Below are 144179 nucleotides of genomic sequence, written 5' to 3' on the forward strand. Positions count from 1 at the left end.
AATTACACACACACCCAAACAAAAATGCAAAAAAAAGTAACAAAATAAAACAGACAAATAAACAAACATACGTGCAAAAAAAGAAAAACAAAAAAATATGAATTATGCATTACAAAATGAACTAGAAATGTGAAATAATGTTTCCGGCTTTATATTATATCACGTGTCAGATCTGTTTGTTCAGATGGTACTGTTACATTGTGTACACTGTTCGAAGCTTTCGGTATAAATACGACTAATCTACTCGACTGTGCTGTCTACTTTATATGCAGACATTACTTACAAGTACAACAACATGCGGAAGGTCCTGCTTCTCACAATGGCATTTCTTGTCGCCGTTCAAGGTAAATAATAATTTCAAAGCTTTTAACAGAAAAAGAGAATACTACTTATTACATTTCCTTGTAAATTATAAATCATGAAAATTTACATATATCTTTAACCACGTAATTATGAAATAGTGTGTTTTGATGTGGATTCAAGAAACTGACATAAGAGCACATAAGATTACATTTTTGATAAATTCCTACATTCTCGGTTGAATTATTTCACATTTCTTATTATGCTATTTTCAGATACAGAGGGATTGCTGTTTGGTATGTATGAGACTTGCCAATTAATTGCATTAAAGGAACTAAGGTCAGAGAACTGTCTGCACATTTATAGTAGAAGGACTATCAAAAGCTAATGTATATCAAAGAAGCAATGTGTTTTGCATAGCTGATAAGTGCACGCTGATCTCGTGCGATCAATTCACGCGATCTGATGCTACTTATTTCATTCAAGGTTTGTAGATTTACATCATTTGGCAAAGTGTGAGCCGATGATTAGTAGTACTTTAAATTATTTATGTTTTGTCTGATATTTAATTTGAGATCCGATAGCAGAGGTATAGAAGTTTATCTTTTCACCCAGTCCCTCCAATTAAGTGTTATAAATCGATCAGCTTGTTTGTTTTCATATTATACTATATAGTATTAAGTACAATGTATACTGATGGATTTGTAATGTATGTGAAACTATAGTCGGACCATTAACACAAGTGATTTTGTTTTCATTTAAAGGACACCATTGTCATCATCATCACCATCACCATCATCATCATCATCATCATCATGGATCGCATCTTTACGGAAGATCTTTGGACGAGGGTGAAAGAAAGAACACGTTGACGGGCGATGACATAAAGAAGAAATAGACGCAGTGACACAATAAGGATTTCATGTTATTGTATAATTAAAGGAGGCGTGAAAACCACCGCTTGTCTGTATTGGCGATGTCCTAATTGTAACCAAATAAACATATTTTGAAGCAACAGAATAGGAAATTTTACTTATAACTGAAGAAACAATAATATTCAAGGGATGACTGCTGGTATGTTAGTCAATGTTTGCACATCTCAAATATTCATCAACATATAGATATTATTCAGTTGATTTAAAAAGAATTTGGACTATAAAAACTTATTCAAAATTACTTAAAAGTGTAATGAGTAAAATTCTGAAGATGCAAATTCCGATGTACTTATATAGTTTGCATCCATTTTTATTTTGTATTCTACGGTATTAAGGAAACGAAACGTTTAGTAAGTGAAGGAACATTTTATAATTATTCTGATTTCAAGAAGTCGTATTGGGATGCTTTTGAATAAACTTGCTCTCATATCGCGAACAAGATGGTTAATTTTCGTGATCTTTAATCAAAATATTTGAGCAACGTAGCACTTTCAATTTTGGTTACAGAACGATCATTTCTTCACGTCCATAAATTACAAATTCTAAAACCTGCAAGGTTTACACGATATTGTTGCAATAAAATTAATGTACGTGGAAATATAAACGATAGGCAGCCCCAGGTGTTGATGAGACAGTTGGTACATTACATATCAAATAGATTTTTTTAAAATTCAATTGTGTAAACAAGTTTATCTCTAGCTGAAATAAAATAAAAGGCAACATTTTTAATATCGGTAGTTAAGCAGATACATTTATCATTACACAGCATCATCTATTCTGAACAATAAAATTGACGGGCCTTACTAGTAATTATAATACAAATTTTATCCTACCGAGTATGATTCCCTCTATTTCTTACGGAAACTTATAATTAATTGACACAGCCAGACAGGAATTGAAATCTACACGCCCTGTTTATCGATTGGAAGAAACCTAAAGAGACCTAAAAAAATCACTTACTGCATGAAATAATCATTATGATGTCAGACTCGAATTCCCATAGGAGACGATTTGGCTGTTTCTTTTAGCTAACGAACTGATGTACATTAACAATAATTTGGTTATTTTTTTTTCTTTCTTTTTAAGATCAAATTATTTATTTGTCAAAAGAAAGATGTAAATATAAACAAAAAAATGTTTTTGTTGATTCATGCGGGCTATGGAGGTAGCAATTATTACAGAAAAAAAATACATAACCCCGTAACGCGCGGCGGGTTACGTACATGTATTTTTTCAGCAATGTCGCCACCTTCAAATTTTGTATGAACACCAAAAAATTATTTCAAGAATATAGCTGTATTTTCCCATCTTTAAAAAAACAAAAAACAAAAAAAAAACATTAGGAAGGGGTACAGAGACAATTGGAAGTATTTCTCTTCAGCTTATAGAGGATCTGTTGGAATAACATTCCGAAGGGATGCTAATATTCTGTTCACATTATCAGTATGGAGAAATTTTTCGTAGAATAAAAATCCAAATCCTATAATTCAGGATACTTCCTAGGATTTCTGTTCAGCGGCTTTGAAAAATTTCTCGAAATATTCCACAAAAGGTTAAAGTTTCGTTGGCTCTGAATAAAAGGATTGATTGTGCCAGTATTTTTAACACATTTTTCTAGTTTGAAGGCAATTATCATGATTGACCAAAATTATCCACGCTAAAATACCACACTGGACATCCTCTTAAAGGTAATAAACCACCCCACCCCGCCACCCCCCTCTGCTAGAGGTTTCTTATTTGTTCTGTTGGTCACAGACTGTGCGGAACGAAGGTTCTGATATTAGCATCTACATGTACCTTTGGATACCTTTTAATTGTAGTCTGTAGGCATATAGCCCCGAATTAGAAATTGGATATGATCGTTCTATAAGTCACTTGTTCTCAAACGCTTCCAGGAAAAGCTATAAGTTATTAACTAACACTGCGTTGTGCGAAAAGACTACGTTTATTATCATAGGTTAAACTGAAAAAAATATTTGGAATATCCGAATTGTCTCATTTATATTCATGTGTGCTTGGTTTGTCATTAATATAGTTATCTTTGTATGCCAAGAAGGCCCACGATGTAGAAATAATAAAGAATTTTAAATACCTACGTCCGCTTAATTTACATGCACATCATCCCCTATAGCACATCATCCCCAATATAATGTTGGAATTTACTTCATTTTCTATGATAATGGAAATTCTGTATCAATTGATCTTTTGAAAGGCATTTTTTCAGAATAAGAGATCTCTTGCAGATAATGGGAAATTACGGGGTTTTGTCCTCAGATATATATACTGTACCCTTCTATATATTTATTATAACTTATGGTAGCCTACAGCTACGATTTTGTCTATATTTTAGTAATTGCCTTTTACATTAGTGTCAACAAACTGTTGCTGATTCGGAAATAAATGATCATTATACTTTTTTCTAAACTAAATTGTAAATTGTTCCTCATTTCAATTATATTCGGCAATAAGGAGTCTGTTTTGATATACATTTGGTTGTAACGAATAGATCAAGGCACGAGTTAGTTATTGATCGACAAACGACTGCACATGCGCACCAAGATTGTCGTGGCAGCATGGCCGAACAGAAAGTAGAAGAACAACTTGGAAAGATGAGTGTGTCTAATTCTAAAAAGGCATGACATTTTTTCGTCTTCAAAATCCCCAATAATGCTTTCAAAGTCAGTTCTCTTGCGTATTTCAAGGAAACTTGGACCACGGTTCATAGTTAGTTCCACTAGGGTGTGTTATTTTATCGACCCGGATTTCATCATCATTAATACTGTTGACATCATGTTGCATCACGTCAAAAGATAATTGGTTGTATTTAATACTATATTAGTATATAAAAGACAGCATCATGAATATTTTTGTTTTTCATATAGGGTTCCAAGAAAACGGAGAAAGAGACCAAAGCAAAGTTAAAGGATGTGAGTCCATATTTAATTTACGTTGTCGTACAGTAGCAGTTTAATTACTGCATAATTATTGCAACCATATTATTAATACCATTAATCAGTTTATGGCCAAATAAAAAGGTTCAGTCTTCTTCTATGGATATGGTAGAAATCTTGCAGTTCATATAATATATTGGCTGTGTTAATCGGTCTGTAGTCGGTCCCAAGATATTTATGCAGCACATTTGGATGATTTTTAATAAAGCTACACATACCTTTAAGAGAAGTGCAATCGAAATTGATAAGAGGAAAAATATCCAAGATAATTTCATTCACACATTATCATTTCTCACTCGTTCTTACGGAGATTTATAATGGGGAATGTTGACATCTTTTTCTCCATTCGGAAGTCACTCGGAATACCTCACACAATTTTTCAATGTTATTATCCGGGTCTGTTGCAATACTAAATTCCTGTAGACATCACATTTTTTAAGGAGTTATTAAAACCTGTTAAGCTAGAGGGGCATTTCGAAAAAGAACCCTGGTGTATTTACAAATATTGAGTGATAAGCAAAATATGAATCAAGGATATCTTGGGGCAGAGTACAGTCAGACTCCAAAAAAGAATATTTTGTGATCATGCAGCCATGTTTTTGAGAAAGTTAGGTATGGACCCAGGCTTCTGACTGAATTATTATGATTTATATGTTGTACACTTCAAACAGCTGGTTCCACCCCCAGAGTTCATTGCATACAGAGAAAAACTCTGGCAGGAGCTAAAAGCAGACTATGATAAATGGTTGGCTGCCCAGCCCCAGGATCCAATAAAGGTGACCTTACCAGATGGTAAACAGGTGGAGGGTCAGGCCTGGAAAACTACGCCCTACGATGTTGCTAAAGGAATCAGGTGTGTCAATCATTAAAATCAAAGTAGTGTGGCTGAATTGCATAAAAAAATGCTGGCTCTCTAACTGAACATGAATATAACACCCTTCACTATGAGTGAAACAGCATGTTTTTGGTATAGATAAATACATATAATATGTTAATATTCAATAAAACTATTTCATTTGTACTGTTACAAATTCTATCAATGTCTTCAGATACCTTGATATACTTTGTATGTAAAAAAAGAAATAAAAAAGGCAAGTCCTTTATTAGTTTAATTGCATTTGTCATATTCAACTCAAAATTTCAAAAACTTGTTTTTCTGTCAGTATTCAATAATAATAAAGAAGTTGAAATTCCTTTACAACAAGCTTGAATTAGTCATAGTTTTATTCTAACATTTTGGTTTCACTGTTTGTAGCCAAGGCTTGGCTGACAACACTGTGGTGGCTAAAGTAGATGGAGAGTTATGGGACTTGGATAGGCCATTGGAGAAGGACTCCTCTCTACAGCTTCTGAAGTTTGATGATAAAGATGGTATTAATTTAATCAGTATATATAAATACATTGAATTGAATTGAACAGCAGGCATGATGCCTATAAATGCTCTCTTCTTAAAATGGTTTGTTACAAAGAACATGAAGAAGTTTATTAAAATAACTTTTGGAAACAGTTTTACAAAGTACTTTTAAATTTTGAAAATTACAATATTTAATGAAAATACCTGTGAATCTGTATTGAACTGAGTTTAGAACTTAGGTTGAATTTCTCTTCTTCAGGCCAGTATGTTTTTTGGCACTCAAGTGCTCACATCCTAGGAGAAGCGATGGAGAAGTTGTATGGGGGACATCTATGTTATGGGCCGCCGATAGAGGAGGGCTTTTACTATGACATGTGGTGTGAGAGGTATTTCATCAGTTTACAAGAAATATTTACCACAATGCTTGATATTATATTTTTACATTCAGTGCCATTATTTTTGTTGTCAGATTTCCCCCCTATTAAAAGATACAACTCCCTCTTAAAAGCAAACAATAATGACAGACATACAATAATTTAATGCTGAAATACCAGTTCTTATTTCTGCTATACAGTGCAGCAGTGTCCAGCAATGACTTTGGTAGTATAGAAGACAAAGTGAAAGGAATCGTCAAGGAAAAACAGCCATTTGAAAGATTAGAAATGAAGAAGGAAGATTTACTCAAAATGTTTGAGGTATGGAGCAATTTATATTTGCTCTCACATGACAGGAGTAGTCAATGTTTTTGGAGTTCCTAAAGATTTTTTTTTCTTAAGAGTGAATGCTCATGTAACTTGACTATCGTTTTTCTTCATTTAGTATAACAAATTCAAACAAAGGATTCTGAATGAGAAGGTGACCACTCCTACCACTACAGTATATAAGTAAGTATTGTCCCTCTGTTATTATATGTAAGTCACCACTAAGGTATATAAGTAAGTATCATACTTGCCAACTGACCCGATTTCGTCGGGTCACACCCGATTTTTCAACCCTTCACCCGATTATTTTTTATGACCCGGCGGGTCATGCTTTTCACCCGATTTTTGTCGAACAACCCGAAAATCTCCCGATTTCCGGATTTGGTTCGTAAATTACGTTGCGCGATTGACTTCCAGTTATGAACCCAAGCTGAGGTTGGATTTACGTAACGCGTAAACAATGCCGATGGCTATAACAGACACATTAAGTGTAATTTTTATCGTGAGTTGTTTTGACTAAGCGTAGGTTTTAATCATTAAGTGTGATGGCTTCCAATAAGAAAAGGTCTTCATCGGGGCCAGCGGAATCAAAACCAACAAAAAGAAAACGATATTTTTGTATATCTGGGAAAATGAATTCCCATAGGTAAAACAAAATAATCGAGTATAAAACGAGGCTTTTGTGTTCTATGTAACGCACATTTGAATATTGGATTTTGTGCCCAAAATGATCTGACTAAACATTCAAAAACGCTAAGTCATGTATAGAATGCTTTTTAATACACAAAAGTCTTCCAAGTCACTTACAACTTTCATGCCATCATTTACAGAGTTCAAAAGCAAGGTTAATGTAGCAGAAACTCTTTTTGCATTTTTTTTTTAGCTGAACACAACCTACCATTTTCTGTGTCAGATCACTTTACAAAGTTCAAAATCAGCAACTGTTAGTTAAAATGCTTCTTTGCAATAAAGTATTACACATAAGTTTTAACACATATTTCTATTGTATATACCTATGAAATGCATGGTAAATATGTTGTGAATGTCGTTACGCGCTATGACCAGATTTTTTACTTTCCAAATCTGGTCATGACCAGATTTTCACATCTTGGAGGTTGGCAAGTATGGTAAGTATTGTCCCACCGTTACTGTATGTAAGTCACCACTACGGTATAAAAGTAAGTATTGTCCCACCGTTAATGTATTTATGCTTAAGATTATATTGATTTGTTCTATAAAATTAGGAATTTTTATCATGATGAAATTTTGATGAATCATGATTTCTTGGCAAGTGGTTTCTTGGGGAATCAATTCTGGTTTTTCTTTAAAATAATAAAACTAAATAAAAATATTTTGAATATAATTCTGAGCAAGGGATAATATTTTGTTCATATGCTGTTGAATATTTAACCTGCTGGCACAATGAATAAATATTAAAATGCTCTTTCAGTAAAATTCTTTTGTGAAAATGATTCATGGTTAAAATTGGTTTAGTAAATGGAGAACCTATATGTCAATTTTCCAGATGTGGACCATTGATAGATTTATGCAGGGGACCACATGTTAGACACACGGGTAAAATCAAGTCGTTTTCTGTAACCAAGGTAGGTTGATACAGTGTAGAAGTCAATGGCTAAAGCTGTAAACTTATTGCATATGTAGAAGTACTGTAGAAATTCACACTACTTGTGTAAATTAAAGTGTTGCATCCTAGAAGATTATGGAATCTTTAACACTTATCATGATAATATTATGTTGTCTGAAGGTCAAAGAACATGTTAGTATTTTTCACTCTACATTATAAGGAACAATGCTGAACACTTTCACTATAGATGATATGAGTCATGGGAAAATAGGCTTTATTAATTTACATTGGATAGTATGTTTTGTTAAATGTCGTGTGTATAAATCTTTACACTTATATGGTGATTAGATGTATATTGATGGTTGACAGCGTCCCTGGCAATTTTTTTACAGAGTTCAGCCACTTACTGGGAGGGCAAGGCTGATGCCGAGTCACTCCAGAGAATTTATGGAATCTCATTCCCTGACCCCAAACAGCTCAAAGAGTGGAAACACTTCCAGGAAGAGGCTGCCAAAAGAGACCACAGAAAAATTGGCAAGGTTAGGTGTCAAGCTGTCTCATCTTGTAAAGCTGTTTGATAATTTGAAGGAAAAACTCCAAATATTTCTGAAATAATAAATGTGTGACACTTGTATGTTTTAGGAACAAGAGCTGTTCTTTTTCCATGAGCTTAGTCCAGGCAGTTGTTTTTTCTTACCAAAAGGAGCCTATATTTACAATACTTTAATTGACCTTATCAAGGTAAGCTTCAGGTGTATATTTTCCTTTGTAAGGTACTCTAAAAAACATTTAGGAAATACTTGTGTAAAAACCAATCATTTGCCTGGCATTCTGAGTTTTTTTGAATAAAGTTTGTGTGTTTTGTTCTTATTTTGTGAATATTACCTATTTTTAATGATGATATAAATTTTACAGAGTGAGTACAGAAAACGAGGCTTCCAGGAGGTGGTGTCCCCCAACATCTACAACGCTAAGTTGTGGGAGAGGTCTGGCCACTGGCAGCACTATGCGGTAATCACTCTCATACATCAACTTAACTTCACTCAATGCGCTATCATAAACATAGGCCCATAACAGCAGGACTGCCTATAGAATTAGGGTCACCATGTCATCAGCCAATGAATAGATAAAGAAATAATTCTTATTTCAAGTTTTCATTGTCTTATGACATTACTTCAGAAAAATAAAATTTGGAGTAAAATATTTTTTTTTGCTTCAGGAAAACTTGTTCCAGTTTGATGTTGAGAAAGAGAAGTTTGCCCTGAAGCCAATGAATTGCCCTGGGCACTGGTGAGTATCATTTGATGAAATGTAGAATCTCTACTCTAACACCACTGTTCTTGTTTTAGATTTAACTGGAAAACTATCAAAACTTTTATTCAGTTTGATGTTTGACCACCGCCAGCGGTCGTGGCGTGAATTGCCCCTCAGAATGGCCGACTTTGGAGTGTTACACAGAAATGAGCTGTCTGGAGCTCTCAGTGGGCTCACTCGAGTCCGGAGGTTCCAACAAGATGATGCCCACATCTTCTGCCAGCCAGAACAGGTAAACATGTCAATTTAATTGCAAGATTCTTGGTTGCTCACAGAAAGTCCTTTCAAACTATTTATTTTATTTTAAAATGAAATCCTTTTGTGAACTCATATTTGTGTTGATGATGAAAAAAAAAAAATACAGTTGTTATTGAATCACATATTACATTAGCACTTTTTGAAATTACAAGTATGCTAAAATCTGTTTGGCTTCTTTAGATCAAAGAGGAAATAGCCGGTTGTTTAGACTTCCTGAAAGCTGTCTATGATGTGTTTGGCTTCACTTTTAAACTGTACCTGTCCACGCGACCAGAGAAGTACATGGGCGAGATTGAGATCTGGAACACCGCAGAAAAGGTAAAAGAGGCATATACATGTATGTGTCTCTTAGAAACAGACATTTATATTGGAGAATTAAGTTTACATGTATGTTGGAACACATTGGTTAAGAAATTTTGCCTGATAAATTTATAATCAAGAAGACAAAAAAAAAATTGTATTCTAGTACATGTATCTTTCAACCTTTGCCTATATATTTGAAATTCATAATGTTTCCTTGTAATGTTGCTACTGTAAACATACATGGAATGTTTCAAAGAAAATATATGACATTATGTGTGTTGTTTCTTTTCCAGCAATTGTCTGAAAGTCTTGATGCTTTTGGGTATAAGTGGGAGATAAATCCAGGAGATGGTGCCTTTTATGGACCAAAGGTAAGCAAGATTTTGTACTGACAGAAAGGAACATGGTAAAATTGCATTTATTGAGTTTTATATGAATGGAAATGGCTGGATTGTTTTGACCTGAGTTTACCCTCACAGATTGACATCATCATCATGGACGCCTTGAGGAGGCCCCACCAGTGTGCCACCATACAGCTTGACTTCCAGCTGCCAATCAGATTCGACCTCAACTATGTCAGGTAAGGAAAACACGGGGGTGTGACATTCAGGGTCAATCTGGGTTGAATTTGACCTTAACTTTTAGAGATGACATCCACGTATACCTGTCACAAACTCTCATCCAGCTTTTGAATTGATCATGTTCTCCAGCTTTAAATAAATACTCTATTTTTAGAGAAAATGTGTAAAACTTGTAAAAAAAAAAAAGTATATTTATTATAAAATAAATTTTTAGATGATTGGTTAATAATGTCGCTTAAGGACCTTTTGGTGTCTTTTACCAGTTGTGCTTTAAATTGATGTTTTTACTGTATATTTTACCTGACTTTGTTTAGCGGAGGAGAGGATGGAGAGAAGAAGAGACCGGTGATGATCCACCGAGCCATCCTGGGATCTGTGGAGAGGATGATTGCCATCCTGTGTGAAAACTACGGCGGCAAATGGTGAGGCAACTCATGAATCTATGAGACAACTGCAGAATTACTGGCAGTTTGTATGTTATATGTAGTTCATTTCAGTATACTGTAGAAGCAGATATATTCGATTGGTCAAAATTACATGATTTTTGAACCAAATAAAATATCATTGGCATTTCATTTTGTCATTGTAATCTCCAAAATGTATCACGTATCAACTCAGTATTCTTTAATACTTGGGTTAAAAACTCATCATGGATTTAATTTTGTTGGTTTATACTGCCAATGAAAATAACGAAATTAAATCCTCAATGAATATTTCTGTTTCTACAGTATGTATTGTATAGACCGTGTAACTGATTTGTATTGACCTCCTTTCAGGCCATTCTGGCTGTCGCCCAGACAGTGTATTGTTGTCCCTGTGGCTCCTCCATTCAATGAATATGCTAACCAGGTAAACCATTGAATCCGTAATTCATAGAATGGGTGTCAAATGTTTTCTAATTTTACTATTGAAACATGATTGCATGGATGAGTTATATCTTACATTTCATGAAAACTTTAAGTCTTGTTATTTGAATATTTATATAAAACTTTTCTGAAGATGAAATTTTTATAGAAAGATGAAATAATGTGATTGTTTTTGGACAGGTCCGGCAGCAGTTACATGACGCAGGGTTTATGTGTGAAGCTGACGTCGACGACGGTAACACGCTGAACAAGAAAGTCCGCAATGCGCAGATCGCACAGTTCAACTTCATTCTAGGTAAACGGTCAACAAACAAGTTGTAGTTTTCTTGCATACTTCAGTAAGGCATTGGAAATTTGAATATGCATTTAACTGAAATATTTGATATTATTAAGGAAGTATTTGTTACCAAGTTTTTATCTGTTTTGTGAATTTGCTCATAATAATTTATTATTTAAATATTTTCTTTGTTGTTTAAGTTGTGGGTGAAAAGGAATTGGAAAACAAGACGGCCAATGTCCGTACACGCTGCACCAAGGTCCACGGCGAACACAGTATAGCGGACATCATCACCAAGTTCTCCAAGTTCAAGGCCACCCGCTGTCTAGACGTGGAGGACAAGTTTGAATAAGTGACAGTTCCCCTCATGGAGCCTTTATTTATTTCTTTGATTGTGATTGGCTTTCACATTACCCCAGTAACAATCATGTTTACATAGTGCTTTGAAAACCTGTGGACTTTAAATTGATGGGCTCTGAAGTATTCCTGGATGTATGTAGATAAATAAATTTGATAATTCTTCGGAAGAGAGTACTTACTTTAGTAATCTTCCCTTTCAATTTGTGCAATTTTTTGGGCTATGTCACAAAGAAGACTGGTTGTAGATCGGGTATTTTGAGGTACAGTGTATCAAGAAAACAGTTGAATGATGTAATAATGCTTTGTAGAATGGTGCACTCTGTTTATTCGTAATTGATAAACAATAAAACCTGACATTATTTACTTGCACTATGATTGCATTCATTGTCTTCTCAACTGTCCATGAAATAAAATGATTTTATCAAACACAGTTAAATCTTTCTCTTATATATCAGAATGTGTTGAAAAGTTACCGGGTTTTGTGATGAAGAGAGATAATTCAAACAAACAACAAAACTTATTTTAAGTTGTGATGTATCTGCATATGATAAATTTTAGGTGCATTACATCCGGGCTTTAGTGCTGGAGAACCTGTCTATACGGCAGGGGGTGAGGTCATAGGAGGGGGTCTTATCCATGGCCAGCTCACTCAGAATCTTGCCCACCACTGGGGCTAACTTAAACCCATGCCCTGCCAAGAGAAAAAGCTGTTTCATTCTTTTATGATTAATTAAAGATTAAAAGATATGAGTTAACCTTTTAACTAAAGATTTATGTGTATGTATTATTCAGTGATCCAAAGTAAAGTAATAACATCTGTGTTACCGGAAAATCCTGCTCCTATTATGATGTTCCTGTGGATAGGATGGTGGTCTAGGATAAATTGTTTGTCAGGAGTATTCTGAAAAGAAAAGCTGCAAAACTAATGATACATTCATATGGAAAGTTTAAATAATTAGAAATGGGAAAGACTAATTTCAACTTTATAATCGTGAAACTAAAAAACAGTTTCTAAAAAATTAAAATTAAGAAATTGTATAAATATGATGAACTGTCAAGTCTATGATACAGCATCCTTTCCCGTTAATTACCGTGTACATGCAGGGTTCGACGATAGAGGGCGGGTCCTGTAGACTAGGCAGGTGCTCCCTGACGTAACTCTTCATCGTACTCAGGATCCGCCCCGTGTCCGCCATATCTCGACTGTCGGGGTCAGTCTCAGGGCCGTCATGGTAACACACCTACGGGCAATTAATACAAACACGATGTCACATGGAATTATATGAAAAAAGCATTAATTTATTATGATGAGGTATCAAAAACTATACAGAGCATGGTTTATTCCATCAGACAAGTTTATCATTACAGTTTGGTTTGATTCTACCGTGTGTGATGATGTGGAAACATAATATCCAGAGTATCAAAATGAGATAGCAGATATACTCAGCGGTGAAATAGAATGAATGTCCTCCACCGTAAAATATGCCATAAAAGAAATAAAGAACGTACACACAGTGAAGATAAGCCGTAAAAGACAGGCATGTAGCATCGGGGGGGGGGGGGGGGGGCTGCCCCCCCCCCCTCCACTTTTTCTCGCAGCAACAAATTTACATATAAAAAATTGAATTATCATGGAGTTGCCCCCCCCCCCCCCACTTTTTTGGGAGGATGTAAAAAATTGATATGAAAATAAGGAAATGAGGAGTGAAATTATATACTACGCCAGCCCCCCCCCCCCCCCCCCCGATTAGGATTTTGAAGATTTTGGGAAACTTTAAATTTTCCTATTTTTTTTGCTTGTCAAGATTTTTTGGATGAGTCTGCCCCCCCCCCCCCCCCCACTTTCAAAAACGATGCTACGTGCCTGAAAGAAAAGAACTACAGAATACACAGTGTAAAATATGCCTTTGAAAAATTACACAGTGTAATTTAAATGCCATAAAAGAATTACAGAATACAGTGTAAAATATGCCATAAAAGAATTACAGAATACACAGTGTAAAATATGCCTTTGAAAAATTACACAGTGTAATTTAAATGCCATAAAAGAACTACAGAATACACAGTGTAAAATATGCCTTTGAAAAATTACACAGTGTAATTTAAATGCCATAAAAGAATTACAGAAAACACAGTGTAAAATATGCCATTGAAGAATTACACAGTGTAATTTATATGCCATAAAAGAATTACAGAATACAGTGTAAAATATGCCATAAAAGAATTACAGAATATAAAATGTAAATATGCCAATGAAGAATTACAGAATACACTGCATTAGAATGCAGTAACTGTTACGATACATAATGTTATCAAAAGTACCCCCCCCCCCCCTACAGAAAAATTGACAAAATACATGCGGACTGTAGGTTTTTAAGTATAAGGTAGTACATTTGACCAGCTGTAAACCTCACAAATAGTTAGAATAAACCAAGATATTGAGCCAACCAGTCTAAGAGATAATCATCTATCAGCCAGTTTGATAGCTTGTATATGTTAAATATCATAATGTGAAAAGAGATATCCTTGTTGTCATGGTGTGATAGCAGATATCTTATGTTGTAAGGATTTGATACCAGTTATCTTCTATAGGTATAATGTGATAGCAGATACATGTATATATCCTCGCTGCTGTACTATAAACATATATATCCTTGATCATTGTTATGCAGCCTTTAATATAATGATGTGATAGCAGACATCATTGATGTGATAGCAGACACATGCCATAATGTGAAAGCAGATTTTCCTATTGTTATTTAGTGATATATATAGTGTATAATTTATATAATTTAATTGCTATATAACAGCTATTTACAATTTCAGATAGTAGTCTACTAAAACCATGTTAATTCTAAATAAAATATACCGGTAGAAAAAAGAACGAGTGTGGAGGTAACCTTTTGAAAAGGAAAAAGGTAAACTGACAAACGTCAATAGATAAGGAAATAATTTTAAGGTAAGATACCGTGCAAACTCACAGACAGAAGCCTAAAAGTTAAAAAGTAGTGTTTGTTGGTATATAAGACAGCATTAATGAAAGGTTTTTAAAGAATAAAAAAAATTGCTTTAAGAGATCCAAAGAAAACGGGTCTTGTTTGAAAACGGGTTTTGTATTGTTTGAATATTGCAGTTTTAATTAACGAGACAGGTGCAAAGAAATAAGCCAGTAATGCGATATATCGTCTGTATGGAGAGTTTAATAATGAAGAACTTCATAAATATCTCTCACTTTTGCATGTCCCGGGTATTCCAAGCTAGGTAGAGCGTACACTCCACCATTTTCTCTGATATTTCTGAACGCCGGAAATCGACCTGCAGAGAACTCGCCATCTTTTTTCTCCTTCCAATATAATACCAGGATCAACACTGTCTGGAAAAACAAAATACGCTGCAAGTATTGAATCCGATAAATTAATTTAGGACTCGTAAGGAAAGGGTTACATGACAAAATTTCTTCCAAGACAATATATATATATATATATATATATATATATATATATATATATATATATATATATATATATATATATATATATATATATATATATATATATATATATATATATATATTTGTGACAGGTTTAGAGACATTGTTTTTAAAATTGAATTAAATTCGATGTATTCGTCTTAGCATTTACGACGAAGTATTAAAAGAACTGCGAACGCCCGTTTCCTGCCAAAAGTTTACATACATATAATTCGGAATTTCTATCAGATATTAAATAAACAAAGCTTAGTATTTACTACAAAGAATAATTAATTCCTAATTAATTTCTATTAAAATAATTATTTTTTAAACGAAAATTTTCCTGACTGGAGGTCTAAATATTTCTTCATTAAAATTGGTCTCTATGAGTGAGGAAAACATTATTTAGCGGCCAACATGTGCATAAAACTTAATAATCACATATCTACGTTAGATATTAAAGTGTTTTTTTTTTCATTTTAATTCATATTCGTTAATTATTTTTTGAAACGTTACAAAGCAAAATGGTTTTCTTTTGGAATTTATTTTTGTCTGTAGACATATGCCCGCCCCCGTGAAACAAGAAACTTTTCGGTATGAATATGCTAAATAACAATATATACCCCCCCCCCAAAAAAAAAGAAAGAAAAAAAAGTAATTTTTGTTTCATGGGGGGGGGGGGGGGGGGTATTAAATCCGTTTTCCGTTAGTTTCTATTACGAAATGAGGTATTTTAACCCAGAAAGCAAAGTTACCTCTTTTTGTTTGACCAAATCATTAATATTTAATGAAAATATACATAAATATTTACATTATCTAAAAAAATATTTTAAATATAATCTAATTAGACGATTATAAAAAAAAGTGACTTTAAGTTTGGCGGCTAGAATATGCTACCGTTCGCAGTTCCTTATTTATTGTGACAAAAATCACCTCTAAAGGTAAATTAATGCCGAGCTTGGGCAAAAATTTGGGGGCCCATGGTCCCAGCGTGAGTACAACCTTCCTGGCCCTGTATTCTCCCTGTGACGTCACAATGGTGACGTCAGAACCCGGTAGGATACCTGTCACCTCTTCCCCGTCTCTCAACTCGCCTCCGTGCTTGACGAACAGAGTCTGCAATCAGACACATTGATTCTTGCTACATACAGCTGAAAGCTACCCCGGACGATTTTAATTTGTTGCATAACAGTTGTCTTGTACGTAGCATTGTTTTTGAAAGTGGGTGGGCCAGCCTCATCCAAAAAATCTTGACAAGCAATTTCACAAAATCTTCAAAATCCTAATCCGTTGGGGGGGGGGGGGGGGGGCATATAACTTCAATTTCACTACTCATTTCCTTATTTTCATATCAATTTTTTACATACTCCCATAAAATTGGGGGGGGGGGGGGGCAACTCCATGATAATTCCATTTTTTATATACATGTAAATTTTAAAAAATTTGTTGCTGCGAAAAAAAGTGGGGGGGGGGGGGGGGGGGGGAGGAGGCTCCCCCCTGATGCTACGTGCCTGTTGTGTCAGTTTAGGCAATCGAAAATTTTGGATTTTGATTTTAGTACATCTCGATTACTTGATAGCTTGTACTTAATGTATGTTTCCTGTCATCGTCGGACACCCATGGCAAGTCTCGTACACACTGACCGATCTTTAGCCTACTGATTGAATGTTTCTCGTTTTCGTGAATATTTATTCTTAGCCCATGAGAAATGGAAACTCTAGTTTTTGGTAAATAGAGACAAGAAACCGACAATCATGCAATATGAACATGTCGATTGGAATAGTGATAATTCCTTCATGAAAATGTTAAGAAACCAACTTAAAAAGAACATGAATTATTCATGAGAACGAAAAAAATTCAACAAGTTGGCCATCGGTCAGTAAGCGTAGGTTAGACTTGACATGGGTATTCCGACGATAGTTTTAATTGTTTTTTAAAATTACTAATTCCTGATGTTGCAATATGTCCTAATTAAACTGCAGGAAACAATGGTATATGTGGTCACCTGAAATGCCCTGAGAGCTTTGTCCGCCCTCAGCACCCCTCCACTGTAGTCAAACACCCCCACGTAATCTGGCGGCAGGGACAACATCGGGTACCTGTCCCTCAGGTCCCCAGGGGTCAGGATATCGTACTTTATACCGTTCCGTGACAGGGAGGATATTGTAGCCTTCATGTAAGAGTTACCTTGCTTGCTGACTGACAGACAGCCGCAGTTCCTGCGAGGAAAAGGAGCTCGTTATATTGATTAGTTAAAAATCTCACTAAGCATTGCTAAAAGCGTGCTATCTTCTCATTAGCCTAGTGTGCCGCCTTATCCACGCATCCTTTCATTAAGTAAAACAACAAGAACAAACAAATAAAAAATACATGAAGAATATAGCCTTTGGCTTTACATCATTTGATATATTCTAATAGTCGTTTTGTTTATACATTTTACTATTAATTAACTATTATAAATTCATTCAAATATTCTCAACTACAATGGTGTCAATGCCCCTTTATATAAGACTAAAATGAATAAATATAAATCGTTTTGAATTATTAAGTATTAGAAGGTAATTGCCTCTATCCTTTTGATTTTTAAATGATTTCTCTATAATGATATTTAAAGATTTTTAAAAGCAGTATTTTGAAAAACAAACCCATAAGGAGAATCGATTGTTTTTTATTTGTAAAATACAATTATTTTCTCACGTTGTCTTACGTTATATGAGGCTTTTTAACCATAAATATCGCCCTAAATCCATTAAATAAAATGCCCCGTTACCCCCTGACTACTCACACTAAGAGAGAGGTCCCTGACTCGCGCTCCAGGGAAAGCCACAGTTTCCCGCCTTCTTTCATCATCACGGCGTAATGGTCATCCTCACCGTATTCCACACGGGTGATTCTACTCTGTCCGTGAGAACTCCCGCGGGAGTGAGGCAGAGGGAACTAAAACAAATTATACCGAGAATCATCTTACACGTAGTCTACATGTTATTTCTTGAATATATATCTGTACATTTGGGTCTTGGTTTCCATACTTACTATATCCAGAATACATACGGGTATATATACTGACCTGCTCCAGAAGCAGGGTTTTCTGTCCGTTCTTGGCCAGGTTGTAGGCCGTGGCTGACCCCTCGATCCCCGCCCCCACCACCACCACGTCATACATAGTCTCCACGGGTCAACCAAATCACTTTGTACCGCGAAATTATTAGAATCAGCGGCGGGTCGTGCCTAGAGCTTATAAAATTTGCATATCTTATCGTGTAGCCTTTTCGTGTCATATTTCACAAATTTGTTCTTAGGAACTCTAATAAAAAGAATATCAATGTCATGAACGCTTTGTATTCTTTCCGGGAAGGATTTGTGCAGCAAATTATATTGTGTGGACCTGTCGGGAGTCAGGGTGAAATATACATACATCTGATATGTATATTCTGAGTAGAACTAAATTGGCTAACCAAGCAGAAAGAAGTTAAGTCAGTTCAGCATTAAATGCATCCAGTAAATGCATCCATTAAAATTGATGACTGCGGAATCATATACTGTAGTGACTTTATTTTCGTGGATACTCTTTTTCCGCTAATTACTAGTATACCATACATAATTATTCCTGACACAGTCTCGTTGCTTTTGAAAAATGATGAGTACAGAATGGTAACTAGCGCAACTCATTCACTCAAACATTGAGATACTCATTTTGTAGATTCGAATTTTCAAAGCGTTAATATAAAGAGCTGCAGCTGAAGAGCTGCAGAGAAAGTACATCATCAATGCATATCGATTATTATCTTATACATATAAATGAACTTTATATCAACTGAGCAAACATTTTTACTGTTAAAGCACAGTACAGGGAGCAGAGTTATTTTGAACAAGTGAATTACAGAGAATATGATAAACAGCGAGGACGATGAAGACAGATGACGAGCCATCAATCAGACAGTCTCCATTGTTAAACAGATCCTATAATAAGTAGAAGGTTGAACTGTGTATTTATAGCTCACCATTTTGCCTTGATTTAATGAATTTGATTGATGAAGCTTGTAAACTAGGCACATGTCAAAATAATATGCATATATGTACATTGACATTTTACTTTATTTGACTTTTATAAGGTTTTCAATCTTCTTCAGCCGATCGTTTAACAAAGGCATTGACTTCAATACATCTTTCATCATGTGATGGAGCGATTGAATTCCGAGAAACGTGCTGAATTCATTCATTTTGATGTCTATGTGGGGTTTAATTTAGCCGTCCATTCGGAAATAACGGGGATAATTTGGTGAGGGGAGTTGGAAGGTGAAAGATTTTAAACTATTTTTGAAATATCTAAATTAGGCTTTTGATATTAATTTTACTTTAAATACAAATCTTGGTATTCGCAAATTTCGTAACGCAGAAAAAGAGATTTTTAGACTTTATGAATATTATTGTAATACCCCTTCCCAATATAGAAAAGCTCGTTTTATACAAACATGAATACAGAAAATTCATAGTTATAAAAAGAAGTGGGGGGGGGGTAGCATATTCTTAACAAGTCAAATTAAGAATAATCGGTTATAACAAACTCTGAGAAACAAAACCTGATTATATGGAGGAACCTAAAATTACGGCATCTTTAAGTACTGTAAATTCCTAATTAAACGCGAGGAATTAATATCCGCGTAAAATAGCGAGAAGCCCGTCTTGCGAATTTTAAAATCTCGCTTTTAATTTTGGGACACATGTAAACAACATGAAAGTAAGATAAAATTTCGGCATTCGCGATTTTACGTCTCGCGATTTGATGGTAAATCGTTGAATCGCGGAATAAAGTACTCGCATAAAATAAGGAATCTACAGTAAAATGCGGATACAGGGTAGTTCTAAGTTTTATAGACCTGTATAACAAGTATTGTAAGTGAAAAAAGTAATTCAAAGGACAAGTTCATAATTCTTATATTTTTTTTGTATCAAATTACAAAAAAAAAAAGCCAAACCAGAAGAGACGCTGATTAAATAAGCATCAACAAAAGTTCAATTGACCAATTTTTTTTTACCATATATCTAAACAGGTACAATACTGTCCGAATAAAATGACCCGAACAGGTTTCACGACTTTTAAATTTAAATGGACGTTAAAACTTTTAGTTCACCAGAGGCACAACGTTTTGCTGTATCTTCTTATAACTCTCATCATACAGGATTTTTTTTTACGGTTGACCATAGGAGACTATGTATGACGTGGTGGTGGTGGGGGCGGGGATCGAGGGGTCAGCCACGGCATACAACCTGGCCAAGAACGGACAGAAAACCCTGCTTCTGGAGCAGGTCAGTATATATGCCCGGATATAGTAAGTATGGAAACAAATTTCTGCGATAAAACCATAACAAATGGGAGGTGTCATTTAAAAAATAATTAGGAAATATATTTTATTTATTTGCCCTAGTTCCCTCTGCCTCACTCCCGTGGGAGCTCTCACGGTCAGAGTAGAATCACCCGGGTGGCGTACGGGAAGGATGACCATTACGCTGTGATGATGAAAGAAGGCGGGAAACTGTGGCGTTCCCTGGAGCGCGAGTCAGGGACCTCTATTTTCTTGTAAGGAACATGTGATTCAGAAAGCAATTTTTGTTCATGACTTTCCCTTGACCTGTCACTCAACCTGACCTTTTCAGATTGGCTACTAGAACATATATTTGTTTTGTTTGGTTTGTTCATTTAGGTTTTTGCTTTTGTTTTTGTTTTATTTTTTTTTGGTGGTGTGGGGGTGTGGGTGGGGTATTTTCTTTTACAATGATATACCTTGAGTAACCTGTTATATCTTTTCTTTGAATTAAAATTCACCAAAAAAAAATTAGCATTGCCTAAAGCGTATCTGTATATTTATATAAGACTTATCTTATATGTGATTTTCTAACAGCAGTCAAAATACTCAGTATTTTTGCCAACCATGCTATCGTTTAAAATGTATTTGCTTTGAACAGATCGCAATGAAGTACTCCTTAGGCTTAGTATTGGTTGAAGATGAAGCTTTTTATTAAAGACATATCACGTAGAAATGCCAAGTTGACTCATGCACCATTGAACCACGTTACTTCTTCATCGATAGGAACTGCGGTTGTCTTGCAGTTGGTAAACCAGACTTTCACTTCATCAAAGGAACGATAGCCTCGCTGTCGCGGCACGGCATAAGTCACGATATCCTGACCCCTGGGGACCTGAGGGACAGGTACCCGATGTTGTCCCTGCCGCCAGATTACGTGGGGGTGTTTGACTACAGTGGAGGGGTACTGAGGGCGGACAAAGCTCTCAGGGCATTTCAGGTGACTATCACACATTACACATTAATTTGCTCGTTAGTTTAACGTATTCAATTTAATATGTTCATTTAAAAAAAGCATATATAATGTATATACATTTAATGTATACCGATGATCCTGTGCATTTTTCAATGTTTGATTGCAGACTCTGTTCGTCCAGTATGGAGGTGAGTTGAGAGACGGTGAAGAGGTGACAGGTATCCTACCTGGTTCTGAAGTCACCATTGTGACGTCACAGGGAGAATACAGGGCCAGGAAGGTCGTCCTCACGCTGGGACCATGGGCCCCCAAATTTTTGCCCAAGCTCGGCATCAATTTACCTTTAAAGGTGAATCTAAATTTGCTAATGGATAAACTTGACTTTTTAAGATAAGGCTCCTTTTTTGTATATGTTGATTTCTTAAAGTCATGGTATGTACCTGAAAATAAAGTTTGATATTTATTTATTGGCCTCTATGCTTCATTATATGCATGGCTAGGTTACATAGTATATTTTGTACAAAAGTATATCAGTTTTTAACTAAGTGATGAATAAGTAATATTTCCTTTAGACAGTGTTGACCCTGGTGCTTTACTGGAAAGAAAAAAATAAGGGAGAGTTTTCTGCAGATCGCTTTCCGACGTACAAAAATGTCCGAGAGAATGTGGAGGTGTACGCCTTACCTAGCCTAGAGTATCCGGGACACGTCCGGGTCAGAAAAATTCTGCATTGTTTTTAACTTTGATAATCATGCTTTTATGTTTAAAATTTCACTCATGTTCAATTGCACTTAATTGATGATAACTTGCGACCTATAAATTTATAAATCTTAACTTGATCCAATATTTTAAGAATTTTCACTGCTGATTTAAGCCATTTCCTTGTCTGTTTATTGTTTGAAAGTCATACACCAGCTCTGAATAATCTGTTGGTTTACATTTAACACTATGCCTTTAAGTTTAAGACTAACATAGCTACTTAACACACTGTCTGTTAGTCCGTCATTACGACATAACACTGTCACTTTGTCCGTCATTACAACATAACACTTTGTTAGTCCATCATTACAACATAACACCCTGTCTCTTTATCCGTCATTACAACATAACACTTTGTCTGTTAATCCGTCATTACAACATAACACTTTGTCTGTTAGTCTGTCATTACAACATAACACCATGTCTGTTAGTCTGTCATAAAAACACAACACTTTGTCTGTTAGTCCATCATTACGACACACCACCTTGTCTCTTTGTCCGTCATTACAACAAACACTTTGTCTGTTGAAGTCCGTCATTACAACATAACACTGTCCGTAAGTCCTTCATTACGACATAACACTTTGTCTGTTTGTCCGTTATTACAATACAACACTCTGTCTCTAAGTCCGTTATTACAATAGAACACTCCGTCTGTAAGTCTGTCATTACGGCATAACACTCGGTCTCTTTGTCCGTCATTACAACATAACACTTTGTCTGTTAGTCCATCAATACAACATAACACTTTGTCTGTTAGTCCGTCATTACAACATAACATTTTGTCTGTAATTCTCTTTGTCAATAATAACGATATAAAACTTTGTCTGTTTGTTTGTCAATACGACATAACACTCTGTCTGTTAGTCCGTCATTATGACAGAACACTGTCTGTTTGTCTGTCATTACATCAAAACACTTTGTCTGTTTGTCCGTCATTACAACATAACATTTTATCTGTTAGTCTGTTATTACAATACAACACTCTGTCTGTAAATCCGTTATTACAATACAAGTCTGTAAGTCCATCATTACAACACAACACTCTGTCTGTTTGTCCGTAATTATAACATACAACTTTTTCTGTTTGTCCGTCATTACGACATAACATTCTGTCTAATTGTCCGTCATTACGACATAACACTCTGTCTATTTGTCCGTCATTACAACATAACACTCTGCCTGTTAGTCCGTCATTACAATACATCACTCTGTCTGTAAGTCTGTCATTACAATACACCATTTTGTCTGTTAGTCAGTCATTACAACAAAACACTTTGTATGTTAGTCTGTCATTACAACCTAACACGATGTCTTTTAGTCCGTCTTTACAATATACCACACTGTCTGTTGGTCCGTCATTACAACATAACACGCTGTGTGTTAGTCCGTAATAACAATACACTAATCTGTCTGTTATTCCGTCATAACATCAAGACACTTTGTAAGTTAGTCCGTCATTACAACACTACACACTGTCTGTTAGTCCGGCATTACAACATAACACTCTGTCTGTTAGTCCGTCATTACAACATTACACTCTGTGTGGTAGTCCACCATTACAACACAACACTCTGTCTGTTAGTCACACGACACCTTGTCTGTTAGTCTGTCATTACAACATAACACTTTGTCTGTTAGTCTGTCATAACAACATAACATTCTGTCTGAAAGTCCGTCATTACAACATAACACTGTCTGTTAGTCCGTCATTTTAACATAACACTCTGTCTGCTAGTCCGTCATTACAACATAACACTCTGTCTGTTAGTCCGTCATTACGACATAACACTCTGTCTGTTAGTCCGTCATTACGACATAACACTCTTTCTGTTAGTCCGTCATTACAACATAACACACTATCTGTTAGTCCGTCATTACAACATAACACACTGTCTGTTAGTCTGTCATTACAACATAACACTTTGTCTGTTAGTCCGTCATTACAACATTACACTCTGTGTGGTAGTCCATCATTACAACACAACACTCTGTCTGTTAGTCACACGACACCTTGTCTGTAAGTCTGTCATAACAACATAACATTCTGTCTGAATGTCTGTCATTACAACATAACACTGTCTGTTAGTCCGTCATTACAACATAACACTCTGTTTGTTAGTCCGTCATTACAACATAACACTCTGTCTGTTAGTCCGTCATTACGACATACACTCTTTCTGTTACTCCGTCATTACAACATAACACACTATCTGTTAGTCCGTCATTACAACATAACACTTTGTCTGTTAGTCCGTCATTACAACATTACACTCTGTGTGGTAGTCCATCATTACAACACAACACTCTGTCTGTTAGTCACACGACACCTTGTCTGTAAGTCTGTCATTACAACATAACACTCGATCTGTTAGTCTGTCATAACAACATAACATTCTGTCTGAATGTCTGTCATTACAACATAACACTGTCTGTTAGTCCGTCATTACAACATAACACTCTGTTTGTTAGTCCGTCATTACAACATAACACTCTGTCTGTTAGTCCGTCATTACGACATAACACTCTTTCTGTTAGTCCGTCATTACAACATAACACACTATCTGTTAGTCCGTCATTACAACATAACACACTGTCTGTTAGTCTGTCATTACAACATAACACTCTGTCTGTTAGTCCGTCATTACAACATTACACTCTGTGTGGTAGTCCACCATTACAACATAAAACACTCTGTCTGTTAGTCCCACAACACCCTGTCTGTTAGTCCGTCATTACAACATAACACTCTGTCTGTTAGTCTGTCATTACAACATAACACTCTGTCTGTTAGTCCGTCATTACAACATTACACTCTGTGTGGTAGTCCACCATTACAACATAAAACACTCTGTCTGTTAGTCCCACAACACCCTGTCTGTTAGTCCGTCATTACAACATTACACTCTGTCTGTTAGTCCGTCATTACAACATAACACTCTGTCTGTTAGTCTGTCATAACAACATAACAATGTATCTGTTAGTCCGTCATTACAACATTACACTCTGTAAGGTAGTTAACCATTTCAACACAACACTCTGTCTGTTAGGCACACAACACCTTGTTTGTTAGTCCATCATTACGACATAACACTCTTTCTGTTAGTCCGTCATTACAACATAACACACTATCTGTTAGTCCGTCATTTCAACATAACACACTTTCTGTTAGTCCGTCATTACGACATAACTCTCTGTCTGTTAGTCTGTCATTACAACATAACACTTTGTCTGTTAGTCCATCATTACGACACAACACTTTGTTTGTTAATCTATCATTACAACATTACACTCTGTCTCTTGTTATATCATTACGACTTAACACTTTATCTATTTGTCCGTCATTACAACATAACACTTTATCTGTTAGTCTGTAGTTTCAATTTAATTAATACTATGAAAGTTGGTCTGTCATCTCGAATACTCACTTTGGGTATGTTACACCTACATATGATAACGACAAAACACGCAGTCAGTCAGCCTGCAATTTCATCATTACACACTGTCCGTAAGGCTGTCATCAAGACTTAACACCATGTCCATTATGAGGACATAACATTCTCTTTTTCTGTTAAAGGTTATTACAACATAGTACTATGTCTGTTAGTCTGTCATTACGAAATAACATAATTTTTTCTGTTAATCGGTTTTACGACATATCAATCTGTTAGTTTGTCATTACTACATTGTACATATACTACATGGCTTCGAAAGCGACAGACTAAAATATTTGCCCTGAGGTGACAGGAAAGCCCTCTAGTGTTGTGTTGCCCGATGCCGAAGGCAGAGGTCAACATAATTATCCAGGACTTTCCTGTCATCGAGGGACGAATATGCTGGTATTGTCGTGTAAAAAGACATGTTATATAAATTACGTTACAAGTATATATTTTTTTTAAACAAATCAAAATCAGTTTAAAAATTTATTCACCTATGAACAAGTTTATTTTGATTATCAATGCATCTTCATATCTTACAAATCGACGATTTGTTAGATGTCGATCGGGGCTTTTAATCAGATAGGGTTTTTTTCAAAATAAATAATTTAGGTAAGTTTTTCTGGATAGCAGACGCTGTCATGGCATTTTTATCTTCTAGGAAATAAATTTTCACTTTTGTGTAACTTAATTTCGAACCCGATGTACGCTATTGTTATGCAGAATTTTTGCACGCGAGGGTGATATAACAGTTTCTGGAGGGCAATAAATGTACATGTAATTATAACTATTTAAAGCGAAATAGAAATGTTTCTGGGAAGGCAATATAACTCTTCCCGGTGTGGTTCAGCCATTTTCAGGGCATGGGAATAAAATTATCTTATTTGTGACAAAACGAAAAATAATTATTCAGAAATGTTATAAAACATTCTATCTCTTAGTCCGCAATAGCGACAAAACATTCTGTCTGTTAGTCTGTCAAACACATGACACTCCGTCTGTTAGTCCATCATTACGACATAACATTATGCCTGTTTTTCTATCGTTACAACTAAACACTATTTCTGTTTGACCATTATTATAACTAATCGCTATTTCTGGTATCTGTCTGTCCATCAATACGACCTGACAGTATGATTCTTGGTCCTTCATCTCCGATACTCATTTTCAGTATTTTACTCCGACATAACGACTTAACACTATGCCTTTTTGTCTATCACTACGACAATACACTCTGTCTAGAAGTCGAACTTTGTGATACAACATAACTCTGTCTGTTTGTCTGTTCAACAACTTAACACTTTGTGTGTTAGCCCATCATTACAACATAACTCTGTCTGTGTGTCTGTTATAACGACAAAACACTCTGTCTATTTATTAGTACTTAACAATATTAATCCGGATTTGTGACTTTACACCTAGTCGTTTTAGATTGCTTCCACGACTTGACAATCTGTGTGACAGTTACAGAGAGAAGTCAAGTCAAACTAAATGACCGTCATTCGGTGTTAGACCGTAACATGCTAACGCAGATTGTGTAATGGCGTGATGAAAAACTCCATCATCTCATCTAAACTTTATACTTCATTTGCTTTTGCATCTAGACTTTACTTTAAAGATTTATTTTTTTTATAATTATGCCTCTTAATTGCAGTCAATTCTGATTATCAGTACATATTTCTGTTGGGCTTCCATCACGTTTTCACCCTTTCCTCGTCCTTTAATCTAATCACTGGCTTCTTATTCTTAAGACATCCATTAACATTGCGTAGGGTTGTATAAAGTAGTTTATTAAAACATCGTGTCGTTCCTCTTTTGTTTAAGCCATCAATAGTTATCATTTTCAGTTTGCAAGTTTTTTTTTGGTTATTTTTGCAATGTTAGCGCGATGGATACTGCAAACCGGTCCACTTTCACATTTCAAACTATAGAAAAATATCTTCTTGTTCGTTGTAACGTAATTCTTTGTAGGACACCAAACTTCTGTTAAAGTCATAAAAGATGAATTAGCTGGCCTGGTCGCATCTTTAAAACTTTCTCCACTCTTTAATATTATGTCGGTAGGTGTGTTACCATGACGGCCCGGAGACTGACCCTGACAGTCGAGATATGGCGGACACGGGGCGGATCCTGAGTACGATGAAGAGTTACGTCAGGGAGCACCTGCCCAGTCTACAGGACACGCCCTCTATCGTCGAACCCTGCATGTACACGGTAATTGATAAAACTTATAAATATTGAAATCATTTCCATAACGCCTAGAAAACTTCATTCGCAATAAAATTGGCATCGTGCATTTAGTAGCTGTGCAGTTCTATACGAACCAGGTGTTTTCTTTAGAACACACCAGACTTGCAGTTTGTTCTAGATCGACATCCTAGCCATAGGAATATCATACTAGGAGTAGGATTTTCAGGTAAGAATATGGTTACATAAAATTAGAACTATTTTTAGAAAACACTTATATACTGAACGAGCACAAAAATGCTTAGATAATATATTTTTTTTTTATTATGGACATTCTTTCAAAGATATGAAAATAATTCTCCGTCTATAGTACGTGTGCTTGAACATTATTATGAATATTTAAATACCAAATTAATACTGTAATACGTTTTGTCGAGTAGGCAAATACATTTATGAATTCATTAATACATTTTGTTATACTTTCATGTTAAATACTGAAATCTGATTGGTTAAGACGCAGTTAATAATATTTACTATTACCCTCAGCGTTAGCAACGCACTTGGCAACGGGTAACATTAAAAAATATTACATGCGCGAAAATTATGCGCGTACGGTTCGCTGTAGAATTCACGTTATTCCTATATAAAAGCAGTAAAATTTTCTTAAAAATTTTAAAGAAAACATTCAGTATAACAAAATAAATAGTGCCTGTTTGGGAGGATAACAGTTGAAATTGACACCCCTCGAAAACCATTGTCAACCTCCGCTTCGCGTCGGTTGACAATGGTTTTCTCGGGGTGTCAATTTCAACTGTTACCCTCCCAAACAGGCACTATTTATATAATATAGGTTTTTCTTCTTGACAGGGCACGGGTTTAAGTTAGCCCCGGTTGTGGGTAAGATTCTGTGTGAGCTGGCCATGGATAAGACCCCATCCTACGACCTCACCCCCTGCCGTGTAGACAGGTTCTTCAACCCAAAAGCCCGGATGTAACCACCTGGATCTACAATCCTCCTCAAACTGGAACCCCCAGTGTCTCTTATTTTCATGTATGAAGAAAATAGAATTTTGTTTTATATCATTGTCATAAAGCGGTTGTTAAACTCAACTTTCAATGTTTATGGTTCTAAACTCCATCAGTCATCATAATAGATTAACAAAACTGTAAAATGTTTGGGATTTCTACACAAATACTATGGAAAATATATATTGAAGATATTGACGGTGACTGTCGTTCTGAATCAGTCCCTACTTTACGACTGACAGAGGACTGTAAATACTTGAACATTTTTTGTTTACATCAGGTGGCGGTTGTAAACACTTGGCCACTGTGTTTAAGGGTTCTCTGTACTTTAAAACAATTACAAAAACTCATGTTGTATGCGGTGTAATATGTTTAGGATAATTGGTCCAGTTTACATGTACATATGTCTGTGCAGCTAGTGACGTTTACAGGTAATGAGGTCAGTACTGAATGAATGGGCGTGCAGTATTGACATGCATGCAGGGTCATGACCTTAGTAGAGAAAACACAACGATCATGTCAACCAAGATAGTATATCATGGGTCTGTGTTGTCGATTTGATCTCGCCCTTTGTTGCTGGTATGCAATAGTATGTCCTACATAGAACAGCTGACTGGTTATCCAGTAGACACGGCCCTATTGTTATCCCCTTACCTGCTGTTAACACTCATTTTATAGCAGCTGCTGGAGGTCTTATAATACATGGAAACAGCCGCAGTGTATGGAAAACAGCCATATACCTCAGTCTTTTACGATATCATTATCAAATTAATGCAGTGTAGATTAAGGGCACTGTGTAGAGGATTAAGGAGGACAGGGATAGACAGAAGAAAGATAATCTTTCGTCCTGTAAGACCCATTGAATCTTATTTTCCCGTAGACTCACGGTTTTGATCGCGGCGACTCAGAACAAATCATTGCCAGGGACAGGGAGGACTTTTCTTGATCTCTATAACAAAAAAAATCCAATCTACTTAATTTGATTCCGCGCTGGTTTACAAACTTTTTATCTTGTGTCTGTACATATTTATTTTAGGTCATCAACTATCCTGACATATAAGTGGTCGCTGTGTATCAACTTGATATAAATTAAATACAGTCGCACCCCCAATTCTTCACAATATGTGTGTATACTTAAATGTGAAATAAAGGGGTAAAATACAGCTGTCGTTGAGTTTACAGTAACACCGACACAGGAAAAATTGTGTCATTTTGACCTACTTTAATAAATAAATGTTTTCATCGAAAATTGAAACTGTGAAGATTTATACTTGACAGGTAAAGTCGTAACTTATGTTAACCAATGTTTGTATCTTTAGAATGGTATACTTATATGTCGATATCGATTTGTACCCATGTAAGGCATCAGTCATCACACGAAATGAATGGCTTTTAAACATATATCTAATGTAAATGAAAATTGAAAAGCTTGATAAAGTTATCATGCAAAATAAATATCTATGAATTATTTAAATTATCAATATCACTTATTTGTATTAGTTAATATCAAATGTCACTGATACATCGAAATAATCAGGAATTCAAAAATATATATTATGACATAGAATATTGCATCAATATCTATATGAAATAATGAATCACATTTAATTCAAAGAATCTCATGTTCTTATACATGTAAGTTTGCCTAAAATCGAAATATCAGTACATGTGCCACGTACAAATTTAGAATACAACGGTTTTCAGTGTGACCCACAAATTAACCTTATTCCTTAAAATTTCCCCCCAATGGCCTCTCAACTGCGGTCATTATTGATAAATTTTGATCTATTTAAAGATGAGTGTCCGGACTGTTAACCTGTGGGTTAGACCCTCTCACAGCTTGGTCTATATTGGGTAAGAGGATTGTTCCAAGCTGTCACCCTTAATGGTCACCTGGAGATTATTTTTTTATGATTAACCAATTTTCCTGTCGCTTAAGTACGAATCCGTAACGTGCAATGCTGCTTCAAGCAATTTATTATAAAGAATTTTTTTCAAATGTTCAGACTGAATTCCATTTATCAATTGATTAAAGATAAGAAATCAGCGATAGTGTACTATTTATTTTGCAACAAAAGGCCCAAAAGATAGCTTGTAAAGATTTTTTTTATCTTAAAAGATAAATTGCGTCTGAAAAATCAATATTCTGCGACATAATCGATAAAGATTTAAAAATAACGAAATCTCTAGATTAAGATATACATGTATATATCTTAATTTGGAAATTTCGGTATTTCTAAATCTTTATGGCATGAATCATACTTTATATATACTTAGCTACATGTTACGAAGTGTCTATAAAGTAATAGTTATGCTCGTACATTTTACATACAAAAGAATTTATATAATCAACAGATAGGACAATTTCCCCGTATGTGTTGTGTGGTAAAGAATTTTGAAAATCAATATCATTTATTTTTTAAAGTCTAAATGTGACAAATCTTCTCGAAAAAGTTTTTTTCTTTACTATACAATCATTTTCTTTATCTGAAATTTTACTTTGGCGGACACGTTCAATCCTCATTTTTATGCAGCAATGTTCAGATTATAGTGACGGAAATGACATCGCTCCATTTAACCAACATACTGAGGTGACATTGCGGAGGAATTAAGTACACTGTATGAACACTCTAAAGCGTCTCTCCAAAAATGCTGCTTAAAATGACTACTTACATTGGGTTTTTTTTTCTTTTTCGATAAAATGTAATCAAAATAAGGTACATTTGTTCGTTTAGTTTAACATACTATGTACTTTTTGAAACAGTGGTAAAGCTGTGTAGATTGTTAAAACTGAATGGTCACTCGCCATTACCTATACCCCTCTCGTAATGTCAATAAAACTTGAGTGTACAGTAACTTGTAGATTACAAATGCAAACAAACAACTGGAGAATTCTTTTCAGTTCTTTATTGACAAGTAATTATTAGGTTACAAATTCTGATCAGTTCTACTAAGAGAACGTCATTTGATGTTCAGAATTTGTGTCAGAAACTACTTCGGCTATTGTACACAGGTGTACTCACAACGTACACAAGGTACAAACAGCGTCATGTGGAGTTCTAGCTTCTATAATGATTTCTTTGAACATGAAACCTTTTTGAGACACATGCAAAAGTGGAAGAAAATATCAATGAAAAATAAAACATAAAACAGATACTAACAACAAAATAAAAAAAGGCGAGATTTAAAAAAAGAATTTGTCTCGGTGCTACACTTACATATGTAGCACGTCATTGCAAATTAAAAATCTCATCACTGAGTAATTAAATCTCATCACTGAGTAATTAAACATAGATATCTCATCACTGAGTAATTAAAAATATATATGTCAATAGCTATACGAAACATTCCATGATTAGGTCCCCACACCAAGAAACCCCACCCTAGGATAATTCAACGTCAGCACGCCTAGTGAGATGCGTCATTCTTAAACTACCGGGAAAAGAGTGGTGTTATTATGTCTGGGGGTGGGGGCAACCGGCTATCGCTCTACCCCTCGGTCCGCTTAGTGAACGTCATAGAAGAAGGCGGTTTAATTCTACACAGAGAAAGTGAAGAATAATCATATAAAAACTACACTAATACGACACTAGGTTCTCCTTATTTACGGGCGATAAGACGAAAAAGGAAGGGTGTCTAAAATTCCAAAAAATTAGCAGATTCTTGAATTTTACTTGGCTAAAGATTTTTTTAATGACCTTACCACAAAAAATTAATATATATTTTCATTGCATATCGTGTGTGACATGTGTTATAGCCTGAGTGCGTTGTCTGTACACAGACTGATGCAATGGTCACCATTCTGACCCACATTTACACGGTTAGTTACACCTATTGATCTCCTACCCCAGTACAGGTATTTCAGGTTATACATCAATAATATACATGTAATATACATGAAGATATCACAAGTGTCATAACAGGGTCGATCTCTACCAGTACAGTATCATAAACTTGCCTGTATATCAATATATTATCGGATTATTGTATAATTGCCATAATATCAATATAAAGTCATGTACAATATATGACTAGTTCAAACCAGTTAATATATACATAAACGTATTTCTGCAATATGTAATGTAAAATGTATAAAAAATAGAAATAAAAATAAAATGATAATATTAATCTGTTAAAATAAGATTTAAACACCTGAAAAAATCTCTCTTAAAGGGTACTTTGAGAATTTGTTGGCAAAAAATTCAATATGTACACGAGACATTCGTTAATAAAACCTTACATTTCCTTTGTGAATAACAAATCTTAGACAAGCAACCCTCAACCGACTTCAAAGACGAGCTTTCATCACCCTAACTACTGTCTGGCGGCTACACAAGACTTGCGTCACGTCATTGCCAGTTCATTAATTAACGCATGGAATAAATGACAAAACTGTGAACGCACAGGAAGGTCAGAGTTCAACACCTGCTATATACATGCGTATTACCTTAAGGGTTTTTTTTTCCTTTCAGTTGAGCTCAACGAAATATTTGTAGAAGAATTATACAAAAAGTATTCAGTAAAAACTGTCCACTTCTCTTTTTTATACATTGCGCTGATATACAGCAGATTTTCACAATATCGATCTTTCGTTGTCCTTTTGGCATCGGAAATGAATTTTGTGGGAGGCACGGCAATTCTGCACTCAGGTGACAATTAGAGACTATCGACTCACTCCTCTAAATGAAGTTTCATTCTATAGGAAGCACTACTTTATCTCTACGGGTTAGGCTTACTTTCTGGACAAATCTGGAATGATCTGCCAGATTCAAGGATTGTGTGAGCTGAGAATACTTAGTTTTCACCAAAATAACTTAAGAACAAAATGCGCCTATTGTACCATGTCACAATACGAGCTGACATAGAGAACAGCTGCAGAGATCTTAGAATCACGAAAAAAATATAGAGAGATAAAACATTCCAACGGCTGTCTGCATGAGACCAAGATAAATAAAAAAGGGAATGAAAAAAAAATTCTATTAACATTTTCGAAATATTAGAAAATATCCTTCCTCTTCCTCGAATCTTTCAAATTTCAAGGGAATAACACTTAAGAACATTCTGGATCATTTGGCACAGAGAAGCCTTTGATTTCCTCTGTTAATTCTTCAGAATTTTAGACACCCCTATAAATGTGACTTTTGGCAAAGCAATTATTTCGCTTTTTTGGCTTCCTTCACTCGCCGCTCATACTCCACAAGTTCTTTGGTTTTCACTCCTCCCGCCTTCATGAATGGACAGAACGTGTTAAACAGTTTGTCCCAGTGATTGAAGAAAGGCTGGAAGTTGGTCATCGGCTTCAGGTGGTGCATGTCGTGTTTCGGGGCCCCACCCACCATCCCGAATGGCTCCCAGTTGTGGACACAGAACGGGAACTCGTATCCTATGTGGGCCTCGACACTGACCATTATACTCAGTAACATGTAGCTCCACGTGGTCAGCGGGTGGCACTGAAGGAACCACGAGTTGGTGGTGGTCAGGAATCCGACGGTGACCAGCTCCCAGGGGTGGAGGTACTGGGTCACCCACACAAACGGGCTGTTGTAGCGGTGGTGCACTGCATGGATGTGTTTGTACAGAAAGCGCACCTTGTGGTGGGACCAATGCCATACATAGTACTGGAAGTCGAAGATCACCAGACTGGCTATCTGGTGCCATACGAATTCCAACAGGGTGGGGGCAAGGTGTGGCAAGGGGGTGGGCGGGGCCCAGATCCATTGACCCACAGCGGCGGGTAGCACGAACAGGACATGATTCCAGAAGGTCAGTTGTAGCGTATCGTAAATTTGTGAGAAAGTCACCGGTTTGTCAGTCTGAATCTTGAATTTATGAATCCATGGCAACCGTTCACCGAGAATATCGGCGATCATAAACGGAGTGCAGAAAGAGAAATAAAATCCCACGGAGAGAATAACCGGGAAGAGAGGGGATGCTATGTAGTCCTCCCTGCCGAGTCGTAGATCCCAGATGTATTGGAGTATTCGGTGGTTCGATTTGGTTGAGTAATTTCCACGCAAAGCACCGCTCAAGAGGTCGGATGAGTTCCAGAATCCCCGACCTAACTCGGCAAGATCAAAGAGGTTTCCAGACATGTTGGAAAATTAAATGGCCAGTGTCATTCGCAGTTGTATTATATCTGACGTGCATAGGAAGAATGTAACAACCCCCTCTCTCCCGGTTCTCTGTCGTCGCTATATTATACTCGCTGGCTTGACTTCCCTCGTAGTGCTTATTATCGACTAAAAATAAATCTGCCGTCTGGGGCCTTCCAAGGGGTCAACCAACCAGCGATGATGAATAATTGATCTTCCAATGCGCTACATATAGCTTCAACGGGATTGTTTTCATAAGTATTTTTGATAAAACTTCTTTTAAAACTTCGCGCTATTTAATAAATCGATCCTTAGTTCACGAAAATTAATTTAGCATTTTTAAATGAAAGGTACATGTAGATTTTAATCTAAATCTTCTTAATATCTTATATCAAGGAACGTACTTACGAAGAAAAAGTGCACATGCTTTATTCTAAAGTTCGTGGTAGATTCATAGTGATAACAAATATTGCATTTCCTAGTTTTACACATAAGGAGTATTAGAGCTCCTGATATTTATAGAGAGTTGATCGATAACAAAAACCAGAGCTAGCTGTTGGTCATAAAGACATCTAATAACGCTGTAGTAAGTGTAGTATTTTAATGAAATATTTTTATTAGCGTTCCATCTATAAAAAAAAGTAAGAGTGAATTTTGATAAACAAATATGTAAATATTACACCCCCCCCCCCAAAAAAAAAATTATCAACATCTTAATTATAGAAATATTTGAAATAGATAGTAAACCATCATGTGAGTTGGGGATAACTAGATGTACACGTATATATGCAACAGTAATAAAACTTCGAACAATGAAATTAATTATACATGCCGATGAATATCTCTATTCAAGTGCCCCGCCCATCAAATCCCCAAAACAACGAGCAATAAGTCCGATAGAGTTATCGCTCTTAGACTGTCTACGCCCTTGGCAGACCGTAAATACTGATTTTTTTTTTTTTACTGAATTCCATATCATTTAGCCCCCCCCCCCCCCCCCCCCCCCACGGATTTAGGATTTCCATGATTCTGGGAATTAGTTTTTTCTCAATAATTCTGAGGATTAGTCTAGCCCCCCCCACCCCACTTTCAATTTGCTTCCGACGCCAGTGCTTATAATGACGTATACAGTATGTCCAGGAAGTAATCGGTCACTTTCGTGGGCGTTTGTGTTTTCTTGTGGAAGTAACAGTTACACAGGATATAAATAAATGCATGTTGATGACGAGGTGAGTCATCTCTCAGTGAAAGGATGCTTGTTTGTTTTATCTTGCTTCAGATCTGTAAGGTACTATATAGGACAATATACATGCTATACAAAGAATTATCTAGAATTTTTTGCAGTCACCGGTCGCTTCAACAGATACAAGTAACAGGTGCGCGGGTCGGACGCCTTTTTGTCATCTGTGGGTTCATAAACATATGTAATTGCTTGTTTTATTCTTTTAAACATTGTACATTTGTTGTTATTATTTTTTTTTTTGCTGACCACTGTTTTGTCGACTGGGGCAAGGGGCAGATTTGTTTGTGTGTGTGCGAGTGTGTGTGTGTGTGGGGGGGGGGGGGGGGGGGGAATCCCATGGTTTTTGCCGGGATTCTCTGTCTTTAATCTATATAAGGAATAAGGAATCATTCTTTGAGTATTATGAGGTGATAATTTTGGTCGGGGCGTGATCAAATCCAATAAAGCCCGAAGGGATTTATGATAGATTTAATCACGCGTCGACCGAAATTATCACCTCATAATATTCAAAGAATGATTACTTATTACTTATATTTATATAATTTTAGGCCATCGTACGATTAAATCTTTAAATATAAATAAGCAAACCCCGCCGGCGCCTCAATTTGGCGTCATTTGTATTATGGGTTATATAGTACAAAATCGATACGTAGTGTTATCACAGAAAAAGACACTGGATAATGTAAATATACAGAATTAAAACACCATTATATGACATGTTTAAAATGTTTCGAAAAACAGCTAGCCTAGCAAGCTTCCACACTCCCAGTGACTCGACACGGTGACAAAAGACGTAACCCGTAATTAGGCAATATTTACCTGTCCTCGTACTGACCTCGTACTGATTAACCTCCCCTTATCAAGTTCTGGAGACCCATCACGTAAAACGATCACCCCACTCGATCAAAACTCAAAGGTTTGCCCGGATTAAAGGATGATAATTCTACACTACAGGTTTCTCTTATATCTAGAACATATTCATGTTTCATTGAAGCTTTGGCTCCAGCAGTTTCACACGTGGTCACGCGTAATCTCTGTTTGTAAACAATAATAGTTCAAAATACACGTCATAATATTTGAAAAAGAAATGGCTGAGAAAATAGTAAACGACTTTCAGAGGTATTAAAGAGGATGATGTGAAATTTCAAAAAGTATCCCAGATGCATTACATATATTTAATACAATTTTAATGACTTTGTATATATTTCAATTTGCATTAGATTGAATTGACTTCAGTAGTTGTGACACATATTAGACTACGATATCGTAAATACTGTCATCAATGACCGACCCTTCTTCATGCTATACACTAGTATACCGTATTTAATTAAGGAGGCTTTGTGGTCCACAAATTGGCCAACAAATCGACCTTCAACTTGTAAATATGATTTTTAAGCGACGAACTATTATTCAGTACAGAAATATTTCCCATATTTTAGCTATAAAGTCTGATATTCTCTTACATCTTTATACATGGTTCTTCTTATGGAGATCAGTACAGTCCAGTGGTTTGCATTTATTTTATTGTAATGTATACTTGTGTTACAATAGGAGTGGGCACAAGTTCTAAAACTAGCCCTCTCCCTATACAGTAATTGACATACATTTTTTTACATGCACATTGCATGCCATACATGTGTATATAAATATAGAGATTCAAAATATTTTGCAGTAAAGTTTCAGATATTACATTCTGATATACATAAATGTAAATACGTTATCAACACCCAGTCCAGTCTAAAAATGACCACTACCAAAGAGCCCTCTCTTAATTTATTTCATCAAGTTATAAACTTTCTGCAAATTATGCAATTTGATTCAAGCGGATTTAGAATCAATTATAGATTAATTTTTTTTACTGTCTGAAGCAAAAGGTTTAACATTCATCGTCACGTGATGCGACAAGTCGATGCGAAACGAAATTATGGTCGGCATGTTAGCTAATAATTTGGAAACAAAAGAAAGACAAAGATAGATATAAATATCTTTTTAGTCGAATGGCCCATGAAAAGGACACCTTTGACTTTCTATTTTATATATTCTTTGATTAGGTATATATGGTTGTTGATAAATTGTTATCATTTATTTATGGTCAATCTAAGTAACAGACTACTTGTAGCCCTCGCGCCTCCTCCCCAATGCTGTTTCTCTCTCGATTACATGCACAAATCCGCATCCACGTGAATCCTTTATGAATACATGTATGCTTCAGTAATGAGTAATATGTCGCAACTTTCACACAGTTTCCTTGTATACAGCTCATTTTATGACAAACTTCGGGTCTCAATTCATGCAATTTATTTCGATTCGTTAATACACTCGAACTATTTAAAATATAAAATGGTGCATGACTTATAAAATTGTATGCTTGCGTCAAATAGTATAATGTCAATGGTCAACATCACAACATAATGATACAATGGCCGGTAGCATTAGTAAGAAAGGGGTTGGGGATGATCAGGTTGCATAATGAACACAGAATATGCATAAATTATTTAACCATGGCAAAAGATTAGAAAATATTTGGCATTGTCAGTTGAGAAATAACAGTAGTAACTTAAATGCTGACCTTTACTCATATCACCTTATTGCCTCTCCACTATGTCAGAAGTGCTTTCTGGAAGTGGAAGACTCTAAACATTACTTCTTACACTGTCCATTATATGCCTCCCAAAGAAAATCTCTATTTGATTATATGAACGACAATTCCATACCAATCACAATTAAGAATCTACTTTTTGGAAGCGATAAACTAACATTTCAAAACAACTTACTATTATTTGATAAAATTCATTTTCAGATTTAAGTAAGTTAGGTAAAAATGTACACATTGTATAAAAAATGTATCAAAATGGGTAACACTAACTTTCCTTACACTCCCTTCCTTTCTTTTTTTATTGCTTATTTGTTCTCCCCCTCCCCCCATCCCCCTTTCCCCCAAAGTTTCCATTTTTTTCTACTCTATTATCAATTTTTGTTTTGTTATTATTACATGTTTTTTCTTTTCTTTCTCATTTTTTCTCTACACTACATATATTTTTTTCTATTTTCAACCTTAGCAATTAACCAGTATTTTTCTATTTTCATTTTCCTATCATAAGCTATTTGTTTTGTTGGTTTTTTTGCACTGTACCTACTTCCAATGCTATTTATAATATTAATCTATTATACAAAATTCAGTTGCTATATATATATATCTTATATTTTACCTTGACTACAGGAGAGAACATAAATAGGCATTATGCCTGCTGTTCAATCCATTTCAATGTATCTATATACTTGAATAAAATACTTCTTAAATTAAATTAACACTGAGTTTGGTATTTGATTTATGAAATATAATAACTAATACTAAAATAATTTTTGGATGAACGGTACACTTGTTCTTGAATTTTCCAAAAAAAATTCCTTATTTTTTAAAATATTTTTATGTGACAAAACCTGGTAGTTTGAATTTTTTTTTCGTAAAGTTGAAAGGGATTTGCACTCGAGAATAAAGTGAAATTCGTCCGCTAATTTACTAGTACTACTGAGTGCACAATTCCTGTCATTTTTAGGAATCCTCTACCAGTTTCAATCGGTAAACGGTGATTTGTCTCTCTGAATTTAATAAGTGGTTTCCAAATTTTTTTGGTAAGAATGCTTAACTACTTTTCAAATCCAAAGTATTGTATATATATTTAACTTTTTGATGAATTATATATTTTACATCACTAGCCCATTTCTGAATAAACTGGTCCTGTAACCTTTGTTAGATGACAGCAGAAATCCACTTAACAGTAAATATTGTAGTGCACTGATCTGTCCAGATATTAGAAAAACAACAGGAGTCCAAAATGCGCCCCATGGGAAAGCCCGGTCGGTCTTGTACGTATATCGATTTGATACTAATACATGTCTGCGTATACCGTGTCTGCTGAATAGCATCGCAAAAGGGCGTTATACTGCGCATATAGCTTACAATATTCGATATTTTCATACTGCATTGACAACAATTTTAAACTCTAGAATATATTATTGTTAATCCTGAATGTTTATATTGAGTTTGATTACCTACTATTGACCATTATAATCCATTTGATATGTCAAAAGTACGCACAGCCGCAAAATCATATGAGCTAAGTCTAAGTAATTTTGATGTGATTTTTCCACAAGAATGCTATGCTAGCTATTATACCTCTATAACAGGGCCTCGGACGTGTCCTCCCCACCATTCTTTGTGACAGAGATCAGCATCCGTTAATGGATTACTTTAAATAATTCAGAAGTCATTTCCCCGAGGTCAGAAATTGATTACAGCAAAATAAATATACATATTGACTGTTGTCATAGTAAAATGAAAGTAACACAAATTATGACAGTATTTCAAATAAATTTCAGTGTAGTGTGTAGGACATAAATTAATATTTGATTTCTGTTTTCACTCATATAAATGAATTAGTAAATGAAATTTGTAGAAAGACATTGTATGCTTCTGCACCAGTAGTGATACCATTACAATATTTCCCCACAGAAACCAAATATTTATTTTTCATAATTTTTAATTATTATAAAGAGATTCAATCGAAAATATGTAAATACATGTAGAAACTGTATTTTTTTTTTTGCAAAGACTTCAGCACATATACTTGTAAAAATATTTAAAGAGCACAAAAACAAAACAAGATTATGTATTTTCAATCGGTACATATTTCTCCGCCTGATTTCCCCCTGACCTTGGTCCGTCTTTTCTAAAGTCATCAGGGACAGGGTTCTTTGGTTCCCTGGTATCCGTCGTGGTAAGCGAATTGGTCTTGGATATCTGAGACAGGCTGCTTTCTTTCCATATCCGTATTATCGATCTTGAAAAACAGAAACTAAAGAAAATGAAACAACCTTGGAGGCAGACGAGAGCCGTGGAGACCCAAGACAAGACCGGCCATCCAACGAAGGCGTTCACCATCTGTACAGTCCAGACCAAACCAGTAATGGAGAACAGCTTCACAAAGGTTTTAACTTCCGCTACTTTATCATCTCTCAATTTACTCGAAGAGGATATTCCTCGAATAGTCTTAAGGAAAAAGAAACAATTGAGACAGCAGGTGATTATAATAGGCGCGATAAACAAAATAATATTGGAAATGACATTTTCCACAAAACATATCCGTTCGCCGTATCCAAGCATTCCACTAACGCCGACCATCACTCCGATGTTTGTTCCAACAACGACCAAAGGAACCAGGTAAGAAAACAGAAAGTACCTGTAGAATGTTCGGGATGTGAAGTGGATTTCAGATCGTACAAGATCCCGGCTGTTAAAAACTCTGTACATGTGAAAACAGCAAATTAGCAGGCAGAAACATGTACACAACCAGAAATAGTGCAAAAGAATGCCAACAACTGGACACCAAATGTCATCGCCTTGGTTATCGGAAAAGACGAACAAAAGCTGTGCAAAGAAAAGAGAAAACACCAAGCTCATGAGGTTCAAGCCAGGTATAGTGCGCAATGTCTTGAACATGCAATATGTCACAAATGTAACTAGCAAACATAAAAGACTTACACCCGTGCATGTCAAAGTGAATATTCGAAGAGGAATATTGTCTTCTGGAGACTGAAGGAGGGGTTCGTTCTGTTCGCAGATTTGAATGGATCCATTCAGAGCAACGACAAATTCTCCCATCGGAAAGCGTCGATGGGACGATTTCAAAATCAGTTCAAAATGTTTATAATCAACATGGAAATCACTTCTGTTGTACACACGCTGTTTACAAAACAACAATGGGCCAATAAAGACGTTTGTTAGCGGCGTTTGAAGAAAGGAGGCGTTCAGAGAGACTAAGTAGTCGATGTAGGCGGCGGTGGATGGAACAAACGTATTGTCAGAACCGGATAGTGGTGCCACGTGGTGCGTACCACGTGCAGTCAAAGTGGACGACGATGATACGGGGAACATTCCCGGTCTCATGCTGACCGACCTTTCCTCCATTATAAAATGGAATGTGGATGGGAAATGGTACAAGGCGTCTTCAACCAGGGGACGGTTGACAGAACCCTTCGCCTCTGTTTGGACATATACCAAAGCAGTCAGCTGTGTGGTTCTGTTAGATTCCTTCACTACCGAGGATTTCTGGATTGGGAAAATAAAGCGATCCATTAACGTGTTTGGAAATAGAAAGAACAGCCGATGTTGAATTTCTGTTAAGACGGAGTTAAGCCTTGACGTAACGTCGAACTCGTCCTCGCTTCCAGACTGTTCGATTGTGACATCAACTTCAAAATTAAGGGTGTATTTTGTTGACACGTCGATATTGAACAGCGCTGAACAATGTCCACCTACAAGGATCTTCCCGGGATAGCAGACGTAGTAGTGGGTTGGATTATTCTGTAAAGAAATGAATATGAAACATTATGCAGAACGATTTGAAACTAGGTAGAAACAGATTCAAGTAACATAGAAAAACTAGTTTTGCTGTTATGTTTTTAAAGAGTTACCCAATTTGAATTTCATTTTAATCACATTATTTTCATTGATGATTGCCATAAACCAGAGCAACATGGTGATTAAGACATAATAGTTTATCAGAGCTCGCCTAACCCAAACATTAGTTGGATATCTCAAATTTACATTATGGAAAGGAAACATACTGAAAAATTATACATACATCTCCATTTACATTTAATTCTGTAGATACGCCGTTAAATCTGAATAACATATTCAAAAGGGGCGGCCGCACAGCACTCGATCCTGGGTTTGATCTGCAGTCACCGTTCCGACGGCTCGGCGGGACCGTACAGCCAGCATCAACACACGGTGGGTTGCAAAACCTACAAAACCTGTTTTTGTACCTGGTTTCTGTTGGAGGAAGAAGGCTGAAAACAGCATCAGGGAATAGCTCACATGCTTCTTTATAGGATTGGTCATAATGAGTACTTTGGTTGTCACAGGTCTCAATTGGTCTGTCCTCTGTGTAAGGCGCCTGTGGATTGCACTGTTCACAGTATCGGGTGCTGACAAATTTGCTGTAATGGGAATCCTCGCACGCCCACTGGACGTCGGGGTCATTAATCTCCAGATACCTTGTGACATTGCATTTATCGGGGAACATGGACGGCAGTATTTCGCACTCGAAAGAATTGGCAGTGTTTAACCATATGTTACATTGGCTAGAAGACATAGCCGTCGAGATGATGTCTGTGAAACTTGCGGAGTAAAAGATATTTAATTCGTGGGAGCATTCAACGCTCACTCCATGGACGCTGTAAGACGATGGGATCTGGGGCTTATCATCGATGATTTCAAACTGGCTGTTACACAAAAAGCAGTATATATTGCGGAAGGACAAATCATCCTCAGACACCGGAAGGATATCATGGCGACTAACGCTGTTTTCACACAAGTACCGAATGGCGGCAAAATGCAAGGAACCGTCAAAACGGTCGTCCATGCGTGAACAGGCATTGAAAACTCTCACCAGTTTTGGTTTTCCGTTGGGAATGAAACGGTCCTGTATGCATGTGATTGGCAAAGAAAGTGCGACATCGAGACCGCACTGGCAAGGGTCCTCCATCATGCACTGAGGATTACAGAGACTGTCGCTCGCGGTGTAGTTTCTAGCGATGGCGGGTAACAGCGTTTTGTCGCAGATAGGGACAGGATACAGAGATAACTGTTTCAGTAATAGATAGGTGATGTTGATTTGCGCGTCTTTGATCGTCATCACGCCGTGTTCGTACCTCTCTGTGGTACGATTCAATTCCGTGTACATCTGAATTTCTTCCTGAAGGGATTCGTTATGGAATACAATTTGACGGAAAATGTACATATACTTCTTCGTGTTTGAGATGTATTCATCAAATTCTAATCTAACGTCATTATAGAAATACTCTCTTTTTCTTGGGCCTGAACTAAAGCTTGCTCTACTGTTGCAAAAAAGACAGAAAACATTTTTGTAAGGGTGGGTCATCTGAAGAGCAGGGTTTTTTTCACAAGCTAAGACCAGGGATTCGTCGTACTCGCGCCATTCTCCCGTCACATTGCACGTGTCGATCACGCGACCCTCGCCTGTACCAATCGGGTTACACATGGCACAGAATATGTTGGTGTAATACCTATAACGAAGATCGTATGACGATTCACAGGCCATCTGAATTTCATCAATGGATTCCAACCACGTGCCTGTGACGTTACAGCGAGTTCGGTACTGCGGAGTTAACAGCGACTTTCGGCGGACGGGCATCGTGTCTCGGGGAGAGTAAACTAAACCGCATTTCCACATTTGTGCGTAGGCCATGACCTCCTCATAAGAAGACAGATAAAAAATGGTCCTTCTTCTCATGCAATCGTCGTCAACACTTAAATTCCAATCAATGAGGTTTTTCTCCGATTCGCCGTGACAAAAAGCACATTGGCGATTCAAATATGATACGTTTGTGATCAAAGAGGTCACAGGGGGGTTGGTCAATTTGTAAAAGGGAGTTCCCTCTATTTCACATTCGCGGCTGTATGACGTCCTGTTTTGTGGGGGACAGTAATCAACAACAGCATACTCTTCAGGTTCTATATAATTCCGTCGGAGTCTCTGAGGAAAATTTACAACAGCGGATCTGTATCTTGTATATGTTCTCGCAAATAACTTGTCCGGACAGCAGTTTCTTTGCTCGAAGCAAGTGTCATCACACGAGCACTCGGGACACAGTAGGGACTTCTTGAGTGTCTTTGTGTGTGGCAGGCGGTGAGAGGGTGACCAATCAGAACACGAATAGCCCAGGCCACAGGCACTCAGGTAGCTCGTCATTAACTCGGTCAGATTGACTTGAGCCCCCACCAGGTGAGCTACAGCAACCATGACCACAGCAAAGGACATGGCATACCTTTTCCAATGTTGCATTTCTCTGCAGGCTATGAAATCAATTTTAGATTTGTAATTAAGGCATATGAATTCATTCATAATCTGCATAATTCGGCCAATTACTTTTATGTAGTTTCACAACCAGACTTTTGTTTGGTATTAAAACGAACGAAGTTAAAATTGATGCGCTTTTTTATGGATTGACTTATCAAGAAAAATAATGATAATAGTTTGATTGCCTTCTTGCAATATTCACTCAATGATAAGTTAAAAGGCAAAATCGAGATAAAAGCACACAATCGAGAGTAAAGGCAAGATATCTTTTTAAAACGTTACCTACCTCTAGTTGACAGTTCCAGTTTACCACCGAGTGATGAGATTTCCAGGAGCTGGTCCATTAACTGACACTCGGTCCCGGATTATTCACACAAGATGAGCGGCAGTGATGCGAGCGATGGTAAACGAAGGTCTCCTCGGGACCTCATAAATTTCTAAACGGTCGCACGGATTAATTTCACGTGAAATCATTCTCCCAAAGTAATTTGCGAAAGTGATTAATTTGCAATGACATTATTGCAGGAAAACACAGGACCCGACCTGATTACTGTGTGTCAATTATTGGTCTAAAAGTGTATGTAAATAACCGTGTTCTTTGTTTTAATATTTTATGCCCTATACGGCAGATTACTTCAAGATTTCACTTTTTTTTGGGTAAAATGGGTGGCTGCACAACCCCTTTTGTAATTGGAGTTTGTTGGGCTGGTTTGGTACAACAGTACTAGTGACCTTGGTCAGTGAGATGGTTGAATTATGAGTACATAGTATAATGTGGCATATTTAAATAATGTATCGATCTGTTAACAGTGTTCACAAATGTAATAGAAATTAATATTTAACAATAAATGTTTTAATTTCGCAAAATTTATATGATTTGAGATCAAGAATGTTTACGTATTGTCGGTTTTTATTTTATTAGAATGAAAACTCATGATCAGCTATTTGATAAATACTATTTGTTCTATAAAAACACATTCTCGTCCGTTTTACATCCTTAGCCGTAGAATTTTGACTGATTTCGATCATGTTTTATAAGTTGGCCCTTTCTTTAACAGAATTCCCTATCCATGTTCTATAAACATGGATGATTAAATTAATGACATTCGGACACTACACACCGGTCATAGCAAACAGTCCCCCTACTGCAGGCCCCGGAAGGAAGTACATTTTGCCGGTCATATTTTGATACAGGTACAATGTATACAAAACATACCGGATATTCGCTAGTTCAAGAGCCGTGCTAAAAATGGTTTGTTTACAATTGTTTGGAAGTCCGAAAACGTTCTTTTGAAATAAACAATAAAATACCTAAGCTTTATTATTTTTTCTTTCACAATTCGTGTATTAAAGGGGCATGGTCACGATTTTGGTCAAAAATTATTTTTTTCGAATTTGATGTTTACAATGCTTTAGTAGGGCATTTTAAATAGGCAACCAAAATTTGAGTGTCATTTGATGAGTTATAAGCGAGTTACAGAGCTTACAATTCTTCGCTATGTAAACAAAGCGTTTGTTTACATTTCGAATGTTGAAGTGAAAATTCCAGTTTTAGACCTAAAAAATGTGTTAATCGTTAGGAACTGTTTATTTATGCTTTAAATGAATAATAAGATAGACAAACCAGCTTTAAAAAGATTTTTTACTGGTATATTGAACCTATGTAAACACAAGAGGCCCATGGGCCACATCGCTCACCTGAACAGCAGTTCCTTGTAACATTACATTTTGTAGCATACGCTTTTTCTATTTTAAACATTGAACCCCTTTCTGAGGACCCAGTTATGGTCCAAGGTTTATGGTTGGCTTGAACAACATAAATAGTAACATAGGAATGAAAATGTGAAGCACTGCGGTGGGACCGCACGTACACAACCTGAAAAACTGAACATAGCAGAGTTCCACTTCAAGAGGAATAACTCTCAGACTGTACAGAACACAAGAAAGATAACTCTTGGTTCCACTACATTAGAGTTTACACAATTTGAGGATCCTTGCATAGTAATCTCACAAACTGTAGCATTATAGTTCTCGAGAAAAACTTTTTAAAAAGTTTTTAAAAAGTTTTTCTCGAGAACTATAATGCTACAGTTCTATTCAGTCAAGAAGTCCAAGATGAAAAAATGCAACATTTTAAAACGAACCCCGTAAAAGGTACTATTGACTTGGTACCTTTTTATTTGGCTGTCCCTTAAACATTTTCAATATATCCTTCTATGTTAAACTTTGAACCCCTCTTGGGGCCACAGTATTAGTCCAGTGCTAAAGTTTTAATTATTTGGAATCTACATTATTTAAGGATGCTTGCCTAGTTATCTCACAAGCTGAAGCATTATAGTTCCCTAGAAAAAGATTTTTCAACATTTTCCCTCTATATTTCTATGCTAAACTTTGAACACCTCTTGGGGCCCCAGTATTAGATTGAGATCACGGCTTTTATAATTTCGAATCTACACTATTTGAGGGTGCTGACGTAGTTATCTGACAAATTGATGCATTGTAGTTCTCGAAAAGAAGATTTTTAAACATTTTCCATATATACCGGTACTTCTACATTTAACTTTAAACCCATCTTGGGTCTCTAGTATTAGTCCAGGGGTCACTATTTTAAAACTGTCGAACCTTCATTATACAAGGTTGTATGCATGATAGTAATCTCACAAATTGAAGCATTGTAGTTCTCGAGAAGAAGATTTTTTAACATGTTACCTTTATATTTCTTTAATAAATTTTGACCCCATCTTCGGGCCCCAGTATTGGTCCGGGGGTCACAATTTTACCAATTAGGAATCTACATAAGCAAAGGATGCATGCATAGAAATTCCACAAACTAAAATATTGTAGTTCTTGAGAAGAAAATTTTTAAACTTTTCCTTTATGTTTTTTAAAATGTTTGAATTTTGAACCCCTCTTGGTGCCCATCAATTGTCCGGGAGTTACAATTTTTTGAATCTACATTATTTTAGGATGTACATGTATGCATAGTAATATCCCAAACAGTTGCACTATAGTTCTTGAGAAGAAGATTTTAAAACATTTTCCTACATATGTTAAAATCTAAACCCCTACTGGGGCCCCACTTTTTGTTCGGGGGTCACGATTTTTACAATCTTCACTATGTATACAACCTTTTGTGTATGTATTGGCATTTTTGGTGAAGTGGTTCTTGAGAAGAAAATTTTTAAACATTTTTCATATGTAGTTCTATGTTAAACTTTGAACCCCGCCTGGGGCCCCAGTTTTGGTCCGAGGGTCACGATTTTTACAATTTAGAATCTTCACTATGTATACAAGCTTTTGTGTAAATATTGGCATTTCTGGTGCAGTGGTTCTTGAGGAGAAGATTTTTAAAAAATTTTCCATATGTTGTTCTATGTTAAACTTTGAACCCCGCCTGGGGCCCCAGTTTTGGTCCGAGAGTCACGATTTTTACAATTTAGAATCTTCACTATGTATACAAGCTTTTGTGTAAATATTGGCATTTCTGGTGCAGTGGTTCTTGAGGAGAAGATTTTTAAAAAATTTTCCATATGTTCTATGTTAAACTTTGAACCCCGCCTGGGGCCCCAGTTTTGGTCCGAGGGTCACCATTTTTACAATTTAGAATCTTCACTATATATGAAAGCTTTTGTGTAAATATTGGCATTTCTGGTGCAGTGGTTCTTGAGAAGAAGATTTTTTAAACATTTTCCAATGTATTTCTATGTTAAACTTTGAACCCCGCCTGGGGCCCCAGTTTTGGTCCGAGGGTCACGATTTTTACAATTTAGAATCTTCACTATATATACAAGCTTTTGTGTAAATATTGGCATTTCTGGTGCTGTGGTTCTTGAGAAGAAGATTTTTAAAGACATGCACCCTAAACTTACTGTTTCGCAATTATCTCCCTTTTGAAAAGGGCTGTGCCCTTTATTTTAACAATTTATAACCCCCTTTCCATAAGGATGCTTTGTACCAAATTTGGTTAAATTTGGCCCAGTGGTTTTTGAGAAGAAGTTGAAAATGTGAAAAGTTTACAGACGGACGGACAGACAGACAGACGGACGGACGGACGACGGACAACGGGTGATCAGAAAAGCTCACTTGAACCTTCGGTTCAGGTGAGCTAAAAAACAGGGCACGAGCCTTGTTTACATGACGAAGAATTGTGAGCCCTGTATCTTGCTTAAAACTCAACGACTGGCACCCAAATTTCATTTGATCATTACACATGCATTCCTAAAGCATTGTAAATAATAAAAACAGAAAAATAGAATTTGACCAAAATCGTGACCATGCCCCTTTAGTGTGTAACTGGACAGCGTAGCATTAGTCACGTATCGAAACCACCAGTTTGTTACATCATAAGAATTTTTAAAATGCATCATATAGTAAAATAATGTGCAGTGTAAATATTTTAAAACCTGTTGACCAGTAACAACCTCCAGCTAGATTCTGTGTTTACATGATGCATTCCCAGAAATAATATACAACAACAGTTACTTTCCTCGTTTAATTAACAGCAAATGATACATTTGCATAAAAATTCAAATGATAACAACAAATTTACAAAATATTACTTCAAAAAATTTTGAATTATTATCACCAATACATTATCAAATGAATTTCCTGTTAATTGCGGGCATCAACAATAATTGTAACTTATAGCGGTGAAGTTCCACGTGACACATTTTTCCGTAACAGCTGTCGAATGTATCATTCATGTTTGAGATCCCACTATATTCTGAATCCCGCTTCTTTCCCTTTAACGCCGTTTACTGATCGCCAGGAACCCATGTCCTGATAAGGCTCCACAAATCCTCGCTCACTCTGGGCTGGGTTTTAAATCCACCCGGAATGGTTTGTCTACAGGGAGTGATCCGCACCTGGCGACGATTATCTCCGTTAGGGGGCGGTCGTTACTGTCTGTGGGAGTGTTCTCCATCTTACGGAATATGTCCTTTAAACCAATCAAATTATTAATAACTGAATAAAATCAAACATTTTTTAAAGCATAAATCACTTTGCTGAAATGGCGAAATTTGAAATTATGAAATCAATAGTCCCATTCGTGATCATATTAAACGATGCAACTGCTTTCTTGCTGGAATCTTTATCGCACTCATTTGATACACTACCATTCAGTTTCCAGAACCCGTGGTCCTGACTACATGCAAGATATGCAATGTCTGTGGATATGTATGCTTTTCAGTACGAAGATTTTGCAATTTTATACAAGAACTTTGTAATTAAGGAATAAGGAATCATTCATTGAGTATTATGAGGTGATTATTTTTGGGCTTTATTGGATTTGACCACGCTCCGACCAAAATTATCATCTTGTGATTTCTAGAAAATGATTCCTTAATACTTATATTTATATAATTTCCAATTCGTAACCTTGTTTTTTCATGTAGCGCATGCTTTGTATTAAAACGAGGCGCAGCCAGTACTGTTTCTCGGTTATGCTATAATTATAATAATTAAGTCACCAAAGTATACCTTACATATTTTGAGATTTTTAAAAATGTCAAACGGTTCATGGTTCAATTACTAAGTACTTCGGTCATGCTTATTCTCTAACCAATATACAGTAGCCGCCCTCCAGTCGTGAAACACCCACCCACAATTGTTTCACGACCTCTCATAATACACTCTCAGTGTGATTGATGACACGATGTCATCACAATGTACAAGAAGTTCCGGTTAAGTTCTTAAAAGTAATGCAAAAAATGTGAAGTATCTTATTCAGCTCTTGTGAATAGCGCATTAAGTGACTGATAATCTGGTAGAGAGAGACAACAACAGAGAGAGAGAGAGAGAGAGAGAGAGAGAGAGAGAGAGAGAGAGAGAGAGAGAGAGAGTGTGTGTCTTACCATTCCAGCTAAGACTTTGCCGAACACCACGTGTTTGCCGTCTAACCAGGGGGCAGGGACAGCGAATATGGCGAACTGTGAAGAGTTGGTGTCCTTGCCGTGATGCGCCATATTGACCCAGCCAGCCCCGTAATGGTCCAGGTGGAAGTTCTCATCCGGGAACCTCGCTGTCTCAAATATACTTCTGCCTGAAAAACACGTCGAGATTGTTAAACCTAACATTTATATGATTATTATGCTACATGTACAACATACGGTCGGTATATAATGTTTCCTTCAAAAATTAAAGAAAGCAGTCTATATATCAATTGCACCTCCATATCCATTTCCCTGTGTTATGTCCCCTCCTTGTACAATGAAATCTCTTATAATTCGATGAAAACGCACTCCTTCGTAAGTTAATCTCTTTCCATCACGTACCTACAATGCACAATATCTACATGTACACACTGACATATATACATGATGCATATAATGCTATGGTATTGAGGAAATCGTATGATCCGCCACATTAAGTGGGGGAATCGGTTTACAATCTCCATGCAGCCATTTAAACAATATGTTGAACCTCTTACCACGGTGCCCTCGGCCAGGGTCTTAAAGTTGAGGACCGTCTTTGGAACCACATCACCGAACAGACCAATCACCATGCGCCCTATCTCCTCATCCCCCATCTTGATGTCAAAGTACACCTACAAAACAGATCAGCAATCTTATCATTTCTCCGACTCTTGAAATCTTGTTTGTCTATTAACGTCTGCAAAAAACATTTTCCCCGCGATTTGTTTTGACAAACCAGGGATGTATATACGTCCCTGGACAAACTAAGGGATTCCAACCATCGCGTGATAACATCAATGACGTTGTAGAGGAATAGATGAATGGTCTTACCTTGTCTGTGACCATAGGTCCGACATTGTCTGAGCCGGTGTCATTACTACACACCACCGCCAGACAGACCACCAACAACACGAGCTGAGTCCCCTCCCACGCCATGGCTGCTACCTTCTGATGGTCAGACTGAGATCCCGTCTCTCGCGCGGAGCTAAACAGGCTGAACACGTGGCAATCTTACTCACAGCTACAGCACCACCGCCGCACAATCAGCACATACACGAGGGTCTGAGAATCAGCGGGGGCGGATCAAAGAAACCGAAGAAAACTTCCCTGGAACATATATGTGTAGTGCTTGGTAATTCCTAAATTCTGATAAATTGATTGCTCCCGAATTTGCGTAAAATGTATCTTTTGTCACCAAAAGCCACGCAACCACATATTATCTAGATTAATGGCTGATTAAGTAATTCGATCAGCCTGTATATAATTTATACACAGACACCGAGCGCACATGTGGTAGACACCCCGGTGACTAGCGGGGTCTCGCCGAGGGTATCCCACCGTTATCTCTCATCTCACCCACCAACTCCGAGTGTAGGGTTTCTTCAATGAAAAGAACTTTAAACATGCATACAAACTGTGGGGTGCTGCTTTAACATGCAAGGAGCAATTATACTAGTAGTCTAAACGGGAATGTAACATTATACATCACTAAAGTGTGCAGAGAAAACACAAAACAGCTACATGTAGTACAGTGTTAACAGTTATTTTTCATTTATTCACATTAACATACGTACATGTACGTTTACTTTTGCTCAACCTCACAGTTTTGAATCAACACATGAATTAAACAACACAAATGTCATGATAATCATTGCGAAAAATAAACTTTTCCTGCTCTTACAATATACAAGTGTCTTACGTTTGAAGCTCTGTATATCGGTCTATAATCTTGACACAAAAATATGTTTACAGTACATGTATGAGTTCTTTTCAGAGCCAGTTGTTTGGCATTTTAGCAAACTGTATGTCCCTTGAATGAATGTTTATCCATACAGTAAATAATTAAATTGTTAATCCGTACAGTAAATAGATTGTTTATAATAAATACAGTAAATACAGTAAATAGTAAGATTGCTTATCCATACAATGGATAGATAGACTGTTTATCCATAGTTAGATTGTTTATCCATACAGTGGAAAGTTCAATTATTATTCCATTGTTAGATTGTTTATCTATACAAAGAATAGCTAGACTGTTTATCCATACAGTGAATAGCTAGATTGCATTCCCATCCAGTGAATAGCTCTATTGTATAATCAATCACACAATGGATGGTAATAATATTTATTCATAAAGTTCGTTCTTTGCTCATTCAATGGATAGTGAGATTGTATCCAAACACAGTTGATAGTAAGATTGCACAGTTGTCCCATCCTTCATTTCCTGACTTGACTGAGTCCACTCAGACCAATGAGTACACTCAGACCATGAGTAAACTCAGACCATGACTCCACTCAGACCAGGTTCTCCTTGTCGTTGGTACTGAGTTCCACCATCGCGATCCTCTCCGGAGATTCCCGTTCTGTCTGCTCACTGCTCGGCTGACTGGACCGGCCGCTGTCCAGGAGACTGGAGTGCCCACTACTCCCGCTCCGAGTCCGGAGTCTCAGATCCTCTGAGGTCTGGTACAGTCGGTTGGTCTTTTGGAGCACCTCCATCTTTATTCTTTGTTTTTTGTCAATTGATACTTTTGAATCAAGAGCAGAAATCTCTGCAGGAATCTGAGGTGATTTCATTTCAAATCCTTTCTTCAGACTGTAAATAATCCCAAATACATTGTAAATGTGTATGATTTAAACAGGTATACATTACTTGTAAAATTATTCCAAATTTTAATAATACTACTTTAATTTGATTACAAAAACAATGTTAGAAGCTGAATGTCACAAACGAACCAGTCTTATACACCATATAGGAAATATTCAATATATAACGTTGACATACTGTATCTATATGCAGTAATCTACTTAGTAAGAATACATATCGGTATGTAGATATTTTTAATTTGTTACCTTACCTATCTAAAAGCCGAGTCAAAAGTTTCATGTAATTGTTGTATTCATTTTCTCCAAACATCTAGAAATATAATTGATATGAACAGTTTGATACAATGCTTTTTTCCATTTAAAAACCAAAATTTGTTGCAGAAAATATATACGGTACATGTAAACTACCAGGAAATATTTATTCCTGTTACCTATGGATAAATTCATACAGATTGCAATTTGAAAGTATGTACCAAGAAGAAACAAAATTTCAAAAAATAGATCTTTTTTCTCTACCATAATATTTCACATGCAAACAGAACCTGACATTTTGAGGTGTAATGAAACAAATGATACCTCTGGGCTGTGTCTGGCATGCTCATAGGCATCACAGAAGTCATTGATCAGGTCCAGGGGACAGGTACACAGGTAAGTTTTACTCAGACCTGTCAGGTACCATCTGACCCTCGTGTTGGGGTGTCGACCCTTATAGTTGCTGTCTACTGTTTTTATAGTTTCATCTATGACAAAAAAAGATGAATTTGAACAATATTTAAAATAATTCTTGGGCTATAAAATATTATTCAATCTCCAAACAATTTTCCTTCTCTACATTTTTCTTAATATCTACACTGGTTATACATTATTTTTTTCACAGCCTTGTAAAACTGAGCTAATCAATTTGACAGGACACAAAGTATTTTTGAAAAAAAAAATTCTTGATTTACCAGGCACACATGGTAAGTTTTGAGGTTCAATGTTACATACCAAACATAGAGAAAGCATCCATGGCCTTCATTCTGTGTAAGTAGTGACTCGAATCTAAAGAACAAAAATGGAGATCAATTGATCAACAAAGGTATTACGATCACCATTGCGCATTTATATACCAGTACTGGTATGGATCAAAAAACTTTTATCAAAAATAATTTTTGATACCAGCTAGTATTCTTGTTTTCAAGTTTTTTTAAAGTCTTTATTATGAATTGAAGGATTACCTGGAGATGACATAACTTTGTTGTTCAGTAAAGTGGGTTCATACTTTATAGTAGATACTCGATTTAACTTTTCCAATATCTGCTTTTTAAACATCTGAAAAAAAATGATTAACACATTGTTAGCCGAATACAAATATTTATGGGTACTATGTCAATTGATCAATATTTATTACGGTAGTTCTAATGATTCATCAGACTTTCAAAATTGATATGAAACATGGTTTGGCATATATTTGAATCTTACAAATCTTTATAAAATTAGACTTGTAGAGCTGCATCTGTTCAGTATGCAATCAAATCTTCTGAGAAGCCCTTTGGGTTTTACAGGATTTAATCATGTGACGGTTGTGACCAACTAAGTAAATATCCCCCTGAAACTTTTTTACCATTGCTCTTTATATCTAAAATTCTCTAATAGTATAATAATAGCTATTAACCATAGCTTGACTTTATCAAATTGCTGATCCTTTATCATTATTATAATAACATAACAGGAATGCTGGAGAAAACGTACCCAGGAGAAAACGTACCCAGGAGAAAACATACCCAATTTATTGGGTACGTTTTCTCTTGGAGAAAACGTACCCTATGAAAATAATAAATAATGGTTTTCATAGATATTCTTAAATGAAAGAAAATAAAATATACCATGAATATTTGTATCATTTGTTGCTGTTGTTTTTAAATGCATAGTCACCATGGTCACGTACTTAAATTAAGACAATAATTTGTAACATATCATACACGAACATGGCCTGAGCAGTTTAATTTGTCGACAATTAATCCACCATTAATGAAACCGTTAAATCATTAGTTTTTATTGCAATCTCATTTGAAGAACTAAATGATGAGTATCTCAAGAAGTCGATATCGCAGGGTTTTTTTCACCATTTTTTTTTTAAATTATCTATAATACAAGGTTGCTTAATATAACCAAGTCCAAGTCTTTTAAATATTTGTTTGATTCATATATATGGAAACTAATACGAGATGTAACATTGAACAGTCAATTTGCTTCCGACGCCATTGACATGTATAATGTGTGGAGGGTGAATATTTCTACCTCCTGCACGGGGAGGCATTACATAATATTACATAATTATAACTGCTCAAGTATTTAATTGATTATCACTATAATTAAAATCAGGGGATCTCGTATAGAGAAACTCAAATCGGTAAGGCTAACGGTATATGGATGATTAGAAGAAGTAGACTGAAAACACTTTATGACAGGTCATTATTTCGCACAAAAATAAAAGTTGCTACAATTATTATAAAGATATCATTCATAAAATAAATATATTTCTATACATATATGCATTTAAATATGCATTAAAGTAGAATTTGAAAATTATTTAATATGTCCAACCCCTTTAAAATTATAAAGTATTAAATTCATATATCTATAAAATTCTTACATTTCTGTACATTTATTATGCAAAATAGTATTTAAAAACTATTAAGTAGTATAATTATGATTTTCATAGGGTACGTTTTCTCTTGGAGAAAACGTACTCGGGTACATTTTCTCCTGGAGAAAACGTACCCTAGAAATTGGGTACGTTTTCTCCTGGGTACGTTTTCTCCTGGGTACGTTTTCTCCTGATACCCATAACAGCTATTAACCATAGACTTTATGGTGGAACCCCCCCCCCAGCGCAGTTTTACCTTTGGAGCACCTGATCCTATAGACTTCTGGGCTCCTCTTGTAGCAAACCTTGATATCTGACGCTTCACCACGATAAATGCCATGATAAATAACTGAAATGACAGCAAAGTAAGAATGAATCTTAATATTTCGATAACTTATATATTGTACTTTAAACACTTGCTAAATCATGCAAATAGTAAAGTGTCAATTTATTGGAAATCAAACTTTGAACGATCGAATTACCAAAAGTCCAGCGGCGATGAATAAAACCACGCCTACAATGGTCAACTCCCTCGTTACCGACATTGTGTATTGTGAGGCTTCCTTGTGCTCTCGGCCTTGTCTCACAACCTCACACAGTCCACAAGTTACTGTTCAACTGTTTATCATGATTAATTTCACAGCAAAATATTACATTGCCTTGGTTCATATCAATCAATGTAATTAATTTATCCTTGCAGCAATATTAACTATTCATCCAGTTAACTTTTAGTTCGCCTGTTCTATTCAGACTGTTCGTTCGTCTGTTGTTTCTTTTTCCTGATGTTGACAGTTCGAGTTTTCTCTAGTCCTCCTGTATTGCGATCCCGATCTATTTAGTGGTTTGTGAGATCAAGAGAACACACACACACACACACACACACACACACACACACACACACACACACACACACACACATATATATATCATGCGCGGATCTAGAGGGGGGGGGGTCGGGGGGTCCCGACCCCCCCTGGAAAATGAAAAATTATTAAATTTACATAGTAAAATTATCGCGAAAATATGCCTCGGACCCCCCCTGGCAAACACATTTATCCTTCGGACCCCCCCTGGAAAAATTTTCTGGATCCGCGCATATATATATATATATATATATATATATATATATATATATATATATATATGTATATATGGCTACGTTTAAATCTGTATATATATGCCACCATCATGTATATAAACTAAAAGTTATGTCAGAAAGAGCATAGTTCTATTCAAAATATATTAATGCATTCAGAAAATTTAGGGGGGGAGGGGGGTGTTGTCTATATAGACTGAAAACCACTGCTTTTTTTATTTGATGGTATGAGAAAATTACATTTACCTTCAGTCGAGAACTTATGATAAAAGATTGTTAAATTTTCATTTTTAAATCTTGGGAAGTTGTTATACAATGTATATGAAAGGTTTATTTTTTTTTCTTTTGAAAAAACTGATACTTGATTTACATGCGTCTGACTTTGCATGAGCTCAAGCGTTGGTCTGACAATGATCCAGTCTTTGTCCATGTGTAAGACTGTGAAATGGAAGAGTTTCAGTCAGTGGAGATATGTCACCGTGTTCATCAACTCACAGGCCCGAGTCGAGGCATCATATGAACTCCCTTGAAAAATTAAAGAACCCGGCTACATTTACATAGTTAAGTTACCGAAAATAAGCAACAAAATTAATGTAGTTTATTGGATCCCTTGCGCTAGCCCCCCCCCCCCCCCCCAATTCAATTTTTAATTTAATTTATTGACAACATTATCATACATGTATATTGGCATATAGTAATGGATATAACAAACACTTAACATGCATAAAACATACATAAAATCACCCCAGTAGCACCGAGTAAGCTTATCAATTATGTTGAAGATTTTCTTCTATAATATCAAAACACTTTTTTTTCAGGAAGTTACATACTCTTCAAGCAATTAATATTTGGAGGGTTGATACAAAGGCACCTGACCTTATATATTTCTCTCGTAATAATATATAATTATATACTAGTATATATAAACATTGTATTGTCATGTTGTAAATTTTGAATTTACTGGGTGGGTGTAAATACAAAATTTTGTATTTACACCCACCCAGTAAATTCAAAATTTACAACATGACAGTATACCTTCTATAGATAGAGGGTATACATTTTTATTACAGAAAGATCGGTCTTGAGTATCTCCCCATCTCAATATTGGTGAATTAGCACTAAATCTTAATTTTCTAAGGTTTTTTTTTTTTTTTAGATTTCTTCAATGGTAATTTTTGGTAGTTTTGTAATTCATATTTTTTTACTTAATTCAAATTTATCATATCACTAAGTAAACTGAGTTAATTTTCCAGATTCTGAATGAGAAATGTTTTTTAATTGTTCACTAATTGTGTTCCTATAATGCTCCTCTAATTCAATGTTATAACTTAGAGTTTTATGTGATATAACGTTACCCAATGAAGATAAATATTCAAATATGCAAATTTTATTGTAGAATATATAAAACTTTAAACATTTTTTTATTGTAAGAAAGACTCATATATACCAATCTTACTCACACTATGTACCATAACGTTACGTGTATATATGTATTTATAAAATTATGTTATTAGACAGCACGTGTTCATAAAAAAATATATATATTGTGTGTACATATTTGAATGCGACATTTTTATGCAGGAGATTACGTTTGAATTTTCGCGGAATCAGTCATTGTATTTCATTCATACGTCACTTCCTTGTATACAACGGGCACGCCCACAGCACGCGGTTCAACCATTTGAGGTAAGTAATGGTTTATTTACGTTACCAAACGACAATCAAACACATTGAAGAATCTGGTGACAATTTGTGTTACAAATGTTTGTAATATCAATGAAATCTGATTGGGAATTTAAGGTGAATCTCTTAATTTCAGACCAGGGCGAAACACTTGTGTAATATTGTCAGTCGGAATTCTCACAGAACGAGGTCAAGACAAAGAAAAGCACGTTGTTTGTCAACAGACTCTTGGATTATGATCATGACTTACCAAGATCAATCAGACATTGACTACGAGACTAGTTTAGCGGCAGAAGGACTCATGTTGATGTCAAATGTTGTTGTCGCTTCAAATAAGCCAAATCGAACAGCTGATGATGTAAATATGGCAGACGTTTCCAACACAGACAAGAAGGATTCTTTGTTCAATCTTGCAAGCATTCTGACTGACTTGGGGAAATTCAGACGAGAACACATAGACCATGATTATTTCAGTGGGGAAATGAAGAGGGTTCATTTAAGATCTTTACAAAATGACGAAAGTTTCATTGAAAAATCCACAAAAGACAAGAAACGAAAGCGCGCAAAAGCGACCCCGCCCACTTCGGTAGCTGAAGGATCTGACGACGATGACAGCTCTGTGTGTAATCCAAAGAAGAAGCTTCACCAGTGCTATTACAAGGGATGTGCCAAAATGTACGGCAAAAGCTCACACCTAAAGGCACATCTGCGTACACATACAGGTAAACTGATACACATCAACACAAATGGGGGGGGGGGGGGTAGGAATTGTGCATGTTGGTGCTGAATTTGTGAAATCTGGGCAAGTTTTTATTCATGTAAATTGCATACTCAGGTATAAGCTTTTATATTGATATATTTGTGATTTTTGGTTCAGACTTAATGAAATCAGCCAGTCTGTCCTTTTTGGGTATTTCATCATGCTTGTGAAACATAAATCTATATTTACACCTATGTAAATTACAATATGAATACAATTCAATGAAGTTTAATTTCTGTCCTACTGTTAAAATTACTCATGCCAACCTTTAATTGATTTCATAATTTAGTTGATCATTGTTCATTGACGTATAAATTAATTACCCATTAATTAGTGAGTTGATTTGTTGACACATTGACCCTGACTGTTTTGACCTATTTCAGGAGAGCGTCCATTCCCTTGTACCTGGTCTGGCTGTGATAAGAGATTTGCCAGGTCAGATGAATTGGCAAGACACTTACGGACACACACAGGTAACTAACATGTAATATTATATATACACACATAGGTACCAATTGTTTACAGCAACAAGAAAGCATGAATATATACACAGCCCCATTTTCCAAGATGCATTTATGTGAAAAAAGCAGCAGCATCAGCTTGAATCATCATTTTATTTTATGTAACATATACGTATGGTCTATAGATGTTGGTAAATACATGTATATCAAATATAACAGTACCGGTAATGAAATCAGAGTGAGTTAAGAATATGGATGCCATATTGCAAATGACCTTGACCTTTAACTTGGATTTCTGCAGACTATAATCAGCTGCACTAGTCTCAGCATGTCATCCTGCCAAAAATAATTTTAAAAGAAATACAAATTATGTAACAAGAAGAGGAAAAAACAAACAAATTATGTAATGGGAAGGGAAAAGGTATACCTGTATATCTTTCTAGACTGGGTTTTATGCAATTGTACTCAGGTCCTCTGTGTTTAAATAACATGTATGTGGTTGAATCTTTGAGGACAAAAAAGGTTAAAAATCTATATCAAATTTTTGCGATATTAATTACCTGATTGAATGAGTGTAGTAAATGTGTGTACTTTTTGATTGCAGGAGAGAAGCGCTTCTGCTGCCCTTACTGTGACAAGCGGTTCATGCGGAGTGACCACCTAAATAAGCACGCCCGCCGCCACCCCGAGTTTGACCCCACCGTGCTTCAGAGGTCAAGGTTGAAGAAGAGCAGTTCCAGTCCCCTGCCAGACAACAGTACAGAAACGGACCGAGAGAGATAAACACCAATCGGAGGAAGATGGTTGAAAGAGCGAAATGATGTGTATACAAGCATGCATATGTAGATTTATGCTTGCTTATTATATAGATATGTAACTGTACTTGATTTTTTTCAATCTCTCATTTAAAGTTTACATGAGGGTATGAATGATTAAAGTATACTGAGTAGTAATGACACACAGATCAGACATATCATCTAATCCCTGTGACTGGTCTACAGCGATGTATTTTACACTCATTCTAAAAGCAAGTTTGATCTCAGTTCTGGTGAAAGAAATATGACTGCACATCATAGGCAATGGTTTAATAAAATGTGTATCAGCGAGTACTCATGCGCACTAATTTTGTTTTTTTTGTTAAAAAACAACCAAAAAGTCGAGCATCATTGCTGGAACATACGGATTCTGGTCAATTGTCCATTGTCTCCAAATTTAGTAGTTTTCAATTTACTTGGATTTGTGTCAAAGGTATGTTAGGTATTTAGTATAAGTATTTTTTTACGTATGATATATGACTGTACCTTTTAGTTTAGTGTTGTGACATATTTGGCAATTGCAATAGAAGTAATACGAGTATTTGATTGTTTATTGTGTATATGAATTTTTGAAATATCCTGTATACCCTCTATGTGTTTGTTTTGTGTGATATTTTTAGAATTTGAGGTCATTCTGATGGCCAGTTATACCCTATTAGGAATTCCCTGCTGATTCTCAGTTTGAATAATTTTGTCCAGCTACATTGCTTTCCTTCCATGTTACTGGGGAGTGTTCATTGGCTACTTAATTTCCTTAATCTAAACTTTGGTTTGTTTTTAAAACAATTGTTGTCAGACATTACAGTGAACATCTGGTGAATGTCTTTTAGAGCCCTGTCTTACACACTGATAAATTTGCTACATGGATATCCCTATTTTTGTTTTGAAATTTTTGTTTTGGCAGAAATCTTGCCAAGAACGTGTACAATCTGGTTGTTTGGGAGAGAGAGACTGGGTGCCTCATCCATGTTTCTGTGAGTGTGTGTGGTTATGAGATCCAGTCTTGTTCAATGGGTCTGACTGTGTGTTCCAGTGTTTGTATTTGTGACTGACTGTCTGTGTGTTCCAATCTTGGTCCATGGGTCTGACTGTGTGTTCCAATCTTGGTATATGTGTCTGACTGTGTGTTCCAGTTTTGGTCAGTGTGTCTGACCTTGTTCTCCATCCTGGGTTTATCTGTCAGACTGTGTTCCATTTTTTGTCTATATCTACGACTGTCTGTGTGTTCCAGTCCTGGTCTGTCTGTCTGACTGTGTGTTCCTAATTTTGTGTCTATGATCCAGTTTTTGTCCATGTGTCAGGCTGTGAGATTGAAGAGTTTCTGTCAGTGGTGATATGGCATTGTGTTCATCTTTGTGTCATCTATGTTGTTTGATTGATATTCCATTGATGTTAAAATGATATTTAAATGAAATGTTGAATTTTTATATGACCTATGTTTAATGTGTCACATAGACTTATCATACTTACAGAGAAATCCAAATTGCTACAAATATTTATATCAACTTTATTAGTGCTTAAACTACTCTTATGGCAATTTTGTGATATATTGAAAGAGATAGATTCACCTTTGATGATATTATTACTTTAGTCAAGATTATCATGATTCATTGAAAGTGTTCAATATTTTGATGTTAAAAGTTTGAAGTAAAAAAAAATTTTACCATCAACAATCTGTTACAGTTATATTAAGGATTGAATCGTTTAAGTCATCACAAACTGTTAGAGTTATTGTTGGTTCCGGGATTTTTTGTATATACATGCATTTAATATGATCGAGTTTGTCAGTTACTTTGATCTGTGATTTTTTTTCTCCTTGATATCTACAACATGGAAAGAGTAATTGTGATGTTTTAAAATCTTTCATTTTCCAGTGTGTGTGGATTCATCATATCCACGATGATAAGAATCTTGCAAGTATGGAATATAACCATCTTCATTTGTACATACATAGTAGATAGAAATATATATCCACATTCAGTTTGAGGAACGTCATTCCATTTTATGTATGTTTGTGTGATTTTTTTATGATATGGTTGGTGAAAATAAGCTACGTTGTGATTGTGTCATTGTAACCTCTATGTAACACATTGTGTGATTGGTGCTAAATATTCCGTATGCTATACATGTACACCATATCAAGATCTGTCCATTGTTGTAAGTACATCAGTTTTTGGTGATTTGTGACATTTTTAAAAAGTTTTATAATCAGATCTGATCTATTTCCCACAGTGTAAGTAACCTAGTAGCGAGTGCCTCTCAGTATTTGTATTCACCGAACAGGCCTGCCATTTTTTAGCAGGTCTGATGTAGTACGTTGTATATATTTTCATTATGAACTTCCAAAGAAAGATATATAATCTCAAAAACTAAAGGTAGCATGTATATATACAAGTGAATTGGGTGCCAATTGACAATAATATGATTTTTAGACAAAACGATATAGAGATGGATACTATTTTTGAGTTAGGTAAAGAAAGGCTAAATATTGACTGTATATTTTGTACAAATGCCTTTTATTAAGCAAATATACAGGGATTTGATGTTGCTCCTATGATATAGTTTTAATCTCAAGTTTTCAAGTTGTAAATAGTTTTATTTTTGTTGATGTTGAACTATATATATATTGTAAAACCTGTTCATGGTAATCGTGACAAATAAAAATACTATAATGTCTCATTCATATTGTTTTAATTTTATGTCTGAAAATATGAAAGATCAGGTGGCATGTAAATTCTTGGAATGATAATTATCCTGCAGCTTAAACTGTTTATTGGCCTATTCTTTTTAACTACATTTATCAGATATGCTCTATACATTATATGGTCAGATGTGAAAGCAACCTGAAATATGAAAACATTTATGGGATTGAAAAAAAATTTTTTTTAGTGGGGACTGGGGCTGGGGGGGGGGGTGGATTTTGAAGAACATATGTGGATCAATTTCCTGCTTCACATTGACATGAGAGGACAAAATTTTGACATTTAGAATAGTGAATCGTTAATATCTGTATGATATATATTAGAGAGTTACTTTCAACCCTGTTGAAGATACATGTATATCATTAAAACAGAACTTGACATTTCAAAAAAAGGGATTTCTATGAAAACTTGTAAATAAATTTCTTTCGAAAAATTCTCTCAAATGAATTAATTTACGGCATAATACATACTATAAAATCGAAAATTAATATAGATATTTACATACAGCTCATAGAGCTCCTTATTTACATCGGGATCGAGAAACAATTATCAACAACTTCCGATTCAACCACCGGTGCTTTGGTACACGCAAGCAAATTCATAAACATGGGTAAATTTTATGTTCTATTCAGTTTGCAAGAATATATCCATATCGAAATTATACAGGAAATCTGTTTCATAACTGCGAATCATGCATTTCATAATCTGTCTTGTTGGTTTTCCAAGTGTGTTGTAAAGATGGGTAAGGGGGAAGGGTGGGGGGTAGGGTTAATGAAAACTATTTTAGTGTAGAAAGAAATTATTGGTAAACGATAAAATTGATAACTCTTACAGCGTTTTTGTTTTGCAGATAAGTGTTAAATCAAGCAAACTGCCTAAATATGTGTAAAGGAATGTGTTTGTCTTTTTCAAAATGAATTTTACCAGGTCAAACCCAATTTGTTTAACTTACTAATACATATTGCTTGATTTTGCAGTTATAGTATACCTTACCTATTTTGGATTGATTGACTTAGTTTTTGACAAAAATTCAAAAGTATTTATCATTTTTGAAGATTATTACCCTATGATTGTAACAAAAACACATTGAAATATTCCAACATTTCCAATTTATAAAAGAAACAGTACCGACTAGACCAAACCTAACAAAAAGCAGACCAAATCCCAGAACTGCTTTTGGTGTCTTCTTAGGGTCTGCTTCAGGTCTGCTATGACCCAAGAACAGACACAGAAGCAGACCCTTAATCACTACTGAAAAATGACCATATATCTCTACATGTTTATTTGGAAGATGCAAGGGGCAAATTGTGTATATGCACATGTATGTGGTCTGGAATATACAAGGGGCGGGCTTACAGGCGACAAGAAAAAAGATAGGGTCTGCTTCACACTTCAGTGCAGAGCAGTTGCAAGTCATTAGTCTTTAAAAAGTAGACCCCAACCAGACACAAAGGAGACCCCTGGTTGTATTTTGGGGTCTGCTTTGGTGTTAGAATGTTTCTAGTCGGTACTGTACATTTAACATTACAGAATTTAAAAAAAAATATAAAAAAAGAATTTTTTTTTTTAATAACTGTACACATTATATACTGCCTTTAATAAGTGTGTAATTTAGGGAAGGACATGCATGATTATTTTTGAATTTGTAAATGATTGACAAGCATTATATGTTGTCAATGAGGATAAACTTTGTACATTAATTAATTGTGACGACCCGGTATTTGCTGACAACATTTTTGTCAAAGTCACAGAATATGGCCATCAGGTTTTTTTTATAACATTTCGTTTGCTAATTCTAAATTTTTAAGATTTTATGTTGTAATTATGTTTTGCCTTCATTATGGAAAAAAAATTTCAATCACTTACATACTATTCTTATCTTTTAATAAAATTTTTAAAAAATTTGATTTACCATAAGGCACTGTATACTGGTTTTGGGGTGGGGTTGTTTTTACCCTTCTGCATTTGCAAGCAGTTTACCCAGTCTTAAATTTGCTCAGACACAGATAGAAATAAATAATCTTTCTACCAGTAATTAACATAGTTAGTTAAAAATTGTTTTGAATTTTTCCAGTCCTAACTTTGCCCAATTTTAATTGCAAAATTCAAACACTTAATAATAATTTATTAAAAAAGAAATATTCAAACCCCTCTCATTGTTTGGTCAAGCTATACATGTTGTATATACATGAAATATTAATGGTAAACCAAATCAAAACATTGTGCTTGACCTGTGTGAAGACTCATGGCCTTATAATTCTGATTACAGCCGTGTCGAGTGGAACATCGTGTGTCCTGTCATTTACCATGGCTCTGACCTCGTTTGCTGCCATGCAGATGTTCAAGCAGCAGCTGGCAGGGTCTGAGTACATGACCATCGTGGGAGGACTCCTAGGAAGCACCATCTTTTTCTTTGTCCTGGTTGTATCCTTTTGTCTGTGGTGCTGTCACCTCTCTTTGATCACACTATATAGTGCTATCACAACTGCCGTTATATGGTCATAACAGATACATATATCTCAAATGAAGATCAGACTGTAAAGATTGCAAGTCTATTAGCTCTTTCCTTACACATATTAAACAAGCAAATGTGTTTGCTGAAAAGTCCAGAAAACATATAGGAAAGCTGGAAGTTTATAGCATGTGCGACAAACATCTTCATGTTGATTAGTTGGAGTTATCTTTCTTGTTTTTTCCCCCACTGTTAGTATACTCATATATGCTCAGCCTTTTATCTTGTGAATGCTGCATTCTTGCATACTTTCTGTTCTCCTTAACCAAATCTCAGGGTGTCGGCAATCTCGAGAACTCAATGTTCGGCAGTAATTTCCAGACCAAACTTTTTCCAGAAGGTGAGTCTTAATAAGCCTATCACCGCCTAAATTTATTATAAAAAACCTTTCCTCTGCTAGTCGACTTTCATTATGATATTTCAACCAAGATAATTTTGTTAAAATACGATAATCTGTTAAAGACAAAGTGGTCAGTTAAAACAAATTATGATGGGATAGATATGACGGTATATGTGGATTTTACAGTGCTCTTCTGTCTGGCTGTGTCGATGTTTGCCTCTGGCCTGGTCCATCGAGTATGCGTAACAACATGGTGAGCAATATTATTCACTCAGTTCTTACTTATGTTTTAATAAATGATAAAATATATTTTTAGATACAATAAAAGACAATGGTTTAATAAATGAAGTTCAGTAAAACTAATACCTCAGTATTTAGCTTTTACGTTCTTAATCATTTGACACTGCTTATTTACTCATGTATCAATAAATGATGGGATATATTATAAATTTATATTTACATGATTTGTTAAACGAAATATAGTAACACAAAGACCCCATAATTTTATCACATCATGCATTTTACCCATATACTTTAGACAATTAAATCAGATAGATTTTTATGATTTAATTTTTTTTCCAGCTTTTTGTTTTCTCTGGTGGCATTGTATTACGTTAACAAGATTTCTCAGAATAAATATTCTGCCCCAGTGGCGGCTGTTCCAACCAAAGCAACACAAGGCAAAAAGAAGAAATAAAGTTGTAACTGTTCATTTACACCATGTTATATCATAGACATTCATATATAGAAATAAATTTTATATAGGGTTAAGACAAGTTGTTTTATTTTCACTTGTATTCGGATTAAAAACCAATAGTCACTATTTCTTAAAAATATGTTAAATGTATACACATAATTTGTAGAATAAAAGGAACATTTTGTCATATGATCTGTTGTAGTAAGCCAGTTCTATTCAGACACGGATATGTATAGAGAAAAAAAAGAAAATGCACCTAGAATACTGATGGTCCATCCAATGTCAGTAGCGTTATATACGTACATCCAATGTTAGGTTTTGTTGCGTATAAAATTTTATTATGGCATTCTTAAAAGATATTGCATCATCCATTAGGAAATTAATTTTGTTTTATTAGTCACTTGATCACTGGTGAAGTCTTGCATGCTTCCACGACCAGGTACATGTCTGGTCTAATATGACTTGAGGACTGGAAAAGTCTGACATACTATGATTTGGCCACTGGTCACCGAGTCTGGCATACTATGATTTGGCAACTTGAAAAGTATGGCATACTATGACTGGAGCACTGGTAAACTTAAAGTCTGGAATACCATGAATTTAATACCGAGAAAATTTGGCAAACTGCCGGTTGACCACCGGTGAAATCAGACGTTCAACAATTTGATCATTGGTGAAGGCTGGTATCTTACAAGTTAACCAAATTGAATGGAAAAGCCGGTTATCTAGATACCATTTGACAACATACTTATACTTAAAATTACAAACTTTCTCAAGAATAACAGCGCAATTCCACATCAATAATGCACTTGATATTATCACAAGATATCTGGTGGAATACAGCTGATCCACCAACACTATATTTCGTCTCCCTCAGAAACCTTTGCTCTGATAGTGGTGACATCAAAATGTGTTGGTATATTTATACTGAAGAAGAGGGGGTGGGGTGAAATGCCTCAAAATTTGGGAGGATGCACGCTAAACATACTTATGTCGCAAACCGAAAAGACCTGGTATACAGAAAGAGAAAAAGGGACCACTGAGAAAAAAGTTCTGTGGTGTCAAAGATATACATGTACTAATACCCCCACAACTGACAGTTTTTAGAAAATGATTATTAAATGTCAAAAACTTATCCCACCAATGCTTTGTTTATTTAAGTATCAAAAATATCATGATATCAGAAATAATTTACAAAAAGAATCAAATATATTAATTCAAAACATTATTCTTGATAGTACTGTATCCTGCATGCCATTCTCCAAATACAGATTTTATAAACATAAGAGATTGTGACAGTCCATTTTCGTCTGTATATTTGTCTGTATTGTTCATCATTATAACTGCTATAAGACGTATGTCTTAAGCAATAAAGAAAAATTGATGGAAGAATTCTTCTTCTACTGAAATATATAGTAAGTTGATAAAAGTTTCTTTTAAATCCACTGCATATTTCATCTCTATAGAATGGAATACATGTATCTTCAAACCAATTGAACCAAAAGTATTTTTAACAAGACACAATTTAGGCTCAAAGTTTTCTCATTTTTCTATTTGTGATGTCAAAAATGCTGAACTTTTTTTTTTTCTTCTCTTTTCTTTTCCTCTTTTTCTTTTTTAAATATATAGATATCAAACATATATTTAGATTTGTACATAAGTAATTAGCAGGTTTATGTAACAGTATATTTCTCTGTTAGATGCGTAGGGGGGATAACAGTATTAGTGTCCAGAAAATCCCCCTACCAGTTTTATAATCTAAAGGTCTGGTCACCTTTAGAGTTATATTTTTCAAAGATATAGCTAATACATGTAACAGCAAAGTATTTTTCTGGTAGATATGTGTAGGGGAAATCAGTATAAGTGTCCAGAGACTCCCCCTACCAGTTTAATAATCTAAAGGCCAGGTCACCTTTAGACAAACATAATTTGAAATATAATTACAATTTTTCATTCAATCTATTAAGAATATCAAAATTAAACATAATGCTTTTTGCTGATTTAACTGTCATATAAAACTGTGTCAGTGCACTTTTCAAAAAACATAATAAACCATTATATGTTACAATGTCGTTCAAAACTCTACATTTCATTTTATATTTGTACATTTTATAAGCTACAAAAGATACAACATTATTAAAGATAAACGTGTTTTTGTTGCAATATGCTGGAAAACCAATAACAATAACTTTCCATGTAACATTTATATTTAAGATATCAGACACTTTCTTCCAAATGGGGTTAGATATACAACAATCAAAAATTAGATGTTTAATGTCTTCTTCTACATTACAGTTCAGACAGTTTTTGTCAAAATTTTCTTTCCATTTACTTACACATTTATTACAAGATAAAATATTGTGTATTAATTTGTAATTAAATTCTGATACATTTTTATCAAATATCTTTTTCACTTTTTCTTGGTAGATATTACCCCACATTTGACGGTCATCAATACAAAAAAGTTTGGACCAAAAATTTTCCATTCTAGGCTCTTTTGAGTTTTTTTGTAATAAGATGTGGTAAAAAAATTTAGATTTTTTTCCTTCGACATGTTCGAAATATCCATGAAAATTGAAAAACAACTTTGTACTTCTATTATGTGTTATATTCTGTAAGTTAATTTTAGCGGCATATTTCTTAAGGGCACTTTTTAGAGTTATATATTCACATAGGTAATTGTTTGTAGATATCAGACTCTCTTTAATTTCGTTTATTGGTTTGAATCCATTTGAATTGAATAAATCATTCACGTACTTAAAACCGCTTTTAATCCAATTTGGAAAAAAGACTGTTTTTCCTTTATACGTTATATTTCTATTGAACCATATATTCCGAAACTGGATATTCTCTCGATCAGTGTTTTTACATTCATTAAAAGCGCATATTACTTACTTATAAAAATGTGGGAGGTATTTGATATTTAGGTCTTGTGCGTTTGTAATATTAGTGTTTAATAGATAAGAAATATCTAAATTATATCTTTCTATACAAGCGTTCAAGAGTTGATTTAAATCATTGTTAGAATGAATAAGTTTTGAAACCCATGATGCTTTTAAAGCTTTGACCTTAGTTTCAAAATCGGTGATACCAATCCCTCCATCTGATATATGTCTTATTAAAGTTTTACGCTTTATTCTTTCTCTTTTCCCCCATAGAAACGAGAAAATAATTTTGTTTACTTGTTTAAAAATAGTTTGATAAGGGTTTTCAAGTATTGTTGCGACATAAAGAAGCTTAGAAATAATTAAAGAATTAATTATCTGACATTTTCCGAAGAGAGTTAGCTTTCTTGTTCGCCATGAGTCCAATATTTTTTCGAACTCTCTCAGCTTACATAGCCAGTTTTTTTCATTACACTCTATTTTATTATGTCCTATGTAAATACCTAGACATTTTACTGTATTTATGTTTATTTTGATATTTTTTATGGTTGTATCCTCCTTAAGAATGTTTCTAAGTTCTCCCAATACTATACATTCAGTTTTTGATACCTGAAACCAAAATTTTCTATGATTTGGATTGCTTTTTCTAGAGAGGTTATGTCTCTTAAAGGAAAGGTGCTATCATCGGCATGTTGAATACATTTTATTTCTTTTTCCATATTTTCTAACCTAAAGCCTCGAATTGAATTTGAGCTATTAATTTTTTCATTTAGAATTTCCATTACAAATAAAAATACTATTGCTGATACGGGACCATTATTTTTGATACAGAAATTTGGATTGGTATACAAAATTTTTATCCATTTAATAAAGTTATTCCCAAAATTGAATATTTCTAGTGATTTTATTAAAAAGTTTCATTCAACTGAATCGAACGCTTTTTGGAAGTCAGCAAATAAGAAAATTCCTTCTTTATTTGTATTTTCGCAATACTCGAAAATATCCAGAATAAGCCTAGCATTATTGCCAATATATCTTCCTTTTATATAACCCGATTGATTTTTACTTATTAACCTATCGATTATTTTTTGTAATCTTCTGGCAAATATAAAAGCAATTATTTTATAGTCACAATTAGTGAGACTTATTGGTCTGTAATTTTCTAACTTATCTAATTCCCCTTTTTTATGTATAAGTGAAAGAACTGAACGTTTTTGTGTAGAAGTTAATTCTTCTTCGATATAAATTTGGGATATAGCTTCATATAGAAAATTCCGGATATTTTTCCAAAACATCTTATAAAATTCAACAGGTAAACCGTCTATTCCAGATGACTTATTATTTTTCATTCCATTTACAGCTTCTGCGCATTCTTGTAATGTTGGGAAATTTTCACAAAATCGAAATGTTTTTGTAAATTTTTAAAACTATTTAAACTCTTATCTTTATCTTTTAACAGAGAACAGTTGAAATCTCATACAAGAATTACATTTTCATTATTAATAGAATACTTTGAAATCCATTTTGAAACCTTTTTAAAAAAATCAACCCGATCGTTCTCAGAATTAGGTGCATAAATATTGACAAGTGTAATAATTTTACTATCATGTTCTATATTCAACAGTATAATTCTGCCATCTGCAGATTTATGCTGGTTTAGTAATGTAAAGTGAAATTTGCTACCTTTACTGTGTGAAGAAGTAGAAAAACTATGAAAAGATGTACCTTTCCAGCCTGAATTAAAAATATATTCTTTTTCAGATATAAAATGTGTCTCTTGTAAAAATACGACATCACAATTAATATCATTAACCCAATTGTATAAAATTACTCTTTTTTTATAATCATTAAGTCCACGACAGTTCAAAGAAATAAATTTAACAGAAGTCGTTGTTGTGTCCGGTTAATAGAGTTAGTAGAGACAGATTAACACGTGTACTTATCGATGCCTTGCTGCCTGGTTTTTACCGCTCTGGACATGGAGACGGAACGCGGCTTCGTTCGTCGTTTGTCCGCAAGACGCTGTAACAGCTTGCCGAACTTGTTCTGACCGGGCCATGCATCTGGAGCAGTATGTGCGGTTTTTTCGGAGTCCAAGCCGGTGCCCCAGTAGAGATCGTATACGGAGTGGGCGAAGATGGTATGGGGCCTGGAGGAAGCTAAAAGATCATTCATTTCCTTTAACTGATCAATCTTTGCACATAATATTTTCTCCATGACATCCTCAGCTTCATCCCTCCACTGTGGGGTGTTAGTAACGGTGTTGCCGATTAGCTTGCACTCCAAAGCTGACTTGGCATCTCGAATTTTGTCTGCTGCCACAAGGTTGCCTGTACGAATAGCTTTGGTTAGCTGGTAGGCCTGCTCTGCAGATTTGAAGTTTTCTCCAAAGATCTTTAGATCACATGGATAGAAATTCGATAGCACATGTTTTGCGCCTTGGACGGTAGCAACATTTTTTGGATCTGCAACAAATTTTGCGCAAACGCTTGAGCCGGGTTTTTTGCAGGCTGCGCAACTTTGCTCATTTTGACAATTACGGGTGTAGTGGTCATTTTTCCAGCATTTTGTACATAAGATAGTAGGTTTGTCAGAATTTTGCCCGCGATGCAGGATCTTGCATTTAAGCCCAGCACAGTAGCTAAAGCGTGGTAGAGGTTTTGATGTAAGTGGCTCGATATATATAAAACGATTGCCATTCAAAACGCTTGTCATTTTATTTTAAAAATGCTGAACTTGTGTATTTCGAAATTATAATGATTCAGATCTCGGAACGTTTTGTAGAAAAAGCTCTTGTCATGATTGTGCTTATAAAGAATGTACTGAAAAGAAAATTCCACACTTTAAGTAACTCATGAGGTACCGTGTCATTTTGTTAATAAAAAGCACTCATAACAGAAAAAAATATTTTAAAAAAAACATCTGATGAATGATATCCAACTTTTGTCTGAAAATATGACATGAGCTTTTTAAACATTAATTTATCGATATTCAAAAATGGAAAATAATAATAATAAAAAAAAATTCAGCTGAAATCGTATGTGGTCATGTTTTTTTTTTACTTCAAAATTTTATTTTTCATTTAAAAAAATCGTCAACAACCTATAATGCCACCCTTTATTGTAACAATATTTGCTAAGGCTTATATAGAGAGCATAAGACGTCCCAACAACAAAAGATCACTGAAATGACAAGATATGAAGTAGATTAGACCTTAATTGTATTGTGTAGACTGATGAGAACAAAGTAGGCAGTTTTCACGATTTGTTGAGAAATCGAAGTAGGTGATCTCCGAAAACGGCCATACAGTCGATGTGGCATCTTCTGTGAGGAATACATCAATAATCAAAGCACAATGTAGCCATTCATATCGACAGATTAAACCAATCACGATTAATGAAAGCGAGTTTGTTCAAAAGTCCTGTTATATTAATTTTTCCTCCTTCAAAGATTTGTACATATTGATTTCAAACTCCAGTAAAAGGTTTGGAGAACAGAATCAACAATAAATATAAATCTGTTAACGGGATCAGGAAAAGCAAGCCGAGCATGAAGTACAAAGTTTCTTACCATCTTTTATGATAAAAGCTTATTTCCCATGGAAGTGCCTGAAAAGTTAGAAAACAGTAGACACGTATAGATTTCGTCGCTTATTGTGAATGAATTCCAAAGGCTGTTATTAACTTAATGAAAGACTGATAATTGCATATTATATCCTTGCTTGATTAACTATAAAATTCCTTAATCCTCGACTACAAATTCATAAGATTTTCTAAATTTCTAACACCTTTGTAAGTACGTGTAGAGACATCATTAGCGTGTTAATTGGCACCTTCAGAAAACCCGCCAAGGCTTTTTGCTACAATCGCTAGAAGGATTAGTATAAGGAAGATACGGATTTGACCTTGACATTATGCAAGTGGATACTTGGTCAAGGTCGACGATCTTTTGCCAATTTTTTTTACATGACAACCACCCAGTCAGAAAGAAACCGGGAAACGAACACTTTCAAACACGAACAGTTTTACAAGCAGTAAAAATACATTGTATATGTGAATACAAGTATACACTAGATTTTAGATTGTAGCTTACTGATATAAATTTACTTTATATTAACGAGCAAAAAAAAAAAAATATTTGAAATGATTTGATAACACGGTTAACACGAGTTGTTGGATTTGAACTTGTAATACACAATTTTGATACAGTATACTAGTAATCATAATTCTCATTCACTTTGTTCCAATCTCCCCAACAATTTCATTTTCCGGGCAAACAACAGATGCATAAGTACGGTTTATGTCCATCGAAAATCTTGCTTAGATAGACCCCCTCAGTACATACAAACGATAAATCCGATGTAAAGCCTTTACATCATCAAGGTTGTATTTATCGAGGAGGCGATTGTTATTATTGGTTTCAATTTTGTTGGTTGTTTTTAAAATATGTATTAAAAATGAGGTAAAAAAAATGTTAGATATCAAAATAAGAGAATCTTGGCGAATGTATATACCGTCTACTCTGCAGGAAACGTTTGTACAAATAACGCCTGATTAACATGTAGAGTCAAACGAATAAACTTTCGGCTGACGACAGCATAATTACGATTCTTGCCGAATACATTCTAAACGTCTGAGTTCTTTGCTTCCACACCTTAGATGCAACTGTCAATGCACCTATCGATATATGTTTCTTATATTTGAGGTATGAACACCACATTGATCCGTATGGATTCTAATTCGGATATATCCTTTCAAAACTGTTAAAATATCGGAAAAAATCGTAAATATTTGTTAAAGGGGCTGAATAAACTTTTAAAGTAAAAAAAAGTGTCCACTTGAACCTCCTTGAAAAGAAAAGCTTCGTTAAGGTAAATAGAGGTATATTCCAATTAATTCTTAATTTAGATAGAGTTTTTTTCTTCTTCAAAACTACAGTTTATGAGTGATAAACAATATTTGAAATTTTATGATTGATTTTGTTAATTTTCTTCACCAGTAAGCCTCCTTCAACATAGAACATAACAGTTACAATCATGTTACAGGCGTCTGTTTACCAAAAAAAAAAAAAACCCCAGTTACAATCATGTAACAGGTGTCTGTTTACCAAAGAAAAAACCCAGTTAAAATCATGTTACAGGGGTCATTTTACCATAGAATAAAACAGTTACAATCATGTTACAGGCGTCTGTTTACCAAAGAACAAAACAGTTACAATCATGTTACAGGGGTATGTTTACCAAAGAACAAAACAGTTACAATTATGTTACAGGTATCTGTTTACCAAAGAACAAAACATTTACAATCCTGTTACAGGCGTCTGTTTACCAAAGAACAAAACAGTTACAATCATGTTACAGGGGTCTGTTTTCCAAAGAACAAAACAGTTACAATCATGTTTCAGGCGTCTGTTTACCAAAGAACAAAACAGTTACAATCATGTTACAGGCGTCTGTTTACCAAAGAAAAAACCCAGTTACAATCATGTTACATACGAGTAAGTCTTTTTTCCATAGAACGGAACAATTGGTAGCTTGCCATAGGTGTCTCTTTACCAAAGAACAGGACAGCTGTTATAGTGTCACATGTATATGTTTACCATAAAACGGATCAATTGATATATTGTAACATGTATCTGTGATTTATAGAAAAACCAGTTGATATTATGTAACTATACCTTTTATTAGAGATGTAAAATGGAAGAGTTGATATTGTGTAAGCTGTGTCTATTCATCATAGAACAAAAACATGTTTTCGAGTCGCAGGTGTTTGTTTATAGTAGACGGAACAGTTAATATTGCGTCACATGTGCATGTTTATTATAGAACGGAACGGTTGATGTTGTGTAACATGTGTCTGTGTTTGATAGAACGGAACAGTTGTTTTGTGTCACAAATGTCTTTTTGAAATTGAAAGAGTATTTTCCTGTATTCAGGAGGCCCGATGCCTTATGATATAATATGCATGAGTAGTTGCAACATGCTTAGACTCTTTGTAAAAGATGAGATCTAAGAGGGTACTTGGAAAATTTCGAGTCAATTCTGGTAACGTATTTATTTTTATAAAAGTGAACGTTCATTACTCAGTAGATAGCGACCTTTATTATATTTTTGCATTAACAACTTTGCAATTAACAAAAAAAACATGATTTATTCGAGTAGACTTTATGCACAAACAGAAGTAGATCCATCGTCGCAAGCCACGGGTTTTGTGTCCTGTGTAAATAGAATGACACAAAACCCGTGGCTTGCGACGTTGAAGGAGCAGGCCAACAAAAATTAATTCTGAATCTGTCTTATTTTCACAATACAATTTATTATCTTTCTTACCGTCGACTCCTTTCATTATCGACAAATTTATATTATGGTTTTTCTGACACACCAGATAACAACACAAAAATGTGTTATATATGGTAAATTAATTTTTTCTTTCAAAACATTGATTCATCTATTGACTTAGAGTCAGGTGAAAATCATCAATTATTCCTATTGAATATTCATGACCACATTTGTCCAAATAAACAAATTTGTCATCCATGGAAATGTCCTTTGATTCCACGCAATATGCATTTTTGATTCCCATGAGGATTTTTTTCCCATTTGGCGTTTTATGAGGCGTTCAGTTTTGATATAACAAGAACCATAAGTTCGGCCATTAATAAATGAGTACAAGTAAAAATTTAACCTAAATTACGGTCTGTCCATTTATAAATGTTACAGCAGGCGGTTCATTAATTTGTTTCGTGGGACATTCTAGGAGAGTCACCGATCAATTCAATCGATGATTTAAGCGACCCTCGGAAGGTAACACAATAAGCAGGTAGCTATCAGTCATCCATCGTCCTCTGGACCGCCAACAGGTAAGTACCTATACCTTTTGTTCTCGCTATCTGTCGCTCTTCATTACTACATCACTGTGAAAATTATAGCAAATATAATTTAACGATGTTGTTTTGGGGTTTTTTTTCTTCAATTTTTTATATCGGTATTTTTAATTCATAGTACAGCTGTATTAAAATGATTGAAAGCAAAAAAAAATTGACATTTTTTAAGAACAGACATATTTATAAATTATATTTATATATATTTTATCATTTTACACATTCCAAGTGAACTCAACATGTTACAATCTTTGAGAACACTGGGTTAACCAAGAGGTTCTCAAATATGTTTCCATTATTATTGCGTGCTGACATTTTGATGGCATCGGAAGATGCTTATATTGCACGCAAAAAACCAAAAGTTTTCTACTTTGATTTTCTCTTTTGGGTTCACCGTCTAATCACAGTAGTTTCTTAACTTTGTAGATACAGTCTAAAAAGTATCGTCATAACCAATTAGACTAAACCCTTGTTTATCCAGCTAAAATTCCTCAAATGGTTCTCTCCATCATAAATGCATCGAATAAATAATTATACCTCATACTCTCATCCTATATGGAATTTCATTTCACGAATTACAAGTATCTTTGGAAGAAAGTCTCGTGTAAATCATCACCCCTGAGTGTAAGCACTACAAACCCTGTTACTCCCCCTCCCCATCACCCCCCCCCCAAAAAAAAAATACCGATAATGCTACAAGATTAATATTTACCCCCCCCCCCCCCCCCAAATAAGCAAGAAATAACAGCAACTATGTGAGAACGCAATTTTTTTCTACGAAGTAGTGAAATAGCGCGCGTTTCACGCTCCATTGTTTGTACAACTAGATTACGGAGAGATACAATGGAAAGTTCTCTGTTTGTCATCGGGGAAAACATCAGAATAATTTTTCATGCCATCGATTTTGGTTTAACAGCTTTTTTGATTAAATGGATGCTATGGGGCTACGTTTACTTAGAAGTTAAACATCGGTGGAAATCGGGTCACTTTGACACATTGGTCGTTAATCTTTAACACAGAACATGAAATTGAAATGTTAGAATATCAATTCTTAAAAAAACTAAAAACAAAAAGTAGACCTTAAAAGAAAAATAAATTATCCAAAAAAAACCCCAAAAAACCGAGAAAGTTCATGGAGCGTCACAAATTTGACATGACCTTGAACTTGACCGCGTTCAAGTTACATATATATAGTACATCATTCGTTGTCTTAGCTCTATGCATCATCATACTCGTATACTGTACCAAGAATGCCCGTATTTTTAATCTTGAGAACCACTTCCATGTTAATGTCTGCATAAATAAATATTTCTAAATATTTTTAAAAACTTGGAGAGGATGTAAAACAAAACCATCATATCTTTTTAGTTTTAAATTAAGTACACTTAAAGGACATGTGTTTACATTCTGTGTAACAAATGTGTTTGATACCAACATAAAAATTATTCAGTCCATTGTTTTGGTCTTTTGCGAACATACATTCTCATATTAAAAATTTACGTCAACAGTCTTCTCTGTGTTCCGACACTTTATGTTCAGGTAACTAATTATAAATCAAATTAAATTAAATTATAAATATAAGAGGAATGTTTGGAATAAGGCCGAGGCATTAAACATGATCAAGCTATTTTCTACATAGTTGTAGCAAAGCCCTAGATTTATTTTTTTTCTAACAAAGTTCGGGGTTACACAGACGTAAGTTTTTATTTCATTCAGGTGATATTTTTCCTTTCTTAATTAGATTCTGATATTTTTTAACCCATGATTTAAAAATCCCGCGAATAACTGATTATTTTTTTGTAACAAAGCAAGTGATTGGTCATATTGAGTAACTCAATCAGTTTGTTTCAAGATCTCTTCGATAGAAGTAATTTTTAAACATTTTTTTGTAGCAAAGGTTGTGATTCGTTGGCATGTGAAATGTATTATTTACATTCTACTGTGTTTTTCCATTAAATTCTGTGATCTTCAAATGCCTCTAAATCGTAGTCAAAGGTCAAATTGACGAGTTTTATTATGACGTCACAAACGTTAAACGCTGTAAACTGCAACATCACAAGCGAAAATCAAAGTTCACGCTTGTGGCTGTTACGGTGGCTCTTCCATTAATATTAACTTACCCTTAGGATAAGATAGGAATTTTAAGGTATGAATCACATTTGCAGACAAGGCAAGAAGTTACAAAAAGGAAATATAAGCATAAAATCATGATTTTTTGAAGTATACACTCTCATAACTGCAGCGGTGTGTGCATACAAATTTTCATAACGCGCTAACGCGCGTTACTCAATTTGTATGCACACACCGCTGCAGTTATGAGAGTGTATACTTCAAAAAATCATGATTCAATGCTATAATACATGCATAACAAGCCCATGATAAGCCAAAGTTTGTTTTTTTTCTTTTGTTGCAATTCTAATGGTAGGCTTGGCAGACATGTCAATCCATTGGGTTGGGGGGGGGGGGTATACTACATGTATATCCTCAATTTCACTGCTCATTCCCTTATTTTCAATTCAATTTTTAACATGGTCCAGGGGAAGGCACTCCATGTTTATTCATTTTTTTGTCTGTAAATTACAAAATCATTGCTGCGCCAAAAAGATGGGGAGGGGGGGGGGGAGGGGGGGGGGAGGAGGGGGCAGCCCCCCTCCCGGCCCCCCAGATGCTACATGTTTGTTACAAATTCCCTGATCAATCAGAAGTAGTTTTAAAACAAAGCTAATGCAGGATTATTTTTTACAGAATTTGTGACTAATTTACTTTGACAGAACTTATGGCTATATTGTTCGAAAATCATTTTGCGTGTGCTTTGAAGTTAATAGTGATGAGCTGAAAGTAAGTTCAATGCAATAGTGTTTGTTATAAGGTCTCTGATTTGATGCGAGTGTTGTTCCTTTGTAATTTATTCATCTGGAACGTGTTTTACATGTAAAATGTGCCTGATAGAACATAGATATAAAAAAAATTGGTATATAACCAGTTCAATATTCAGAAATATCGTTTTATATATTTATTTCATCGAAGTTGCTATTGATAAATATGAAAACCATTAACAGAACCCATTGCCAACCAAGGTTAACTAACATAAATGCACAAAGAAACGGCTTAAATTCATCAATGAACCCAAACTTATTTACATGAAAACAATCATTTGATGAAAACACATAAAAGGGCACAATGACAAGTCATTTATGGAATCAAACAGCGGCACAAATTACCAGTACTTATTTGACATTGTTCTTACTGTTTGATGGTTGTTTAACGGCCGGACTTTTCTGTCTGGGCAGACATTTTACTGGTGTTTTATGTGGATCAAACCCCCTTCCCTTCCTTGTAGAGCCTGACCCCGATAAAATGTGCTTATTAATAAAAATCAATCAGCATTTCCAGGTTCATGCGGTCTTTTATGAGCTGCTTCTGTACGGAGTGATTGGTGCGCTAATGTAACAACACACGCCATATTGTAATGGCGTCCCGGAGGCAAAGGACAGTCGCCCGCGCAGTCACACACAATGCGGTGCAAAAACAAACTTCTTTTTCTATTTTCGTAATAATAGCAGTAATGATACAGCCATAACTTAGGACTGATAAAGATGATGATGGTGATGATGATGAGATTTATGGCTAGGATATTTAAATATCACCTCAGATAAGGGCGATAAATCGGGGGAATTACACGGCGATTAAGTTTTCATAAAAACTTCAAAAGATATGAATTCGGTCTATTGTTGGAGATTCTTCCTGAAAGTGACGCCTCATTAATACATATAACAAGTATTTAAACATCAAATCGTCACAGGTTTTTTGCACTTTAGTTCTTTCTTGCTTCGAGGCCGAGATCTTTAGATTAATTTGTTAATTAATTTTTACAAAAAAAAGAAAGCTTTAAATTGACAAAAGAAACCAACTGACAATATAAATACATTTTTATTTTGGGTAAGCAAAATTAATCATAGAAACTATAGTCGCTAGAAATATAAACTTTTATTTAAATTATACTATCTAATTAAGCTATTAACGTTTATTTTATAAAAATGCTAATTATCCCTTTTTATTGCAGATCAACATGAAAAGAATATTTCTATAACAAACCAGGCGATGGAAATAGATGTAATCTGACCAAATACCAGCCCTGGCGAACCTCCCCTCTTTGTATGATGGGAAAGTTGGATAGGTTCGACATAGTGTTTGAAAACCCAGACGGTGTCTGCGTATCCGGAAACCCCCTCAGTGGTTCCGTTATTTTGGAACTTTCTGGAAAATTGAAAATTTGTGGTAGGTAAATTATATCTATCGATCAATCCAAATTAAATTACATAGATATTACTTGTGGAAACATCAAGTTTACCATAACCATTTGCCATTTGGAATAGTTCATCAATTTACATGTAAATGTACATATTTGGCAAAATCAATAACCGAGAAGTTTAAAGCTCCTTAAAAGGCATTTGTTAAAGGAGAGTTTGTTTTCCAATCTGTGAGGTCCGCAACAAATCCACCAGGAGTGAAATATCGGTAGTGTAAAAGTAAACACAAAAGCTTAAATCTAAGATATACTATACTTATACTTAAGGTTGATACCATTTTTTATTAAAAACAATACTAATTATGCACGTTTTGCAGTATCTTTGATTTGTCGGCATATTGTACTAATTCCCTGATCAATAGGTGTCGTTAATTAAGCATGCCAGTGGCTTCGCTACAGAACTATTTAAATGAAGTAAGGAAGCAAAGAGCACATTGATACATATGCTCCATTACTTTATAGCTGCAATGATATTCAATATTCCCTCTTCGCAATATTTACTCGATAATGTGTAAAAATTAAATATTCATGTCTCTAGACCTCGGATGCACGTACTGGGTTTACAATAATCTATACTCGGAGAGGATTTGTTAACTTTAGTTGGATAAACCAACCTTTAATTTAGCCAGTGTTTAGTGTTAGTGCTACGATTAAATAGCATTCGGTAAATAGAGATATTAAGATTAAATACATTCCTACTGTTTACAAGATTTATGGCTACATTAGTGAAATGTTTCAGTCTCAAGGAGTGGTCTTCATCATGTAAAAAATATCACAAAATCTTTTATTCCAAAACTTCAATAGCTTAATACTTAAAAGTTTTCATTAGCCGTTACGTTACTGAAACGGATATAATGTTTAAAAAATGGATAGTTGAAGAATGACAAGCATTTATAAATTTGATCGTATCTCGTGTTCTGTTGTAAAACATTCCGCTAATTTCTGGTCCATGAGATATTGTACCCAAGGGCATGCCCATGATTACATATCAATGATATCTGGATTTTATGAAAGAAGAACATGTCCATGCTAACCAATCGATAATATTTCAATTGGTCTTTATTGTATGATATATTAGTGCATGTCCATGGGAACGAATCCATGATATCTGGACTTTATGATCCACTATATGATTATATAGTTCAACGTATTATGAAGTGGATATTTCCCAATGGTAAAACAAAATTGCACTCATTTATTAATCAATATTTATTTCCATGGCAAATATATAGGTGCATGATTTTCTTTCAATATTGAACTAAAGCTACTCTCTCTGAGAGACAGGAAAACTATCTATTATTAATAGACTTTGTGTTTCCTGATTATCCATGTAAAAACTGTTTTATTGCTATTTACGGCAATAATAAATGATAAATATATATCTTTTTTATATTTTGAGTTGTTTCTACTTGTTACAGAGTTGTTGCTCCGTTTCCATGGTTACGCCAGTGTGTGCTGGGTGGAGCGACAGTCCAGTGGTCACGGTAAGAACAAGAGGGCCGTGGCCAAGCACTACTCCAGCGACGAGATCTACTTCGACCACACCGTAAACGTCATCGGTAAGTCAACATAAAATCAAAGTCCTGCAATTGTCATCAGCAGCAAGAGCCTTTTTTAAAGGAGACAATCAATTTTAATCTTAGTCTCACATGTCCACTATATAATCCTTTTGGTAAAATGAAAGATAAAAAGTGTGCATGCTAAATTTTATGAACTTTGATACTAGAGTGTTTGTAGGTTTTAAATCCCCTTATTGGCTAAATAATGTTATTCTATGCATGATAAACCATAGATCAGAGTGATAGGTTGTACATGTATTCATTTACTTTTCCTCAGGGAATAATGGCAGGGATATACAGGTCCTCGCGGCTGGGCACCACTCCCTCCCATTCGAGTTCCACCTCCCTGCCGATTGTCCTACGTCATACGAAGGCTCCATTGGTCGCGTGCGTTACTACGTTTCCGCTAAAATCCGGAAGTTATACGAAATCGAACACACCACAATGAAACTATTCACTGTGATTCATCACCTTGACCTGAACAACGACCTACGTTTGCTGGTATAAGTTATCATTATTGGTTAATCATATCTATTGTCTTAAGGATGCTCGACACACCAATGCATTATTTGATGGATCGATGAAGAATAATTTTTGAGAAATGATTATATAAAAATGACACCTATATCGGCTTCCAATTATTTTATATGAATTTTTTTGTATTTTTTATAGAAACCGGGAACATCGTTTTAGCTGCGAACAGGATATCTTAGAGCTAAAAATTTGTTATCAATTAATGCACAATACAATTATCTATAAATACATATCAAAGATGGCCATACAAACTTTTAATATTTTTAAAAAAAAAATTATAAAAATATAAAACAAAAATATTAGATATTTTTTAAATCTATGGATAAAAACTGCAAATAAACTGTTTCTCGCAATAAACAATTGCTGTACAATCATATTTCAACAAGAAATTGGAACGAAATAGTGAAATTAAAGAAAAACTGGAAAATCTTACAACTGAACCGATCCCGATTGTAATTAAACTAATCCCGAACAAAATCACATAAAGTTAGAATGTATCACAATTTTGCAAAAATTTCAGAATGTTAAACTCTAAAATGGTTTGGTCATTTACTGACTTTATAATTCATATCAGTTACTCAGAATAAACTGCAGAATTTTAGTAAAATTTTAAAATAATTCTAATCGGGATCAGTTTTTTTTTCAATCAGGGATCGGTCCAAATTTGATAAATAACAATTTTCCTAAAACTTCGCATCTTCGTTTCAATTTCTTTGTAAAATATCATTGTTTAGTACTTTAACTATATGTGACTATATGCTATTCTTTAAATTTTATCCATAGATTAAAGAGAAATTTTGATTTTCAGAAATATTTTTAAATAAAAAATTAAATACTTGACCCGGCAAACAATCTTTGCATGTATTTATTCATAATAATATTACACATCAATTGACACCAAGTTTTAAGCTCTAAAATACCCTGTTTGTCCTTAAAACAGTTAACGTTTTTCCTATTTCACTGAAAAAATACAACAACAAAAATCATATAAAATAACTGAAAGCCGATATTGATCTCCGTTTTGTGGAATCATATTTCAAAATGATTCTCCATCGATCCATCAAATAAAATTTTAGTGTGTCGAGGAAACTTAATATGAAAGCACTGCGATATTAAGAAGAAATGTAACACAAATTTCACATAAAAATGTGGTAATTTTACAGCAACCTGCGGAGGCAAGCAATGATATGACCCTGTGCTGCCTCTGTTGTAAGTCAGGACCAATCTCTGCCACGCTATATTTAGAAACAATAGGCTTTGTCCCGGGAGAGGGGATTCCCATCCACGTGGAGATTGAGAACAGAAGTGGAAGGAAAATTTCCGCGGCCAGTGTTACGTTACTCATGGTAAATTAATATGTTTTCCCGACACGATGTTTATTCCAAGAAAGCTTTAATACAGTGAAATGCATCATCTAATTCGTTTGCACTTTTGTCCTGTCATTCCAAAATGAAAGGTTTCTGTGACAGTTCTATGTTTGTTTCACTGGATTTTCTGATAATGACACATTGCTTATGAACACATTGTTTATTGATGTATGAAAGTTTACTCAGGGATTACGTGCTTTGGTTCTCTCAATTCGGACAATCTACGAATATTGGTCCCCACCACTAGAGATGTGTATAATCAATCGTCTACATTATTTTAAAATGTCGACGAGGAACAAAACCTGAATAAACATATTTTAGATTTCATATCAGTCGCGTTAGGTCTATGGGACTACTTCCCCAACCTACAGAGTCGTGGCCTTTTAGGTTTTATAAGTTTTACTCTTCTCCTAACGTAGGAGAAATCAATGAATTTTAACAATGCATATATATTTACGATGGCGATGTTTACTTTAATCTAATAAATTTATTAGAATGAAATTGATTTACTACTCAGACAAGATGTCAGTCATGATCTATAAAGAACAAAATAGAACCACCCAAACAGTCTTTTGTGTTAAATGTTTTTATGAAGTTGTTTCGTTTTATAAAGGTGGTACGATATAACACAAGTAAAAAGTCGAAGACACACACCAATCAAGTGGCGTCCCTGTGCAAGGACGAATGGAATGCTGGGAAGACGGAAATGTGGACGGGAGAGCGATTGATTATACCCTCCGTACCGCCCTCTTATCTCATCGGCTGTGATATCATCGAAATATCGTATGTTCTAGAGGTAGTATCAAACTCTAGACTTTATTATATAATATACCTGCCAATCATACTGTCCCAGTGTCGTTTTTCAGAGTTTTTGTTGCGTTATGGCTTGGTGAATTGATTTTAAACTTGCTGTTTAGCTTTATACTGTGAAACCAAAGACCATGTTTGAGTTTAATACTACTGATTGACGGATTGTGAAGAAATTAATCCTAAATAAAAATACATTCGTCTTCTTAAAAAAATCTAACAAAATTTTCTCGAAGGCTATTCTGCACATAAAACGGCAATCTGGGGTGTCGGTAGGAGAATTGTACTGCTTATGCAATACTTTTCTTATCATAAGCACGCTCTTTACAAACATTCGAATAGTTTTTGCTGACATCTTCAGTTCAGTTCTATTCATTAATCCTTACAGCTGAAGGTCCATCCCTCTGGCCCAGCGTTCACTCTACCGGTCAAAATGGAGGTGGTTGTGGGCACGAAACCCTTGAAGAACTCTACCAATAATTTTACCTACAGCGGGTCGGGAGTCTCGCTAATTTCACCAATTCACCGAACCAACGAACAACAGAACAAACGTAAGTTAAAGTAAAGAGTGCTTGTAATCCCCTTGCGCAGCTTGTTGTGAAGGGAATATAGCATCGCTGCTGAGCGTGTGTATGTATGTGTGTTAATTCAGCGTTGTAAGCAAAATTAAAAGGAAACCCTCGCATACATGTTTATCAAACTTCGTACACTTCATAAGCATGGTTAAAGGACAAACCCTATACATCTACAAGTAATTATATTGAATATTTATTAAAATATCGCTAAAATTACAACAATTAAATTGTATGGAAATTTTATGTACGACCTGACAATAAACATTTCCGGTTCGTGAAAGTGAACGTCTCAATTTACAACTTGATATTTTGTTTTAATTATTAAGGCCTTTTCAAGGTGAGAAACAAACGCTATTTTACTTATAGATATGAGGGGGGGGGGGGGAGGTAGAGGGATGTCCAAAGTGAAAAATTGAAGCGAAAAGGAGACTAGTTCATCCCTATTTAATAAAAAAAAATGCAGCCGTCTGATCCGGAACCAAATTTCGGGCTATATTTCCCGATTTACTTTGAGAATTTAAGAACATGTCCAAGATTCTAGATACAGAAGATACTTATAAAATTGTAATACTAAAGTTAAAACATTTGTGGTGTGTTTTCGCTAGTAAGGAGAAGAATTGCACAACTACCTAAATGTAACACCCCTCCCCCTCCCATGTATACACCAAGAGCGTACATGTGGATAGGAATAAACGAAACATGTTTATTCCTAGCGGTTTTAAGAAGATAAATGTTTTTCTTCTCAATTACGTGTATATTCCTGAATAATGCATTCCCCACTATATAACATTTCGCGAGGGATGCTCCTCTTTGCGGTGCCCTTGTTTACAACCGTTATTCTCCATTCATAAGGCGATTGCATGGAGAGGGATTTCTGTTTAGGTTGCCATTATTAGGCAACTGGTTAAGTAACTGGCACACTTTTTCAACTTTCATCACAACAATGTCATTTACATAAATATCTGATGCATTTTGATAATCTTTTTTTCAGCCCTAGCTATTTTAAAGTGGTTTGGGACACAAGCCTCATTAAAATTTATCGTCATCATATTTTCCAATAAATGAATAATGAACATCAACATCACGGCGTCTCGATGACTTTGAATTTCTGATGAGTTACATGGTTCTGGATATTTTCCTATTCATACCGCTTAGTAAAACACTTAACATATATAGTTAATGCACATTTATAATATTTCTTGTCGTTAGATAACCATTTTACAATATTAATTATTATTCTTTGCCAATTTGAGATAGATACCTATTAATTTTGATTAATGTTAACAAATTTAATTTAGTACTAGTATATAAAAAAAAGATTTTATTAATTCTCGGACACTTTGGGTTGAATATGAAATGCATGTACATGTAAAATAAACTGCATTTGTCTTTAGATGAATGGAAATTGTGATGACAGATATTTACAAATCTCTTCGCCTTATATGTAGATACGTCCCTTCTATCGCTGATCTTAGACATGATTTTTTGACAGTTTGTGTGACCTTCACGGAGAGTGTCCTTGGAAAGGTCACTGTCGATGACGACAGAGAATGTGACGACATTCCTCATGACATCACTTTCGCACCTGTGTATCCGTACCATTCTCTCTCCAACAAAACAGACAGTTTCCAGGTGAAAAGTTCGCCAAAGCCTGGGGACAATGGTTTCAAGAGATAGGACAGGCCTTGTCAATGTTTGTCTTCATATAAAGTGTTGAATTTGCCAAGACAGCATGAATTCTCGTATACCACAAGTGATACGTTGTATCTCTGCGCGTGCTTCACGGACACGTGACATTAGGGCACCTGACGTGATGACGTTCTGTCTGTTGATAGAGACGTTGGCTGTAGAACGGCTTTTTGGTGACGGTGGTGTGTATCGCTGTTTAGACAGTGAGAATGAGCGGGTTCTGGTGAATTACTGACGTTGGAAAGGATTGTGACGCTATGGAAACGCAGGAAACAGATTTACTTTGTAAATACTAGTAATCCAGGCAGATCCTAATCTTTATTTTTTATAAGTAACCATGAATACTATTAATAATTTTGCGTTGATGAATGTGATTTTGTACAATAAATTATATTACTTTTATCTATCTGCACTTTTACAACAATACAAAGACAACAGACATACATCACAAAGAAACGTCTCAGATGTGTTTACTACAAGTATAAATTAAAACACATCCAGTATTTCCCAGATTATTGCAGTTTTAATAGCAATAAACATCGCGTTCTGCATTCATATGTTCCCTGTGAACGTCTGACTCTCTTTGAGATGACAAAGGTTTCTGTAATAACTTTCAGGTATTGATCTGCTGCCAACACTGTGATGTATGGCCGTGTTACAAACTTTAATTTTACAAGCACACATATCTATTGTTCAAACTGTTTCATGGTATATTTATTTTGTCAAATGCACGTACTTTGGACTTAAAAGAAATATACTTTTGAAAAACCCAAATGTCATTAACCTAATGAAAAGTAACTCCTGCGTGTCGTGGCAAAACGCTTTCATGTTATACATGTATAAAACAACAATAGAACTCGAAAAAAAAAAATTAAAAATATCGTCGACAACGCTTGCTTTGTTTTAAGTTAATGTGATTTTAAACAAGAGGCCCAAGGACCTTAACGGTCACCTGAGGATTAAGCAACAACGTTAACGATTTATAGAATTGCAATTTAATAATTAAATAGTGTTGCATCATAAAGTGGTATAGGAGAATGTTGCTCGTTGACAAAATTCACAGAAAAATGAAGAATTCATAAAATGATTGGTTCTGACATTCTCTTATCCATAATTGGAGTTGAATGTTTGGAAAACTTAAAATTATCCAAACTATTTATTTTATGAATCCTTAAGTTTTACATTTTAAATATTGAACTCCATTTAATAACAAAAGAACAGAGATTTATGGGATTCCTTATTAATATGACCTCGTTGGGCAGATTTCCAAACAAGAGGCCCATGGGCCACATCGCTCACCTGAGGAACAATAGGTATGATAAAATCAGCTTAATGGAGTCATAATACAAACAATCTGGACAATGTACAATAATACATGTAGATCCTGTATAAATAAAATCCATTTTCCCCCCTGGATATTCTTATGTTTATAATCATTAGTCCCTTTTCTAACAGGATGATTTTATAGTCATATCACATGTTGAGTATTGCATCCTCAAAAAGATCCCTTACAATTGTTTATATATGGGATATTAAGCTACAACAAACTCTGAACCTTCTTTTGAGGCCAAAGAATTGTCCTGGAGCCAAAGTCTTAACAATTATAAAGAATCATCTGGCTGATTAGTTTCTGAGAAGAAGATTTTAAAAGATTTACTCTATATATTCCTATGTAAAACTTTAACACCCCCCCCCCCCCAATGTGGGCTCACCCTGCCCCCAGGGATCATGTTTTCACAACTTTGAATCTACACTACCTGAGAATACTTCCACACAAGTTTCAGCTTTCCTGGCTGATTAGTTTCTGAGAAGAAGATTTTTAAATATTTACTCTACATATTCCTATGTAAAACTTCGACCCCCGATTGTGCCCCACCCTACCCCCAGGGATCATGATTTTCACAACTTTGAATCTACACTGCCTGAGGATGCTTCCACACGAGTTTCAGCTTTCCTGGCTGAATAGTTTCTGAGAAGAAGAATTTTAAAGATTTACTCTACATATTCCTATGTAAAACTTCGACCCTCCATTGTGCCCCACCCTACCCCCAGGGATCATGATTTTCACAACTTTGAATCTGCACTACCTGAGGATGCTTCCACATAAGTTTCAGCTTTCCTGGCTGATTAGTTTCTGAGAAGAAGATTTTAAAGATTTACTCTATGTATATATATAAATTCCTATGTAAAACTTCGACCCCCCATTGTGGCCCCACCCTACCCCTGGGGGTCATGATATTCGCAACTTTGAATCTACACAACCTGAGGATGCTTCCACATAAGTTTCAGATTTCCTTGCTGATTAGTTTCTGAGAAGAAGGTTTTTAAAGATTTACTCTATATATTCCTATGTAAAACTTCGACCACCCCATTGTGGCCCCACCCTACCCCCAGGGATCAAGATTTTCACAACTTTGAATCTGCACTACCTGAGGATGCCTTCACACAAGTTTCAGCTTTCCTGGCTGATTAGTTTCTGAGAAGAAGATTTTTAAAGATTTACTCTATATATTCCTATGTAAAACTTCGACCCCCCCCCCCCCATTGTGGCCCCATCCTACCCCCAGGGATCATGAATTTCACAACTTTGAATCTACACTACCTGAGGATGCTTCCACACAAGTTTCAGCTTTCCTGGCTGATTAGTTTCTGAGAAGAAGATTTTAAAAGATTTACTCTATATATTCCTATGTAAAACTTTGACCCCCCATTGTGGCCCCACCCTACCCCTGGGGGATCATGAATTTCACAAATTTGAATCTGCACTATCTGAGGATGCTTCCACACAAGTTTCAGCTTTCCTGGCTTATTAGTTTCTGAGAAGAAGATTTTTAAAGATTTACTCTATATATTCCTATGTAAAACTTCGACCAACCCATTGTGGCCCCACCCTACCCCCAGGGATCATGAATTTCACAACTTTGAATCTGCACTACCTGAGGATGCTTCCACACAAGTTTCAGCTTTCCTGGCTGATAAGTTTCTGAGAAGAAGATTTTAAAAGATTTACTCTATATATTCCTATGTAAAACTTTGACCCCCCATTGTGGCCCCACCCTACCCCTGGGGGTCATGATATTCGCAACTTTGAATCTACACAACCTGAGGATGCTACCACATAAGTTTCAGATTTCCTTGCTGATTAGTTTCTGAGAAGAAGGTTTTTAAAGATTTACTCTATATATTCCTATGTAAAACTTCGACCACCTCATTGTGGCCCCACCCTACCCCCAGGGATCAAGATTTTCACAACTTTGAATCTGCACTACCTGAGGATGCTTCCACATAAGATTCAGCTTTCCTGGCTGATTAGTTTCTGAGAAGAAGATTTTAAAGATTTACTCTATGTATATATATAAATTCCTATGTAAAACTTCGACCCCCCATTGTGGCCCCACCCTACCCCTGGGGGTCATGATATTCGCAACTTTGAATCTACACAACCTGAGGATGCTTCCACATAAGTTTCAGATTTCCTTGCTGATTAGTTTCTGAGAAGAAGGTTTTTAAAGATTTACTCTATATATTCCTATGTAAAACTTCGACCACCCCATTGTGGCCCCACCCTACCCCCAGGGATCAAGATTTTCACAACTTTGAATCTGCACTACCTGAGGATGCTTCCACACAAGTTTCAGCTTTCCTGGCTGATTAGTTTCTGAGTAGAAGATTTTTAAAGATTTACTCTATATATTCCTATGTAAAACTTCAACCCCCCCCCCCCCATTGTGGCCCCACCCTACTCCCAGGGATCATGAATTTCACAACTTTGAATCTACACTACCTGAGGATGCTTCCACACAAGTTTCAGCTTTCCTGGCTGATTAGTTTCTGAGAAGATTTTTAAAGATTTACTCTATATATTCCTATGTAAAACTTCGACCCCCCATTGTGGCCCCACCCTACCCCCAGGGATCATGAATTTCACAAATTTGAATCTGCACTATCTGAGGATGCTTCCACACAAGTTTCAGCTTTCCTGGCTTATTAGTTTCTGAGAAGAAGATTTTTAAAGATTTACTCTATATATTCCTATGTAAAACTTCGACCACCCCATTGTGGCCCCACCCTACCCCCAGGGATCATGAATTTCACAACTTTGAATCTACACTACCTGAGGATGCTTCCACACAAGTTTCAGCTTTCCTGGCTAATAAGTTTCTGAGAAGAAGATTTTTAAAGATTTACTCTATATATTCCTGTGTAAAACTTTGACCCCCCATTGTGGCCCCACCCTACCCCCAGGGATCATGAATTTCACAACTTTGAATCTACACTACCTGAGGATGCTTCCACACAAGTTTCAGCTTTCCTGGCTTTCTGGTTCTTGAGAAGAAGATTTTTGAAAATTTCTCGAAATTTTTCATTAATTTCTAATTATCTCCCCTTGAAAACGAGTGTGGCCCTTAATTTTCACAACTTTGAATTCCCTTTGCCTAAGGATGATTTGTGCCAAGTTTGGTTGAAATTGGCCCAGTAGTTCTTGAGAAGATGTTGAAAATGTGAAAAGTTTACGGACAGACAGACAGACAGACAGACGGACAGACGGACGGACGGACGACAGACAAAATGTGATCAGAATAGCTCACTTGAGCTTTCAGCTCAGGTGAGCTAAAAAGGCAAAGAAACCCCTAAATTGCCCTCAATTTTCGTGCCAGAGGGAAGTAGACGAAAAAAAATTTAAATTATATTATTATTTGAAGGGGAACTACGTTATACTCCTCAAGTAGAAAAACAAAACAAAAATGAAATCGTCATGGATTTTCTGACGTTTGGTAGATAGAAAACTTTTCTCATAGAGTACTTGATCCATATTTTTTTCAAGATAAAGCCATTCATATTAAAAAGTCAGTTTATAGATCTGCAATATTGAAGTTATTGGAAATTCATAACCAAAAAAACCCAAAGGGGGGTAGTAGCTTATAACATGGGCAAAGATTTTAAATATCTAAATCAAATACTTAGTACTCTTGAATCAGAGTTATCATAGAACAGTATTAATTACGAATGTTTTCCCTTAATAATTAGTAAAGCCATGACCTAAAACCAGGAACTCCTCATCCAAGGTCCAGGGGGTAATTAATTCCACAGTTTGGTGGACATCTTCTCTCATCAATCTAAACATATGCTCCGTTTGTCTGCTAAATGCCCAAAAGTAAAGTATATTTTGTATAAATTGTTGCATATTCACCATCACACGAGGCCTCTTTGATTATCTTATGACTCGATAATAATAACCGTATGACCACGGACCCCTTCATTTAAATCCCTACCCACTACCTGACTACCACAAATACAAAAAACATGCCCCAAAATACAAACCAATAATAAAAAACCAGGCCCAAAAATTTTATTAAAAGTCAATACAAACCAATAAAAAAACCATGCCCAAGAATTTTATTAATAGTCATTACAAACCAGTACAAAAACGATGCCCAAAATTTATTACAAGACAATACAAACCAATACAAAAACAATGCCCAGAATTTATTACAAGACAATACAAACCATTACAAAAACCATGCCCAGAATTTATTACAAGTCAATACAAACCAATACAAAAACCATGCCCGAATTTATTACAAGACAATACAAACCATTACAAAAACCATGCCCAGAGTTTATTACAAGACAATACAAACCAATACAAAAACCATGCCCGAATTTATTACAAGTCAATACAAACCAATACAAATACCATGCCCAGAATTCATTACAAGTCAAAACAAACCAATACAAAAATCATGCATAGAATTTATTACAAGTCAATACAAACCAATACAAAAACCATGCCCAGAATTTATTACAAGACAATACAAACCAATACAAAAACAATGCCCGAATTTATTACAAGTCAATACAAACCAATACAAAAACCATGCCCAGAATTTATTACAAGACAATACAAACCAATACAAAAACCATGCCCAGAATTTATTACAAGTCAATACAAACCAATACAAAAACCATGCCCAGAGTTTATTACAAGACAATACAAACCAATACAAAAACCATGCCCGAATTTATTACAAGTCAATACAAACCAATACAAAAATCATGCCCAGATTTATTACAAGTCAAAACAAACCAATACAAAAACCATGCCCAGAATTTATTACAAGACAATACAAACAAATACAAAAACCATGCCCGAATTTATTACAAGTCAATACAAACCAATACAAAAACCATGCCCAGAATTTATTACAAGTCAAAACAAACCAATACAAAAACCATGCCTAGAGTTTATTACAAGACAATACAAACCAATACAAAAACCATGCCCGAATTTATTACAAGTCAATACAAACCAATACAAAAACCATGCCCAGAATTTATTACAAGTCAAAACAAACCAATACAAAAACCATGCCCAGAATTTATTACAAGTCAATAAAAACCAATACAAAAACATGCCCTGAGTTTATTACAAGACAATACAAACCATTACAAAAACAATGCCCAGAGTTTATTACAAGTCAAAACAAACCAACACAAAAACCATGCCCAGAGTTTATTACAAGTCAAAACAAACCAGTACAAAAACCATGCCCTGAGTTTATTACAAATCAAAACAAACCAGTACAAAAACCATGCCCAGAGTTTATTACAAGTCAAAACAAACCAACACAAAAACCATGTCCAGAGTTTATTACAAGTCAAAACAAACCAGTACAAAAACCATGCCCAGAATTTATTACAAGTCAAAACAAACCAACACAAAAACCATGCCCAGAGTTTATTACAAATCAAAACAAACCAGTACAAAAACCATGTCCAGAGTTTATTACAAGTCAAAACAAACCAGTACAAAAACCATGCCCAGAATTTATTACAAGTCAAAACAAACCAATACAAAAACCATGCCCAGAATTTATTACAAATCAAAACAAACCAATACAAAAACCATGCCCTGAGTTTATTACAAGTCAAAACAAACCAATACAAAAACCATGCCCAGAATTTATTACAAGTCAAAACAAACCAGTACAAAAACCATGCCCAGAATTTATTACAAGTCAAAACAAACCAATACAAAAACCATGCCCAGAATTTATTACAAGTCAAAACAAACCAGTACAAAAACCATGCCCAGAATTTATTACAAGTCAAAACAAACCAATACAAAAACCATGCCCTGAGTTTATAACAAGTCAAAACAAACCAGTACAAAAACCATGTCCAGAGTTTATTACAAGTCAAAACAAACCAGTACAAAAACCATGCCCAGAATTTATTACAAGTCAAAACAAACCAATACAAAAACCATGTCGAGAATTTATTACAAGTCAAAACAAACCAGTACAAAAACCATGCCCAGAATTTATTACAAGACAATACAAACCAATACAAAAACCATGGCCAGAATTTATTACAAGTCAAAACAAACCAGTACAAAAACCATGTCCAGAGTTTATTACAAGTCAAAACAAACCAGTACAAAAACCATGCCCTGAGTTTATTACAAATCAAAACAAACCAGTACAAAAACCATGCCCAGAGTTTATTACAAGTCAAAACAAACCAACACAAAAAACACGCTCCAAAATTTATTAGAAATCTTCCCGCTCACCCAAACCTTCTGCTTTAATTTGCTTTCTAGTTGCTCAAATGTAGTAGTAGAGAACAGGTTTTTAAAGGAATTAATTATGCATGTTAACTACATGTGTATATAACCCAGGAGCCCCGCACTAACACCAGAATTCTTAACTCTGGGACTGGACACTGGCAACTTTAGGAGAGGCCTTGTTCAATAATACATGTATAATCTGTGTCCTTAGTTTATTTGCTAAATATCAAGTAGTAAAGAAGAAGATGTTCAAAGACGTAATGCATATTCACTGTATGACCACTGGAGCCTCAACCTGACACCAGAGCGCCAATCTCGAGGACCTCAGTCTTCACAAATTTTGTGGAGGCTTCCATGCTTATCATATTTTTATTTTTGGTATTTAAATAAGGGGATTACAAACCACGGTACGTATTGTTTTACCGCCTACATTAGAGCAATTTTTGAAATATTATCTAATGATTAGGTTGGGGTTTTTTTCTGTTTCGTTTTTTTGATGCCAATTTGCATTTTGGTTAACAAAGAAAGATAACTTGTTAATTTGGTTAAGAATTGAGTTTATGATATTTATGTCATATACACGTATTTACACCTAGCAAAAAAAATTCTTTGATTTATTTCGATATTTTGACTTTTTATATTAAAAAAATAATAACTGATTTAATTCATATTTGTAATGATAAGCAAATAATAAAATGCAGAAAACCAATTGACCTAATACTCATTGTCTTTTCAATGGCTTTATTTTGTTTTGTGCTGAACTTAACCCAACTCGAAAGTTTCAAGCTAACCTTCTGTCAATCTTCCTGTATTTATGTTAAAAAGTCATATAACCTAACAAAGAATGAGTTTGCTTTGTTAAAAATGTATTTGTGTATATGTTTTACCGCCATCATCATTATTTCAAAAAAGAGATTTCTGTTGAAATTTGGAGCGGTTTTCCCATTTACACACGGTTGCGTGTTGTACATTGTACGATCAAGAGTTATATTTCTTGCATCTTTTCTGACGAAGAAGGAGAATATAATTATAATAAAGTTTAATGATTATGCGGTCAAGTACAGAAACAATTGGATAAGACAAATTGAGAAAGTAAATCAATATCGTCTGATTAGACATTCGATTTTAGAGATTGAATTATAAAAGAAATGATTGCTTAGCAAATGATGCCAACACTGAACCTTTGCCAGTAAGTAAATCTGTGGATACGTAAACATTTCTTTTTCCACGTTACTCAACACTAGTTGTACTATAAAATAACTTTAAATGATAACAATTTCATCTAACAACATTTGATTTCGTTCTAATTCATTGTATACATTCATCCTTATTTTGTTTCAGCCATAATTTGCAGTACAGCTTCCCTTTCCGATGTTTTGATTAAAGCAAATTCATCAAAAGTAAAAGTATAAGATGCAAATATAATAAAACGATTCTTCGAAAGTTTAATACTCAATTGAAAGCTTTGGGCTCGAACAACAATTAACTTTATGTTCAAGAATATTAGCCTAACGGAAGTTATTCTAGAGAGTTTTATGAGGTGAAATGCACTTGTATCTTTAGTTATTTACTGCAAATAACTTTCTTTGAAAGAATATGTATGAAGTACAAGTTTTAATTAGAAGAATCTGACATTATGCTCCGGGGCTCAATTTGTTTGAATCGATAACCGCCTGATGCTTCAAATTGTTAATACTCTTTCTTCTTTTTTTGTCAACCTTTTACCTACTATACGGATTGCAACAATCTGTATTTTGTTTCAAACATATTTAAAATTCTGCAATAAAATTTTAATCCATTGATAGTGAGAAAATACTGTGCTTTGTAGTTTGAGAAACAATTTTTATAACAATCTTCACAAATAGTTTTTTTAAAAGGTTTTCGATGCTTGGTTTTTTTTATTTTTTGAATTTATACTGTATATACATCATGAAGGTATATTAAACACAGATTCATTCATCATGTAAAAGCAGCTAGGACAGACCTTTGTCTCACTGAGCGTCCAAATGGGTGGCTCTACCGTAATCAGTAAATTTTCTTTCCGGTCTGACGTTTTTGATTTTCCAGATAGAGGCTCCTCCGCGCCTTCTGTCAAAGCCCGCGTCAATCACCTGTAGTTAGAATGATGACGCGCGCCAGTGTCGCCGGCTAGTGGGCACTGATTTGTTCTCTGTGTTGTAAGTGGCATTGTGCTATTATCATTCTCTATTATATTGTAAGGCAACAATGAAAAATCAAATTAATCGGGACAAAATGGAGTCGCTCTTTTTTCCGTCCCATTTCATGTGTTAATTACGTCTTTTTTGGGACCCCATGAGATTCAACACTTGTTTCCCTCTATGTTGACGTAAATACAATTAATGATGTTGCTTTAATTAATGAAATACGAGTTAGGTTTTTGTCAAATCATAAAAACTACCCAATAAAACACAGAGAGATAACGCCCACAAGTCGTATATTAACCCGGTATGTATCTTTATTGTTGTTTAAATGTATAACAAGTGTAGTTGCCAATGGTATAAGACGGTGAAATAATAAATTCTTCCTGTTATACCGAGTCTACAGTGTTAATCAATAGAACACTCTTTCTTCAGTCTGGAACGTCAGCCGATACACTACAAATCCCTCACACAAGACAAACTGAATCTTTAGTTACTGGAATGGAACTAATACAAATACTTAATAAGCAAACACACGTGCACCAAATAACAAAATATCCACATTTTTGAAAAAGTTTTTTTTTCATATAGCGAGAATAGGATATACCCATTAGACTTTAACTAGAGAACACAAAACTTGAGCAAAATTAAAAAAACAAAACCTCGATAAAACTAGATAACTTTCGGGATTTTGTATATTAAGTTGCTGATCAAATTAATGTCCTTTTCAAAAAAGACCAATGACGCTATATTATATGAAAGATTCTTTAAACAAAAATGATCCACTCTTTATTCACTACATCTTAGAATAGATAGATTTCATATTTTAAACGCATTGTAGGAGAGAAAATGATAGCAATAGTCCAAAGAAATTTAATTCCATTAATTAGAGTTCCGGTACAGTTCTCCGTAATGGAGTCGTGGCACTGGTCCCTGCAGTATTAATATGTCTTGTAAAAGCTTAGGTATGTAATGATCTGAAAATTTCTTAGTGATATTATCGCATCTGTTTGAAATCGCAACGGGATCATGTTTGGTAAAAAACAAACCACGTTTAGAACAGTTTTTTTTAAACCTCTTGTTCATTGGTTCAGCTAAATGAACCAAGATTACAATAGGATCGTTATGAGGATATTAAATCAAATTGAATTGTAATGGGTTAGACAGCCTTCACTATTACATTCCAATCGTAAAGTAAGTCTTACAATCCAAACGTTCTGATTGATCACACGAGTGTTCATTGGTTCTTTAAAAACCATTTTATTTCATCAAACTTAATACTGCAAGAATAGAAATCTTATCACAACTGTTATCACTGCTTGATTTCTAAATAAATATTGGAGCCGTCAACTCCATTGTTTGAATCACAGCCTGAGTTTGAATTCTCCAATTCTGGGGTATTAATTTTGATGACTGGAATCGAGGCCGGACTGCTTCCGCCACTATCCATGTACGTGGTGGCGCTCGAGTCGTAGCTTTGATAGTGCTGCCCCCTACCGGTACATAATACGGACGGATGATCGAGCTCGCCCACGCCCGGATCCTCGGTGGACAAGTCTATGCCGCTCTCCTCGAGACTACTAAAGTTGTCCTGGATATTTGTAAACGTAAAAGGAGAACCATTGTCCTGTACGTGAAAAATGTGTTATTGACTGTGTGTACGCTTAGCACATTGAAAAAAAAAACACAGGAAAATGAAAACAATAAGAGATTGCGTTTTCTGATCATTTTACTTGTTTTAGATCTATTGCTACACAGCAAAACGTAAATGACTGAACAGGACCTGGTACAAACATTGATCATAATAACTCAGGTAGAAATATGAAAAAAGTATCTGTAGATAAATATTTGATAAGATTTTGAATAGAATATCTCAATCTATCTGCCACAACAATGGGTTACATGATTTCGTTGTCTAAGGTAACACTGGCGTAACAAAAATATAGCAAAGAAATCCGGAAATCTAAATTGCCATCTAACTAACTATACATTGGTAAAAGAACCTAGTAGACAGTCATTAATTGATTAAACGAAGCACCATACACTGTAAATAGAACTTAGTTGTATCAAATTGCAGTGTCTTTGGCACTGTCTAACAGAGGCTTGGTAACCACCACTATGTCTTTTTGTCCAAGTACCTTAATATGGAACATTCCCTCTCGTTGTTGGCACATTTCCTCTTTGGCGATTTTGGCGACACGGCAACTGAGGAGAATGGATAGAATGCAAATGAGACACTCGACCCCAGCGGTTCCCATGGCGATAATGATCAGAGGGTCCTTGACCTCTTTCTGAAAAGTGCTGCCATCCGTGGCGTGATTTTGGAGACCAACCCGTAGAAGTTGGAAACTTACGAACGTGGTCACCATAGAAACGGCAGCTATTGCAATAAAACACATTATCTGCAAAAAAATTAAAATATAGATTTCAAATCTATAGAATATCTCGATTTTTATTATTTATTTGATAACAGATTTATTTTTTATATTAAAAAACATTTACCACATATGATGTCTTTCTTTTGGCACAGAGTATTCCAACAAGCCCGGTAATAAAAAACTGCACATGAGAACAAAAATATTTAATTACTGAAGTTTTCTGTAATTGAAACAATTTCATCTACCTTTTATTTAACGAGAGATAATAAAGAAGAAAAAGAGACATTAAAAAATTATAGTGTCCAAGTTTCTTAATATTCTGAAACCAGGCAGACATAGGTAAGACTTACTATGCCACCGCTCCAGATAGGTGACACGCTGTGTGCCAGCCAGACTTCCGCCTGGATGCTAAGAATGACCCCGAGACACACACTGAACACTCCCAGAAAGATGTGACAGCCCGAGGCACAGAAAACCAGGATTAGGTCCCAACGAACCATGGCGACAAGCAGGTGCGAGATCACGTGGATTAACGTCCAAGGAAGCAACCTGACAAAAGAACGGAATCTGAATTTTCATCTCAAAATTAAAACCTTTGTAGAAGAACAGTAAGAGAAATAAAGACCAAAGAATACAGGGCGCGGTCAGGATTGTGAATGAGAGATGTATCATGATTTAGGATAACATATTTCAAGAAATTCTAAGATGAAATTGCTGGACTTTGTAAAGAAGCAAGTAGTTGCGTTTGAACATTTTTCTTATAAATTGAACACAGCATACTTATCAGTTTCAATAACACAGTCTGTTAACTTACCCATGTTGCGTGTATTCCGTATTAACAGTCCAGTTCTAATTTTACCCTGTTCTTCCACAAACGACACGGATTGGTATTAACCTGATTGATTTCAAAGTATCCATGTTATAAAGCTTCAATTACGTCAAACTCGAAAGGCCAGTCACTGGCTGCTAGAGGCTCCTAACCATAAGAAATCCAATATTGGACGGACTTGGAGCTACCTTACAAATCCATGGCAGTATCGATCGGTCTTCAACTCTCTATTGATCGTTTGGTTGCAAACAGTCTCAGCAGCATGGCTGGGACGGGTTATTATATTGTCTACTGCACAGAATGAACAGAGAGAAAGGGAAAAATCGATGGCTTGTATGTATGTCCAAACTGTTTAATCTTTGTCTTAAATTATCATGACTGTTTGTCATGTCCAAATATTGAAAGTTTAAGAAATAACAGAAGATGTAAGGTATTGTTGACTTGAGTAATATTACCGTGAGAAAATTACTCAGCTCATCAGGCTGTGTTACACAGCAATAGAACGCATTGGTTAAAAGAATATGAAGCTCTACACATGTAAAAAGAACATCACATAATTGTAATTAAAATAGAGAAATAGCAAAGGGACGTTTTACATCACTAAAGAAGATGGATAAGGCGTGTAAAATGCCTATACACGGTCGGACAAGCTATTGAAAAATCAAAATATCAATAAATCTGATATTTCTTTTTAAAATCATTTAAGACAATAAATATTTAACATATAATTGTTTTTAAACCTATAAATATGTTAAATACTTGGAATATGTTGACTCAAACAGGCGTAAACGTATCAAAACCTGCAAATAGTGTCATTTTTTTAAACTTCAATGCATTTTCTTTTACAGAGTAGGTCTGTGCTCCGTATTTTTCTCATAGTCTCAATAAGGCCTAATGGAAAACAAATAATAATTCAATAATAAAAAAAAAAACGCGGAGAGATCACCCACTATATAGTTAAAAAAAACGTGGAGAGATGATCCAATATATATTAAAAAATAGCATTTTGTACCCCAACAATTCAACGTTTTGAAAAAATTATACAAGTCCGTAAATTCGTGGCCAAAGTCACACATAATATTTAAACAACTTATTTTGTTATTTCTGAAATGGCTCAGTGGTTAGAGTACCTGACAAAAGCTTACCTTATATTTATAGGGTTCTTAAGTTATGGGTTCGATACCACTAAAATTTTAGGCAAATATTTTTTCTTATCTTTTGTTAAATATATTAAAAACTGAATATATTTAGAAATTGTGCTTTTGCAAACTTGTTTTATAATATATTTGAATAGATTTAATTCGGAAAATAAATTCAAAATTGTATTTCACGACTAAAACGAATGGACATTTACGCCATTTTATTCCCCCATCTTCTTTCTAGGCTTTTATTTGATTTTTGGAGAACTATTTTTTTTTACTATTCTTGATTGAAAACTTTATCCTGTTATGAGCTAAATAAAGTAAATTGAGTAAGCTTGAAACATTTCTTTTGATATTTTGCCAACGTATAAATTGACATTTTTACACAATTTATCCAAATTTACAAAAGCATACGTCAACCAATCAATCAATCAACCATTCAATCGATCAGGTTTTGTAATTAGATGACCATTAGAAGACGTGAGTGGTATTGTTTTGGGTTGTTGACTGAGAAATTCCACATCTGGTTGGTTTTTAAATTATCGTATTTTGGTCACTATTGAGCTATTTGGAAAACAATCTCTGCAATTTTTGTGCTAGATAGCTTGCGAACGACTCCTCAAATACATACCAGACATTTCTGTGCATATGTAACTCGTATTTGATACTGTGATACAAGTAAAGCCATCTAATGTATAACTGACTGAAATATAAAGTAAAGAAGGAAATCATTATGAAGATAAAAATGCTGCTTATAAATTTTTTTTTTAAAAAGTTGTGTCTATACAGTGTATCAATAACTAGACGGGGCGGAAAAGGTGGATTATATCAAAAACTGATATTGACATGTATTTGTTGTGATTTAAGGGGACAATTCAAACCTTATCAACAGGGTGGATCGGATGGGGTTTTATATCAGCAACAACTTGTTCCACTGCCTTGTAGATACAATCACAGATTGGCAATGCTCCAATTTCATTCAATTTAATTTTACTTTTCAAAAGGTACAAAAAGTACGTGTCCCTCTGCTAGGCCCAGATGTGTCGAAGTGTTATAATTTTGTTTATGAAACGTTTTAAAGCGATTCCTCAGACAAACATATAGAACAATTCGGGCTTTCAGCATTATGTATCGATGTATTGATTCAGCAATCCAGACTCCAGCAGAGTTCGGAACGGGAGATATAAGTCCGGATATACCCACAGGAAACAATATTTGATAATACTCAACGGAACAGGATGGACCAACAAGTCAACAGTCAATGGCATCCATGCCAAGAAATTATATCATGCTGCACCAAGTGTTGTTTTTGTACTCTGTATTTTTTAGCTGTAATAATTGTAAGAACTTCTATCTTCATTTTTTTTTCTCTCACCAAAACACTCTTAATTAAATACAATGATTTGTTTTACTCGGTAGTACTAACGTCCTCGTTCATTGACACTGACCATGTATGGATAATATGATTGTTGGATGAACGGCCTTGGCACTGACACCCATGGATAGAGGATAGAAGTGAGAAATCCCTTTAGTGTTATTATTTATAACTCTTTATTATATATGCACATTGTATTTTTACATTTCAGTTTAATTAAAAATGTATAAAAAAAAAGATGTTGGTTTTTTTTCTTTAGAACCATACGTTAAAATAGCAGTTTTAGGGTAAAACAGAAAATCAACATTTTTTTTACTAACGCTCAGTCAAAATTGCAGAAAACGTTTTTAAAAGCCCAAACCATTATATTTGAATTTAATTTGACACCAGAAAAAATGTTGTTGAATTAATAAATGAAAGCGTATAGATTTCTGTTAGAATATTCATTTTTAGACACATTTTTCCTTCATTATTCCTTGCTTTAAATTAAAAATGTGTTTTATTTATTTCTAAAATATTGATTATATATGATTTTCTGTTAAAACCCTCTCCAAGTTATTTACTGGCAATTTTTTCTGTTTGAGGAAACCAGACTGCTTTTTGCATATCGAAATTAATTATTTTTACACATTTAGTCTTCTTGGAAGTTGGTACCATAACGTAAAAATCTTTATAACTGTGCGCATTTCGGAATTTGGAATTTATATTTTGACATTGCATGTTTTGTTACGGTAATTACCTTACATAGCTACCAAATTTCTTAATTTAAATGCAAACAAAATTAGTTAGTAGGGAATAAGATATCTACCGTATTTGACAAAGAAACTATCCACACAAAAGGCTCCACAACAAAGCTTTATTTTTAATAAAATACATAAAGCATTTAGGATTTTATGTGATGCCATTACGAAATCACGAATAAAAGATTCACTCCCATAAACATTGTCAACACTACAACAAACATGTCATTTTTCAGCAAATATCCACATGTTAATTTCATCAAAGAGCATCTCAAAAGTACATGTGGACATGCTTGTAATATCAATTTTATCGCAAAAGCAAAAAAATAACTGTACGTAATAGTTCCCCACAATCTGATGGTTGTAATAAACACACGATACTAAAGCCACGAATTTTATAATGTTACCTTGAATAACAATGATGTAAGTTTTCAACCACCCAATCAGCACGACAAAGGTGCATTAAAAAGATATAATGCAATGAAGAATGCTTGACCGCATCAGGGTAGCCGACCCACCCAAGATGCATTTCTGTCCTGCCCTGCGTTCTGGGGGTGGGGGGGGGTATCAAATAGATCCACTCATTTTCAAGAGGAATGATGAATTCATTAAAGTGAAAGCTGAAAGGAAAAGGAAGATGCAAAGACGATCAAAACATTTCCCAGCATCCCTCCACATGACGTCATTTTTCTCCTTTGTCTCTTCCGTTTTCTGGTCCCGTCTTTGTAAAAAACAGATGACATTTTTGATACATTGAGGAACAGGTTTCACCGATCTGCGATGTATTCGAAGCCCAAAAATGGTGAATATAATAATGAAGGCGGAAAGAGACACATTTGATACGAGAAGGTAACAAATCAGAGAAATGGTCGGCTTAGAGGTCTGGGGAAGGTTTTCGGACACAAGAGTCAAAAAGACGATGATTGCTAAATGAACAGAGAGAGCATAGGCTATTCTGTCACCGTGTGCCACAGGAATGACAAAAACAAAGATGTTGAGAATACCTAGCATCAAAACAGGTAGCAACATGTTCACGAGGAAAAATATGGATCTCCTCCTCAACTTTACGACGAAGTGAACGTAATCCAGGTTATGTTGAGAGTGCGAATAAGCATACGTGTCAAGTATGTCCCAAACACCATGGGGTGAATAATATTGCAGATTCACTTTATCCGAAAGCATTTTGAAGTTCATCTGCGTAACAGAATATCCCCATGTGACATAGGTCATTCTACAAACCTGAACGTCAAACGGAAAGTTTTCAACGTCCACATCACAAACAGTTTCAATGACGTCACCTGGATTCCAAGAGGCATGTCCGGAAGAAGAGAAATGAATTATCATTTCGTCATTTCCAAGATTGTGGTGAATGGCAAATGAGTTTGTCAGTAAGATTGCTGGTTTCCAAACTAGATTTTGTGGTAAGAAAAGACTATGGACATTGTTGAATTTTTGGGAATCCCATTGGATTCTCGGATCTGACCAAGATATGTAGAAAAATCCAATGACGGAGAATTTACCGGTTAGTTCGTCTAATTCGTTTATATTCATCATACTGAACTCGATATTTATCTCTATAGGTTCGTGCAAACTCACACACGGCCGTACATGTCTATTGTATCCTCCCATAACGGAATTAAAAACGGATTCCTCCAACCGGCAGAAGGATGTGTTTCGAGGGACTGCCCTTGATGCAAGAAAAAGCAACGACAGAAAAAAAAGAAGAAGGGTACACATCTTTACTCAATGTTTCTCTTTGCCCCAACTCACAGTCGACGAAGAGGTTGGTGCTTTTATGTACTCGTTATCAGAACTGTTGATGAGTTCCATTATCACAAATGAAGTGCTTAGGTGACAAAAGGTTCAGGAGGTAAATTATCCCGCCTTTTCGACACTTTAAGTGCTAAGAACAGATGAAATAACAGATGTGTATTTCCTATGACCATAAGAATCAAACTTCCTTTAATAACAAAGCAAGGTTGAATTTGCGTCTAAAACAAGTGACTTGTATCGGGAAATAAATACATGACTTTTAACAAGTTAGAAATTAGTTCTCAGTTCAATAACTCAAAACTCAAAGTTGCACAATAGATCATTACATTTTGAGTAAATAATATATGGTATGATGAGGATTTACAATATCATTGCAAAAACTATAAAGAAGATTTGAGATCTTTTATCATGCTATAGTAGATTTTATGGTGTTTTTATCTTTGGAAAGTAGCTTTGTATTGACAATAAGACTGGCACTGTCAGCGAAGTTAATTGTACAGAAAAACAATATTTGATAAAAAGATATGTCAAAAACACACACTTTGTTAAGATCGACATAATCAGAATAACATCATATCAATGATGTAAAGTGAATGGAATAGTACAGATTATCTGTTTAGAATGACAGATATTGTTCTACGTCAGTATATGTTAATAACAACCAATTTATATACACAGTGCACAATATCTTCAGATTGAAATGTTTTGTAAGTAGATGAGTGTCAGGGATATGTCTGAGCATTACATTTTGTATTGTAATTATCCCGGAAAAGCATTGTAGTACATGTATATTTTTTTTATCTTAGACAATACTGATCCTGTCGTTAGTACTACATTCACATGCATACCACTCTTACGAAAGGAAATTGAGAGTACCACATAACATAACGATTGAACAATAGTTCATTATGAGTTCATCTCTGTATGAAATGAGTTGATCATATCATATAAAGATTTATTCATAGCATATAATGAATAAACCACGGCACATAATGATCTTACGACATAACGTAATGATGTTACCACTTCATATAAAGATTTTAAAAATGAAGAGTTGAACTTTGTATTAGAATAATGTACAAATCAATTACCGTTAGAAATGCTTATAGTAACGAACTCGATTCTTAATAATAGTAATGATAGTAAAATGTTAAACTTCAAAACAAGTTGCTGAAAGTATATTACAATTTACCAAAAAATTAGTACAACCAACTCGTTATTTTCTTCTTTGTGGTGTGTTTTTATGTAAACAACCAATGATGATTCATACAACGTACAATTATATTTTTGCAGCCCATTTGACGCTTGCGTCAATGTGATTTCTTGTATTACTCTTGAAATCAATATACAAGTTGTCGTTTTAGTTATTTTTCATTACTGCTCTCGGTTTATAATATCATTAATTAAATGTTTCTTAGACACTGAGTGTAACAATAAGTTAGGACTAGAGAATGGGGCCATTACGGATGACATGATATCTGTGCCCTCCTCAAAGACTGGAAAAAGCAAGAATAAGGTCCGGTATGATTGTTGTGCTGGTAAGCTTTCAATGTTTGATTTTTGTACAAATTTTGATTGAAAAGAAATTACTGTAAATTTTTAAAGTAATATCTTACATTTATTTCTTAAGAGAATTTTTCATTTTGGTTCTATTTCAACAGTTGTAGTTCAATTTGAAAAATGTTTTAAACCTTCTTTAACGTATAACCTTATTGAATGGAATTGTTTATTTCGTCTGTGTGTATATATAAATATTGTTCTGCTTTAGTTAAGTTACTAGATAGAAATGTATTGGACCGCCAGTAAATAGTTCGTGAATATCGATTGCGACTGTTTCGTGATAAATAGAGTTTAAAATACAATGTTGCTAATTGTTTATATTTACATAATAAAAGACAGAAATTTCCTCGTAGGACTCTACAGAATTTGCATAAAACTGTCAACAAAAAAGGTTAAGAAACACTGGAAATTTAAAATAACAATGAAGTAGAATTTCCTTAAATTTTCACACAAACCATAAAGAAAAGTCATTGTTACTAAGTACCTGCATTAAAAAGCAAATACAAAAGTGTTTAATACGAAATAAATAAAATAATATGATAGAGCAATAGGAACAATGTAATAATAAAAGATGATAGCATTGTAGAAACGCAGTTTGCAAAATACGCACTTTAAAAAATATATGCGTAAATGATTTGACAAATTCAACATAGTTCTATTTTTTAACCTAAGTCTGTTATGAATGTAGATTTGTGACTCAGTTTAAGATGAATTTTGTTACTGCAAATTAGTAAGAAAAGGCATCTGTTGGTTTTAATTCGCCTGGACAGTTAAAAGGGATGGTTATGCCCTGGTGTTTTGTCCATTCTACTAGGATTACAGAAGAATGGAAGAAAAACTTGTTATAGGCATAGCCTGCTACAAACCAAGCATTCCGGAATATCCAATATCTGCTGTTCACTAACATTTTGATATATGCCTTGAGATGATCGATTATAAAACTCTGGATTCATTTGCTTGTTAGGGAAGCTATGTTCGAAAGGCGACTGAGTTATCCCCCTAACATGTTATTTTTCCTCCCTCGACCAGACGTCATAGTGTCTATACATGCTGCTATCAGCATACAAAGTCACTCACAGCCAAGGATGGGTTGCGATCAGTAGATATGCCCATTTTATTTATGTTTTAAATCATGTAGGGTTTGTCAAATGCAGAGAGAGAATATTCTTAAGATTCTTATAATGCCAAGCAACAATATATTCGAAAAGCATCTTTACCCTCACAAGTCTGTCTGACATTGATACCTTAAGATCAGACCATATCATCTCCATTCCATTTTCTTAGGATGCATGGAATTATCGATGGTAATATCAACACATTCTAGTATATATCCATGAATATGTCCATCTGCATTTGCAGCTATGATCTTAAAATTCTTTCAAAATTTGCACGTACGTAATTTCATAGACCAAAATAGCAGCTTTCTCCATCATTTTAAAATTTTACACAAAGTGTGTAAGCAGCATCTCCAAATAATCAATAACTTTCTGGTAATGTCAGTCAAAGACTTTAGACACCAAACATAAAAACATAGATGTATGATATTGCATATGCCTTCTTGAGAGAATTGAACGTCCCTGAAATGTGAAAAATGAAAAAATTTAAAATATCAATATCAACAATTCATCCTGTGAAATATTTGTTGTCTTTTCAATTGTTTAATTTTGATCCTATTAATTCAATTTGATCCATAGATTGTGATGGCTACGAATACAATAATAAGATTCCGTAAAACAAATGGTCAAGCACGCCAAGGGTCTATAAAGTATAGAAAATATCCATTCTCAAAATAACTATAGTTGCAAAATCGTCTTAATAAGCAGTTTAAATATAAAAGTTCTATATGCATCATTTAGAATTTGCTTCCTTCTTTTTTCGTAAAAAAGCAGGTTAAATATAAAAGCTCTATATGCATCATTTAGAATTTGCTTCCTTCTTTTTCGTAAAAAAGCAGTTTAAATATAAAAGCTCTATATGCATCATTTAAAATTGGCGTCCTTCTTTTTTCGTCAATAAAAAATACTAATAGTTTAATAAAAATTTGCCCTTAACCATCGCTTTACAAAAAGGTATATGATCAGTCCTGAACAGATCAAATGTAGTTTTGTATATTTTATTCATGTTAATAAGCTTGCCTTCGGTGATATTGGAAGAGTTGTGGTTGCCTTTAAGATATACATGAACGTCTAGATTCTTTTTATGCAAAGGAGAAGACAGTGGAGCATGGTGTCAAGAATCTAGTGACAAGAATTTAAATTGAGAAGTAAGATTTCCTCGACTAATGGCTGTGTCAGGCCTTAACTTCGAACACCCAAGTCAGACAGATGTATACACCTACCCAAACATGTACATGAAGACTTTACAGCTTAAGTTTATTTCCGCTTTAGATCCTCTTCGAGAGTGGAGAAGTTATACAAAGGTAAAAGAAAGCTTCGAGATTATCTGATGTTTTTATTTCTGTGTTTTATTTTAGATTGTCATTTAATTGTCCTTTTATATTGCAAGGTAAAAAGTCTATGAAACGAAAATACTAGTATGAAAAATGGTTGACGTGCAACGTCGTTATGCATTGTTTTAAAGAATATTCTGTAAAGCGTCGAAATGTTAAGAGAATCAAATGCCCGTACTAAATTAATCTTTTGTTTTCTAATTTTTGCATACTTTCTATTTCTTTAATTGATGGACTAAGGTTTCTTTTATAAACCAAATTAAATAGTACTTCACATATCTATGTCTTACATGACCTTCCGTCAATATACAACTCTACTATTTTCTACAATATTTGACTAGACCAAATTGAATATATGGTGACCGATGTAATTAGAATTTATCCAGAGGGATTATCCTATGAGGGATTAGCCTGTTTTAGGATGGAGATAATCGGTTGTGATCCAAATGGTGACTTAAAAATTCTTTGACCTAAGAATTCTCATCAAGAACTTCAGGACAGTATCCCCCTCCACCCGCCCAGATATTTAGAAATTCGATGTACTTGATTTTTTTACGATTGAATTTCTTTGTTTTCAAGCACCTGTGCTTTAATTAAGGAAATATACTAGTATGCGCTTATTTTGTGTTTCAAAACCCATACAAGAAATATAACATTCCAATACGATAACTATTAATTTGTATGAATTTACCTTATCTCACAGAATATACAATTTATAAGAATTGTTAGGATTAATACCGAGCACACTGCAAGAAATACTTGTAGACAATTGAAGTTTTATTTTTGTAGTTCTCTGTCCCAAAGAGTTTTGTCAGAACGGGGGAGTATGCTTAGTCATGAATGTATGCAGATGTATGCCCGGCTTTTATGGTATCGACTGCCATTTACCCGGTGAGATATTTCTCATTAAAACTCTTTGAATGGGTATATAGTTTCAAAGAATTTAGCTTGTATTCTGAATCATATCTATTCGGTTTTTCTATTGAACAGCATTACAGATTGTCCATCTTAACTGGGAAGTCACACAGAAAACTGATAACACCATACATACAGCTACGGGTATCAACTTGAGCATTTATGGACACGTAACAATGGAACCAAGTGATCTCGATAATGGACGCGATGTACATATAACCGAAAACGGATTTGTTACTGTAAACAGTACTGGATTCAACTTCTGTCTGGCGGATATAAACACGTGCTCTTCGGGCTTCACTTTTATCTTGAACGTAAACTTTCACTATCTTCTTGATGGTACATACATTCTTTCAAGTGGTGGCGATCTGCAAAATCACACAGGAATATCCCTAAAATACGAAAACCAACAACTGCATTTTATCGTTACGACCTCTGGTAATAGATGTATCTATCATCTATTATATATACCGTCATATCTGTAAATACATTGTTGACATTGGACACTTGGCACAAAATCGAGCTCTCGTGGAGCCGAGCATTAGGTTCGTCTCTTTACATTGACGACTTTCTTGTAGGTTCTGTAACTATGTCAGAGCCATCCATAGCTACCATGACTAAACCTCTTACATTAAGATTTGGCTTTCATCAGCAAATGAATTTATCTATGACTGCCAATTGAACGGATGCCTTCGACTCTCTTAGACAAAATCTCATCATAAATGGAATAACCTTTATTGTCATAACAAACTTTCATATTAATGTTCAGTGACAACGGCACCACCTGTAGAAAACACAACACAACACATTTAAATGATTCAATAGCAAAACCACAATAACAACAACCAATGACTCAAGAGATATTACCTCAACCACTCATCACGACATTAAAACCGCATCCAACACTAAAAAACGCAAAACGTCACACTGACAACAACCCTATTGACAACACAACCGCCAACAACAGCCCCACCACCAGCTACAACATTAATTTATAACGCATTCACTTACAACACAGCGTCTGACAACTCAACCGAAAACGCCACCAACAACACCTCTTTTAGCAACTCAATCGTTAACAACGTCATAAATAACAACGTCAAGACTCACTACAATTAATCAACAAACAACTACACAGCAACCAACATAAATACAGCAACCAATAATACCACAACAACCAACAATACCAAATAAACCAATAACAACACAGGAAAACAAAACATCCCATCAATCAACAACCAACACAACCGCCAACAACACAGAAACCATCAATACAGCAACTAACAACACCACATCAACCAACAACAACAACAACACATCATCAACAACCCAAGTTTAACAACCCAAACGTTAACAACGTCATGAATAACAACGTCAAGGCTCACAACAATTTATCAACAAACAACTCCACAAAAACCAAAAACAACCACACAGCAACCAACAACAAAAATACAGCAACCAACAACCCAGTAACTAACAACATCACAGAGACCAACAACACCACAGAAACTAATAACACGTAAAAATTATGAGTTAGCATTCCGTCTACTTGGCAAAAGATTTCAACTTTTAATCACATGGTCTGGTATACGATACAAGCGTCACTATTCTTTTGAAATAATGGCCATGAAGTTATTGTGATTAAAAGCTGTATGTTTTGAATTTATTTAGGGTGTCTTTTTAAAAAATATGATCAACATGGTACAAAGCAAAGACCATCTGTGTCGCAGGAATATCCAGCTGTGCAGTTGTTGCATATCCCTCCTCGCAAGTAAGGCCTCTCATTTGGGTTTCCTCTAAAATAGCAAAGCAGAAGTCATAAATTAAGATGTGTGTTGTCATGATGTTGGAAAAACATGCTTTGTTTCAATTTTTACACCCTGTGTTCTTTGAAGTTTCAGTACCTTGGCGCATAATTACAAACGGTGAACACGTTTGACCCGCACATAGCCTGACCACATCCAATGAACTCTGTCTCTGCTCGGACCACCTTTTCATAAAAAGAATCTGATTTGAACATATTTTATTGTGTAAGTAACACAAAAGGATCGGAAACAAGTTCTTGCAACTTACAAGTTCCTCTCCTAATGATAATGCATACAATATATACAATTGTCATAGTACATGTAATATTACATGTTACTTATAGTTATTGACTTTTATTATGATAATTAAATTCATAGACATACATTTACAAAGTAATTGCAAATCTATAGTAGATAACGATAATGTACAGTATAGAAAGCAAAAGCAAAAAGGAATTTAATTATTAAATCTTCCAGACTCATTAATGAACTTTTGAACTGCTGAAAAAATAAAGCAGTTTGTATTGTAAGACAAATTTTCACTACCCCAAAGAAGCAAATGTGAGTTAATTAAAATTGTTTCATCAAGCCTATTAAAAAGTAATTCAAAAAGATTGTTTCTTGCATTTACATAATTCTTGCATACAAAGAAAAAGTGATAAAGAAAAAGTGATAAACATCCTCCTTTTGACCACAAATACAAAGACCACAAATAAAAAGAATCAGGACTAAACAATGAGAACAAACTATTACATAATATATTATGAAAACAAGAATTAAACGATTATTGTGGGAACTTTTAGTCAACTATTGAAGTGATTTAATTTCAGTTTTTTGCAGTCCTGAAACAGAATTAAACGTCACAGAAGGCAGTTAATGGATAAAATATCAATATCGCGTCAGAGTGGGTAGGTACCAAATCGGCCAATTAAATCGCCTCTTTTATAAACTGCAACCCATGATTCGACCTGTTTAACTGTTAAATCATATAGTGTCATCACTTAACGCATCGCTATATAACTGTATACTCTCAATCGAGATTTGCCATAAAGGAAAATACTTGTACATCTAAGTTAAATATAATTTTATCAAATAACCAATAAACAATTGAAAAAAATTATTTAATAGTTTTAAAAAATCATTTCCTTTGAAAATCATCCTGCAGTATTCGATTTACTTTTTATTTTATCCCCTAAAGGCCACAAACCTCCTATTACAGACTTTCGAGTTAACAATGCACAAAAAAACGATGCCATTAATAGCAGGTACATACCTGTTTAAATTTTTCGCAATAACCTACATCTATGCACGTGTTTGAGCTGTAATGGTATTTGAAAACTTTGCTCCAAGCATTGACTACTCCCCGGTCTTTTATCATATTGTAGTCTGTGGTCAAGTGAAACAATGATATTGGTGATAAGGAGTCTATAAAACTATGTATTGTGTGTAAATAGGTTTTACATATTTAACTATTATGCATAATTTATTATATTCATTTTTGACCTTTTGAGTTGAAATTTTTCGTCATTGTGATAAAATAATTTGTTTTATGTGAGAAAAAAAAAGTAATTCGTTTTGGCATTATTTACAGTTAACAGTTTTCCTTTCACTTAAACCTATTAACAAAATCCCTACAGTTTTCAGAGCGAAACTTTTGAAATCAAATTAATCGATATCATTACTTTCGATGGTGGTAAAGTGGATGTTTTCGCCCACATCCTTGAATGTCTTGGACAGTGTGGACAGGTTGGGATTGTTCTTGTTCTCGCATCTCTCGGCGTGGGCTTGGGCAATCATCTGGAGTTCTGGGCTTAGTCTCTTTTAACAAATTAGATGGTTCTTTATTTCAATCAAATTTTCATGATTTTTCGATTGCAATAGGCGTGTTCAACAAGAAAATAAGCGAATTATACAGGTGCAATATCTACATTAGCACGGATAAAATAAAAAAATAAAATTTCAACATATCTATTTTTTAAAATTACGTTCTCATTGATGTATATTAAGCATACTGTTTACTTTCAGAGGTTAAAGATATGTAAAACTTGAAATACATACAACTTTTTTCATATTAGATGCTCCTGTGTTTGACCGCTTCGTATTGTGAAGCTGAAAATCCAACAAATAAAAGTTTTAATCGTTTGAAAAGTCATGTATACGAAAGCCGAGAAGGATAATTCGTGTACGATGCTGAAATTTTAAAGTATCTTAAAACTGCGGTGAGTTATTTTCAAATTCGCTCTTACTACCATTCTGTTACAAAAGTAGGAGCAATCCTTTACAAGATATAACTAACTTTCAAAAGAAACAGGTTTTAATTTTGAGGAAAGAAATTTGACGATAAGAATTGAAAAAAATTTGTGTAAAACCACTGTGCTATTTTCTACTTTTACATTATAAAAGTTGTATGACATGAATTCATAAATAAGCGATATTTCCTTTTCTAATATAAAAATTTACCCTAAAGTCATTACTTGGTACCAAAACTAATGCTTCGTTTCATAACTAAGCTTGTCAGGTCATTGAATAGAAGTTTTTAAAAGGCATCAGGATAAAACTTTCACAAGCCTGAATGCATTTTACATACGTTACGTATAAAACTTTACAAACCTTTACAAAGTCAGAGGAGACATGGTAGGATAGAGAGACTGTAACCAGGAGAACCACCCACAGGCTCGACATCTTGGAGTTTATCAAACTCTGTCAACCAACTAGACTTATATAAGACACGAATCAATTAACCTGTACTCAATGGTTATACCGTGGGCATCACCTACTCACGTGATGACAGCGACGATAGCGAAGATGGCTGATGATAAAAGAAAGATTACGTTTAATGTAGGGGGTGATTGCAGTGTTTATTTTTAATTGTCAATTTTTGTTTTACTAAAAGTACAATGATTAGTTTTCAAATTCAATTATATTTTACGACAACTTAAATGGATATATAGAAGTGCTCACATAAACATGAGCTGGGACTTTCGGAAGGATGTAACTTTCTTGTGCTCATGAAACCAAGCTGTATAATATCGACCTTTTTCCCTCTAATTTTCGAATTAGTCTTTTAATATTCATTTACAATTTTATTTCTATTTTAACTTCCTGCTCTGTTGTGAAATTAACGGTGTTTCAATTGAACAACTCAGCATAAAGTCGGACTGGTGGCAGTGAGTTCAATGTACATGTATTTATAACTTTAAGCTAATGACTGGACAATTAACAATGATTTGACCCCGCCATTTTTCATGGAATTGAAGTTTGACTCAAACTATCCGAAGTTCCTAGCTCTTGTCATTCTCCATGTAATGTAAAATTTCATATAAGGATCTGGCCAGTGACAGTCATCAATTTTCTTTATATTTCAAACATGGACACAACTATGTGTTAAATGAAAAAATACACTAAAAAAATTGGTTGCTAGGGGTAAATATGTCCATGTTAACCGATCAAAGATGTTGTCCACTAATATAAACTATCAAAGACATAAAACAACATTTGTTCTATTGCCAATTTTATGCCAGACACAAATACTTTTAAAATATTACCCTGGAAACCATTAAAAAAATTGGAAATTGGTTTCTTACGATTTTTAATAGTTGAACTTTTATACTTTAAATTTACATCCCTATCAATGTCTATGCAATACACAATTTATTTAAGACAATTGACTGACTGACGTTGCTATGGTAACATGGCAAAGAAATAGGAAGGCTGATGATTTCGGTTTGCTCACTTTGCTGTATTTCCTGATTTTAAAGAAGTTGTTTTTGTTGTAACTTGTAAAAATATGACTACATTTTCATTATACATAACAAAATGATTTGTTATGCATCAAAAACGTGTGGTTGCCGTGGAAATTGAAGTTGCTAAGAAAATCACGCAGAAATTCTTACTTTTTGAAAAGTCAAAAGCAACGGCAAACTATTTTTAGAAAAGTCACAATATGTTCTCAAATATCAGGATGCCATTTTTACATCTTTACCCTCTGTCACCGTGGCCACAAAGCAACAAACATTAAAGTCTATCAAACAGTTAAGTATAAAAAAATTGGCCACTGAATTTTGATTCTTACATAGGATTGGTCTAAAACGGCTCTATCATTAGATGCACCTATCCAAACTCAATTGTGAGATAGAAACTTATTGAGAATCCGCCATCATGTATCCATAGATATTTTAGCACAAATGAAAATATATCTTTCGTAGGCCCACAACTAGATTTGCCCTAATCTGAACCCATTGAATTGATGGTGATAAGGTAGAAACAATTCAGTCATATGCAGCAAGAATAATTGCATGTACAGTGTACTGTCTTTCAGTCATAGCTTCAAGAAGTTCATTGCATTGGAAAACAGGATATGAACCATTAACAAGAGGCCCAGGGGCCACATCGCTCACCTGAGCAACAATTGCCTTAATTCTGATCAAATTAGCATTACAGTATCAAAATATCTTGACAACTGAGTACAGTAGATCTTGCTAAAAAAAATTGAAAATCTGCCAATTCTTATCCACCTCTTATTTTTTTGGTAAATACCAAGCCCCTTTTGTTTTTGTACCTGTAAGAAGATTTTTCTCTATTCCTATATACCCCCCCCATTTCGTGGCCCCACTTTTCTCTAGGGAATAATGGTTTCATCAAACTTAAATCTGCATAACCTTTCACACTAAGTACTGAGTTTTGGACCGAAAACTGTCCCAGAATATTTTTAAAGATTTTCTCTATATATTTTTATGTAAAAATTCAAACCGCCATCACGGTCCCGCCCTACCACTAGGGACTGTGAATTTGCAAACTTGAACTACCCGAGGATGCCTCTTCACAAGTTTCAGCTTTTCTGGCCAAATAGTCGTTAAAAAGAAGATTTTTTATCCCCCATTGTGGCCCCGCCCTACACCCAGGGACCATGATTTGAACAAACTTGAATCTACACTTCCTGAGGATGCTTCCAATCAAAGTTGAGCTTTCCAGGCCTAATAGTTTTTGAGAAGAAGATTTTTAAAGATTTTCTCTATATATTCCTATGTAAAACTTGATCCCCCAATTGTGGCCCCACCCTACCCCCGGGGACCATGATTTGAACAAACTTGAATCTACACTTCCTGAGGATGCTTTCATTTTAATTTGAGCTTTTCAGGCCTAATAGTTTTTGAGAAGAAGATTTTTAAAGATTTTCTCTATATATTCCTATGTAAAACATGATCCCCCTATTGTGACCCCACCCTACCCCCGGGGACCATGATTTGAACAAACTTGAATCTACACTATCTGAGGATGCTTCCACTTAAATTTTTCCCCTTTTGATAGGGTCAAATAAATATAACATGTTTTACTTATTGACTCTGTTTAATTTGAGCTTTCCTGGCCTAATAGTTTTTGAGAAGAAGATTTTTTAAGAATTACTCTATATATTCCTATGTAAAACTTGATCCCCTCTTGTGGCCCCTCCCTACCCCCGGGGACCATGATTTGAACAAACTTGAATCTACACTACCTGAGGATGCCTCCACACAAGTTTAAGCTTTTCAGGCCGAATAGTTTTTGAGAAGAAGATTTTTGAAAAATTTTCAATAATTCTCAATTATCTCCCCTTTAAAGAAGGCGTGGCACTCCAATTGAACAAACTTGAATCCCCTTCACCTAGTGGTGCTTTGTGCCAAATTTGGTTGAAATCTGCCCAGTGGTTCTTGAGAAGAAGATGAAAATGTGAAAAGTTTACAACAACGACGACGACAACGACGACGACAACGACGACAACGACAGACAACGGACAAATTGTGATCAGAAAAGCTCACTTGAGCCTTTGGCTCAGGTGAGCTAAAAATGAAACGAGACTGTTTTAGATTTTCAACAACGTTCAAAATCCAAAAAAAAAATTGTTCCTGGCATTCGAAACGTCATTTCTAATTACAACACAAATTTAACACAAAATTACAAACATTTAAAATAAGTATTTTAGTTTTGTGTTACTTGTACTATAATTGCTCTTAATGTTTATATCTGCAAGTGTAATACATAATGTATTAAACTCTGACCCAAGATATCCTCGATTCTCATTTTGCTTAATTACTGGATATTCGACCCTCAGGGTTCAAATGATGTCCATTCATGAAAAAAAAAATCTAAGATTTCTCTTTTTGAACGCTCCCTCTAGCTTATCAGGTTTCAATACACGACTTTAGTCTGTCCCAAGTTATTGCTTCCATCACTTTTTGATGATTTTTAATAAAAATACACACACCTGTGAAAGAAATACAGTTGAAATCGATGAAAGGGAATATATCCAAGATATCTTCATTGAACAATTATCATTTTTCACTCATAAAAGTTCACAACGAAAACAAATTTCTTAAGGAAATTGATAATGGGAAATGTTTACATCTTTTTTTCCATTCGGAAGTACTCGGGATACCTCGCGCAATTTTTCAACGTTATCGTCCAGGCTTATTAATGGCTGACTTTCTAGGTTTGTTCCCGTTTTGCACACATTTGAAAATTAGGTATCGAAAAAATGTGTGCGAAACGGGAATTTGACCAGGTGTCATAATTGCTTAATTGCTATAGTCTATATCACAGTTCCTGCAAGGGCAATTGACAATGAAATAAATAAAACATATCTACTCGCAATTGATATTTACATTTATTTTATGTTACAATATAACTTGCATAGAAGCACATTTACATAATAATTGACATCCATGTTCTGGAATTTAACTTTAAACATCGATTTGGTCATCAACAATTTCATTAATTTCTTTAAACAAAAAAGATTATTGCAAAAATGTTGTGTATGTAGTGCTTTTGTTTAACTTCCTGCCTTTTTCATCTACTCTGTCTATTTTTCTACCAGTGTATAAGAAGTTTTTTAATATTATTTTCTGTAGTGGGTTCGTTCCAGATGAGTGGCTAATCGGTATTATCAAACCAATTTATAAAAATAAGGGGGATCCTACTCAGCCGGAAAATTACCGCCCGATATCTCTTTTAAGTTGTCTAGGTAAACTTTTCACTAGTATTTTGGCCAATCGTCTGGAAGCATACGCCACTGAGACAAATCTTATTTATGAAAACCAAGCCGGGTTTAGAAAAAACTACTCAATTTTAGATCATATTTTGACATTACAATTTCTCTGTGATATTTTCATGAAAAGAAAAAAGAAATTATTTTGTGCTTTCATCGATTTTAAACAGGCGTTTGATACTGTATGGAGGACCGGCCTGTGGAGTAAACTTATTTTGAATGGAATTAACGGGAAATGCTTTAGATATATTAAAAACATGTACATGGGTATAAAGTCACTAGTAAAATTAAATGGTATTGCTTCTAATTTTTTTGAATGTAATGTAGGTGTTAGACAAGGAGAAAACCTTTCCCCTTTCTTATTTTCTTTGTACATTAATGACTTAGAAAACTTTCTTTTGGAAAAAAATATTGTAGGTTTACAAAGCATTAGTAATGAAATCGAAAACGAGTTATTATTACATTTGAAACTACTTATTTTATTTTACGCTGACGATACCGTCATAATGGCGGAATCGACAGAAGACCTTCAAAACGCCCTCAACGAATTTTATAGTTATTGTACTCAATGGAAACTTAATGTCAATGTTAATAAAACAAAAATAATGGTTTTCTCCAAAGGTCCAACATCGAAAAAGCTTTTTTATTATAAAGGAGAAGTTATTGAAAATGTTAAAGAATTCAAATACCTGGGTATCGTTCTGTCAAGAACTGGTTCATTTATTAAAGCAAGAAAGCATTTGTGTGAACAGGCTCAAAAGGCTATGTATGGTGTTATAAGAAAAATTAGAAATTTTAATTTACCAGTAAATTGTCAATTTGATTTGTTTGATAAGGTTGTTTTACCAGTTTTATTGTACGGCTGCGAAATTTGGGGCTTTGAAAATCTAGATATTATTGAACGTGTACATCTGAAATTTTTGAAAACAGTACTTAATTTAAGAAGCACAACACCGAATTTTATGATATATGGAGAAACAGGGCGCTACCCGTTGTATATTAATGTTTATACAAGAATAATTACATATTGGGGGAAAATGCTAATAAGCCCCGAGAACAAAATTGTATATGCAGTGTACAGATATTTATTTTCACAACATTTTAATAGCGATTGTAAAAGCCCATGGATTGATTGTATTCAAAGAATTTTGAACATGTGCGGGCTACAATATGTCTGGCAGAACCATAATTTTGTCAATATAGAATGGTTATCTGCTACTGTAAACCAAAGATTAAAAGACCAATTTATGCAAATATGGTCAAATGATATAAATTGTTCTTCCAGAGGTCAAGTGTATAAAATTTTAAAACCATATTTTGGCTTTGAGAAGTATCTTGATATTTTACCTGTAAAACTAAGAAAAAAATTCATTAAATTTCGTACATCAAACCATCGTTTTCCTGTAGAGACAGGCAGATGGTATAACATTCCTTTGAATGAGAGGTTATGTCTTTTGTGTAATAAAGGTCTTATTGGAGATGAATTTCATTATATTTTAGAATGTTCGGCACTAGAAGAAATAAGGAAAAAATACATAAACACAAAATATTGGAAAAGACCATTTTTTTTAAAGTTTTCTGAACTCATGACTAATTGCAATTGTAAATCGCTAAGAAAATTATGTGTATTTATTTCAAAAATTTTTGATGCTGTCTGCTCCTCTTAGTTGTTTTCCTATTATGATCCTTTATACTAAAATCTAACATAAGTAGTGATTCTATAGTCTGTTCTTTTTTATTTATATTTTTTCCCTGTATGAAAATGTACCTGTTTGTCTGTACCTCTGACGATTTGTATTTGTATGTATTATATATATGTTCCTCTTGTACCAAATTATTTGGTCTGAGTGAATAAACTGAACTTAAACTTGATATCAAGTATTGTCCAGGAAGTAGATTTACACGCTACAAGTTTGAAGAGAAAATATCATATATTAGTATTTATTTATTGCTTTTGCTTACATAAATGGAGGAAATGTGTCTAGTGAAAACGCTGCTAATTATTTCTCATTTATGCTGTGGCTTGAATAATCGAAGAGAATACTATTAGACAAATTAATGTATGACGATATGATGATAAGTAGGCAATTTTATATGCTTCAAAACTGAAAATATTTTTTCACAAAATTTATCAAATGTAGACCTAATTCATACATTTTCAACATTCTTCAGTTTGAGGTATATCGAATCAATATTTAAATTATTATTTTTGTCGGAATTTATTGAGCTGCTGATTTGAAAATCCAGAAAAGTGACCCGCAATATACAAAAGCGGTGATGTCGATCATAAGATCTACTGTCAAGGCTGGTACTTCGAAGATTGAAATATTTTGTGATAAAGGTCTGTTTCTTTTCATAATAATCTTTCTGTTGATACCAAACAACCAATTATAAACATGCGATTTACATATTTTGCATCTACAATGTAAGTTGTAAAAAGAGACACGGACTACCCCATATGACTGTCCGTGTAGTTTTCCCCTTTATCATATAATTATCCACTGAATCAGCTTCCAATTGGCCCGGGACCAGCAATTTTTCCTCAATTCATCGAGTTTATATTTAAAGTAAATGGGCAAAAATGTAAAAGTCAAATCATCTAATCCTTATTTTTCTTATCAGTGAGCGGAAATTATGACTAAAAATTTTAAGATGATCTTTATTTTATCAAATGAAAAAAAAAATTGTGATAGTTATTAGTCTAAAACACAACAAAATATCTATATTCTTCTTGTTTCATGGCACTGATGAATGAATGATAAAACACAAGCGCAGCATTGTAATAATACTACAGTTTAAGCTACTTATACATTTATGTTCATTCATATCTTAAGATATGTACATGATTAAATTGTCTTACTATGTCTACTCACTTACTGCACATTGCACATTTGAATATAATTTTATATGTATTATAATTTGTATTCCGATGAGTTGTAAAGCTCAAGGATAATAAATTGAATTGAATTGAATAAAACACAAGTAAAAATCCAGGTAAAATCTTTGACTGAAAGCAGAGTCTGACTATAATTGCTATCACAACACAATTCACACCTATTGTTCTATACCCAATTATCAAATGTGTGCAAAACGGGAACACACCACTTTCTATAAAGAAAGTCTTAGCGTTGGGCTAAACCCCCTGGTTATTCTGAAATAGTTTATATTAGTTGGGGGGGGGGGGGTACTGTCAACAAGCACATGTAAGAATTTTAAGTTTATAACTTTAAAAATCATATCTAAAAAGAATATGTTGAAAATCCAGCCTCCTTCATAAATATATTCGATGAAAAAAAGTATTTGAATTAGAAAAAAGAAAAATAACTCACAACGTAATCCTTGATGGCAATTTTCATTACAATATAATTTTACATTTTCTTAAAATTTATATCGTTAAAAAATGTTAAATGAATTACAATGTGGCTATAAATTGTTTCCATTTTATTGAATTATTGACAGACTATCGATGCATTATATATTTTCCGTTTATGAATCTCATTGAACAAATCCTGTTTTTTTCATAAAATTATCTAAACGTTATGCTAGTCCATTGGAATCCATCCCGGATAAATGAAATCGTCTATGGAATTGTTCATGAAATTCTTAGAAAACGGACTTCCAGGAACATATATGTGTTTGTAGTATATGCTGATACCCCCGGACATCCATCCGACCCACCAGCCGTACGTCCCCACTGACATGATCGTGTGGTTGGCCAAACTAAGTAGCGCTATATCCTCGGCGGCCGAGTTTCCAGTAGAGATATGGGTATTTGGTTCTCCGTCAAAAGTCTTCCTACACCACTCAGTGTCCGTGGAACCCACGATAAACAGTACCTTGTTAAACTTATTCTTGAAAAACGACATGGCGTTAAAATAAAACGTGGCACCTGGCGTGAGTTTACCGTAGTTCACGACTTCTTTCGATAAATAGTCTTCTCGTCTGACATGAACACTAACGACAACGCCGTCTTTGTCTAGTGTAAAATCTCTCTCTTTTAAAATCTTCTGAAATTGGGAGACAGCTTTTCTTTTGATTTCGTCATTAAACTGAAAAACACTTCGAATTTCTTTCTCATATTTAATCCAATATTTCCAAGACTGAAAATATCCGTGAAACCTATAGTTTTCCCTTTTGGACCGTGGAATCTTGAATAAATGTTCGTCAAAGGAAAGACCCCAACGTTCTTTGTGAAAGGGAAGTTTTAAACAGGCATCCTTTGGTAATCCAATACGAGACAATGTTGTGTTGTGGATAGAAAATATTTTGGGGAGATTAGAATCCTCCGGAATAATCGGATATAGTCCTTTTGATTTAGCCATTGCATACAGAAACGCGTACTCCAGCATCAAGTTACCCAATCTTCCCATAAACGTGATACAAACTATTCCTGATGAATTGGAAAAATTAAACATGTTTTTCCTTGAGGGAATTTCATAGATCTCTATTTGTTTGTGCGTTAGATCCTGGGCCCCAGTGAAGGTATCCATTTTCACTTCTATGTTATGAAGATGATAGGGATAATTTATTTTCAAAGTTGAATATAGCCTTGCTTTGTTCAGAAACGAAATTCCAAACACCATTAAACTCCCTAAAATAGCTGAAATAAATTCATGTTTTCATTACTTTATATTTTATATTTCTAAAGAAAAAAACCCATTAATAACACATGGAGTATTTCAAGTATATTAGCTTTATTAAGAAATATTCATCTTTATATCACTTACCAAAGTAGGATAATCGTTTGCTCAAACGCATCTCTATATCCTCGATACTATAAATACCGCACTATGTGTACTTCAGTCCTAAAACAAAACTATACATACTAATATAATATACATACAGATGTATTTTTGTTGGTAAAACTGATTTGAGTAAAACCAAATTTCATTTAGTCCTTTACAAGAAAGGTATAACGGCCAGTTAAGGTAGTGGCTACCAAAGCTACCCTCGGGGTATATAGATATATAGTAACTAAACGTGTAACACACGGACATATCTAGAATGAGCATGTATTGCCCAAACAGAACATTATATATATATGATTATAGGCACACAAAATCTTTACATGCATATATAAGCTAATAAGTAATGGTGGTATATCATACTCATATATAATGTTCTTCTGGATGAACGTTCTATAATTTGGTACATTGTATATCGGCGTTTACAAGCAGATGACAGAAATTTGCTCAAGTTCCGAAGTTCTCTAAAACCATGCGTGGTGAACTACTGAACTAATTTGAACATTGATGGTTTGTTTTAATAATATTTTTAATGAAAGATTGTCCTTATCACAATATAATGGATTTAAGGATGCCGATTTGTTTTTTGTTTTTTTTGTTTTTTGCGGAAAAACTACAGTAGCAAAACTTATTTTTTAACCATATGTCATACATTTACTATTGGATAATATAGAAAACTGTCATTTTCCGCACTTCGAAGCAAATTTTAAAAAAAATACTACAATAGCTTTTTTCTCAAATTTTTATATATGATTGGTAATATCGTTTCCTACCTTATATGTAAAAAACCCCCTAAATTCTACGGTCTTATTTTTAGTGGGGGTCATCTCAAAATATTAAAATGCACCAAATTTTGCTATATATTTGGAGCATTACGCATGGAGATTGGTAAAATAGATTTATAAAACAAATAAGAAAATGTCTCCGAAAATAGCATAATTCTGTGTATAAAATTTCAACGGTATACAATATTTACTTTTTCTTTTAGTTATTTCTTATAACGTACTCCTACAAAGCTTCATTTTATTATTACGTCATAAAAGCGCAATGGCAATGCTCCCCTACCGCACAACGGAAAAATCGTAAAAAAAAAAAAATTCTTTGAAAATATAAATATACTTTTATTTGTATTTTGTTTATTGTGTTCAATTTTATAAATCACATCGTAAAAATTTCATAAGAATATCAATCCACTGTATTATACTAGAAAGCGCAAAAACATGCGCAATGAAAACTAAAGTCGGCCTCCTTAAACTAGAACTTGTCTTCAACAGCGTTGATGATATAATTTTGACAAATGCTTTGCTGTTAAAAATCTACAAGAAAGCTCCCAGTGTTTTGGGATAGCATACCAGAGCCTAGTTCGACCAAAGCTAGAGTTCGCAATACCAACATGGAATCCACAACAACAACAGATAGAACAATCAAGTTCAACGTAATGCCGCGAGACATTACAACCAAGAAAAACATCTATGACGCAGAAACTCAAATGAAACACACCCCCCCCCCCCCAGAACAGGGATGCATTTGGACTGACGTAACACTTAATATGTACAAAGTTCTCAACCAACTCACTTCAGTACCAATAGCATACCAATCTTCCCTAGCAAGAGTACGAGTAACTACATACAGTCACTGCAAAAATTTGTAACGTGTCACTGCAGAATTGACGTCTACCAACATTCATTTTTACCCAACAACAATCTATTACTGGAACACTCTGCCAAAACAGTCTTACTTTCACCAACGTTGGAGCAGTTCAAATCATCTACTCACAACCTGGACCACTTACCCTGCATACGAAGATACATACAATGACCTGTACAGTGTATATACATTATACGGAGTAACCTTTTGTAATATTTGGACACCGTCATTCCACTGCACGCATAAACATAGCTTCCTCGCCAGTAAAAGTCCGCAATGGATTTTAGGAAGTACTCACATTGAAGTTGAAGTTGACATTAAAAAACCAAAAATACGTACAGAAAACACTGTGCCGGATAATTATGCCTGTGCCAAGGTGGCATTTTTGCACCCGCTTAAGATGCAGTTTCGGAAAAAACCATGTATACCAAATGATAGACCATTGTCTAGAGAGTATATAACCACTTTTGTTTTTAGTGTGTTTCACCTGACAGGTGAGATATTTACCTTTGAAAATTAATATCCCATCGGAAATTGATAATTCCTATGGGAGAATTGACTCCACTACAGGAAATATTGACAATCCTATAGGATTTTTTAAAAGTCCTGTAAGAATTATATTTCCTATAGGAGAATGGTAATTCCTGTAGGAATTTGATTCAGACATGTAGTTTTCCTATTGGATATTAAATTTTCCTATCGGATTTCATCAAATCCTATCGGAATTGAAATTCCTATAGGAAGTTCTCGTATTCCTGTAGGAAATTTTAAATTACCTATAGGAATAATGATTTTCCTATGGGAAAAATTATTTTCCTATAGGAATTTATTTTTGAAAGGTGAGATACACTGATAACAAAGGTGGTTGTTAACTCTTTAAGCAATGGTCTATCATATGGCATATTTGAATTTTTCGATACATGCAGCTTAAGCGGGTGCAAAAATGTCACCTTGGCAATGGCTTAATTATCCGGCACTGTGTTAGAATTTGTTATATATATATTTTGTAGTAATTATTCAGTTCAAGTGGTGCATACACTTTGCTTAGTCAATGGTCGTGTAAAGAGTAGTTCCATAATAAGTCCATCTTTCATTAGTTTATTCAAATATATGGAATTAACCTTTACAAATTTTTATGATACATGGATTCGGTAACGTTACCAGGCACATCCTACATATAAACCCTCTCACATACACATAGTCAAGTTGTGGAATTACAAGATGTTATATAGGATATATATAGGATGTACATGTATACTCTGTACCATGTTTCTGCTTCCATCGGTTTTTGCTTAACATCCACTAAATTGTAAAATAGTCCAGATTGTTTGGTTTGAAACGCCTACAACTAAAACCAAAAATAGGAAGTTTACGGGGATTTTGCATTTTGCATTGCAAACGACATGAAAACTTACCCGGATGATAATGTTTAAAAAATGTGCAAGATGGCCCGAGTTATATACTCAGAATAGGGAAAGATGTGAACATTTCCCACTAAATCTAATTGTTTTCGTTCATGATAATTTAATATGTGTAAGTTACATACATAAATAAGGGAATAAGCGTCTAAGGAATGGAAGGGAACTGTTTTCAGGTTGTGAAAAAAATATTTATTCATTCGTGAATTCGCTTAGATTCCCTAAGAATCAAGAAATAATCAAATTTAGCCCCGAACACTTACGTTTTGCTGCAGACGACGCAAAGAAGAACAAAAAGGACATGAAAACTTACCCGGATGATAATGTTTAAAAATGTGCAAGGTGTCCCGATTTACTCTGAATAGGGAAAGATGTAACCATTTACCACTATAAAAAAAAACTCTGTCCCGAGTTTTTGCTTCCACCACTTTTTGCTTGATATTTCAATAATAGTAACAACCTTTGTGCTCAAACTAAGTTCATCCACTAATATAAAAAAATGTCCAGATTATCCGTTTTGAAAAGCCCCCTCTTCCACTTCAGGTTTCAATACACATCCCGAAATTGAAAGTCTAAGGAGATTTTGCATTGCAACAGCCATTAATAAGCCCGGGCCCCATGATCATGAAGCAAACTTGGACTTATAAATTATAAACTGTCTTAATGCCTCTTGATTAAAAACACTGACAAAATTGAAATGCTATTAAAAGTGTCTTGATATAATGTTGTTAATTACAAATTTCAATCGTCATTTTATGATAAAACATTATTTTATGACTGATGGAAATGTTGACTTAAGTCTGAAATTGCTTCATGATCCTGAGGCCTGATGATAACGTTAAAAAATTGTGCGATGTATTTCGAGTGTATTCCGAATGGAGAAAAGATGTAAACATTACCCATTATAAATCTCCGTAGGAATCTGTTTTCGTTCCTGTGAATTTTTCTGAGTGGAAAGGGATATAATTGTTCAATGAAGATACTTTGGATATATTTCCATTTAACGATTTCAACTGTATTTTTTTCACAGGTATGTGTAATTTTATTAAAAATCCTCAAAAAGCGATGGAAGCAATAACTTGGGACAGACTTTAAATCTAATTTAAAAAGAAAATTGTTTTCGTTCATGATAATTTAATATGTGTAAGTTACATACATAGATAAGGGAATAAGTGTCTAAGGAATGGAAGGGAACTGTTTTCAGGTTGTGAAAAAAATATTTATTCATTCGTGAATTCGCTTAGATTCCCTAAGAATCAAGAAATAATCAAATGTACCTGCCCTAACACTTACGTTTCGCTGCAGACGACGCAAAGAAGAACAAAAACAATGTATCTAAATACGAAACCCGAACCGGTTACTTTATAAAAGATTCGGGTTGAAACTGGAATGCAATGTATCGCGGTAGTTATTTCTTTTTATTAAAAAAGATTTTCCAAGTTGTAATTTTAACATGTCATTAACTACAGTTCAAAAAATGTATGATACACTATTTTTCTGTGGAACATCATTTTCCACACTGACTTATTTTATTTTGTGTACTATCTTTAAAAAATTAGCTTATTTGCCTTGAAATTGTATCGCGACATTGAATGTCTGGAAGCCTGGTTTAGTTGTAGTGGATAGTTTAATATTTATTTCAAGTTAAAATAGGACTCTTACGATGTGGACTATCTTCGGTAAAATTTTCACTTGTGTGAAAAATTTCATTCTCCGATAGATTTTATTGATTTCTTTGTTCTCAGTCTGGAGTTGGTATGCTCTTTGTGACATTAAAATTTCGAAAGAAAAAAAAACGAAAAAAAACAATTTTTTGCAGATATTACGCGATACAATCATGATTGGAACCCGCGATATAATGGGAACATTTTCATCAGGTTCATCTGGGCTATCACATGTACATTTACAATACCATAAAAAAGACAGTTTGAATACTTGTTTATTGATCAGAAGTAGAAAAAAAATCTATTGTAAAGTTAAAAGTGTACAAATCTGTATATAATCGGTATTTTTGGTGACACCCATGATATTAGCATTTCGCTAATTTTAATACCGTAGAAGTGGAAAACATTACGGTGTTTATAATTTCACAATGTTTGCGATCAGACAATTTTCCGTGAACATTAAGCCCCCGTGAATATTCAGCTGTGCATTCACCATCTCCGTGTAGGCCGCCATTAATCCAAAGAAAAATAATGTAGATATACATGAGTGCATGTCCATTATACATAAGATTTTTTTATAATCAAGATTATATTTTCTTTGTAAAAAAGAAATTAATTATCCGTGAAATTAAAAACACAGTGAAAAGTACTAACATGCAGGATATCGTGAAATTTTAGACGCGTAGGACTACTGTATTTAGACGCTTACAGTATTATTGATTTGGGGTTTTTTGTTTTGTTTTGTTTTTTAGAAAAAATCAATTGTTTAATAATTAATTTTTTGTGCCGAGTGGGTTGCCACTATAGGTTTGTTATACTTGGATTTGTTTTAACTATTAAGGTATGCATAAGCTATCATGCAATGATGTAATAATTTAAGGAAGTTAGTACAACTGCATATTTCATTATAGTAGTCTATGTTATGCACCGTTATGAACTGCATTGATGTAGTAAGCACGGTAGCTACAGGTATTATCCACTCATACGATGACAATAGTTTGATTATAATGTTTATTGATCTATCATGGATAACAGTCTATTATGTATATCAATATCTTTAAAAGTTTAAAAGTTCAATATACGTTGTATACATTTTTTGTTAAACCAAGCATTCTTTGACAAAGTGGTCGTTGATATGTTATGTGAAGCAAAGCGTCATTTTAAAAAGTACATGTATTCTAAATATACAGCAATTGAAGTTTCTATCCCTGCGACAGTTGAAAGGAATAAATGTCATTCAGTCTTTCGTTGCTTAAAGAATTCCCGCCAAAAATGTAAAGTTTCTTGTCGGAATCAGAATAAGCTGCGGTAAACCAACCCCTGGGCTCAGGCTGGTCACCCTCCGTGGGAACCCTGACCCAATTTTGTGGGTTAACAGTGTCAAGGATAAAAGCCTCATTTGAAAAGTGTCCTGCACCAGCGTGACCTTTATCCGATGGGTCGACCTCCCCGCACACAACGATGATTGTGTTTCCATGGGAACCTATTCCGAACACACTTCTAGGTGGCAAATCAGTATGGAATGTCAGGGTCTGCCATGTTTTTTCCTTCGTGTCAAAAGCGTGTACGTCGTTCATTTCTCGTCCAGCAAATCCAGCTACAACGTAGAGAGTATGACCTACCGAAACCAACCCCGGGCCGCCACGTCCTTCAATGACGTCATAAGCCGGCTGCTTCTCCCACGTGTTTGTGTCAACGTCAAAGCGGTAAAGGTCGTTCATTCGGCCTTTTTGCGTACAACCCCCGAATACATAGAGAGCGTTACCTAGCGCCGTCATAGCGTGGTAGCTCCTGGCCATGGGGACGTCTCCAGTTGTGGGTAGTTTCCGCCATTCCTTACTGCAGGTGTTAAACGTGTACATATCGTTGTTGTCCCCCTCCCCCATGGAGATTCCCGACCGTCCCCCGAACATGTACATGCTGTCCCCCAGGGCCGCCACGGCCGCGGCATTAGTGGGAGGGGGCTCGCTCTCCTTGTCTTTGGGCTGACTCACGCTCCATTCCAGGGTGTTTAGGTCCAGGCAATGTACGGTGCTGCCTATAGGTACTCTCGGGGAATTCTCGCCCCCAAACACATAGGCATGATGATTGATAATCACAAAACCATGGCTGCTCCTGCCCTGAGGGATAGCCCCTTTAGTGGAGAGACGGCGCCACAAGGCCTGAAAAAGACGATGAACGGCATTATTTATTTACATCTACCAAGTATGATTCCCTCTATTTCTTACGAAAACTTATGGTTAATTCATAGCTCTATAGAAACAGCCAGATTGAAATCGACACGCCCTGTTTATCGATTGGTCGAAATCTACAGCGGCTGAAACTGACAGGACTGAAATTGACACGCCCTGTTTATCGATTGGTCGAAATCTACAGCGGCTGAAACTGACAGAACTAAAACTTGACACGCCCTCTTTTTCGATTAGTAGAAACCTACAACGACCAAAGAAAAATCACGGACTGCACGAAATAATCATGATGATGTCAGACTCAAAGTCTCACAGGAGACGATTTGGCTGTTTCTTTTAGCTAACTTACTTATGTATACATTTACAGTAATTAAGTGAATTTGAGTTCCTTTTCATAATCAATTTATTAATTAGGTAAAAGAAAGATGGTAATATAAACAATAAAATGCTTTCTTTGATGATTCAAGCGGGTTATGAAGGTATAGCGATCATTGCAGAAAATAACACATAACCCACGTCAGCGGGTTATGTATTTTTTTTATGCAATGTCGCTACTTTCATATCACCAAAGTTTAAATATTAATACAATGGAGATGTCCCTAACCTCCACCCGTACTTACTAATGAACAGAAAGTCGGACTGTGTGTAAAATATTCACTGTCACAGAGTCTCCTACGATTTCATAGATTTATTTTAGACTCTTACTTTTAAAGAGATAAATTTAAACAACTGGGTTACGTAACATGACATCGGAATAGATCGTTATACTTAGTATTTACAGTTGTGCGTTTTCCAAAAAAAACCAAACCCCAGAGATTATATTCTATTTTAAAGCAAAAAGTTACATATATCGGGGGAAATTTGCTTTGATAAAGTGGGTTACCTTTACAGCTGATGTCATTTTCCGTGGCCAAAATTCTTCCACCGATTAGATTAGGGCCAGTGCACACAGCGCAGCGGGTGTCGTTTAAAGTAAGGTGCACAGTTCATGAAAATACAGTAAGATTACTAGGTTTACATAGAAGTGGTCGTTACATTTCTTCCGACTCGCTTGCAATGAATTGATACAAGGTCACATAATTATCATAGATAAGGAAAAGCAAGATTGATATGTGAATATACATGTATATCTTGACTGGTGTTTTCTTAAGCCGACCACTTATCATGGTTATGCTACTTGTTACGTTTGACAATAAAAGCCGTCTGCAAATTGAATAACTAAGATTGGTTTTCTTTCTTTTGGATAATATAGTTCCATTTTTATATCGCAACTAATTTTTAATATGAAACTATCAAAAATAATTCAGTAATAAAATATGTCATGATAAAATATGTTACAACTGAGAATTCGTACACCCTACGTATACTTAAGAAAAACAGACAGCGATTCGAGGGAGAGGAAGTCATATACTATCAACCATCAGCAGTTTATGATCTGGATTCGCATCCACATTTAGTACTATCATACCCATTCATATACCAATGCAATACAAAATGGCATAAAAAATACGAACAAGAAAAAAATAAGTCCAAGAGGCCACATCGCTCACCTGAGAAACATCAGTTATAACTCCAATCAGCTATGTACAGCATTTGGAACCAAGACACCCTATCCTATTTAATACAAACAACGGAATCTCAGTGCACAATATCAGTCTATTTCTATCAGCTATTAAAACCACCAACAGCTTCTGAAAATAGTTATGCCAGATTATTTATTCTAGTTTAATTCAACTTTTAAATCACTCTATTTGTGCATTTACCAAAAACAAACATTTACTTGAATGAGGGTATAACTTCCAGCATTATAATGTAAATGATTCATCCAATATATGACATTAAAGCCAGACACATTAACGAAAGAAATAGAATAGACTGGTTCTCTGCCATTAACTACTGGGCGCTTGTTCTCGTTGTCATGTTGTAAATTTTGAATTTACCGGGTGGCAGTATATACAAAATTTACAACATGACAACTTGTTATGTGTATACAAAACGACTAACGTTACTTGACGAAAAAATTGAAGTACTGTGTGTCGTAGAAGTAGGTCCCATAACTTTTTAACAACGTGGATACAACAGGGGCTAGATTAAACCGCATGCTTTCTTCCTTTTCTCTCAGTCTTCATTGTAGTTCATTACAGTTTAATATGTAATTCCTGTATACACATTTGTAATCTTTAAAAACACCATTCAGTTTCACAAGTCCAAGAACTCTTTGAAAACTCTTTAATTCAATTAAATCGGAATATAACACATCCTTTCTTTTTTCAATGAAATAAAAAGTTTTGCTTGTATACATTTGTGCTTCTGTTAATTAGATGGTATAAAAGACACTGTAAACGTCTGATTCATACTATAGTGTGAAAATATCTGATTGAAAAGATGTAGAAAAATCTCATAGTAAAAAAACAGAATGTATGCTCTGGAATTTAACCCTGCGTCTGACTGTGTATAGACTCATGCAACAAGTGACTATTAAGGCTCAGATTTCCCGATTTAAATCCCATTGCCCAGCACTCATTGATAATGATTAAAACATAAAATAAAAATTCAGACTACATGCATGTGAACATTGTAGAATATGAAACTTTTGACTTACTATCTTCGGTCTACTGAGTCACACAGCTGACCTATTGCAATTAGTCTGTCGCCGCCCGTCGTCCATCGTTCGTCTTGCGTTAATATACGTAATTTACATGTTTAACTTCTTAAAACTTACAAGGCCAATTATCACCATTCTCATCTATAGGATACGAGAAGCCCGAGTCCTCATTTACGGGGCAAAACAAGCATAAAGGGGCCACATTTTCAACAATCTTCTTCTCTACTCCCAAATATGTTAGAAAAAAACTAAATGCATGATTATGATGTCCATGAAGCCCTCTACCAAAATGCATGGCCCCTTGGTCAGGGGTTCATGCCTAAGGACAGGACCAATTTGGTCATGTAGTGAAAATGTAATAAAACATAGAATGTCCTCTTTCTAGCCACAGCAGGCCTACAGGGAGATAAACTGAATGCATTAATCTGTGGTTCGTGAAGCCCTCCACCAAAATTGTGAATACATGTTTTTCTTTGTCGGTAGTTCAGGTCCTTTGTCGAGCCATATAGTGAAATTGTATTTATTCTTAGAAAATCTTCTTCTCTTCATCCAAAGTTGGAGGGGGATAAACTGAAGTCATGTTTATGTTATTAATGTATCTACCTAAATTGTGAAGTTCATGACCCCTCATGACACTTAGACCTGTAGGGACAATATGGCCACATGATGAAAGTGTCTAAAATTTATATTTTTTCTGTACTTACACGGTTGTGGGAGATAAACTAAATGCATTAATTGTTATCTGTTATCAGTGGCCTTGTCCTTGTCCAAATGACTTTGGATTAAGTTCATGACACACCCTCAGGTCATAAGCAATGTTTATGTAAGAAAGAATTTCCAATGTTTCTCCATAAAAAAGATGAGGACCAAACATGAACTTTGCACTTTTCCTCCCAGTGACCTTGACCTTGCCAAAATGACCTTGGGTCAAGATAATGCCAAATCCTCATGTCATAACCAACTAACTGCGAGGGGGGGGGGGGGGGTATAAAAATAATAGAAAATATCAATTTTGATCACTTTGGAACCCTAAAATTATTTAAAATAGCTTACAAGTGCCATTTGTAGTCATGCAGGTCAATTCATGTGTATTTCTTAGAATTAACTAACACCTTGAAGTGACAATAAGTTATTACTCCACACATGTGACCAATTAAAATAAACAATAATAAGAATGTACATGCACATGTACAATGTACATGTATTTAGTTTTATTGACAAAAGAATTAATAACAAAATTTTTTAAATATAATAATGTAAACAAAATATTTGTGTCTTAAAAACAATGAAACAAGTCAGAATATCATCATCACAGTGTCAATATCACATCCAGCAGGAGCCCCAGTCATCACAGTGTCAGTATCACGTCCAGCAGGTGCCCCAGAGAGTCCCAGCTACCAACTATGTTAGCTGATTTCTAGTTATGATTAAGTCTTCATATCTGAACTACTTCTGAATTGGGATTTTTTTTTTTGGTAAATGTAAAAAAAGAATATTCAGGTATGGTGTTTTAGAACCAGCTCTTTTGGAATCCCATTAGACAGGTTAAACTATTACATGTAATCTAATATAATGATACTGAACGGAATTCTATCACTAGCAGTATATTGTAATATGATTCATATACAAAGCTGCTATTCTGTTACTGCTATCACCAATAAATACTATGCTATCAAAAAACATGTACAGTATTCCAATATCTCTGGGATGTGAGTTCGTTGAAAGGATTTTTTTCTTCAAAATTACTACATCTGGAATTAGAAATTACAGGTACTCTATAAAACTGAAAATTCAACAGCTACAAGTACATGCATTATGAAAAGATTCAAGTTGTTGAAAAATAATCTTATATGATTGATTTACATAAGAGAACTTACAGTGAGAATAAATTACAACATGGACATCAATGTAACTTAATATTAGTGAACACTAAAACAGGGACAATGCAAGTGTAGACGTATCAACAATGTCTGAATTTATCAACACGATTCAGATACACTAAAACATGGATTTCTCAGATACAGTTACTAAAAATTGAGCTGGATTTCTGAGTTATGGATGGAATAATTTCACTGTGTTTATCATATAACTGTCAGGCTGGCATGGAGGGTAGGACTAGCTTTGTGTGGGTCGTGAGCGGGAGGGGGAGTAGGACCGACTCCTCATCCTCTGGGGTGAGGGAGACCTGCTGCGGGCCTCCTTTTCACTCTTCACAATGGTCTTCAAGTTTCCTAGATGATGAAGGGCTCTGAAAACCAGCAACAAAAGCTCATAAAGTTTCAATACAATTATCTTTACAGCATATATTCTGTAAAGCATCTTTATTTTCATATTTACAGCAAGAACAGTTTTCAAAAGCATCTTAATTTCTTTGTCTTTGACAGCAAAAATGAATGAACCTACAACTTGTGAAGCTGCACATGTGTAACAGGTGTAAGAATTTTAGGCTGTCACATACCGGAGAGCTACAGTTCTTTACAGGCAAAAACAATTAACTATACCTAAATGTTGCCAATTAACTTGCCTCAGAAATTCTTATAAAAACCCCCATCAACAATAGAATAGTTATGGTTTATACAGGTATAATGGTAGAGGTAAAATGACAAGACGTACTTCTATTTTTATGTTCATGAGGGCAAATACTATTTGAGTGTTACCTTTATGGTCTATGTAAGGAAAATAGGTCTAAAACTAGCATCAATTTTTTACGAAATATATTGCAAATTTTTTGCTCTCTGATGTACTGCTCTGCAGCTACATATTGTGATTTTTAAGCTCATCTGACAGTGAGTAAATAAATAGAGGAAAAGGAGGTAAAACAACATTATGATTTGAGATTTAAGAGTTAAACTACTTTAACAAATTTATACAATAAATTAATATATTAAACAAAAGTTTTAGTTTAAATTACTTTTCCAATAGTGAATACACAGCAACATCTAAAAATTACTAGTACCAGTAGTCACCCAATACATGTACTTATAACCTACAGTGCCATTGTCATCTCATAACAATTAATACCTGTAGATATATTCATATAAGTAGGTCTACCAAGAGGTTGATGGATTGAACTCTTCAGTTACAATTGATCAGTGGACACTTACTTTTCAAGGGACTGACCCCCGGGCTGTTCCTGCCAGTTGTAGCCTTTCAGGGCGGGGATCTCATCCTCCACCTTACCATTGCTAGGAACAGCACCAACCTACAATACATAGCCATAGTTAAAACAGCAAAACTCAGCACTAAAATTAATACCATACCCATCTTCACAAGCCAAGTGGTTAATTTGTTTTTCTCATCTACGATTGGCTGGCAAAGATGTACCATGTATCAGTGTATATATTTTTCTAGATTCAATTTATGTACGTTATTTGTCAAAGCATCATTTTTATAAAATATTTGCCAAGTGTCCTCAGATAAGCTTGATTACTTTAATATCACTTGCTGGCTCCACTTCATATGCTAATCTAGCATATGCTCAAGATCATATCTATAGACTAGCTGCTACATGATGTAGGTAAAGAGTATAACAAAAGAACCAATTTTAAACATATAAACTTAGCATGTAAGGACAGGTTAATCTCATTGTAATTCTACATATGCTATCCTGTCACACTCTTGTATGACTACTCGATGGCATCAGACCTCTTTTACCAGTAGATTTTTGTTGGTGGTTTGGATTCTGGTGACTCTTACCTGTAGATTTTCGATGGTTGTCGGATTTCCCGCAGCGTGTGCCGCAGCCTCTGTCTGGAGTTTAAACAACATGTTCTTAAGGGCTTCCAGACTGCCTGGCTGTGGAGTTCCGGTCAGTGTGTCTGTCTGTATGTCTTCGTCTGCAGGAAACACTGGTGGCTTCCTATCAACAGTAATATAATGATATGATCAAGCCAGGTCAAGAGCTATAAATTACTTCTGACATGAAGATCATCTTGAAAAATGGATGAAATAAAGAAATAGAGTGGTCATCTGTAAGTAGATAAATCTATACAAAAATCTGTCCTTTTAATTCCTGCTTAAAAAATGTATCCTTACAGACTGGGTGCCACAGGTTTCTCCCAGGACCGGTCTCCTTCCAGCACCATGTCTGTGTCAGGACTCTGAGGGCGATGGGTCAGTCCTGGCCGAGCTGGGGATGCCTCTGTACAAATACATAAAATGTCATAATCTTGGTTAGATTGTTGTATTCTGCATGAACACAGATCACTTACTGTGATCACCAACAAACTGAATAAGTGGCATAAAATAGTTTCTTGTTTCATGGAATTCCCACTAACCTGGTTCAATAGGGCTGGCTCCAGTAATGTCACTTTTGTTTGGGGCAGATATCCCAGCTAACAGTGCTTCTGTATCAAGACTTGAACAGCGAGGGCGACGAGATGTATTGAGTGAATGATCTCCCTTTGAAGTTTCCAAGTATTTATCCAAAATATCACTACTGGTTGCACTTGTGTTTCCAGCTTTTAACACTTCTGGTGCTAACTTACTGGAGAAGTTATATGCCTTTCTACCTGATTTTGGAGATTTTAATGAAGATTTTCCTGGTGATTTAGACAGCAAATCATTGAAATCTAATCCAGGTGGGTTTGAATCATGTGATTTGTTAAAACTAGATTGGGCCACATTTTCAGAGAAGCCAACTCGCTTCTGAGGTAGATCCGCAGTGAGGCTAGAAATTTCGGATTTATCCAGTCCATTGACCCAGCTTGGAGCTGGCCTACCAGACACTAGATCCCTCCTGGACCAGAAACTCTCACTGGGGTTAGAAATGTCCAGGGCATCGATCCAGCTGGGAGGTTTCTGAGTCCGGGATGAATTGAGGTCGTAGCTTTTGACAGGAATGTCATAGGCCTGTCGGGCGGGGTTACTGGCCAGTCTCTCGTGATGTCTGAATGAGGACGGGGACACCGATCTACTTCTCTCCCTTGGCTGGGACGACTTGAAGCTCATCGGGGGCGGTAGATTGGCCAGCCCACTCCTCCTTGAACCACCAAGGATATCCTCAACACTGGACATGTCGCGCTTCTGGGGGGCAGCCCCTACAGTCTTTGACCTGTTTCGGGGGTTCTTATAAGAGTACACGTGTCCCTTTCTATGGGCGGCTGCCCCCGGGTTCATGTTGATCAGAGTGTCTGTGTTAGCACTCTCTATGTCACTCGGGGCATCCCTGGGGAGGCGCTCGTCACTGGCGATTCTCTTCAACAGCTCTCCAGACTTATTCAAAGCTTCATCCACTGAAGGTAGAAATCAACAAAGGTTATATTATACAAATATTGACTGGGGTTGAGGGCAACATTGATTATATTAGCCCCCGAGGGACGAAATATTGCCCGACGCGAAGCGGAGGGCAATATTTTCGTCCCAAGGGGGCTAATATAATCAATGTTGCCCGAAAACACAGTCAACATTTGTTTTGTTATATGAAGAAACAAACCAAAATTTAAGAAATTAATTGAAAACAGATCGCCGTAATTTTCTCAGCTCAACAAAGAATTCACGAATTCAATTTTGTGCAAAGTTCATTTCCAAAATATCCTCAGCATCAAACGGTCACTTGTGATATTCCGCCGACCGTAAGAATTATCAGACAGGTGTTCTACCTGATTTTACTTCACAGTAATTCGCAAATCCTTATATCCGTTATGATAGCAAACCGTTGCATTGCGCGTTCGTTGTTTACTTGCCTTGACTGACTGTCTATTATGACGTCACCTTGTTTTGGAGTCGCGAAGAATTATCTACGTCACCGTTTACGAATCAACAAATCAGAGGCGATTATTTGAAATAGAGGGAATGTTCTCCAGATATTATTCCTAGCCGGTCAATATTTAAAAAATATTGACCGGTCAATATTTTTCGGACGAGCTGATATTACAATTATTGACTATTCGTCTATATAGAGTTATATAGTGAGAATATACTACTGAATATAACAATATCCAATTTTGTATCTTTCAAACTATTTGCTGCAATGTTGTAAATGACCTTGACACTTTCGTTCCTATGATTTTAACAAACATTGAACATGGTGAAACATTATGTATCAAATGTTGCTAAACACGAGTAGCAATCATTAGTGTTACAGATGAAACATATTGTTAATTTAACACCTTTTCATTATAAAAAAATATGTTTATTATTAAGAGGTAATTAATCTATAAGGTTAAATATGGTAAATAGCACCCATAAAATTAAATCAAATAGAACTTTATAGTGGACTTAGTTAAGACTATTCCTTCCCATTACCACTGTTAAAGAACTCATTGATTCATGTCCCTATACCAATGTACATGTAATACGCCACAACACAGAGAATAGTACATTGTACCGAGATGTACACTTACATGACACACTCATACTATATTATACTGTACACATGTGTTTTTGTATAATAATTATTTAGAACATTGCTCTTAAATTATTGCTATTTTCATTTTGTTTATAAGTACATATTTTTAATGTACAATAATTTATTTTACTTTAGTAACCTGTATACACACTGAACATATAGAAAGCTGGTACATTGTACCAAGATTCAAACTAAGTATTTATTAGTACGGTAGTTTACATCATTACATGACATTGTATCACTACAATTGTCTTCAGTTACATACACTCTGATTACTGAACTAAACTGTTAAAACAAGATTACATAGTCACATGTACTAACATACTGTATCATTGTACATGCATAGTCTTTATGCATAGTTTAAAGTACACTGTATAATGTGGTTTCTTTAACCAAGTAAAACTCACAGTTTTGATTATATGTATATTCATGGACAATAATCCAACATAAAAAATTAATGAGATAATTCTTATGTTATTAAATTATATTTAACATTGATTTCATGACTTGACTACTAATTAAAATCCAAGGATATTGGTGTTTGACAAATGATGAAACCACAGTATATTGTACAGTCCAAGAACAACAGACAGAGAGAGGTGACAGAATATGGAGTCAACATACAATCCTGGCTCTCACATTGCTCTCTAAAGTGGATGAATGATGAGCCCGATATGTAAATATGGGTGTTAAATAGCAATGTGTATAGAATTAGATCTATGCATCTGTAGAGTTTCAAGTTAAATCCAATGCTGTCATTCTCGTTTCCAAAAAATTCAGGTAAATCTGATGCATTTTTAAAAATTGTGAGTTTTTTTAAAATGAACAAGCATTAGATTTAACTCTCTATATCACATTTACATGAATTGGAAGAGAGAGAGAGCTACATGTATATCTAGAGCTGTGTTAGCAGAGAGAAGCGGGTATAGAAGTCTGGGTTACATGCATAAATGAAGAAAATAAATGATATATGAATTCTTGGTTACTTGAACAACAGATTAGTTATGAAGATGCACAATACATATACATGGAGTCTGGATTACAACATCTGACAGATAAGTAATGTAGTGCATGCATACCTCTGTACAAGTCCCCATAACCTGCTAATGTATATAATAAATCCCATCTAATGGCCAAGCCTCATACAATGCTCATTGTTACATATAACACCATTACCAACATTCTCCCCAGACAAACAGGAGGCATGCTTTGGTATAGAGTCACAGTGGGACCTTGATTATACAGTGTCAATATTCAGGGGTTATATTAGATTTATCATACATGCATGCAAATTATTGTTATTGTTGTCATCTATCAATTAAAAATAGTTATCTATACTGCTTGTTTTTTTCCCTCTCATTGTATGGCAATAGAGTTACAAAGGTATCATACATGTGAGACCATGAAAGATGTTGGGGACGAGGAACAGAAATGGCAAAAGAAATGCAATGACATGATATTCTAGCATAACATATTTCAACCTAAATTGAATTAACACTTCATGGCAAGTTGCAATGAATTATTCCCTTTTCTATTTTTCTATCAGGTGCTTTTTGCTGCATGATGTGTGACTTGTTGATTGCTTGTGTCTTAATCTCGTAAAATACTTGAACAAACTGGGGGTCATCTTTTGAATACAATATAATTGTAAAACGAGACAACTACTCTCAAAACATGCCTTCACTCTCTAGAATTGTACAGAGCCAACCTCTTACCCTGTTGGTTTCTCCTCTCTCGCTCTGATCCAAACAAAAACAACAGTCATTGCAAAATTTTTTACAAAGAAAAAACTGACTGTGATAAGTATATCAAGTAATGTTTACATGTATTATACTAAGATAAAATTGTAAATCATTTCTACCTCTACTTTAAATTTGTAAATACCCTATAACTTTGGATCATGGAAAATTGTTTGATGATGTTTGAAATCAATTTATGGCTTTAAAATCTATATAGAAAGAAGTTAATTTCTAATTTCTCTGTAACAGTGGACATTACCAAACAATCTTTGTTACCAGTACATTATATTAATTGTCATGTGTGAGAGTCATCATCAAAGATGTTATCACTGAAGTTTGTTCATGAATCTGAAGTGCAAAGACTAAGATGGTCTAAGTTTAAGGGAAACAAATATTAAGCACCTGTACAACTACAAGGTTCAGAACTATAGATATTACAAAATCATGTGTTTCCAAAAAAAATAAAATCCAAAAAACTTCAAATAACTTCAGTGAAGGTAAATCTCTAAACAATTAAAATACTTGTCTCAGTACTTTAAAAATTATTCTGTAATTGACCACACCTCTAACACTGAGATGTATCAGGTAAATGTTGTAGATTCCTGCCTACCTTCGGCCCTCAGAGCCATGTTTCGCTTCATCTTGTCGTAAGATTCATTGATAGACTCCCTGGCAGTCGCCAACTTGAGCTCCGCAGGGGTATCCCTGACCCCTGTCTGTAGCGACCGGTCGGCCGTCAGGTGAAGCGGGGACTTTGGGTCCAAGAGGTCAGAGACGTTCTGACGGTAGCGACCTTTGTGTTTTGAGGTCAGGCCTATAAAGAAACAGAGAAATAAATAAATGTCTACAGAAAACCTGATATACCAGTAGATTATTATGGCAAGATGGAAACCCTGCTTCCCTCACCTGGATACTGGTGCATGTAAGATTCTTGATCAAGCCTCAAAAGTAAATTCAATTTACCTTTAAAATTGCCTGATAGGCTTCTAAAGACTCAGAAAACAGAGGTAGACTCAGTTCCAATATACCTGCAGAGTGGGCTATGTAAAGTTCTTAAAAGCCTCAAAGGAATTTCACCTGTTTACCTGAAAGTGTATAGTCTATCGGTAAAGTCAGTTCCTGAATACCTGCATACTGGTCCAGGTAAGCCTCCAAAGCCTCCGAGGCTGAGGTAAAATCTCGGCTCCCCACCATGATCCGCGATCCGTTGCAGCGGATTCTGTTCAATCCGTGGAGGAGGTCTGTGGGAGGTTCTAAATCCATTGTCATACTGCACCAAATGGAGACTGGTCCTGGATGAACTCGCTAATCCATTGTTGTACAATTCTATCTACCAGTGTACAGCTCTACCAGTCAACCCTCTGTGTATCTACAAAAACAACTGTCACTGGTATACTACAAGAAAACATTACATGCTGCAATTTTTTTAACACTTGATATTAGCTGAATTTGATCTAATATAGGTTTTCATAGAAAATATTTTACAAACTTGTTGAACTACTATAAAATCTTAAAATCAGTGTCAACTTTATTTAAGGAAAGCTATTACCATGTTCAAACACCATTATTTGCTTTGAACAAATATATCTTCATTATTCTTTTTTTCTTCAAAATGGAATTCATTCCTCAGTTTATCATTTCAAGTAGAGGATACATGAATTAAATAACTTTGCACAACTTGAAGTTGGTAAATGTATGCTACACCCCCTCATATCAATGCAGCAATTGTCAAATATTTGTTAATCCTGTGTAATCCAATTAACCGGGTCATAAATTAACCTATCACAGACTGTGTCCTATCAGGATAAAGCTATCTCGTGTCAGGCACTGAAATAGCTGAAGACTTTAAATTGCAAGAGTTTTATTTCATGTTCAATCTGCATGGTTGGGTAGTTTTCTGAGGGATGAACAACTTTATCGAGTCAATGGGTGATCAATTCCATCATTTAAATCTATTAACTAGTATCTGTGATGAGTTCATTCCACAAAGAATATATACCAGAATATTGCTTGATGGTACCCTTCTTCAAGAAATGTTCTTTCCAAATTTTGCAATAGTTGTTGGTGTCTATATATAGCTTGCATAGATGCGGCTAATATCTTTACTGTATGATGGCCAAACAA

General features: G+C 34.9%; 16 protein-coding genes and 1 long non-coding RNA gene across 31 annotated transcripts in view; 6 read left to right on the forward strand and 11 right to left on the reverse strand.

Moving 5' to 3' along the window:
• Window positions 1–191: 191 nt before the first annotated feature.
• LOC128178724 (uncharacterized) lies at window positions 192–1320 on the forward strand. Its single transcript, XR_008242989.1, has 3 exons — window positions 192–344; window positions 576–639; window positions 1065–1320. It is a non-coding gene; the product is annotated as an uncharacterized LOC128178724 (long non-coding RNA).
• A 2456-nt stretch (window positions 1321–3776) lies between these two features.
• LOC128177475 (threonine--tRNA ligase 1, cytoplasmic-like) lies at window positions 3777–12215 on the forward strand. Of its 2 annotated transcripts, none has more exons than XM_052844190.1 (20): window positions 3777–3868; window positions 4118–4162; window positions 4858–5039; window positions 5442–5557; window positions 5800–5926; window positions 6115–6235; window positions 6360–6424; window positions 7767–7845; window positions 8219–8365; window positions 8469–8567; window positions 8742–8837; window positions 9046–9116; window positions 9210–9372; window positions 9579–9716; window positions 9995–10072; window positions 10181–10281; window positions 10597–10704; window positions 11059–11131; window positions 11329–11443; window positions 11626–12215. In XM_052844190.1, exons 1-20 carry the CDS (start codon window positions 3809–3811, stop codon window positions 11775–11777), a joined length of 2136 nt encoding a protein of 711 aa, XP_052700150.1. In that variant the 5' UTR covers window positions 3777–3808; the 3' UTR covers window positions 11778–12215. The 2 variants fall into 2 exon arrangements, with proteins under 2 accessions (XP_052700150.1, XP_052700149.1); XM_052844189.1 differs by having other exon boundaries at window positions 3836–3974.
• An 86-nt stretch (window positions 12216–12301) lies between these two features.
• Window positions 12302–18500, reverse strand: LOC128177477 (peroxisomal sarcosine oxidase-like). Of its 4 annotated transcripts, none has more exons than XM_052844191.1 (8): window positions 18306–18498; window positions 18040–18191; window positions 17260–17473; window positions 16188–16370; window positions 15018–15158; window positions 12877–13026; window positions 12611–12686; window positions 12302–12476 (listed from the first exon to the last, which is right to left on the reverse strand). In XM_052844191.1, exons 1-8 carry the CDS (start codon window positions 18411–18413, stop codon window positions 12349–12351), a joined length of 1152 nt encoding a protein of 383 aa, XP_052700151.1. In that variant the 5' UTR covers window positions 18414–18498; the 3' UTR covers window positions 12302–12348. The 4 variants fall into 4 exon arrangements, with proteins under 4 accessions (XP_052700151.1, XP_052700152.1, XP_052700153.1 ...); XM_052844192.1 differs by having other exon boundaries at window positions 18322–18497; XM_052844193.1 differs by lacking the exon at window positions 16188–16370 and having other exon boundaries at window positions 18306–18500.
• A 1870-nt stretch (window positions 18501–20370) lies between these two features.
• On the forward strand, window positions 20371–30105 carry LOC128177180 (peroxisomal sarcosine oxidase-like). Of its 2 annotated transcripts, XM_052843770.1 has the most exons (8): window positions 20371–20561; window positions 20681–20832; window positions 21344–21557; window positions 21700–21882; window positions 22106–22246; window positions 27794–27943; window positions 28070–28145; window positions 28784–30105. In XM_052843770.1, exons 1-8 carry the CDS (start codon window positions 20466–20468, stop codon window positions 28909–28911), a joined length of 1140 nt encoding a protein of 379 aa, XP_052699730.1. In that variant the 5' UTR covers window positions 20371–20465; the 3' UTR covers window positions 28912–30105. The 2 variants fall into 2 exon arrangements, with proteins under 2 accessions (XP_052699730.1, XP_052699731.1); XM_052843771.1 differs by lacking the exon at window positions 28784–30105 and having other exon boundaries at window positions 28031–28100.
• Window positions 30106–33591: 3486 nt separating this feature from the next.
• Window positions 33592–35191, reverse strand: LOC128177181 (cholesterol 25-hydroxylase-like protein 1, member 2). Its single transcript, XM_052843772.1, has one exon. It carries the CDS (start codon window positions 35032–35034, stop codon window positions 34096–34098), a length of 939 nt encoding a protein of 312 aa, XP_052699732.1. The 5' UTR covers window positions 35035–35191; the 3' UTR covers window positions 33592–34095.
• Window positions 35192–39238: 4047 nt separating this feature from the next.
• Window positions 39239–46435, reverse strand: LOC128175088 (uncharacterized). Its single transcript, XM_052840499.1, has 3 exons — window positions 45449–46435; window positions 42922–45158; window positions 39239–42641 (listed from the first exon to the last, which is right to left on the reverse strand). Exons 1-3 carry the CDS (start codon window positions 45504–45506, stop codon window positions 40944–40946), a joined length of 3993 nt encoding a protein of 1330 aa, XP_052696459.1. The 5' UTR covers window positions 45507–46435; the 3' UTR covers window positions 39239–40943.
• A 3204-nt stretch (window positions 46436–49639) lies between these two features.
• LOC128177876 (peptidyl-prolyl cis-trans isomerase B-like) lies at window positions 49640–52404 on the reverse strand. Its single transcript, XM_052844774.1, has 5 exons — window positions 51909–52404; window positions 51593–51709; window positions 51332–51437; window positions 51018–51205; window positions 49640–50101 (listed from the first exon to the last, which is right to left on the reverse strand). The coding sequence occupies exons 1-5, from the start codon at window positions 52011–52013 to the stop codon at window positions 49967–49969; spliced, it is 651 nt and encodes a 216-aa protein (XP_052700734.1). The 5' UTR covers window positions 52014–52404; the 3' UTR covers window positions 49640–49966.
• Window positions 52405–52599: 195 nt separating this feature from the next.
• On the reverse strand, window positions 52600–57138 carry LOC128177875 (protein C1orf43 homolog). The gene is made up of 7 exons (XM_052844773.1): window positions 56796–57138; window positions 56570–56662; window positions 54902–54995; window positions 54672–54725; window positions 54261–54424; window positions 53936–53994; window positions 52600–53673 (listed from the first exon to the last, which is right to left on the reverse strand). The coding sequence occupies exons 1-7, from the start codon at window positions 56856–56858 to the stop codon at window positions 53373–53375; spliced, it is 828 nt and encodes a 275-aa protein (XP_052700733.1). The 5' UTR covers window positions 56859–57138; the 3' UTR covers window positions 52600–53372.
• A 1763-nt stretch (window positions 57139–58901) lies between these two features.
• Window positions 58902–63811, forward strand: LOC128177616 (Krueppel-like factor 9). Its single transcript, XM_052844405.1, has 4 exons — window positions 58902–59095; window positions 59229–59814; window positions 60236–60325; window positions 60918–63811. Exons 1-4 carry the CDS (start codon window positions 58985–58987, stop codon window positions 61094–61096), a joined length of 966 nt encoding a protein of 321 aa, XP_052700365.1. The 5' UTR covers window positions 58902–58984; the 3' UTR covers window positions 61097–63811.
• A 536-nt stretch (window positions 63812–64347) lies between these two features.
• On the forward strand, window positions 64348–67458 carry LOC128175035 (keratinocyte-associated protein 2-like). The gene is made up of 5 exons (XM_052840413.1): window positions 64348–64440; window positions 66100–66254; window positions 66619–66682; window positions 66869–66935; window positions 67265–67458. The coding sequence occupies exons 1-5, from the start codon at window positions 64437–64439 to the stop codon at window positions 67377–67379; spliced, it is 405 nt and encodes a 134-aa protein (XP_052696373.1). The 5' UTR covers window positions 64348–64436; the 3' UTR covers window positions 67380–67458.
• Window positions 67459–72190: 4732 nt separating this feature from the next.
• On the reverse strand, window positions 72191–72819 carry LOC128176968 (uncharacterized). The gene is made up of 2 exons (XM_052843475.1): window positions 72805–72819; window positions 72191–72658 (listed from the first exon to the last, which is right to left on the reverse strand). Exons 1-2 carry the CDS (start codon window positions 72817–72819, stop codon window positions 72191–72193), a joined length of 483 nt encoding a protein of 160 aa, XP_052699435.1.
• A 4139-nt stretch (window positions 72820–76958) lies between these two features.
• Window positions 76959–88672, forward strand: LOC128177242 (arrestin domain-containing protein 3-like). Its single transcript, XM_052843879.1, has 8 exons — window positions 76959–77122; window positions 81207–81421; window positions 82871–83011; window positions 83289–83512; window positions 84709–84891; window positions 85526–85708; window positions 86108–86270; window positions 87787–88672. Exons 2-8 carry the CDS (start codon window positions 81301–81303, stop codon window positions 87969–87971), a joined length of 1200 nt encoding a protein of 399 aa, XP_052699839.1. The 5' UTR covers window positions 76959–77122; window positions 81207–81300; the 3' UTR covers window positions 87972–88672.
• A 9337-nt stretch (window positions 88673–98009) lies between these two features.
• Window positions 98010–101593, reverse strand: LOC128176716 (transmembrane protein 196-like). Its single transcript, XM_052843229.1, has 5 exons — window positions 100905–101593; window positions 100441–100639; window positions 100215–100271; window positions 99851–100114; window positions 98010–99339 (listed from the first exon to the last, which is right to left on the reverse strand). The coding sequence occupies exons 2-5, from the start codon at window positions 100588–100590 to the stop codon at window positions 99025–99027; spliced, it is 786 nt and encodes a 261-aa protein (XP_052699189.1). The 5' UTR covers window positions 100591–100639; window positions 100905–101593; the 3' UTR covers window positions 98010–99024.
• Window positions 101594–112516: 10923 nt separating this feature from the next.
• LOC128175435 (GLIPR1-like protein 2) lies at window positions 112517–114764 on the reverse strand. The gene is made up of 5 exons (XM_052841059.1): window positions 114737–114764; window positions 114361–114496; window positions 113952–114064; window positions 112778–112863; window positions 112517–112669 (listed from the first exon to the last, which is right to left on the reverse strand). Exons 1-5 carry the CDS (start codon window positions 114746–114748, stop codon window positions 112567–112569), a joined length of 450 nt encoding a protein of 149 aa, XP_052697019.1. The 5' UTR covers window positions 114749–114764; the 3' UTR covers window positions 112517–112566.
• Window positions 114765–123121: 8357 nt separating this feature from the next.
• On the reverse strand, window positions 123122–124621 carry LOC128178534 (galactoside alpha-(1,2)-fucosyltransferase 2-like). The gene is made up of 2 exons (XM_052845755.1): window positions 124427–124621; window positions 123122–124299 (listed from the first exon to the last, which is right to left on the reverse strand). Exons 1-2 carry the CDS (start codon window positions 124455–124457, stop codon window positions 123242–123244), a joined length of 1089 nt encoding a protein of 362 aa, XP_052701715.1. The 5' UTR covers window positions 124458–124621; the 3' UTR covers window positions 123122–123241.
• Window positions 124622–130170: 5549 nt separating this feature from the next.
• LOC128176535 (uncharacterized) lies at window positions 130171–132403 on the reverse strand. Its single transcript, XM_052842943.1, has 2 exons — window positions 132246–132403; window positions 130171–131335 (listed from the first exon to the last, which is right to left on the reverse strand). Exons 1-2 carry the CDS (start codon window positions 132261–132263, stop codon window positions 130376–130378), a joined length of 978 nt encoding a protein of 325 aa, XP_052698903.1. The 5' UTR covers window positions 132264–132403; the 3' UTR covers window positions 130171–130375.
• A 2733-nt stretch (window positions 132404–135136) lies between these two features.
• Window positions 135137–144179, reverse strand: part of LOC128176748 (uncharacterized) — a 12015-nt gene continuing 2972 nt past the window's right edge. For 5 of the 10 annotated variants that reach the window (XM_052843262.1, XM_052843267.1, XM_052843266.1 and 2 more), the window contains exons 2-10: window positions 143183–143424; window positions 142666–142869; window positions 142032–142055; window positions 141396–141419; window positions 138245–139201; window positions 138003–138108; window positions 137664–137826; window positions 137072–137169; window positions 135137–136215 (exon numbers count right to left, since the gene is read on the reverse strand). In XM_052843262.1, the coding sequence (XP_052699222.1) occupies window positions 136083–136215; window positions 137072–137169; window positions 137664–137826; window positions 138003–138108; window positions 138245–139201; window positions 141396–141419; window positions 142032–142055; window positions 142666–142869; window positions 143183–143324 (1851 nt within the window). In that variant the 5' untranslated portion in view covers window positions 143325–143424 and the 3' untranslated portion in view covers window positions 135137–136082. Of the gene's footprint in view, window positions 136216–137071; window positions 137170–137663; window positions 137827–138002; window positions 138109–138244; window positions 139202–141395; window positions 141420–142031; window positions 142056–142665; window positions 142870–143182; window positions 143437–144179 lie in introns of all 10 variants that reach the window. The other 5 variants (XM_052843268.1, XM_052843269.1, XM_052843271.1 and 2 more) reach the window with 5 other exon arrangements.

Source organism: Crassostrea angulata, chromosome 3, assembly GCF_025612915.1.
Source record: "Crassostrea angulata isolate pt1a10 chromosome 3, ASM2561291v2, whole genome shotgun sequence".
Lineage (NCBI taxonomy): Eukaryota > Metazoa > Mollusca > Bivalvia > Ostreida > Ostreidae > Magallana > Magallana angulata.

Bases quoted from the DNA above. Each gene is read 5' to 3' on its own strand.
- LOC128177477 (XM_052844191.1), bottom strand. From the start codon at position 18,413: ATGACGTGGTGGTGGTGGGGGCGGGGATCGAGGGGTCAGCCACGGCCT. The intron at 18,192-18,305 runs GTATGTATTCTG...AATTTGTTTTAG, and splicing joins GCAGGTCAGTATATATACCC to TTCCCTCTGCCTCACTCCCG. The intron at 13,027-15,017 runs GTGAGAGATATT...AATTGCCCGTAG, and splicing joins AATACCCGGGACATGCAAAA to GTGTGTTACCATGACGGCCC.
- LOC128175088 (XM_052840499.1), bottom strand. From the start codon at position 45,506: ATGGACCAGCTCCTGGAAATCTCATCACTCGGTGGTAAACTGGAACTG. The intron at 45,159-45,448 runs GTAGGTAACGTT...TTGATTTCATAG, and splicing joins ACTGGAACTGTCAACTAGAG to CCTGCAGAGAAATGCAACAT. The intron at 42,642-42,921 runs GTATGTATAATT...ATTTCTTTACAG, and splicing joins AATTAAATGTAAATGGAGAT to AATAATCCAACCCACTACTA.
- LOC128177242 (XM_052843879.1), top strand. From the start codon at position 81,301: ATGATGGGAAAGTTGGATAGGTTCGACATAGTGTTTGAAAACCCAGAC. The intron at 83,513-84,708 runs GTATAAGTTATC...GTAATTTTACAG, and splicing joins ACAACGACCTACGTTTGCTG to CAACCTGCGGAGGCAAGCAA. The intron at 85,709-86,107 runs GTAGTATCAAAC...TAATCCTTACAG, and splicing joins AAATATCGTATGTTCTAGAG to CTGAAGGTCCATCCCTCTGG.
- LOC128177181 (XM_052843772.1), bottom strand. From the start codon at position 35,034: ATGTCTGGAAACCTCTTTGATCTTGCCGAGTTAGGTCGGGGATTCTGG.
- LOC128176716 (XM_052843229.1), bottom strand. From the start codon at position 100,590: ATGGTTCGTTGGGACCTAATCCTGGTTTTCTGTGCCTCGGGCTGTCAC. The intron at 100,115-100,214 runs GTAAATGTTTTT...ATTTTTTTGCAG, and splicing joins AAAGAAAGACATCATATGTG to ATAATGTGTTTTATTGCAAT. The intron at 99,340-99,850 runs GTACTTGGACAA...TTTCACGTACAG, and splicing joins AGGGAATGTTCCATATTAAG to GACAATGGTTCTCCTTTTAC.
- LOC128178534 (XM_052845755.1), bottom strand. From the start codon at position 124,457: ATGCGTTTGAGCAAACGATTATCCTACTTTG. The intron at 124,300-124,426 runs GTAAGTGATATA...AATTTATTTCAG, and splicing joins CAAACGATTATCCTACTTTG to CTATTTTAGGGAGTTTAATG.
- LOC128177616 (XM_052844405.1), top strand. From the start codon at position 58,985: ATGCAGGAGATTACGTTTGAATTTTCGCGGAATCAGTCATTGTATTTC. The intron at 59,096-59,228 runs GTAAGTAATGGT...TCTTAATTTCAG, and splicing joins ACGCGGTTCAACCATTTGAG to ACCAGGGCGAAACACTTGTG. The intron at 59,815-60,235 runs GTAAACTGATAC...GACCTATTTCAG, and splicing joins ACATCTGCGTACACATACAG to GAGAGCGTCCATTCCCTTGT.
- LOC128177876 (XM_052844774.1), bottom strand. From the start codon at position 52,013: ATGGCGTGGGAGGGGACTCAGCTCGTGTTGTTGGTGGTCTGTCTGGCG. The intron at 51,438-51,592 runs GTAAGAGGTTCA...TGTGCATTGTAG, and splicing joins CCCTGGCCGAGGGCACCGTG to GTACGTGATGGAAAGAGATT. The intron at 50,102-51,017 runs GTAAGACACACA...ATTGGTTTAAAG, and splicing joins GCAAAGTCTTAGCTGGAATG to GACATATTCCGTAAGATGGA.
- LOC128177875 (XM_052844773.1), bottom strand. From the start codon at position 56,858: ATGTCGGTAACGAGGGAGTTGACCATTGTAGGCGTGGTTTTATTCATC. The intron at 54,996-56,569 runs GTAAAACTGCGC...ATTTTTTTTCAG, and splicing joins TAGGATCAGGTGCTCCAAAG to ATGTTTAAAAAGCAGATATT. The intron at 53,995-54,260 runs GTATCATTTGTT...TTATATTTCTAG, and splicing joins ATGCCAGACACAGCCCAGAG to ATGTTTGGAGAAAATGAATA.
- LOC128175435 (XM_052841059.1), bottom strand. The intron at 114,065-114,360 runs GTAATGATATCG...ACTTGACCACAG, and splicing joins CCACTTTACCACCATCGAAA to ACTACAATATGATAAAAGAC. The intron at 112,864-113,951 runs GTATGTACCTGC...TTTTATGAAAAG, and splicing joins ATTGCGAAAAATTTAAACAG to GTGGTCCGAGCAGAGACAGA.
- LOC128177180 (XM_052843770.1), top strand. From the start codon at position 20,466: ATGTATGACGTGGTGGTGGTGGGGGCGGGGATCGAGGGGTCAGCCACG. The intron at 22,247-27,793 runs GTCAGAAAAATT...TTATGTCGGTAG, and splicing joins AGTATCCGGGACACGTCCGG to GTGTGTTACCATGACGGCCC. The intron at 27,944-28,069 runs GTAATTGATAAA...TGTTTTCTTTAG, and splicing joins TCGAACCCTGCATGTACACG to AACACACCAGACTTGCAGTT.
- LOC128175035 (XM_052840413.1), top strand. The intron at 66,255-66,618 runs GTATCCTTTTGT...ACCAAATCTCAG, and splicing joins TCTTTTTCTTTGTCCTGGTT to GGTGTCGGCAATCTCGAGAA. The intron at 66,936-67,264 runs GTGAGCAATATT...TTTTTTTTCCAG, and splicing joins CGAGTATGCGTAACAACATG to CTTTTTGTTTTCTCTGGTGG.
- LOC128177475 (XM_052844189.1), top strand. From the start codon at position 3,903: ATGCTTTCAAAGTCAGTTCTCTTGCGTATTTCAAGGAAACTTGGACCA. The intron at 3,975-4,117 runs GTGTGTTATTTT...TTTTTCATATAG, and splicing joins TCATAGTTAGTTCCACTAGG to GGTTCCAAGAAAACGGAGAA. The intron at 9,117-9,209 runs GTGAGTATCATT...ACTTTTATTCAG, and splicing joins ATGAATTGCCCTGGGCACTG to TTTGATGTTTGACCACCGCC.